We start from the raw sequence: 138040 nt of genomic DNA on the forward strand, positions 1-138040 counted from the left end.
CCTCCGCCTACCAGCCCTGCTGCTAGGGAGGGGCACAGCCCGGCGGAGCGCGAGTTCGTCGTTCCCGCCCACTTTGTGGCCCCTCCCCTTCCGTGCCTTGGCCCCTCCCCTTGCCCCCCCCCTAGTTTTGATCCTGGGTACGCCCATGCAGCTGATGGAGAAACCTCTCTGCTTGCGGGGAATAAGGAGTTGCCATATGAGGTCCTCTACCCCACCTCAAACCATGCCATGTGCAAACGTGCCTGAAAAACATCACGGGACCAGTTTCCCAGGGGCCATTTTGCCACCAGTCCCCAGTGGCGCTGTCCACGGTGCTGATTCTTTTCCAACTCCACCTGGGGATTTTATCTCGTTAAAAACAACCACCACCACCATCATATACAGTATTAGCGGTCAGCCTCGCCTCGCTTGCTCTTTGCGCGCAAAAGCCCTCCGCGTACCCTTAGAAAATGTATGGGGCTTCAGCAGCCAAAGCAGATCTGGAGCCGCCGCCGCCCACAAAACTCCCTTCGGCGCCCAGTGGCGGCGCTCTGTCGAGAAAGGAAGAGAGGAAAGCGGAGGGTCGCTTCAAGCGGCGGCCTCTCGGCCATTGCAGCTCTCTCTCCCCCTCGGCAGCCCGGCTCAGCCCCAAGGAGCTCCAGACCGAGGCCCAGGCGCCAGCGGGGTCTCCATGGCCGAGCGCAGGAGGCGGCGGCGGGCTTAGAGCGGGGCCCCCGGGGGTTGTTGCTGTCTCCGCGGCCGCTGGCTGGGTGAGGAGGGGCTGGCGCGATGTCCGGGTGCGGGATGGAGGCAGATTACCCCGCCTTTGAGAACCCGCTCTGCGGCGAGCTCAAGCACATTTGCAAAAGGATCCGAGAGACCTACAAGGAGATCAAAGAGGACCTGACCCCTTACAAGGATGATCGCTACTACAGGTAAGAGCAGGGGGGTGAAGGGAGCAGCGCGCGGAGGGATGGAGAGGGAAAGAGGGGCCTCTTTATTTTCTAGGGAAATAGCTGTTTGCATCAGTGGTCTGGCCAACCCCTGTTAAAAATGCTTCTTTAAATAAAGCACGTAGGATTCAGAAGCAGCTATTCATTTATGAGCAATCCCAAGGGGAATCCTTATTTGCACGCACTTTGGGGGACGTGATTTGCAAAGTGAAGCCTTCCCACCCACCCCTCCTCCTCCTCCTGCTCCTCGCCGCCTGCGACAGTCTTTTCCCTCTCGCGCCGCCGCTTTCTCAGTACCAAGGATGGAGATGGTGTCTTTCGAGGTCCAGCGTTTCAATATGGCTGCTGGGAAAGGAGAGTTACCTTCTTCCAGCGGAGCTACCCTTTTTGGTTCTTTTGCGATGAGGTTTTGATGAGTGAAAAGGAAAGAGTTGCTTGAGTAAGGAAAAGGGTGAAAGGGAAAGAGTTGCTTGAGTAACCTTCCTGATGGCATTTTCTAAATGTGGAATCTGGGTCTGGGTTCTTCTCGACTCTGATCTTATTCCACCACCACCCTGCCCGGAAAGTCTGAGAGGAATTTCCCCCATCCCACCACCGCCGAAAGAGCCTATGATCCTCTTGTAGTTACATGGGGTTGTAATGTAAATAATCAGGGCTCCACCTTCTCTCCCGTGAGTCCTCAGGATCGACAAAATCACAGGAGCAAGGTGTCCCCCTGAGCCACAAGTCAGGGAATATCCTCTGTGTGGAATTCCATGAAATAGTTGGTTCCTATGCATACTACATGCATTACTGACTAAAGTCTTTGGGGAATATTATTTTTCCATGTGGTTCAGGTTCCAGCAACTCTAGCCATAAAGAAATACAATTAAAAACAACAGCCCTCCTTGTAATACTGGATGAAATCCAGCTCCACTAAATCCAGTGAGAGGTTTGCTGTTGACGTCAATAAAATGAGAATTGCATCCTTTACCTACAGTCTTAGCTCATATCCCTTGATGACAGGCACAGCTCTGTGCATATATATTTTTTTAACTCAGAAGTTAAGTTTCACTGTGCTTAATAGGTATTGTATTGTAAATTACGGGCCTGCTGTATAATAAAAACGGAGATGCAAACCTTAAGAAGTATTATAAAATTAGAAATTAAGTAATAACCAGGTCCAATCTTATGAGCCAGGAAAAACCTGCTTCTATCTGAATCACTGGTGGGAGGCGCGTCACATTTTGCCTTTTGTACTGTCAGGACAGATAAAGGCTATTGGAAGGTTGATTATTAAAACGAACTATTTTTTTATTTTAAATGTGTGTACGTGTGGGGAAATAGAAGGTAAGATTTGAGTGGCGTTGCTGAGAACTAAATATATGCCTCTCTTTCCATGGGAGATAGCTCTGTATGCGTATGTGTGATTGAGAGACCTGAAAACTACAATTCCCATGTCTCCTTGCGAGCCGCACTGCCATGGAACTAACTGCCCTGAGGTAGTTTCGCCCCTGACAGCTTTCAAACTGACAGCCGTTCGCAGAAGGAGCAACGCGCAGGCGCACACCCTCTGTGCCCACGGGCACACTATACTGACAGGCGCTTAGAGGGTGTTTTCCGAGGTGTTGCGGCCCCGCCCCTCCTGCCACGGCTCCGCCCCCTACAGCGCCCAGGAGGCGGAGCTGGCACGTTGGGTGACGCACGCGGAAGTGATGTGCGCAGCTGGCGCTGCCACGGAGCTAGGCGGGCGGGCGGCTACCGCTTAGCTTGGGAGAGACCCGCTGCTGGAGTGGAGGCGGCGCGGCGCAAGCGCAGCATGGATCTGGATCTGTGAGTTTTTGGGGTAGCGGGGTGGGGGGTGAGCCCGGTAGTTGCGCAGGCCGCGGAGGGAACCCTGGCTGATCTGAGCCTATTCCCCTGGCCGGACCACACGGTTGCTGAGCGAGTGTTGCCCCGCCTCACCCGGCGTAATGAGCCGGAGCGTGTAGTGCTTTAGGCACAGAATTTGGAGGAGGAAAACGCTCCTCTTTCCCTGCCTTGTGGGGCTGGCGAGAATGGGGGGGGGGCTTAGGCTATACGAGGAACTCTGTCCAACCCAGAGACCTGCTAATAACAGTGTTCCGGAAGCTCACAAGCAGAGCAGAATGGGAACAGCTCCCTTGCTACCTCCCCATTTTAGCTAAATCAGAGCAAGCTGGGAAGGCAGCAGTTCCCCTGAACATACACAGACTGTTTGCTTATTGTGGAATAATCACTGCCAGCCCCTTTGCCTTTATAATTAGTGTTAGAGCCTTGGGTCGGCAGGTGACAGGTGTCATTTGAATATGACACAGACTTTGAGCCGCAGCACTGTTCATTTTAGAAACAAATCATTTGAGGGATGGATCCTTTCCTCTAGCTCCTTTATCACTTAGTGATTGTGAGAGGCAGGGAGAGATGTCTGAGCATGTGTGTCATATTTGCACCACTCATTAAGGCCTTTTGTGCATTTGGGGAGCTGGGTGCATTTGGTGAGCTCAGTGGAAGAGTTTTGCCTCACATCGTCCCCAAAGGCATGTCAACGTAAAGGCTGGAGTCTGGACAGTCGTTGGCTCGAGTTATATTGACATACAAAAGCTAGCTCAAATGTTACAGTGAAGCAGGATAAGACATTTTCAGGTACCACATGTCTTAACATAGGTACCACACATGGAGTCCTGTGTTCAGCTCAGGGTGCCGCAATTTAAGAAGCATATTGGCAAGCTGGAATATGTGCAAAGGATGGTGACCAAGATGCTAAAGGGTCTGGAAACCAAGCCTTATGAGGAACAGTTGATAGAATTGGGTTTTTTACCCTGGAAAAGAGGGGACTGAGATACGATGCATATCTTCAAATTTGTAAAGGGCTGTCACATGGAGGATGGAGAAGCTTGTTTGCTCCTGCTCCAGAGGGCAGTACCTGAACCAGTGGCTTCAAGTTACAAGAAAGGAGAGTCAGTCCGGGAAAGCAGTAAAAGTTGTTCTGGAACAAACTCCCTCAAGAGGTGGTGGACTCGACTTCATTGGAGATTTTTAAGCAGAGGTTGGATGGCCATCTGTCATGTATAATCTAGTTGAGATTCCTGCATTGCAGGAGGTTGGACTAGATGACCCTTATGAGTCTCTTCCAACTCTACACTTCTATGATTCTATAACTTCTGCTATTGCATTTAAAGTGGACTTTTATCAGCAATGAGATGCAGGAGTTTAAAAAGTAGCCGAGACCCTCTCTTCCTGTAGATGAAAGCTTCCCTCAAGCTCCAATTCACACATGTTAAAGAGAAGTGCTGTTCTTTTGCACTCCTTGTTCCTTTAAATGTATGAACTGTCTGAGATAGTTTGAAACTAACTCTTAGTATGACTGCTGTGGTATTTACAAAGTTTGCAAATGTCTTAAGAAATATCTGTTTAATAAGCCGAGTTCAGGGTGCTTCTGATTTTTGCTTTTACTCATACTTCATACAAGTTTAATAAATTTAATAAATAATACCTATTTTCTGCTTGTGATCTTTAGAGAGAATGGAATGATTTCTCTGCCTAATTATCAGAAGCAACTTTATAAAATGTGTGGACAAAAGTTCACAAAATTGGTTTTGGCTCTAAAGTTCTTAAAACAAACATACACAAGCTATGATTCAAGACCACTAAATCATTTCCTTGCTCTCCTTTCAAGGAAACTGACTCTCCTTTTTGTGTTTCCTGCTGAGGACCTGAAGGCTGATTCCTCTGTAAGAAAAGTCAGCTTCAATGTTGGGTTGCTTCTTTATTGCATACTGAATCTCTGCCATAGCAAGCAAGTTAACCAGTGTCTCAAAATGATCATGGCTGTACGAGGTGGTATTACCTTCTGTCCCCAGCAGATTTTCACAATGGCTGCTTGAAAACCAGTGCCGTGCATAAAGTAGATAAGTTTTAGACAACACGCTGGCCTGAAAACTCATGGTACCTGACATGTTCTTCAGGAATTGAGTAATATTTTAGCATTTATATAGTGTTTTAACGTGTTCAAAGAGCTTTACTTAAAATATTGCATAGTGGGTAAGACAGCCTGAGCTACAAACCAGGAAATTCCAGGTTCATAGCTCACCTTGGTCGTAAGCCACTGTCTCTTAGCCTCCGGCCGCTGCCTACAATATGGGAGAAAATAATATTGAATTACCTTGCAGGGTTGTTGTAAGGTTTTTAACAAGATAAAGCATGTGAAGTGCTTTGAACCCTTGAAAGCGCTATACAAATTTCTTTAAATTTTGCTATTAATAGGAATAGTTCTTGTAGCAACCAGAGCAGACTTTCTGGTACACAGCTCAACCTCTTAGTTACTACATTTCAGGATATATGCAGTTGATTTGCTCCACTTGTGATGTGCTCGTTTTAGTTACATGTCCACCTCTACACATCTTCAAGTATGTGGAAGAAGATTCAGATATCCAATAATTAGCGTAAGCGACAGCAAAATCTCTGTGTGTTTTACTTCTGGAGAAAGCTTGATGGTACTGCAGGAAATAAACACAGTAAAACAAATCATGTGAATTGCCTTGAGTCACATTAAAGTGTTATTCTTCACACTTTTCATGCAACATGCAGCCTGACCATAAGCATGTTACTCGGAAGAAAACCTCATTGCCCGCGCACCTCCGGAGAGCAGCTTGAAGCCGCTGAACGGCGGAGGCGCGCCTGGGGCAGCCTCAGCTGCGCCTCTCAGTGGGCGCAGCGGTGCCCCTGGTGGTTTGGCGCCCCGTGCCACCGGTGGCGGTCCTAGAGCCGGCCCTGTGGGAGATGTAGCAAAGTGAGGGAGGTGGACTCTAACTGAATATTGTACTTGTTTGCCAGTGGGGAAACTGGCTGCTAGGTCCAGTGACCTTTTTTTTAAAGGATGCATTTTTCCAGTTCTTTGTTTTTCTATGAAAAAAGGTTCCATTTGATAATTTCAGTACAGTAGTAACAATGTATGGATGCCAACTGCAAATGCAATATTAGGCATATTAGGTGTTTTCAAATTTTTTAGCTTTGTTTCCTAAATACAGGTAAAATAAACATTCTAAATTGGATTACTCTCTGGGGTATCAAAAGGCGTTCCGATGCAGATTACCTTGATTTGAAATTAATTTCCCCTCCCCCAAATCCCACATCACTGTATAGGACACGGTCTTAGAACTTCCAGCTACAGTTTTAAGTCACAAATATGCCTGCTTCTTTATTGATCCTGGGAGAGGTACGGGTGTACTATGCAACTCCTGGTTACATGTGCTCCAACTGATTGCTAGATAGTTCTTTTCTCTTCTCCTCCTTTAAATCTTCTGTTTTCTCTTTCTCCTGCTTCTCTGATGCTGCTGAGTGATGGGGTTAAGACGCCTCTCTCTTTAGGACTGTTGCATCAGAGGTAAATCAAGGACGGTTGAACCTGTAGATATGTTCTGTTCAGTCTAACATTCTTAGGAACAATTCCCCCCCCCCCTTTTGTATCAGATTGGATCGTGGCCTTTTGAGGGTGTTGGTTTTCCCCTCTGTCTTTCAATGCACCTTGCAGCTTGACTGGCCTGCATGGCTGATCTGAAGCAGCAATTCTGTAAGCCCTTCTTGCCGTGTATCTCTGCTTTTGTACATTGCAGCCTGCATTGCATGGGAGGAAGCTAACCAAAGGCAGCTTGTGGACTGAGTGGCATTTTGCGCTCTCTAAACTCCGGCTTTGTCAGTATATACCATTTTCTGCCTGCAAGGTATGAAAAAGAGGCAAGCCTCAGACTTGTGCACACCTTGCGTTCCCTACCCTCACTCTTGTCCTGCTGTCCATAAGTGAAAATAAGATATGGACGGCTTACTTATGAGGTAGAAGAAAGTTAATCCGTCGTAAGCAGGGTGTATTGGGATAACTTGCAGGGGAAAGAGGATGTATATACTTCACTTGCTGGTTTCTTTCTGTGATCACCCCAATCATTTCTCCCCGCTCCATTTCTAGGAACCCAATTGGAAGAAAAACCTTGGGTGTCCAAAGGAAAACAGCTTCTATGAGGGACAGTCACACTTTCACTACATGCTTTGCAGTTTGGTTCCTTTGCCTCATATTTGCCACTGCTGAGTTTGAAGATAATTTCCTAGATGATGTTTTTTCCCTCTTTTTGTGAATTGCTATTTATTACACACACAAAAATCTCCTAATTTCTTATCTATGTATTTTGACATGCTTCTCGATTTCCTTGAATACCTGTAATGCAGAAGTGGAAGCATTCGTTCCACAAGGAAAGCATAACTTCAGGAAAGAGTTTCAAAATAACATGTTAGTCCTGTTTTGAGTTCCCAATAGGCTGAATGCTAAAAGTGTCCAACCTGTTATAGATGGGTTAATTTATAGATGGCAAACTGTTTATAGTTTGAAAGTCTGCTCCATAATGTATCTTGGCGTTGCCTTCCTATTGATTCAAGCACAATCTTAATGTCAGTTCATGACTGCATGTGGGAAATGTTGATTCATCCCTCTTGTTACCAATTTGTATTAAGCAGCTGATATCGCGACTACTGCATATCTGTAGCATATAGGTTAGAAAAAAGGTTGCACATACACTTCAGAATTATGACGACTTTGAGAAGATATAACCGATCTTCCACAGATACAAATGTGCCTGCTTGTACCACCTGCTTAGCTATATGTAAAGTTCTGTTATGGGACACACCAATGTATGGGGTATGTGGTCAGAATGAACATGCTGCCAATCTAAGCAGTACTTTACAGCTAGTCCTGGTCCCTGTTGATTCATCTTAATGATACTTGCTCCCAGGTACCGTAATTGTGTATAGGGCTGCAGCCTTTGAAAAAGCCTTCTACTTTCTGATGGTACATTTTATCAAACAAAACAGAGTGTTTTTAACTGGATACTTGGTGTGGGAAACTTGCTAACTTGTTCTTTCTCTCCTTGTTTACAGGTTGGCCCCGATGCGATTGTATACGCTGTCCAAACGCCACTTTGTCTTGGTCTTCGTTGTATTCTTCATTTGTTTTGGTTTAACCGTTTTAATAGGTATTGCAGGTAAGATTTTGCCTTTTCGTTTTAAAATGGTTTTCTCTATTTACTTGCCTCCTATTCTTTCCCATTGTTTTGCTATCAAGACATACAGCTTGAATTTGTGCCCCTTCCTTAGGGTTTTAATGAGTAGCTAGTGGGGGGGGGGATTGAAATTTATCAAGTGCTTAAAAGAAGCTGGCACCACCCAAAACTGAAAGGAGCAGAGATCCTGCCCAGCAGCCCCAGCCATGGAGCCATTTTTGACTGCAAGGTTACAAATAAGCCTATGTCTCCATTCTTGCCATACTACCGACTTAGTCCAGAATCTGCGTCCTGAAATTATATTGGACTTAGATTTTAGTAAAACATAGCTGCAGTGTGGTCAAGGACCAGCTTGCTGCTCCTTGAAGCAATTTTATCCAGCCATTGATAGTCCTTTTCAAATGTACTATGTACTGTGAGAAGTGGCTAGTACATGCTTGAGCATTCTACCTTTGGAGAGACATACCTCTCAATTGTGATATCTCAATTTCTTATGGGGACGTTGAATCATCGCCTAGTAAAAGTGATTCTTTTGATGGATTTTTTTCTTAAGGTAATATTTTGATATTCCATCCAAATACCATTTCATTTCTTGGTGATTTCAAATTGAGCTTTTGAACTGCTTAAAAACATTTGATGTGATAGACCCTTTTTATTTGGCTTGATACTTTTGCGGAAAGCAGCCAGGGTCAAACTGCAGTTCTTGAGACATTTCAAAACATTTCCGAGGGTGTGGACAGGCTGCTTGGACGAGTGAAACCAACCACCTATCTCCTTGATCCGCCCATCCTGGCTTATAAAAGCTAGCCGGGAAGGGCTGGGCGATGGGCTTTGCGGGTTGGTGAATGCTTCTCTCTGTGAGGGAGCCCTCGCCGACCCGCTGAAAGAGGCGGTTATTAAACCGCTTCTTAAAAAACCATCTTTAGATGCGGCCAATATGGCCAACTATCGCCCAGTCTCAAATCTTCCATTCTTGGGCAAGGTGATTGAGCGAGTGGTTGCTGAACAACTCCAGGCACGCCTGGAAGAAGCGGACCATTTGGATCCCTTCCAGTCAGGATTCAGGCCTCATCATGGGACTGAAACTGCCTTGGTCGCACTGGTTGATGATCTCCGGTGGGCTAGGGACAAAGGTGAGAGCTGTTTCCTAGTCCTGCTGGATCTCTCAGCGGCTTTTGACACCATCGACCATAACATCCTTCTGGACCGCCTAAAGGGGTTGGGAGCTGGGGGCAGTGTTATACAGTGGTTCCGCTCCTTCCTCCTGGGCCGTGTTCAGAAAGTTGTGGTGGGGGGGATGAGTGTTCAGACCCCTGGGCTCTCACTTGGGGGGTGCCTCAGGGTTCTGTCCTCTCCCCCATGCTTTTTAACATCTACATGCAGCCGCTGGGAGAGATCATCAGGGGGTTTGGGCTGGGTGTTCATCAGTATGCGGATGATACCCAGCTCTACCTCTCTTTTAAATCAGAACCAGTGAAGGTGGTGAATGTCCTGTGTGAGTGCCTGGAGGCGGTTGGAGGATGAATGGTGGCTAACAGATTGAGGTTGAATCCTGACAAGACAGAAGTACTGTTTGTGGGGGACAGGAGGCGGGCAGGTGTAGAGGACTCCCTGGTCCTGAATGGGGTAACTGTACCCCTGAAGGACCAGGTGCGCAGCCTGGGAGTCATTTTGGACTCACAGCTGTCCATGGAGGCGCAGGTCAATTCTGTGTCCAGAGCAGCTGTCTATCAGCTCCACCTGGTGCGCAGGCTGAGACCCTACCTGCCTGCAGACTGTCTAGCCAGAGTGGTGCATGCTCTAGTTATCTCCCGCTTGGACTACTGCAATGCGCTCTATGTGGGGCTACCTTTGAAGGTGACTCGGAAACTACGACTAATCCAAAATGCGGCAGCTAGACTGGTGATTGGGAGCAGCCGCCAAGACCACATAACACCAGTCTTGAAAGATCTACATTGGCTCCCAGTACGTTTCCGAGCACAATTCAAAGTGTTGGTGCTGACCTTTAAAGCCCTAAATGGCCTCGGTCCAGTATACCTGAAGGAGCGTCTCCACCTCCATCATTCTGCCCGGACACTGAGGTCCAACACCGAGAACCTTCTGGCGGTTCCCTCGTTGCGAGAAGCCAAGTTGCAGGGAACCAGGCAGAGGGCCTTCTCGGTAGTGGCGCCCGCCCTGTGGAACGCCCTCCCATCAGATGTCAAAGAGAAAAACAACTACCAGACTTTTAGAAGACATCTGAAGGCAGCCCTGTTTGGGGAGGCTTTTAATGTTTAATAGCAAAATAAAAAAATTCCTTCAGTAGCACCTTAAAGACCAACTAAGTTTATATTTTGGTATGAGCTTTCGTGTGCATGCACACTTCTTCAGATACCAGGTATCTGAAGAAGTGTGCATGCACACGAAAGCTCATACCAAAATATAAACTTAGTTGGTCTTTAAGGTGCTACTGAAGGAATTTTTTTATTTTGCTTCGACTCAGACCAACACGGCTACCTACCTGTAATGTTTAATAGATTACTGTGTTTTATTTTTCTGTTGGAAGCCGCCCAGAGTGGCTGGGGAAACCCAGCCAGATGGGTGGGGTATAAATAATAAATAATATATTATTATTATTATTATTATTATTATTATTATTATTATTATTACTACGCTGTCATCAATTGCAGCTCCACAGTCCTTATATGTGACAGTGGCATTGATGTACTTGTATCTTAGGGATGGCACTGAAATTGAAAGCAAAAGCCCATGCAGACCACACTTTTGGGGAAGTGATGGACCATGTTTTACATATTATAAGTAAATGTTGGTGAGGAAGTTGCACAGCAAATCATACCCAAATGTGTGTGCTTTCGTAGATTTGCTTCTTTGCCCCTAAGTCTTCCCCAACTTCATCCATTTTTTAAAAGTCTCCCCCCCCCCTGACTGTTCCCACAGGACCCCTTCTATGATTATGTGATACGAAAAGGTTTTTGCCACACCCAGACACCCAATTCCCCCAAAATGTGCCTTTAAAAAACCCTATATTTTTAACTGAATTTAATAATGAATGATAAAAAAAATCATTCAAAGGCAAGTTTGAGAATTGCACTTCTCACCACAGCCACTTTTACACTTTGGCCACGAAACTTAAACATGCACCCTTAGGCCATCAGAGTGCGGCCACCAGGCCCCTAAAGGTGAGCCACTCCTGGCACGTCATGATGCGACTGAGCTACAGTGAGCCTCAGGCTTACTTGCTCCCCTGTCTCCATTCAGCACAGCCATAGAGGAAATAAGTTCAGAAGCTTTCACTTCCAGTTCTAATTTCTCATTACTGAATAGATATTATCCTGCCCTCCAAATAAGATTCACTAGGGAGTGTGATCCTGTCCACAATAGGTTGATCACCGCTGATTACCTATTCTCTTATCGGCTGGGGTATTCAAATGTTATTTACATATTTAGTACAGAGACTAGTCTACACTGAAAACACTTGTTGAAAAGAATACAAACTCTGAATTGAATACAAACTCTGTTGAAAAGAATACAGACTCTGAACTTGAAGACAGTATCCCGTAAGCTTCTTGCGTGCAATTCTAAACGCGCATACTTAGAAGTGTCTTGTAATGGAATTTCCTTGGTATACTTAGGATTGGAGTGCCGCTTTCAGTGAATTTCTATTCTCTGCTGAAAATGTGTAGTTAATAGTTTTGCTGCACTTCGTTACAGTCTGAGCTACATTCCATCATGTAGAATTGCTCTCAAGCACCATATGGTACTTTGTACTGTGCTGAAAGGGTGGACCTGACCTTTGATATTGTGGTGAAACTGTTGATGCTGTAGCTTCTTTATCCATATTCTGTTATGTTGGCAGACTGGTTTATTTGAGCCCAATTTACTGATATACATAGTTTACTTTTAAAGAGTTCAGTAGCAATAAAGGATGCTCCAGCTGTTTTTTTTTAAAAGAAAAATACTTTTTTGAGACTTCTGTCTCTTAAAACAAGATGAGAATCTGGACTGTAGCAGAATGAGAGCTCAAAGGCATAGCTGTGGGTGTGGCATGGAAGAGCAGGATTTTCTGCAAGGCAAAGATGAGTCCACATATTGTGGTTGACAATCCCAGACTGCCCTTCAGACATAGGGGGACAAGGTCTTGTCTGAGATCACGCCATGTTCAAGATCCAAAGTCATTGGGTGGTGGTGGGAGTTCCTGTGGTCCCCCACCCTCTGAGCTAGAAAGTGAGCTGAGGGGCTTTCCCTCTTGCATTGAGTCCCAGTGACAGTTGGAAAGCACTGAGAAATCTCTCTGCATTGGGGAGGGCCCCTGCATATTTTCCAGACCCAGAGAAGGGCTGGGGAATCTGTGGCTTTCCAGATGTTGGACTAAATGTTCAGATGTTGGACTGTCCAGATGTTGGACTAAAACTCCCATGAGCCCTGACCATTGTCCAGGCTGGCTGGGCTTGATGGGAGTTGGTGTCTAATAGCATATGGAGGAATACACATTCCCCAACGCTGATACCGAGATGACATTTAGCTATCATGGCTAATAGATATTGATAGACCTGTTCTTCACCCACCAGAGGAAACAATTTATAGAAAGCTACTATACTGGGGGGAACTAGGCTGGTACCCTTTTCACTGGCATATCGCTGCCTATGTGCATGGAGTGTGTTTTAAAAGTGGGAGGACCATTCAACCCTCCACTAAAATGCCCCCTAAAGTAGAACAGTCCGTGGCTATGTAGTCTATAGTCCAGTTTTGTTCTGTGGTGAGCTGTATGTCTAAAGATCTTTTGAAGTCTGTAGTGTGTGGTAATGTGAATGGGGAACTTGACTCTGAGTCCAATTGAATTCTATGAGCAATGTAGATAAGAAATCATCTCTTAATTTTGATGCATGTGTAAAACAGGAGCCTCTGTGTAATTTAGCATTTTCTATCTGTCTACCATGCCTGACATTTTCAGCTAATAACGGTTGTCATTAAAAATTTAGGCTACAATAGGTATTCACATATTGAGCCCATGTCTCTGTCTATTGTATAGGTCCCAATGTCATTGAACCCTTTCAAGTGAAATCTCAGTTGAATAATGGCTCCAAGGTAAGTCTTTTTATACTGTTTATATATTGTGCATGCTTGTTCTGACACACAAATATTTCAGGGTGGGATTCACCTAACAAGCCCTGTCAGTGGGAGCCCTGCACAAGGACTTATGCTTGTGCAGTGGGGCTTTCCTGAAATTGCCCCCTGAAATTGGCTCCGAGAGGGAGGTTGGGAGAACCCCCAGAACTGTGTACCGTTGGAGCAGAGGGAGAGTCATTTCACCTGGCAAGCTGGAACAATAGGAAGAGCACAACATTGAATTTCACACGTAGCCTCAAGTATTTGGTGTATTCAACATAATACTTCCTGGGTCTGTGGGAGTTTGCCTTAGGACTTCTTCCATCAGCTCTTGAGCTGGTCATGTTACATGGGGCATTTTCAGGACCCTGTGGAGCGAAGCAGAACCTAGACTGCAGACCTTGTGTAGGGTGTGGGGTTCAAAGGTCATCTGCAGGTAGCCATACTGAACAGTCTAATCTCAATGATATCAACAGAGGAGCCCCTTTTTTGGATTTCTTATACCACAAGATATGGATGCTCCTCCTAGCTCCTGCCAGAATAGTGATGAACAGAAAAGAGAGGCATGCATTTGCCTAAGAACTGATTGATAGCACTTTTTCATCGTGTCCTGTTTTTTTTTGCTGTGCCTTATAAGAGTTCCTTCACTTTGCTTTGCTATTCTAGAAAACACTGTGAACAAGAAGGCAGTATCTGCCCCTTTCCTGCAACAAGCATTCTAGCTGTGCTGCATGTTGATGAGGAAGGGCCATGATTCAGTGGCAGAACACATTCTATGCATGCAGAAGGTCCCAGATTCAACCCCAAAAATAGTCAGTTAAAGTTCTGATGTAGCAGTGCTTGTAAGATTTCTGCCTGTCTTCTGGTAGAATAGATTGGCCTGCATCCAGTCCTTTACTCTGCTCATGCACTGATTTAGAACACCCACTGCCTCGTCTGGATTTGATGAAAGGGAGAGAGAAAGCTGGGTGTAATCCACATATTGATTGCACCACACCTCAGTCCATATCTCCCAATAACCCCTCTTGGAGTTTATTATAGTTATGAAATAACATGGAGGGTAAAATGGAGCTCAGTGGAATCTCATAGTATAACAACCTCACAGACAAAACTTGCCCACAAAACCTGGAGAAGCTAATATAGTAAAATGAATGACTGTGGTTTAACTTTTGCTTCCATTTTGTTTTAGATAAGGCCATTTAATTTAAGTTCACCGCCGTTATCTACTTATAATCAGCAGTTATGGCTGACATGTGTAGTAGAGTTGGACCAACATTTTGGTAAGTCTTACTTAGCTTATATGATTATATTAATTATGTATATATCAACTATATATGGAAATGGGTATATATTGCCTGCCTGTACAATGTGAGGTCACCAGGACAGCTAAAAGGAATCAGTGCTTCACACAGTGCATAGTTAAACAACGCAATTTGTTACCACAATGTAGTAGCTTCAGTGAGCTGTGGTTATTGAGGGTTGGAATGTACTTCATCAGAATCCATTCAATATAGCTTATAGATCGTAGCATCTGAACGGACTTTTGTTTTGTTTTTTTTAATTTCAGATAACAAATGGAATGGCTTGAAAAAAACCTTCAATATGCTGGTTACAATAAGTGGTGTAATAGAGAATGCAAGCGTCAGGTATTTCAACAAGGAACTTCACAACCGAACAAGGACACTGAACTGTGCACAGGTAATGCCAATGTACCATTTCTTACAGATGAGCTATTTCTGTGGTTTAAAAGCATGATAGAGAGGTGAGGCGAGGTGAGGAAGTATCTCTGTTGGTGAAATCCATAAACAAAATAGCAGTTAATGTATTTGACCCCACATTCAAAACATTGCATTTCGAGAAGCAGTCATGGGCAGTAATTATATTGGAGGTCCTAGAAAACTGTTGGCAGACAGTCAAAACAAAATAAAAAATCCTTCCAGTAGCACCTTAGATTTTTATTTTGTTTTGACTGCGTCAGACCAACACGGCCTACCTGTTGGCAGACAGGATTGACTATATTATATTAGGTGGTTGAATTTTTTTATTCTAGTTTCTTGTTAACAACAAAGTGAGGAATTGCAGAGAGCATGTTTTAGAAGTATGAACCTCCAGATCCTCTTTCTGGAATCCACAAATCAAATCAAGGTTACAACTGTTAACGATCTGCTAATCAACAGTTTCCCTGTTTGCTCTGTTAGTTTTACTTGAAATCCAGTGGTCACAAAGCAGCACTTCTGTTGAATGCAACTAGAAGTCCCAGATGAGTCTTTATTCTTCCTTTGCCTTATGAGCTTAGGGCAGCTGTGCTGTTACAAACAGCAGAGAAGTCTAAGGGAATGTCATGCATGAGGACAGGGATACCCTAACTGAATTTCGCCATTAAATCAATTCTGATATGCTAACTCATTTATTGCAATGGTGGCCCAACCCTAAATGACTCAAAAGCCCAGAAAGAAAGAAAAACTGATTGTAGTTGGTGTGCGTATGGTGTTCTCACTGTTGAATTTCTTTCCCTTTCCTTCCCAATTTCCCCTCTTCCAATGTGTGCTCCTAGCAATGTGCTGAATTTATTGTGGTCCATCTTGGTTATCTGAACTACACTCGCTATGAGATCACTGTCGCCTTTGAAAACCTTCCTCCAATCAAGCATTACAATTTCACAGTAAGTGAAGTAAAGGCAAACATAGAATGAAAGTGTAGTTTTAACTGTAAATCTTTGTGTTGACTGTAATATTAAAGGGCACATTATTTCCCCTTGGAGTTTCAATGGCTAGACCTGCAACAAATACTGGCACCAGTGCTAAATCCAGAACATCACACTGATAAATAAATGAATGAATAATAAAATACCGAATGTAAACCATTATGACTGATGCCATCTACATTCCTTTAGCTTTTTCTTGGTTAATATTCTAATTTATTTCTTTCAGTGGAAAACCTATAACTCAGCCTTCTCTCAAGTGGAAATCTGGTTCCGATTTGTCTTTGTGGTCCTTACTTTCATCGTCACAGTGAGTGTCGATTATTCAGTTTTATTTTTGTATGAGATGTGGAAGTTGCTCTGGTAGGGAGAGTTCATTGCTAGAGGGATGGAAGGATAATGGCCAGAGACATAGGTGGGATACAAAAGAGGGAGCGCTACGGGATAAGAAAAGTGAAGTGAAAACAAGGAGAAATGTAAGACACTGAGATGTTCCTCAGGGCCAGCTCTAGGTAGACCCCTGCCGGCCTGCCAGGAGGGCGCCCCGAGCTGCGCCCGCCCGCTGGCTGGCCGGTCCGCCGCGCAGCTACGCGCTGCACCCACCCACCCACCGCACTGGGAAACAGGGCGGGAGGGCGCCGGAGAGATCGCGCTGCGCCCCCCCCGCCACCGCGCTGAGAAACGGGGCGGGAGGGTGCCGGAGAGATCCGGCGCACCACGGCGCCAGGGGTGCTTAAGACGGCATTGGATGTTCTGGTATGCGATGCCTCCCCAACATGGTTTGAGGTGGTCCCTGTTCACTGAGTTTTGTGGGCACTGTTGTTATCTTGGGGCTGCATCAGCCAACCTATTCTCTGAAGTGCAATAAATCCTTGCAGAACTTGCTGCCTAGTATAGCCCTTGTGCCTCAGCTTACATTCTGCCGCCGTTCTTCCTTTTTTTATCTGAAGACAAACGGGTACTGCATAATCTTCGCTGATTTTTTTTTTAATGTTCCTTTGCAGTGTCTCTTTGCACACTCCCTGCGCAAGTTCTCTATGCGAGATTGGGGAATAGAGCAGAAGTGGATGTCCATCCTCCTCCCCCTGCTGTTGCTTTATAATGGTATTTAAATGTATTACGTCATGCTGTGATCGGCTCCTGGGGCCATGCTTTAGAAGGCAGATTCTCCCCCACCCACCTCACATAAGTGAGATTGGGGAGGAAAAGAAAAATAAATAAATACAAGCCCCTTTCTTTTGAAATAAGTTTGGGGAAGAGCAGGATCCATGCGATGCCCTTGTGCTCGGAGAAGGACTTTTCACCCCTCTGCAATTTTTGCCAAATCCCTCTGGTGGTCCCCCACCCCCCAAAAAAAACTTCTGGCAGTTGAATTTTGGGGGCACTGGATACTGCAGGGGGCTGGCAAAAATCACCCCCTCTTCTGTTAGCAGAGGCACCTGCTGGTTAAAAAAGCCTTTTGTGTGAGGAGAAGTGTACCAGTTGGATTGCACTCAGGGTCAGCATGGGAGAATTTCAGTTCTAGCTTTTAAAAATAACTATTTATCCTCCCTTTCCACAGTTAGGTGTCCAAGGCAGCCAGCAAAGGGGGTTTAGGAATTTATTATAAAAATAAAATAAATACAATGGTTTAGAATGTATAAAACAAGTGGCTGAACAACAAGGTAAAGGCCTGTTTGAAAAAGCCAAAATTCTTTCCCTGCTGGCTAGAGTCCATATGAGAGGGAGCTAGACAGGACTCCTTAAGAGAGGATTTGCATAGTCTGGGTGCAGCCACTGAGAAGGCTCCGTTGTATCGCAACTCTGACACACAATTAGGCTGCGAGAGAGTGCCCAAGTGCAGAGTGGAACAACATTTTCCGTGGTTGTCTTCTGATGCTTTTTCTTTTGTTGCAGATCCATTTTTCCCCCTCTCGTTCCTAATCAACAGTTGGTTTCCTGGAATGCTAGATGACCTCTTCCAGTCGCTGTTCTTGTGTGCATTGCTGCTGTTTTGGCTCTGTGTCTACCATGGGATCAGAGTGCAGGTCAGGAGGAGGCACCTATTTCAATGCTACCTACATTCTGCCTTTCACACTTATCTCTTCCTCTGTGCATATGTGTGTGCGCGCTTTACTGCTTTTTACTGAGTAAACACTCATTAAGTCACCTATTAAAACCTATTCCAAATAAGCAGTTTTGGAGAAATCTTGAACCAAAGGAGTCAATAACGTTCCTAAATGGTCTCACTTGTCAAAGAGCAAGTTAAACTTACTTTATTTGTAGCATTTTTAATCCTTCCCTTCCTCCACTGAACTCAGAAAGCTGTAGTTCAGCCTCTCTCCCCCTCTCCCAGCCAAGTAGATGAACTTTATGAATTATCCCCCCCCCCCTCCCTTGCATGCACTCCTGAAAGGGCTTTTGATCCAAGCGGATGCCTTTGTAAAGAAAAGAAAAGGGAAGGTGATTCTCCTTCCCATTACAGTCCCCAGCATCCTAACAGAGCACAGCTCCAGAGAGTTGTGGGACCCTCCAGAACAGACTAGAAAGAGGTTTGGGGGCCAGTATGAGGAAGAGCAGATTGGTAAATATTGCCTCCCTGCCTCTTAGTGCAGCCATCTGCTGAATCACATGCCCCTTCATGTGTGCAGCAGCCCCAGTTTGGATTCCACCCAGAAACACTGTGTGAGTTTCTCATAATTAAACTATTTGTTGCTGCTGTCCCTCAGAAAAACGCACAGCAATATTTCACAATATTGTAAATTAACTGATGTCTGAAAGCCAAGTTTAATATTCGGAATTTACTCTTTTCTTTGTTAGGGCGAAAGGAGGTGCATAACATTCTATTTTCCTAAACTCCTTATTGTTGGTCTTTTGTGGCTGGCTTCTGTTACATTAGGAATATGGCAGACGTGAGTAACCTCTTTCTTTTCCTCTTTCCTCTTTCCCCTTCTCTGATCACTAAATAGCCTTGAACAAGAAAGCAGGATTTTTTCAATAGTTCCTATCTTTTGCTTTTCCTCTAGTAAAAGCAAAGACTAAGTCCACCATTTGGAGATTGTAAAGCACATGTTGAAACTGCAATATTGGGAGATAGCTTTGTATCCTGAGATCTGACTAAAGTCTTCCTTAGCGGCATAGATTATTCAGTCTGTTAGCATATGATCAGAATATGAAGTCTTCCTATTACATAGAGAGAGCCCACTTTCCTTGTAGTTGAGGTACCCTCTGGAACAGATTGAGGGAGTCCAGGAACCTTCATGGTAAGCAAGAATCACTGAAAATTCTCTCCCTCCCCTATTCCGTCAAGGAATTATTTTCTTCCATGGGTAAGCACTGCATTGGATACTCAAGAAGTGGCAAACGTTATTCAGCTTTGAGTAGTTATAGGATTTTAAAACATTTTTCTAGTGCTGTGTGTATGTATATTTGAATATGTTGGTTCCAGCTTTCTCAGTTCTGCATAAATAGGGAACATGATTACAAACTCAAATTGGAATCAATTTTTTCTGGCTTTTTCTTGGAAACTGTTGGGAACACTAGTAGAGAGAGTCTAAATCTGTATCTTATCAAGCTGAGGGGGAAGAAATGGCCGTTTTTTTTTAACATGTTAGTTTCTATGGATTTATTTTTAGTTTTATGATACGTAGAAATTCTTACATTAAATAGTCTTGTTATTATAATTTTTTAGTGTCAATGAACTACGTGACCCAACGTACCAGTATGGGATTGACACAAACAACTTTCAGGTAAATTAGTGTGAACAATCCTTTCTGCTTATATGAGAAATGCTGTGTGGATTATCAGATTTTGAAAAACACTGAGCTATTTTGATCCGTCTGTCCAGCTGATGTCCTATGTTGACACAACTGCAAAACGATAGGTAACAGGCTGTCACTTAAATATTGGTTGTAGCTTTGCTTACATTTAGTTTCCAGGGACGACTTCTGAGATCCCTGGAAGAACCTTCACCATTTAAGTGGTGAGAACCCACTTTAATTCAGGGTTAAACTTGAAATTGTTACATGTAAGATTCCCCTGATCCCAACAAACACCTACCAGCTTTGTAAAAACCATTTCACACAGATTATTGTAATTAGGAGAATCTCACATGTAACAAAATCAAGTTTCTAAAGGGCTGTCACATGGAAGATGGAGCAAGCTTGTTCTCTCCTGCTCCATAGAATAGGACCTGAACCAATGGATTCAAGTTACAAAAAAGGAGATCTTACTAAACAACAAGAATAAATTTTTGACTGTAAGAGCTGCTTCACGCTGGAACAGACTCCTTCTGAACATAATGGACTCTCCTTCCTTTGAGGTTTTTAAGTAGAGTTTGGATAGCCGTCTTCCAGGGATGCTTTAGTTGATATTCCTGCATTGCAGAGGTTGAACTCTCCCTTCCAACTTCCCTTCTACAATTCTATTATTCTAATTTTGTTGCCCACTTTTGTAAGCTATAACTCTTTGTTGGTCATCAGTTATATCTTTCATTTAGATTCTTAGAAGTCCAATTGCTCTTTCTAAGATCACGTGAGGATGTCTTAATACAATGCAATAAATATTGGGAGATAATTGTATTAAGAGAAAATGAAACAGAACAGGAAAAACAAAGTGATTTATAAAGTCACTGTTCTCAGCTTCTTTTAAAAACAAATGACCACCTGTGCACCAGGTTTGCAAATCAGGGGAAACACATAGAGCAGGCATCCCCAAACTCAGCCCTCCAGATGTTTTGGAACTACAACTCCCATCATCCCTAGCTAACAGGAACAGTGGTCAGGGATGATGGGAATTGTAGTCTCAAAACATCTGGAGGGCCGAGTTTGGGGAAGCCTGACATAGAGAAACAGGATTGATAGCACAACATCCCTGTGTTTAGCCTGACCAGCATTTTGGAAATCATGTAAAAGTGTTCTTATCCGAGAAGCATATAGTGACTGGGATTAAGTTTAGCCATGGTTATTCAAGTGTAAAGCCTTTCATCTAAAGCCACTCTTGCCTGAGTGAAAGGCTGGATATGCACCTTTGACACTGGAGACATATATTTTAGGGCCCATCCCATTCTCGTGGCTGTAATATGTTTTAACTGTATTTGATACTGTATTTTTACATTCTTGTTAAGCTGCCCTCAGACCTCATCATGAAGGAAAGGAAAGAAATGTTGTCATAATCACCATCAGAATAATATTTTTAAAACTTTTGTATATATTTTTGTAACAGGGTATGAAAATCTTCTTCCTTGTGGTGGCAGCTGTGTACATTTTGTACCTTTTGTTCCTGATAATCAGGGCATGCTCAGAACTCCGAAACATGCCCTATGTCGGTAAGCTCTGTTCTGTGCCAGTCATGGTTGCTGCGTGGCAATGTTCTTCCAGTGAGATATTTGTGTTCACTTTCAGATAACCATTTTTCTTCTCCTTTCCTCAGATCTCAGGCTAAAATTCTTGACCGCATTGACATTTGTAGTTCTCGTCATTAGGTAAGATATTAATTCTTTTCTGAAAGGTGCTGGATACAGAAATCATTCTGCTGAGGTGCAGATTAGCATCTTACACATTTCTGATAAAGCACATACAGTCAAACCTTGGATCCCAAACGCCTCTGTTTTGGAACGTTTTGGGTCCTGAACGACAAAAACCCAGAAGTAAATGCTCCAGTTTTCAAATGTATTTCGGAAGCCGAATGTCCAACGTGGCTTCTGCTTGAGTGCAGGAAGCTCCTGCAACCATGCCTCAGTTGCCGAACATTTCAGAAGCCGAATGGGCTTCCAGAACGGATTACGTTCGACAACCGAGGTTTGACTGTATTAGAAGCCGATAGATTATGCTTGGCATATATACATGTAATATTTTTTGGTTTTTACAAACCACTTAGACTGTTTTGGTATTAAGTGGTATATAAATATATGAAATAATAACTTCCATTGGCACAATTACCACATCCGTCCCACAACTGCATCCCTTCTCATGCACTCACCTTTTGAGGATCTGGGTGTTCCTGTGCATTGACAGTAGATTTAATTAGGAAGGCTAACATTTGCCCTAAGGGACACGGTTGGCACTGTGGTCTAAACCACTGAGCCCAGGGCTTGCCAATCGGAAGGTTGGCGGTTCAAAACTTCTATGGATTCAAACTACAAGAAAGAAGATTCCACCTAAACATTAGGAAGAACTTCCTGAAAGTAAGAGCTGTTCGGCAGTGGAATTTGCTGCCAAGGAGTGTGGTGGAGTCTCCTCCTTTGGAGGTCTTTAAGCAGAAGAATGCTTTGATGGTGTTTCCTGCTTGGCAGGGGGTTGGACTGGATGGCCCTTGTGGTCTCTTCCAACTCTATGATTCTTCTATGACTCTATGAATCCCCGCGCCAGGGTGAGCTCCCGTTGCTCGGTCCCAGCTCCTGCCAACCTAGCAGTTTGAAAGCATGCCAAAAAGTGCAAGTAGATAAATAGGTACCACTCCGGCGGGAAGGTAAACAGCGTTTCTGTGCGCTGCTCTGGTTTCGCCACAAGTGGCTTAGTCATGCTGGCCACGTGACCCGGAAAAACTGTCTGTGGACAAACTTCGGCTCCCTTGGCCAGTAAAGCGAGATGAGCGCCACAACCCCAGAGTTGTTCGCGACTGGACTTAACTGTCAGGGGATTTTTACCTTTACCTTTGCCTTTTTAACATTTGCCCTAGCACTAATTTACTGTTTCATTTAACTCTGGTTAGAAAGTGAATGACAAAATGTTGAGCGGCTTTTTGGTTTCTTCTCCCTTAACTGCAGCATCGTTATACTTTATCTGCGTTTTGGAGCCCAGGTTCTGCAAGACAACTTTGTGGCTGAACTGTCGACCCATTATCATAATTATATCCTTTTATTGTGACATCGTGGTACTGAGGTGTTTCAGCCAAGCTGTGTATGTCAGGCTGTTTGAGGGATTAGCATACTGTAGTTCCCTATATAATGAAGGCCATCGGCTGCACAGGGTGTTGCAAAGCAATGGCACATCCACAGAAGAGCCCCTCTCCTGCATCCCAAGCAAACATAGCTCAGATGTTGGTGGCAGGTGAAGGAGAGCCTCCCTATGTGATCTTAGTACAGTGTTTCTCAACCTTTTTTGGGCCACGGCACACTTGTTCCGTGAAAAAAATCACGAGGCACACCACCATTAAAAAAGTTTAAAAATTTAACTCTGTGCCGCCCTATATTATAATTATGACTGTATGAAACACTTGCCAAATATTGCTTTCCGGCGTGTCAGTGTTGTGTATTGGCGGCCGCCAGGCTCGTTTGCACTGAGCTTTGGGAAAGAGGAGGAGAAATATTGCTTTCCGGCGGGTTAGTGTTGTTTATTGGCGGCCGCCAGGCACGTGACAATGCAAATCGCCCTTCTCGTCGCCGCACGTCGCGGCACACCAGCCAGCGTCTCGCGGCACACTAGTGTGCCACGGAACAGTGGTTGAGAAACGCTGTCTTAGTAGACAGGCTGGCTTTTAGCTTTTTGTATGTTGGGGCAGCTTTGAACATTAGCACTGCTTTCGTCTGTGACACTACCTATAGGTGAGGCAGCTGTAAAGCAGATGTGACTTTTAAATCTGGAGGTAACTTTTTCCTGGATGTTTTGCTAGGGTTTTGACCTTGTCCAGGTTAGCTGCCTACATAGGCCTTAATGTGGAGAATGACATTTTGTGTGCTGCAAGGTGTGCACCTTGAATTGTTTTGCTTGATATCCTTGACCGTTACCACCTGCAGAATTCCTATCGTTCTACGGCTTATTGAACTTCTATTTATACACATTAGCCTTTGTATATTCACCATCAAAAAATGCCCTGTATGGTAAGTTGGCCTCAGTTCGGCTTTTGCTTTTTTCCCTCTTTTCCCGCCATATTCTATTCTATTGAAAAAAGGTTGCATGTCATACTATTGTGTCCCCATCCCCCCCCATGTCATACTATTGTGTAAAATATTCAGGTATTATCTCTATTTGGATTTAAACCCTAGAGCAGGCATAAGAAACTTGTGACTTTCCGCATGTTGTCTTCAAGCTCCCATCACCACTCGCCATGCTGGCAGAGTCTTGCTTCCCTCCATGGTGCTCCATAAGAAGACGTATTCCCCTCCTCCCAAAAATGCTCGGCTTGTGGTCTCTCTTGAAAGACTCATTTTGACTATCAAAAGCTATCTGAAAGTTCAAGTGAGCTGAACTGGAAAGGTCCTATAATAGAGAGATATCTTGTTAAGTGAACTTTTCCTTTGCAAAACCTTTCAGAGTCTCAGTTGAAAGATAACCCTGCCTTCTCTATGCTGAACGACTCAGATGATGATGTGATCTATGGGTAAGTAATGTAAGGCTTACTGTACAGTAGTAGTATTAATTTAATATTTTTTCTCATATTCTACAAAATATAAGCCATGGAGGTTTCCTTTTAAAAAGGACTGCCCTGTCACTGGTGATAGTTGTATATTGGAAGCAAATGATGAAGAATCTAGTACTTGTGGCAGGAATAATATGAGGTCAAACATTTTTTAAAAGCTTCCATTAGTTCCCTCATGGAGCTTAAGTGGCATATGTGCTCCCTTGCCCCATTTATCCTCATGGCAACTTAGGTTGGCCTGAGAGAGTGTGGAAGGCCAGTAGGTCTCTTGTGAGCTTCGTCGGCTGAGCAGTGATTTGAAATCACTCCCGCAGGAGGCAGAGATGGCCACCAACCAACATGACTTTAAAAGAGGATGAGACAAATTCATGGAGGAGAGGGCTATCGATGGCTATACTCTGCCTCCACAGTTGGAGGCAGCAATGCTTCTGAATACCAGTTGCTGGAAACCATGTGAGGAGAGAGTACTCTTGTGCTTGAATCCTGCTTGCTGGTTTCCCACAGTCATCTGCTTGTCCCTGTGAGAGCCTGGTTCACAGCAGGCTCTTCTTCTGTTCTGCTCCCAGTGTGCTCACTTATGACTAACATCTCTCTATAGCCTCTGTGACCACAGAGTCTTATAGCCACAGACTTGGTTATGAGAGGGCTCCATTCTAGGGAGCGAGGTCTGAATTTGTGAGATAAGCCACGTGAGTGAAATGCATGTGTGGCAGGGAAAGCAAGTGCTAAGACAGACATTGTGCCTACAGTTATTTATCTAACTTGTTAGCCATTTAATACAAAAGTATAAAGTTTTTAATCAACGGTTTACAAAAATTATGTAATTTTGAGGGTAATGACCGTTTGTATTGGAAAGTGCAGCTGCACATTCTACCCCAACCCTTTCCAACATATGAATAATCTTTGTGTGGGGCAGAAAGAGTATCAATTTGCTTCCTTATTCTTTTTGAGCCTGTCCTATGTGTAAGCAGCTATGCAGCAACCCTTACGGCGGGGATGTTCAGCTGCTTGAATAATTGCAAGGGGGGGGGGGGTTCACAGAGTTTTGCTTTTCTTTTCTGAGAAAAGCACGTGTCCTTGCTTGTTTTCTCATCTTTTGGTCATGTTTCAAATTCAGCAGCAAACAAGACAAGTGTACACTTCCAACTGACCCATCAGTGTTACATTTAGGATGCCTTGAAAATAAGTGAATTGCTTTGAACACTTAAAATTAAAGCAAGCTCCCTATACCAACCTTCCAATATGGTCAGATTTTGAAGCCATACTCTTTAGATAGATTGGAAGGAAGCTAAAGAATACTGCTTTCATTCTTACCTGAAGAGGGTTCATGTTTGAAAGAACAACAAATCTTTTGAGATCATACTAATTTTGTCTACTTGCCCAGAATAAGTGTTGTTTCATGCTATTTATGTCTTAAGATGTTCTCGAATATCTCTTTTTTTGGGGACAGGAGTGACTATGAAGAAATGCCACTTCAGAACGGTCAAGCCATCAGAGCCAAATTCAAGGAAGAATCAGACAGCGATTAAGTTTTCATAGAAGTGACCTGCTCTATGAGAACAAAAGCAATCTTGACACTCTTCCCCCCCCCACCCCCCTAAAAATCTTTTTCCTGAGTCTATTGTTAACTGATCATAGACTTCTGTGGAAGGATTTCCTGTTTTCCCCTTTCTGTTTACAAACCAAAAACTGAAGTGGGAGAGGGGGCAGAATATAATTTTTAGGGAAGAGTTATTTTGTAAACTCAAAAGTGTACCCCGCTTTTTTGAAAACAGTTGTGATGGGATGCCTCCAGACCAGATTGTTGGGGGAGCTTGTTGTGCATTGCCACAGCTAATACTTTGATTTCCTCATAGTTTTATAACTATTTACTTGGAATGTAGTATTGAGATGCTTATTTTTTACTCCAAAATAATTTTATTTCGACATTTGCAAACTGTGTTTGCAGAGAAGGGAAGAGAGGAAATGCCCCAGCTCCCAACGTCATTCAACCCCAAACTTACTCTGATTGGAATCTGCTTGGCACTTCCAACATCTTGAGAAACCTCAATTTCTGTTTTCCCATTTCAGGGGTTGAAAGGTGGTGGGTAGGAATTGCAATTGTGATTCAGCACTGTATATGACTTGAATTAAATGAAGGAGTTTTTTCAGTTATCTGATTTTGTGATTGCGATTAAGCACACCAGTTCAGTTTCTTCTGAGACCGACATAATTCTATATAATTGTATTGGAAGAGCAAAATAATTTGAGAAAGAAGGTGTTCTAAGGCTGCTTTATCTTAAAACAACAGCCACATTCGGTGAAAATCATAGCCATGCACCTGAGTATCTTCTGCCTGTGTAAATGATGACTGGATGCTGGTTGCTATTGTTTTTTAAGAGGGAACAATATATAATTTTAACACACATTCCTTTAAATTCTGTAACTGTTGTCCCCCTCCCCCCAGATAAGGGTGTTTAAATAGTTTGGTATTTAATAACCAGTAGTATAGAAACACAAACACATTATCTGTTGGATGTGAACCTAGGTGGGCTCTTGGAGATATTTGTGTAGGAAATTCTCTTCATTTAACTGAGCACGATCCAAAATGGTGGTTGATCCATTTTGTTGAACCAACTGTATAAACCAGCAAGGTAAATTGGAGCCTTCAAATTACAGAGAAGTCTTCAGATTTCAGAGTTCTGCAATAATTGTTGGAACGTGACAGTATGTTATGACCCATGTGGAGGCCACTTGAAACAGCCTTTGTACGATGCCTGCCACATAGGCAGAAGACAATGGCTAACATGGAATGAATCATCCTCATTGCGTGCATACAATGGGACCAAGCCAATATACACATTGCAGCAATGGCGTGGTGAAGCCTCAGTGTAGTGGTTGTGATGTGTGTACTTGACTGTAGTTGGTTCAATGAAAGGTATGATCTGAGCCATTTTGGGTTCTGTTTTGCGATAGGCATTTCTTTTAGCTCATCTTCAGACACACCTAAAATGGCAGCTTTTGTGTGTTCCATTCTTACCCATGCTGGAAATGTGCACTACTGAAGTTGATACAGTTTAGCAGAATGGTGCTTCCAATCACAATTTATTGAGAAATGCCTCTTTACTCTCCCACCCTGGTAGTTTTGGTTCTGAATGGATTTATTAAAATAGTATGATGGGGAAATCATGGGTAGCCCTCCTACCTCACAGAAGCTGTCAGTATTTTCATGTGCTTTTTCAAGCCCATGTTCTTGCCTATAAATAACTCCAGTAGGTTCCTTTTGCAGAAACACTTTGTTATATCACTGACCATAACAAAAATGACCAATATGCAAGGACTGAAGACCCTTTTTGAGTTGAATGTAAAAGTTCAGTGCATTTCTGCTGGTCACACTTGAATTGCTATTTGCATCTCTTGCTTGGCAAACCTTGTCCTAACATAATTTAAGCTGCAGAAACAGTCTACAGGTGACTTGCATCTCATGTAGGGGTTGTGTTTTTGGCCATTGCGGGTATAAGCAAAATTGTGTAAAGCCCAAACCGACCCCTAGCAAGCCATTTAACAACATTTTTTTAAAAAAATCACTGCACTTAACTGGTGAGGGATGAATGTGGCTCTTAGTCTTCTGCATCCTTTCCCTTGCTGGATGCTACTGCAGACGATATGAAGACCCAGGGGAGTTGACTGGTAGCCGGAAGAAGTGCTTGGCTGTGGTTCAGATCTAGAAGTGGGTTGCCTGGGCACATCTGCTGCTGCTATTGCTAGTTTCTTTGTGAGGAGCATGGTGATTGATAGGTGCTGCTGTTGTCTCTTGGGCTCATCAAACATTTCCTTGCATGGTCTCAGAATGTCTGTATTCCCACAGATGATCTTGAGGATGCATTTCATGGAAGGGTCAGATCATATGTGTTGAAAGGTTGAGAAAATTTCTGCAGGCTCCAACTTGCTGACTCATGCTCTCTATCCTCATCCTCGCATTCTGAACTTGAGCTGACCAGTTACTCTAGCCCAGGCACCCCCAAACTTCGGCCCTCCAGATGTTTTGGACTACAATTCTCATCTTCCCAAACCACTGGTCCTGTTAGCTAGGGATCATGGGAGTTATAGGCCAAAACATCTGGAGGGCCGCAGTTTGGGGATGCCTGCTCTAGCCATTCAACAGTCAGTACCTGTTTGGCCCTCAGTTGGCTCTGCAGTCTGAGGTTTCTCCACACTCCAAACCCTTCAGTTGTCTCTAGAAACCCCTCCACAAGTCTCTCTGGCCACCTCTGATCACCCTCTGCAACCACCCCTTCTATGCCCAAACACTCTCATGAAGGCTGTTGGATCTTTTCCCCCTTGTGTACCGTTTTCTTATCCCCCCCCCCGGTGCATGCCATTTTTGCACCACTTTTTGGCAACGTGCATGATGCCGAGAGTGTGCCTGTTAAATAAGCGTCAGATGCGAGTTACCTGTAGTTACCTGCTCATTCTGCTGTTACTGTTTTCTAGTCATAGGCTGGGATAATAAGAACCTTGTGCATTAGTGGAAAGGACACTTCTCTGTGGGTATATGAGAGAGTTGGTGGGATGACGGCTTTCTCAGTATGTGCAAGGAGTTACTCTGGAAAAGGGTTAGTACTTGCAAAAAACACAGCGCTTTGAATCCTAGCCATAGACAAGTATATGGTGATTGATACCTCAAGGCTACGAATAAACTGACGAATAAACCATGGCTTAGGGCATACATATAGCCTCCCGAGGAGATCCCATTTGCTTTGCTACCCCCATCATTTTGCTGTTATTGCTGCTGCTGAACTAAGCCATGGTTTGGCTTACTGCATATTCTGACCTCTGGGTTGAACAACATGATAAGGCAAACCATGGCTTAGCTCAGCAGCAAAATGAGCAGTGACAAGCAAAGCATCTGTGATCCCCATTCTGGGAGTTTGTTGGTCCTAAACCACGGTTTGGCTTAATGTGACATGTGAATTTATGGCACTGTGAAGGATTTGTTCCGCTATTTTTGCAAGTAAATATCTACACTGGTATTAAAGCTATGAAAGAGTGTCATGCACTTTGCATATCAAAAGTACAAGACCTAATACCGGTATTAGTATAATCATCTAAATGTAATAGTTTGCTTTTGCTGGGTTTCTGATAAACCATTTCAGATGTTTTGTTCTGTGGCAATCAGCAAGTTAGAGTGCTAATATGTATTTAGTAAAATGTTGTTGTTTTTAACAGCAAATTAAAACCAAGGCATGGAGTATATTCTATGGATAATATCCAATGTTGGTCATACTCAGAGTAGACCCATTTGAATCAATGGATTTAAGTAACTTGTACATTGATTTCAGTGGATCTAAGTACGACTTCACGTTGTAAAACTTGGGAAACTAGATGTGTATTTTTCTTAATCTTTTATATTTCTTGATATTGACCCCTAGTAATCATGTGGAAAAATTGTACTACTTGTCTTTTGATGTATATATTCTTTTAAATTATTGTTGGCTTCTCTTCTACATTTTAAATATCTAGGGTGATATTCAATTAATGAGTCCTGACAAGTGTCAGCCCTGTGTGAGGACTTTTGCTTGCAGAACAATATGCAGGGGGACAAGGGGAGGGGGTCATTACAAAGTCTCAATGCTTGTCCATACAGAACGATCACTCAGTTTTACTTAAGTTCCCAAGTTACCTTTTCCCTTAATTCTGGAGAAAATAAATGAATTCCTGAGTTAATTTCTTAATTAAATGTCCCCGAAGTTCATTGAACTTTAGGAATTGAAGGCCACTTTTTGCTTTTGTCTGTGATCAGATCACTAATGCATTTGTCTCCACTTATCTCACTCATCTGACGAGTCCCAGGAACAAGCATCCAGCTATGTTTCCCATTGCATTTTTAGTGCCATTTGTTATTTTCTATTTGTAAAATATTTCTGCTTACATCTGAAGCTGATCAGTGTTGCTTACTGTGCGCTGCAATTGTTTGATTCATCTTAAACTAGAGCATAATACAGCCAGAATCGAGCACTTCCAAGCAGTGTTGATTTCAGTGGTGAAATTAAGCACTTACTTCAATCGCCTAAGTTGATGAGACTTGAAAGTTCTTCATTCTGGCTGCATTATACTGCTAATGTAGAGTTTCATAAACTGCCAAAAATATTTTCGTACAAAATTGTTATATTTATAATCATAACCTGCATGTCCTGGAATTTTTAATATAGTTTTAGCTATTCACCAGTTTTGATACTGAGTGGAAGCAGACATTTTACTGTCTTCATGAGGAACCTATCTTTTTTTAATGTCACATAGCAACTTGTTTAAAAAGCTCAGTGTTAAACACCCAGAACATTTAAAGTTGTCATATTGCAAACTGGGGAAAACACAAGGTAGTAGTAGAGACTATTTTCAGGTGTATTAATTGGAATTCTTTTGCACAGATATGATAATTGAGCACAGTGTGTTGTGTTTTTATTTTTTGCTAAGGGGTTCCCTATGAATAGGAGAGTCACTGGGATAGCTGTTGTTTTCCTTTTAGCAGGGCTTCATAAACTGTGCTCCACGGACCATGAGCTTCATTCAGGTAGTCTGCAGTGTGTCTGTAAAAATGCAGTTTAAAAGCATCCAGCAATGTACTACTGCACCTTACAATTGCTACAAGCAGAAAAATCATTTAGAGGTCTGCCAAGAACCTCAGCAATTTTCAAGTGGTCCATGGGGGAAAACATTTGGGAATCCCTGCCCTGCAGCCGGATGAGGAAGCTGTTAGTGAAAGTGCCTTTGGATATGGTGTTTAGTTGGCTTCCACAAGGATCAGTTGCCAAGCAACTTTGCTTCAGCTGGGCTTTTGAGTATGAGCTAGATCCCCTCATCAAATAAAATAATTGCCAGTGGACAACTGCAGCAGTAATTCTGCTACAGTGGGAGAACATCGCCCACTACAAAGCATATATTTTGTTTCGTCATGTTTTTGTTTTTTAAAAAAAATGTGTGTCCCATCTTTTTTGTTGGCAGAAGTTGCTGCTTTTGAAATGGCTTCTGTAGAGTGTGTAAAAAGGCTTGCTGATGCCCACTGTTGGTGAAAAACATCTCTAGATAAAGACAATATGAGCATTGCCCCCGCATATGGTGTAGCCTCCTTCAAAGTGCTTGTAGTTTTTGCCTATTTTGTCTTTGCCTTTGTTTAACATGGATCACTTTTGCCTTAGCAGATGTGATTGTCAGTTGCAGCGCTAACTGTTTAGGTAAATATGCAGTTTGTACACACTGGCGTTTATGGTTAAAATTTCAATGTGCCAGTAATACTAAGAGGCAGTAATGTAACTAGGACTGTGCTCAACGTTCAGACAAGATAAAGCTATAATCTTGGTATCTGAAGAAGTGTGCATGCACACGAAAGCTCATACCAATGACAAACTTAGTTGGTCTCTAAGGTGCTACTGGAAGAAAATTTTTTAATTTTGTTTTGGCTATAATCTTGTGTTTTGTATGCTGCAACCTTCAGTTTCCACCTTCAGGGAAAGTAGTCTGTAGTGTTCTCAATTTTTTAAATAGAAACTAGTGATTAAATAGAAACTAGTGGTGGGATTCCCCGCTGCTGCTTTAGGATCTTCCCACCCACCACTTTTTCTTCCTGGCTTAGTCACATAAGTGATCATATACCAGCCAGAGATAATGAAGGAGGAAGATGTCATACTGTCTCGTAGCCAATCAGATGTGGTTGTGCTATAATATCACTGAGGTTGAGGGGTGGCAAGTTTAAACAAGCAAAGATTTCTACAGATTATACAGAAAAAAGCACTGGCAAAAGGGTCACGGAAAACAATTTTTTTCTGAGTAACCTTGGCTCAGCCCTAAGTGTAAACCCAGTAGAATCATGCCAAAGAATAGGAAATCTGTGTTTATATCAAAAGAAGTTTGTTTAGCAAGGAATTTGCAGCCTGATCCTGTGCATGCTTACTCAGAAGCAAGTCTAAGTTGGTTCAATCAGACTTACTCCCACATGAGGTACAAAGCCTTACTTACAATGAGAGAATACTTCTAAATGGTGCCCAAGGCCATTACTGCATTTAAATGATGTAGTCACATCTGTTGCATTTTTAGCCATATGTTCCAATTGTGCCAGTAATTGATATGAAAAGCTCCTTATGCTACTGTACAACTGAACTCAACATTTGTAAATAGATGTAAAATGAAATAAACCTCTAGAAAATATTTTCTACCAAAACGTGGCTAGAACCTTTTCATAGTGTACGTTTACGTTAATGAAAAGTTGTAACTATAAATTTGCTTTTGGAAAGGGTATGCATGGGGTACCTTAATGTGTCATCTTCATGCTTCAGGGTAGATGCTCTTTGTAATTCTGATGGGGCACTAGCAACATTGGTGATAACTTTCCCCGAGCAGGAATTTGAGTTAGTTTACTTTCCGTAAAATACTGGGTGCAGAGATGTTTTTGGAGACTGTGCATAGTAAAATTACGTTCCAATCCAATGCATTCACAATAAAGTTTTATATAGAACCTTTGTGCCTATCTCAGTATTGTTCCTCTCCATACACAATAAATGGTGGCACGTTTATTTCCATGTGTGCATATGGAAATTCATTTGGTGGCATGTAATAGATAAGCTAAAACTGCTCTGGCTTTAGTATGGAAAAACTCTCAATTTCACTGTCTTTTCATTGACCTGAATTTGATGAAAATATAGATGCATCTGACGAAAACAAAATTGGTTGTCTATTTGGGGGGGGGGAAGTGACATCAAATGATAACACAGCTCAAAGTAATGATGTCTAACTCTAAATATCTTCATGAAGCATGGTGGACAACCAGCCATCATTCCAGGGGGACAAGCAGAAGCCCCTTGATGCTACTTGATGGAACTGTAGCAGGTACAGTACTGGAACCTCGCTTGCATGCGCACCAATCTCTGCCAAGTGCTCAAGGACAATAAATGGGGGTGCATGCCCCCTTTCTCTTTCCTGACGAAGATAATTGGCAATCTTTATTGAAGTGCATGCTGTTGAACTGCCACCAACTTTGCAACTGGATGATAGATGCCAGTCTCACCACTGCCTTTTCCCCAAAAAACTGCCCCAGTGAGAGCACTGCCAATGAGCTCGAGTTCATAAAGAAATACGTCAATTTGCCAATATGGATTTGCAGGGCCTACGTTGGCCCTGGAGTGGGTGGGGAGAGAATTGTCTTGTCCACCTGCGAACACCTGTGTGCTTGAATTTTTCAGATAAGCTTGCTATTTTAATGGAATAGCAGTATGTTTTGTTCTTAAGCTTTTAAATGCCCTGTGGTTTCAGAAATTGTGGAGCACAATAAGGCCATAAATACTGAACCATTATTTTAGTAACATGCTATTTAACATTAGTTTGTCCTACTCAGGTTTTCCCAGGGGTCGCAACTGAACAAATTATGCTTCTTTATTGTATCACACAATTGTTCTCCATCTAGTCTCAGCCAGAGGACTTTCCCAGCCCTGCCAACCCAAGAAGCACTGAATAAGTGATGCCAGGGATTGAAGCTACATGAAAAGCATGTACCTCTCCCACTGTGCTATGGTCCATTCACAAACGCTAGCGACAATCCCATGGTTGGAAACTGCAGTTCACTTTTTTGACCACATAGTTATACACAAACTGAGGCAGAGTGCAGCCATACAGTCAAGTTCGTTTCACAGTAAAACAGCTCACTCATTCTGGAGTGTTCTGAAAAATGCTTTGATAAAAAATACTGCATCCTGGCAATTCTTTGAGGTGTGTGGAATACTTATGTGGCTATTTTAAATAACATTTAGCCCAACTTGTTCCACGAGAACTTACAGTGAAGTGGATTTCTGATTGGTTTGGTACAAGTCTACCATCTCAATAAGACCAACTGTGCTTAGGCTCTCAAATGTCAGCTCACTCCTTAAGTGACAGCTTCTGTGTACTAAGACACAGGATCTCTACCCTACTTTGAGATCCCTGGGGTAGAGCCTTGGATCTTTTACATTCAAAGGATGTGCCCTGTGCTATGGCAAGCATGGATCAATGTTCTGAGGCTTCTTCCCTCTGTTTTGTGAGGTGTGCTGGTCTCCCATTTTCAGAATGGGGTAAAATAAGAAGTACTTTCTCTACAATCAATTAACTTGGGGCCCCTCCCATAGCTGCCAAGTTTTCCCTTTTCTCGCGAGGAAGCCTATTCAGCATAATGGAAAATCCCTTTAAAAAAGGGATAACTTGGCAGCTATGGCCCCTCCTAGTTATATGTTTGGTCAGGGAGCAAAGAGCCATCTAAATTGATTTTAAAAAAAAACAAACTCAATTTTACTTTAAAGATAACTCTGCACCTTGGAGCAATCAGCTGCTAGCCCCTCCATGCGTACTCATATTATACACTCCTAAAAGTTTTGGCTCCCATTAAAACTGGAGTTTCTTTATATGGGAATGTTTAAAATACCTAAAGTTGTCTAGTGTAAACAACTGGAGCGTTGGGTTTTAGGATACCAGGTAAGCCCCTAAAAGGACGACTGCTTAAGGAATAACTCTGCACCCCCATTTCTTCACAATGATCCATTAGGGCCAAGCTGTTACAGGCATGTGAGGTTAGCCTTACACTTGCTTTTGGAATGTACAGCTTTTATGAATGCTCATACACAAGTTCAGAACTTCAATAATTTAATAACAAACAAAAGCATTGTGTGAAATTAGTCTTATTCAAACCAGTTGCAATAAAGCTGAAGAAGTGCAGCATGTTTCAGGTTTTAGCACCTTGAGAAAAGAGTCCTTAAAGTGTTAAGACAGGGAGTAAATTGATATGGATAAGAGGAGATGTGTTTATGTAACAGCATAGAAATTGCTTCCCCATTTTCTCACTGGAAGAAGACAGAAGTTCTTTTAAAACAAAGTTGTTCATTGAATTCACAGTTTTAGTGGATATATGAAATGGAAGGGATGATACAAAGGCTGAAGAATTAATTCCAAGGCAATCATATTGCAAGTCCAAAGGCACTGACAATACAGTACATAGTCTTGTTCTCCCATCTCACAGTGCAGGTTCCTACAAAAAGAGAAGAAAAGTCAATCAGGATGGCCATACTATATACAGAAGAACTACATCAGATCATAAAGTTCACAGGTTTCAATTTAAAGAACACGTAGGAAAAAATCTATTGCATCTTAAGCCACACTTGCTCAGCCAACTCTGTACTACATAGGCAACGTCCCATAATTTGTAGCAGTGGAACCTAAAATTATTGAACCACATGACACCGATATTCAGTCACACTTTATTCTTTCACAGGAACCATGTATGTTTATTCACTGGTGATGATTCCCTGGTCATGATGATTCTTCCAACTAAGTATTAGGAAGAACTTTCTGACAGTAAGAGCTGTTCGACAGTGTAATGGGCTCTCTTGGAAGATGGTGGTCTCTCATTCCTTGGAGGTTTGAAAGCAGAACTTGAATAGTCATCTGTCATGGATGCTTTTTTAGCCAAGATTGCAGGAGGTTCAAAGAGATAACCCTTGGGAGCCCCTTCCAACTCTACAATCCTTCAATTTTAAAGCAGAGATGCTCTACTAGCTACCCTAAGGAAATAAGGGAATAAGGCACTTGTAACAAGGATAACCTGCCCCATGGTCACTTGTAACTTCTAGTACTATATTAGAAGTTTATTACCATAGGATAGGTGTGTGTGGATTTTTCTCTTCCAGAGTCACACAAATATCTTGTGAAACATTTCAGTGGAGAAACTAAGACAAAGTATTAAAACATTCTTGTTACCATCAGCAGAGTTGTCCCAGAAGCAAGAGCTTGCAGTATGAAGTCCAGCACCATTCTTTTGCATAATCACACATGTCACTGTAAATTGAAGATAGAGTATTGTTAGAAAAAGGAATGTTTCCACTGCAGAAGCTACAGTTACATCCATATCTGTTTTTAGCCTTAAATGCCTATGTAAACATCTCTTATCGTAAATGACCTTTTAGGGTCACAGCAGTTATTAAACTAATCACCAATAGAGTTTTTGCCCCCTCACCTGCAATTTCTTCCATTTTAGAGTTAAATTTTTGATTTTACTCAAAACCATTTGTCAAAACAATAATACAATGAGCACAGAAATCTATTCGCTTACCAACATATTTGAAAGGTTTCCCCAGCTTTGTGAGATGACTCAGAATTTGCTCTACAACACTTGTAGTCCATTGATTCACTTTGCTGTGCAGATACACATTGCCACCTATTGTTCCTTCTATGGCCTGCAGACAAGGAGAGGTTCAAATCACCATCGGGCTGCTAAGGAATTCTAATTTTTTAAAAGGCATGCATTGATTTCAAAAGCTAGAATAAATATGTCAACATTTTTTCCAAGCAACACAGATCACACCAAGGACTTCAAAGAAGAAGGAATACCCAGAACACACAAATAACCACACACCTTTGCAAGAATGATTTGGGCAGGTAACCAACAATGTGGCCCCTCATATTTATTCTGAGGCTACTGCAATCCTAATTACAGTGGAGCAGACACACCTCTCTGCTAGTGGGAGACCATGTCCACTGTGAAGGCCATGCACGTAAAAAGCTCTGTGGACAGTAAGTGTACTGTTGATGTTCCTGCTGGCAGCAGTCTCCAAAACAGAGTGTTCTGGGAGTGCGGCAGGGGTGGGACTGAGGTAACCTAGGATCCAAGCAGTGTGCCAATCTCACCCCTCATGGTAAGCTGCAATGCCACCAGTGATGGTGCTCAGGTAAGCACAGGCACCTGTTACTGTCCATCTCTTTAGTGCTGTTTACAGGTAGGTAGCCGTGTTGGTCTGGATCGAAGTAAAATAAAAAAATTCCTTCAGTAGCACCTTAAAGACCAACTAAGTTTTTATTTTGGTATGAGCTTTCGTGTGCATGCACACTTCTTCAGGTATCTGAAGAAGTGTGCATGCACACGAAAGCTCATACCAAAATAAAAACTTAGTTGGTCTTTAAGGTGCTACTGAAGGAATTTTTTTCTTTAGTGCTGTGTTTGACATATTGCAAGCATGGAGGCAAGGACTGTGTTGTTTTTCGGTCTTTCCCCAGTACCCAGAAAACTTTATAAGCAACTTTATAAGCAACATTTAACGTATCACCAGAAACACATAGAGGGAGAAAGAAGTCTTTCACTTCTGAAGCTACAGAGGGAGTGACAATGAGATCTTGCAACAAGAGGTTGAACAGCCCAAATCAATACCCTCTGCAATAAATGGGTGTCTGGCTCACTCAGTCTTATCCTGTGGTTGTAGGCATAGATTTCACACTCTGTAAAGCATTAGTGCCAAGACCGAGAACAAGGGAGTAGCTGTTCATTGAATGTCACTAAGTTGTGGTCCTTTCATGCTTTTTCCTGCAGATTCTATGCTTGCAAACAATACTGTAGCAGAGTGTACTAGCATCTAATAGTCCCATTATTTTAAATTGTTTTAAATGCTGTTTTTAATGTTGTAACCTGCCTTGGGTCTTTAGGGCGAAGGGTGTGTAATAAACACAACAACAACAACAACAACAACAACAACAACAACAACAACAACAACACCTGCAAGGGAGGTAGGTTTTTACACAGATGAGTTCTACATACAGTACTTGATAAGTTACCAATCATATATTTGCTTAACAAAGAATGGCACGTACAACATATTTAGCTTGTGCTCCTAAGCCTTCACTAATCACCAGGAAGGTTGCCACAACAGAGGATTAGCAAACAAGACACTGGTACCCAGGTAACACATAACTAGAGTAAATTTGCTCTAAATATACTAACTACTGTATATTGATTCTATAGCTGCAAGTCACCAAAAGATTATTCCTGAAGTTGGAATCTAAGGAAATAGAACAGTCCACTCCATTTAAGCCAAGGTACATGCATTCAAGATTCATGTCACCACTGTGATTCAAGTAGATTTAACTAGCTTGCAGATTAGGCCAGAAGTCAGTTCATATTACAAGGCGAAGTCCTAAATTTGATATGCTTAATCATTTAAAAAGAGAGGTAAAAACCTTTACGAATGCAATTCTATGAGGATATCAAAATAGGACTGTTTCTTCTGTACAGGCTGGCTGGGATTAAAAGTCTGCCATAAGGCCAACGAGCCTCTACTCCTATTCCCACTGCAGCTTGATACTCCCAGAAAAATCATCCCTGCAGATCAGGCGTCACCTCCAGAGTGGAATTCAACATGGCATGAGGGACTACAAAGTAAAGTTGGGTTTTTCCCCTAAGAGAGACAATCTGCATATGCCGAAATGTTTTCTATGTATTCAAGAGATTCTGCAGATTCTGGTCCTCCCTCCCACCCCTTTCACTTGTGGGAACTGCCCTGCTTTGCTGCTTTCATACTTTCATTTCACTTGCTGGAGAGGTGAAATGTTCACAAAACAGAGCCAGCGAGTTACAATCCCCTTGAAATGTTTCAAATGAAATAATATGCATCTTTATGTAATTGCACCAAATGTATACACCAATAACAAAATTATGAGCACAAAGAGACACACATATTTCAGAGAAATTGCAATGTGTGTTAAGAGGCGGTTTACATAGCTCATGTTGCCACTTTAAATGTGGGCTTACAACACAAACCTAGGCATGTCTCCTCAGAAGTACCACTGAGTTCAATAAGACCTCTTCCTAAGTAAGTGTGAGTGATTGCAGCCTTACACTTCAGTGCATTGTGTATTTTCCACAATGCAGCAGTGATATATTTATCTTTTTAAAGGGAGTTACGGGGCGCAGTGGAAATATAGCAGATGCTGTGCAATGAGGATATATTAATGGAAGATGTAGCATAAACACCATCCTACCTCTTTTATAATGTTGCTTACTTCATCCACAATAAACGCAGTCTTGCAGGGGGAAAGAAAAGAAAAGAAGCCAGAAATAACATTTAAACCAAGTGAGCAATTTGCAGTACTGACACAAATGTAGTTTTAACTAACAGGCTAGTGCGGCAAACATTAATCAGATTTGATTTATTTCCCTAAGCATCTAACACCTTGTTTCTACTTCACCAGACATAGAATCCTGCCATCGCAAAGTGTGCCAAGCAATTCCTTAACGCTTGTAACTGCAGCAAACGAACTTCTTAAGCAGTCACATAAAAGCATATGTTTAACATCCCTTCAAACACTTCTAGAATAGAGGTGGCAGGCACATATAGTGGCCAGGGAACACAAAGGCCACAACTACTCCTCTTTTAGGGGACGCGGGTGGCACTGTGGGTTAAACCACTGAGCCTAGAGCTTGCCGATCAGAAGGTCGGCGGTTCGAATCCCCGCAACGGGGTGATCATCTTGCCAGAAGCGGCTTTGTCATGCTGGCCACATGACCTGGAAGCTGTACATCCGCTCCCTCGGCCAATAGAGCGAGATGAGCGCCGCAACCCCAGAGTTGGTCACGACTGGACCTAATGGTCAGGGGTCCTTTACCTTACTCCCCTTTTACAATCTATTCATAAATATGTGTAGGCCTTTCTGGCACTCATGCATCAAGGCAACTCTTTTCTTTCCCTTTTTTCTTTTATATTTTTATCATTATATATAATAAACATTACTATAAATGAGAATAAAGGTTTTGAGGTGTCGGTGTTTTTTTGTGTTTTTTTTATTTTTTGACAATCGTGGTATATAAATTTTATGAAATACTTGTTTATGACTAGCTGAGACACGGATCTCATCTGCAGATAGAAGTGAGTACATGAGGCGCTCAGCTCACCTTTGACCATGGGCCACGTTTACTACCTGATGATGATTAGGGTTAGGACATTCATTTGAAAGAATGTTTGAGGGTCTCTTTTCTATAGCTACATAACCATGGATTTGATGGAACAGTAACCCCTGTATACCCAAAAGGAGATCGCACCACACCCCATGAAACCTGCTAGTTTTCTTCTCTCCTCCTTTAAGAGGGGAAAATTTCCTTCCTTCTTCGATTTTGCGAAGTTTCCCTTAGGACAAGAACCTGGGCCATTAGACCAGCCGGCAAGAGATTTATTAATTCGGTTCTCTGCAGGCGCACCTCCCAAAAGCGTGTAGCCGCATGCCACGAAGAGCGGCGCTTTCTGGCACAAGCCATCCCTATCGCAGGGGGAGCGGAGAGAGGCAGCACCGCCAGCAGGAAAGTTGCCCCGGGGCTTGTAAGGCAGCCCGGCGGCGGCGGCATCTTCCCTCTCACCCCAAGGGCTGGAAGCGGCGGGAGCGCCAGCAAAGCCCGGGCCGGGGCTGGCAAGGGAGGAGGGCCAAGCGACCTTCCAGGAACGGGAACGTGGCCGACAATGGGCAAAGGGGCGGAACCCCGCCATGGCCACCGCCCTCCCCACGGAGGTCCCCGCAGCAACGGAAGAAAGGGGCACGCCGTCCCTTCCCTCCACGGCCACCCGCCCAGAGGAGGAGGAGGGACGCCGCTGTCCTTAGGAACCGTTACCTCCTCTGCAGACTGAAGCTCGTCCATCTTCTTCTTCAGCAATCCAGCCTATCTTGTCCCACGCGGCGCATGCGCAACCGACTCTTCGCCGGTCGCAGACAGCAGCACTTTCTTTCTTTTCTCTCTCTCGAGCTTACGCGGCTGCGCAAGTGCGCCCCTGTGCTTTCCCAACCAATCGCCCGACGCTGGCAAATGTACCGGAAGCGTTGCTGAGCTACGCTCTCTCTTTGTTTCTCTCTCTCTCGCGCGCGCTTGCGCAATCAAAGGCAAGCGAGCGCGGTTTCCGTTGTTGTTGAATAAGAGGTGTGGAAAATGCCCCCACTCGCCGTTTCTGGGTTTTTGTGTGTGTGGTTCGCGCTGAGCTGAGGAGCTTGCGCTTTAGCGACCCTAGGGAAGGGAGGATTAGCACACATGCTTCGCTTATTTTATTTTATTTAGAATACAGGGGTGGCTCACCCTCCTCCAGAACTCCCCATCTTCCATGCTGGCTGGGCCTTGGGGTGCCTCTTAATAGCCTTTTCTGCAGGCCCAATATATCCAGCTCCTTCAGTCTCGGAATTGTAGAGTTATGAACCCAAAGGGACATCTAGTCTGACCCTCTGGAGTGCTGTCTTTGGCTCAGAGTTCCTCATCTCCAACCTTCACCCTCCTCTGGACGTGTTCTATTTTGTTAGTAACCTTAAAATGAAGGGTGCAGAAGGGAGGGCTGACCAAAGCGGAATACAGTATACTTAATTTATAGATAATTTTTTTTAGAAATTAAAGAAAAATCCTTAACAAAAATGGAATCAGCCAGTGAAATTGTATAATGGGGGGAATAAAGAGACTGCTGCTTAGCAGTGCACTGAGGGGGAGGTTTCAAAGCCCTTATCCAAGGGTGTCACCTGGAGACTTCAAGGTCAGTACCATGGAGGGGAGTCATTGCTGCCTGGCCAACAGCAACCAACACACACCAATGAGATGTAGCAGCCCCCAGGCCTCTGTTGTCCTGCAACATCCAAGGCTTTTTTTCAACCATAACTCACCGGACTCAGTTCCGGCACCTCTCAGGTGGGCACCATTGCCTTTATAAGAGAACAAGAGAGGCATTCACGGTGAGTTCCAGCACCTCTTTTTCTAGAAAAATAGCACTAGCAACATCTATTTGTAAATGTTGGACCCCCTCCATCTCTTTCACTGCTTAGTACTGAAGGCTTCTTATCTGTCAGAATAGTGCACCACCTGACCGGCCACCACAGGGAAAAAACAAAAACGATTTCAGGAGACACCATGTTAGAAGAGGCAGGTTTTTTTTACAGAGGGAAGTGTCATCTTATAAAATGGGGCCTTGTGCAATAATGCAGCATTGTGGAGAACCCGCATGATGTTGGATGCCAACTCTCATGATCACCGAAGGCAATATGGCCAATGAATTGAGAGTTACAGTTCAATGATATATTGGGAGCTGCAAATCCCCAATTCAGAATCTAAAAACAATGCTTTCCGCCCTTCAGAACTATTTCCCTCATATATATTTATTAAATCACATTTATGCATATTGATTAATGACTAAAAGTTATACATAAAATTGGTTTATTCCTCCCTATCATGCTATCTTGGCAAAAGAGTTTCAAGCGTTTCACTTGCCAGGATGCATAGCTCACCCCTCAGAGAGAGGGTAGATTACTATCTTGGGTTTGCTTCTCAAATGCTTCAACAGAGCCCTCCTCAAATGCTTCAGAAGAATTTGAATACTTCTCAAGAATCACAGGTTAGATGACAGTTCTTAATCCCTCCCATTTACTCTCATTATTATTATTTATTAAATTTGTGCATTTATGTACTCTGCATTTATGCATTTACTCTGCTGGAATAATTTGCAGGTTTTGTAACTGAGGGCACCTTAATTTTGCTTTTTTCTTCACTCTTACCCACTTTCAGCCCTTTAAATTTCTTCCCTTTCCAACCCACAGCAGTTGGTGAGGCCAGTTTCTGTTCTTAGGCAACACTGCATTGCCAACATCTTCCAGAAGTTAGCGCCTACCTAGCCCAAATTCTAAGGGACGCAGGTGGTGCTGTGGTGTAAACCACTGAGCCTAGGGCTTGCCAGTCAGAAGGTTGGTGGTTCGAATCCCCGCAACGGGGTGAGCTCCCATTGTTTGGTCCCAGCTCCTGCCAACCTAGCGGTTTGAAAGCACGTCAAAGTGCAAGTAGATAAATAGGTACTGCTCCGGCGGGAAGGTAAAGGGCGTTTCCGTGTGCTGCTCTGGTTTGCCAGAAGCGGCTTTGTCATGCTGGCCACATGACCTGGAAGCTGTCTGCAGACAAACGCCGGCTCCCTCGGCCTATAGAGCGAGATGAGCGCTGCAGCCCTAGAGTCGTCCGCGACTGGACCTAATGGTCAGGGGTACCTTTACCTTTAGCCCAAATTCTACAATGCAGGATTCAGTCAATGGCTGTGGAGAGATGTACTCACTGTTAGGACACTGGGAGCTCCCTTCTCAGGTAATATTATAGATAGATAGATAGATAGATAGATAGATAGATAGATAGATAGATAGATATAGATATTGCTGTTAATTTTTTTTATTAAAAGCATGCACATAAACAATCATAGTGCATATGTGCATGTTTTCCAAATAATTCAAATTCAGGGTACAGTAAGCACATTCTACTCGTTACTATGGGTTTTCCTGATATAAACATGGGGGAAGAAGTTTCCAAAAGGCTCTATTGAAGCTCAGGTGGTCTTCCTCCTTCTGACAAAGGGAAGCCAATTGTCAACAAAATGGTCTGTTTGTGCCACTCTCTGTGGAACTCTGTCTTGGTGCATCAGTTTTTATGGTAGTGCAAGCTGCCATACTTTATTTAAGGTAGCTTTTCTTCATGCTGGCTGGGACTGATGGAAGTTGTAGATCAAAACAGCTGGAAGATACCAGGTTGGCAAAGGCTCTCTTAGTGGAAGGGCATGTGTATGTCTCTCTCCCAGGTTAAAACTAGGTTCCCCAAATACAGACTTTGACTAGTACTCAACTTCCTGATCTTTACCACCCGTACCAGCAAAGTGCTTGAGGAGGGGAACAGACTTAGAGATGTGTGGAACATTCCCACCCTCCTTTCACATCCTTCCAACATTCAAGCACTTCAGTAGCCTAGGGGAGACTGAGGACAATATCAGAGGCAAAATGTGAGGAATGAGAAGGTGATGTGGGAAGCTAAGCTTGCCTACGGGCAAGATAAATCAATGAGTCAATGGCTATTGTTCATTACGACTTCCAGATTCAGAGGCATTCTTGTTTGCTGCTGTGGAAAACAGAATGTTTGGCTATGGTTATTATAGATGTTTCTACAATCAAACACAAAGAAACACACCCCAAACAGATAACAAAAAAAGCTGATCTTGGCCTGGAATATGAATGTTCTCTTTAAAAATGGAAAAAGTTTCTACACACATGGATATTTGGCTATTAAACTTCTGAAGCATATGTAATAAGCTGAAATGGAACCTCCAATTCAGATATTTCTAGATTTGGGTTTGGATTGATTTGTACATAATATTACTTGAAAAATAGGTGAATAAAGCCTTCCCTTTGATAGCTTAAAAGCATTTGGGAATTTTAAAATGTGTGTACTATTCATGCTGGTATTACTGGTACTGTATTTGTATTATTTGTATTAATAATACCAGCAATATGTATTAATTATCATGCAGTCCACAGCCCCCTGAGAGATCAAAGCGGTCAGGGAGGATCTGTCATTTCTAGTAAATGCTCGCTCTGAATCTTGCGGAAGTTGAGGTTTGCAATGTTGCACACATCTAACATAAGCGAGTGAGACAGAGAGAAACCACATGAAAGTATCATACTTAATGGCCACTACTCTTCCTGTTAGTTAGGGGTTTCATGTACGCTTTCAGAAAAAAAACATTGTCTTTTCTTACAGCGAACTGTTTCCTCCCAGACCACTAAGGCATTATTTAAAGCCTCTCTTTGATAGCAGACGGCATTGGTGGCAGTTACTTCCAAATGCAGAGGGCTGTAGGATCATATGATGATGTGCACTGAAGTATTCTGTGTCAAACTTCGGTCCAGCAAGAAGGAAACAGAGGGGGAGAAGATATCAACTTTTCTTCAGTAAAGTTAGCACCCTGCATTTCTTCTATGAAAGTAAAAGGTAAGTCAGTTTTTGCTAAAGGTACGCATAAAAATGTTCAACTGTTTGCAAGGCAAGTGCTTTGCATTCCTCTCTTATTTGTGATTATTTGCTGTGTTTTGTTCCCCTAGCTGGCAGATAGGACACATTGATCTTTAGGGGTTACTGGATTGGAAAACACCCTATCTCAAATTATTTTAGACATTACTATTGCTTTAACATTCAAAAGCTAGTGAATGCAAATAATTAAGTTATACTATTGCTGTGTATTTGTTTCTCAAAGCTATGTAAATATGTAAATGATGCCTCTGAATTTCTGCCTTTAAAAGATGGAGATTTATTTCCTTGTGGTAGCATAGTATGAACTAATGTATTGTGTAACTTTGATTCCTTCCTCTGTACTGTATATTTAGCTCTAACACTGCACACCCCAAACCTTGTACTTTGAGTAAACCCATTCATGGGTAAGTAGCTTATTATTCCACACTGTATCTTCTGGTGTGTGTCTGAGATAGGCAGTTTTTCTGTGTTGAGCCCAATAAACATCTTAGAGAAGGATATATGACACTGGGATCTTTCATGAAGGCCTTGCTTTCTAAATGTAAAGTTTTTGGAACTGTAGTATGTCTTATAATAAGCTGTGCATAGGATCAATGTATGTAATGCATTCTGAACTTTTTATTGATCCTTTGAACAGCTTATTTATTATATAAAATCATACTACAACTATAATTCCAGAGAGTTTACCGGTACATGTAGGTGTAATTAGACAGACACACAATTCCATCAGAGTCAGTCCTTGATCAACTTTTCATCTTATGTTGTGTGTGAATGTCTTGCTTGCTTACACAGTAATTGTAACACGTTGTCATGGTTAAGCATGTGGTCCTGAACCCCATTGTTTTTGATGGTGCAGCAAATGCTAGAATATTTGCTTAATTTTGCAACATGTTTTAATATGCTTTTTTGACATTGGGAGTAAACTAATATCCCCCTCCCAATTGCAGAAAGTAAGTGATCTGCCTTGTTTGGCCCTCAGTGCCAACATCAATCAAGGTACGGAACTATCTAGCTTAAAATAACTTGCATGGAGGCAGGACCATAATCTGCTTTTGTCAGACTCTGATCCTTCCCACATCCTACCCCTAAATTCTTGTGCCTCCTCTGACAGTTGTAAGGAAAGACTCCCTACAAAGACCTTAAACAATAGCAGAACATCAGGCGAGTGGCCTTTCAGTTAGTTGCAATCTATTTTTCACTCATTTGGGACAGGTGGGAGTGGGGTACAGTCTCTCCAAAATCCATTCACAGCTTCCTTAGGCTCTTGTTTAAAGTCCATTCACAGCTGCCTTAGGCTCTTGTTTAAAGTCCTTCTGGTTTTTTATTGTTTCATCTATATGTCCATATGAGTTTTCCTGTTCATTTTGTGTCTGCACAAAGTGAAACAATAAGCTGGTATTAGTGCATAATGCCTGAAACATCTTCTAGATTTGTGAGGGGTGTGTGTTGTCTCAGTGATAACTGCACTGTTTTTTGCAAGACCTTTTTATCTGCCTCAACAGACAAACTAGACACGATTCAGATGGCAGGCCCATTAGCTATTAAAGCCTATAAATAATTGATTGATAGTAAAGACTTACTTTAGAACATCTCGACTTCACACTATACTAGTTTTACTTCCATGGGATAAAAGGTTCAACAGCTAGCAGTCAGAGGGGCATGGTATTCCAATTAAGGCACATTTATCTTTGTGGTTGATTGGGAGACAATCAGCTGAATTCCATGAAACCTTTTATTATTTGGATTATTGTTAGTCTCATTTTTCATTATCTTTTGCACAATCCACATAAGCAAAATGGCTTTTACACAGGCCTTTTTACACCAGGGTAAGTAAACACGCTGATGGGCAATGGTGCTTATTGTAATGAGGCTGTTTGAAAGATGCTGAATCATATTTCATAGCTCAACTGTGGCCCAACCATACTATGAAACAATATGTTCACAGGATGTAGCTTTTGTTTTTCAGGAAAAGTGGGAGATAGTGATCTACTGCAGAATAAGAAAGGGGAAGTAGGTTGTTCTTTTTTTCCTGTATTCCTAAGAAATGCAATCCTAATTTCCTAATATGAAATTTGTTAATTTAAAGCAATGGAGGTGGAGTTTCTCCCCCTTATACCTGCTGCTGCCTATCAACTTGAATCATACCCCAATTTTCTTGGCAGAATGGTGGATCTAAGACAAACCTCTCTCATTTTTATCAGTTTAGAAACTACCTGCAGCAAATTGGGAGTCTGAAGTCATTTTATTTATTCAAGACAATAAACTGCCTTCATCCAGCAAAGAACGTGCCTTGCAGGTGATGAGACTGAAAATTATGGCTTATATGGAAAAGGGTTCTTAACATCTCTTATTATGACACAATGCAAATGTATCTCTAATGAAAGATGTATGCAAGCAGTTAAAAGGACTTATAGATCTTTTGATTGCTGAACCCTGCCCCTAGGTTTAAGCCCCAACTTTCCTTGGTGGTGGTGTGAAGAAGATTAAAATTCTTAAAAACAACAACAAACGGACAAACAAACAACAACTTTGTAAGAATCAGAAGAGAAAATGACTCAGGAACTTGACCTCAGCGTACTAAAGGGATTGGAACGACAAGTTGTTTTAGATGTCCTGAACCGTGATCAGATGTTGAGGAAGGTGGACGAAGAACGAATAAGGTATGTGGTCATTTTGGAATACAGCATACCATTGCATCTCCCTGTTTTCTTCTTTTCACCTATTTTATTAAAGTCATTTTCTCAGCTTCTTTGCTAGACCATTCTAGTGATTACATTTTAGATTAATTTCTTTGCAAGAAGAAATTTATTGAATGCCTTTGTCATGACAATTCTTACAATAGTTTCCTACATTCCCTACTCCTAGCAGTAAGAGTGTTTTCAGATGGGTGATTATTGTGCATGCAGCTCCACCCCCACCCCACCCCCCCCGGCAGCATTCATATGATGTTGGCATTAAAATGTGAGCCTATATTCCAGTCTAATCCAGATGTATCTTTCACAGCAAGCACATAGAGTCTACCTGTTACGAGTTTTTCCAAGTTCCTGCCAAGGGCTCTTAGCAAGATTTGGAAAGCAATTGTGATGTTTCAGTATGGTATGAAGGTTCACTAGTAAATTCCTCCAACCCACTTTTTAAAATTAAGAAGGTTATCTAGGAAAGCAACACAGAAGGAAGTCCCACTCACACATCTCCATAGGTCAGCCAGTTATTTCAGCATGGCATTATATTGTTTAAATGTGGTGGAAAGTGAAATTACAGGTTGACCTCTTTTTTTCTTTGGGTTTACATTGGCTAGTCAGATTGCAGCGTATTATTAGTGAAAGTGAATTCATGCAGCTATTTAGAGAGTGCAGTGTGAATAATTGTTCTGGAAACATTTTTTCCGCTCCCACCTGATGAAACCTGTGCATATTTATATATATTTTTCTGGCTGAGAACAGGAAACTGAAGCTGCAGCTTCAGGAACTTCGATGGAAAGGGACAAAAAACACAAACCTGGAATATAAGTCTTGTGCCCGCTGTCAGAAACCTCTTGGAGTGCTAATCAACAGAGGTGCAGTGTGCAATGGGTGCAGTCATCAAGTATGCTCCAGATGTCGCATCACTTTGAATCGCTACCTGTGGAAATGCACCGTCTGCTACGCTCATGAGTGAGAAATTCTAGAGAAATTGCTCAATAATATTTGCGTTGTGGGTGTTTATGCCTTAGTTGTATATGTCATGAGGATCAGGTCTGTAGGAGTTTCACGACAGCCAGAAGAAGGAGACAGAGGCAGCATATATTTTGGTGGGGAGTAGGACAGTGTGATCCAACACCTGGCCAGAGGACCACATGCAGCCCTCGGGCTTTTTTGGAGGCCCTTGGCAACATTTCACACACACACCACAGCAGCCCTCCGCCACCTTCCCAAAGCTGGGTAAGCAAAGTGCTGGGCTTTGGGAAGGAGACCTGAGGGCTCTGTCAAGGTCCTAGAGCCCTCTCTCCTCCTTCCCAAAGCTTAGTTAGCACTTCCCCAGCTTTGGGAAGCAGGTGGAAGGGCTCTAGAACCCTGCCAGAGCCTTATATCTCCTTCCCAAAGCCCAGCACAGGGGTCGGCAACCTAAGGCCCAAGGGCCACAAGGACTCATGGGGTCGTTTAACCGTGGAGCAAGGCAGGGACCGGCTTCCGCGATGCTGGCTGGCTCCTGCAGCCGCGATGCTGGAAGCTCCTGCAGCCAATGGGAAGCTGCACATGCCTCCTCTGCCCCGGAAGGAAATAGCATTTGCGCATATGCACTTCGATCCACCACGGCGTCTTCGGGACCGTGAACCGGCCCAAGCCACAAAGACTTCCAACCCTGGACCAGCACCTCACTTATCCAGGTTTGGGAAGGTAGTGGAAGGGCTAGGTAGGCGGGCATCAAATTTTGGGCTCACCTCCCCCCCTCCGTACGACAAGGCAGTGTCTAAGGAGGTTCACACAAAGGGCACATTGGCAATATTGTTGTGGAACTAACACACAACACTTGGTAGTCAGAACCATGGGACTCCTTTGCATGCACCTTCAGTAGGATGGGAGTTGCTTTCCTGTAATGTAATGTGTATTTGAAGCCTAGAACCACATAGGTTTTTTCACTTAATTAAAAAATGAAATTAAAATGAAAGCTAAGATTCTCAGGAAGTTGAATTCTATGCCCAGTACCAATTTCTATGGGTTTTCCATTCTTGTGCATAATCTGGAATGTCCTTCTGGGTTATGTAACAGTTGAGGTTCCAATGCTGTAATGAGTTTTTGTGATGAGCCTACAACTGAAAAATGTGTAAAAGGTTCAAATATTTGTTTTGCAGGGAACTTAAAGTGAAAGCAGGCGAGTGGTTCTTTGAGCAGCGATCAAAGAAATTTCCAGCTGAAGGTAATACTTTTTAAAAGCAGCAGGAAGCTACACTATTAAATGCAAGATATATTGATGGCCTATTATTTTTATATCACCTTTTATTCTTAGCAAGAAACATGTATAATCTGAAATAAATAGTAGATTCTTTAAAATGTAAATATATGAGAACATAACAGTTACCTTTGGCTACAACGTAGAAGTATTTAGGTGCCTTTAGGTGCCAGGTGATAATGTTCCTCTTCAACCAGGCCTTAGGCTGATTAGCATCCGGTACCCTTTTAGATGTGTTGTGGGAGTGAAGGGGTTATTTATTATGTGTTTTTTATATTGTATTTTTTGTTGTTGAGTGCCTTGGGCTCTATGGATAAAGGGCATTATACAAATTTAATACAAAAATAATTTTAACTACCGGTAAGTACAATGCACTCTACCTTGGCTGTAAACTCTTATCAGCTGATACTGATGCTGTGTTAAATTACAGATTCAGATACTACTCACTGTTGGCTTTTTGTTGTATTAATGAGTCCTGAAGCAGTTAATTATTATATATATTATTAGTGCCATTTTAAAAATGATTTGTAATGGACTTACAACAGAAAGTTCATCTGCCCATATTCCATTCCCTATGTCAACATTTTGTAGAATTCAAATGAAACTGTTAAACGGCCTCACCAATAGTTTTGCACAGAGAGATGTTGCTTTCTTTGCCCTAGACTAGAGAACGTGACAGAAATGTATAGAAAAGAAAATATGAGATCATTCTACTGGAATTTATTTCTATTGGTAAAATACAGTCTGAGTGCTTTTCTGATACGGTAACTATAATTTGAAAGCATGCAGAAGCTGGTCCAGTTAAAATCTGCAATCCTGCACATGCTTGGGTTGCATAAATCAATAGAAGTCAGTGGAATTCAAACTGGCTTGTTTGGGTGCAGGATTACAGTCAAAGGAATAAATGTTCCCATTTTGTTACTCTCTTGGAGCAGGAATAAATTAACAGTGATGAACCAAAATTATAGCTGTTATCCTCTGTTAATTGCCTCTGTAATCAATCAGTCCATGGTAATTCCTTCAAAGACAACACAAACTTCTGACATAAGTGGCACAATATTTCAACAGGGAACTTCAGAAACTAGTACAGTACTGTTAATCAGTTAGACGTTGTTGTTGACTGAATGGGATCTGGGATATTCTGCACACAAAGCACGCAACCCCTCAATCTGCTTTGGAGGATCTCTCAATTATATGGGACAGATTTTGAGTTAGTGGGGGCTACAGAGGAGAGGAGTGGGAAGTTCCTCTGCACAAGTGGAACAGATCAGCATTGGGTACAACCCATAAGAACATGTGTACAGTCTGCTTGTTTCTCATTTCATTTCTCTAATGGCCTTCAACCTATGCTGGCACATGAGAAAGGGCAGGAAGTGGCCTTTAGACATAAGATAGTGAATTAAGAGCAGTGGCATGCTTGCAACAGGGTTCTTGTAAAATATGCAGCCACTTCCCTATTTGCTGGCATAACTTGGCCTGAAATATCAGGCAGTCATTGTGAGAAAATATTTTTTATCAACAATTCTGTTGATTGTGCCAGAGAGTTACTGTACTTTATACAGTGTTAATAATTGATCTGTTGCAGAATTATTATCTTTGTAAGTAGCTGTAAAAGCATATTGAGATTAATGCCCTGTGCTTGCATACACACACACACACACACACACACACACACACAGAGGTGAAACTCGGAAAATTAGAATACCGTCGAAAAGTGCATTTATTTCAGTAATGCAACTTATTTTTTTATTTTTATTTTACAAATGCTTTGTTTTGGAAATTCCACAGTAAAAAAACAAATAGTTACAATAATACAAAAATAAACATCGCTATTACATTTCATTAATTACATTCCATTTATAATTGACCAGCCTGACAACAAATAATTACAATTACAACAAATAAAGGCATGACATATCTTGCTTTGCATGTCATGCATCTATCTCATATATTGGTTTCTCATTTTAAGTTGCATTACTGAAATAGATGCACTTTTCAACGATATTCTAATTTTCCGAGTTTCATCTGTATATATATTGCTCTGTGCAATTCATCATTTGTTACATGTCATTGATGACAGAAGGATTGCTTGCTCTTAGTTGATTATCTGTCTGCTGTTTTATAAGGAGAAATATTATTCTTATTAATACTGTGATTTACATCAGAGGTCAGCAGACTTTTTCAGCAGGGGGCCGATCCACTGTCCCTCAGACCTTGTGGGGGCTGGACTATATTTTGAAAAAATAAATAAAACGAACGAATTCCTATGCTCCACAAATAACCCAGAGATGCATTTTAAATAAAAGGACACATTCTACTCATTTAAAAACACGTCGATTCCCGGACCATCCGTGGACTGGATTTAGAAGACGATTACAGTGGAACCTTGGTTTATGAACACCTCAGTTTATGAATTTTCGGTTTACGAATGCCGCGGACCCATCTGGAACGGATTCATTCACTTTCCATTACTTTCAATGGGAAAGTTCGCTTCAGTTTATGAACGCTTCAGTTTATGAACAGACTTCCGGAACCAATTGTGTTCATAAACCGAGGTACCACTGTATGCCGGATCGGGCCCCCGGGCCTTAGTTTGCCTACCCATGATGGTTGGTACTTAGTTATACAAGTTGGGTGATAGCCAATGAAGTCATACTCTGAGTAAACCCATTAAAATAACAAACTTAAGGTCATTTGTTTCAACAGGCCTACTCTGAATACAGGTGTGTGTCCCCCACTTATGTGGGGGTTATGTTCCTGCATACAAATGAAATTGTGTAATGTCAGGGCGTTTTCAGAGGTGCTTCCCTTTTTGTGGAATATGCTCCCTAGTGAGGTGCATCTTTTTCTGTCAGTGTTAGCTTTCACGAGGAATTTGAAAACATTCTTATTTACTCAGGCATTTTGCAGGTGAAGAATACTGTTTCTGGCAACCCGGAGATCATTGAATGAAATAACGATTTTAATTGCAACTATTTTAGAATGATTTCCCTGTTTTAGAATCCTTTTTTAAAATTGTGAATGTGTTTGCCACCCTGGGCTCCTTTGGGAGGAAGGGTAGAATGTAAATTCAATGAATCAATTAAAATTTAAAAATATTGTTGTGCTGCTTGTATTACTGAACTTTTCAGCTGTAATTTAAGTTTCTACCATCCGATATTGTACATTGCTTGAATCAATACCAATAACTAAATGTAAAACTACATTTTTCTAAAAGGTCACAGAATCTCTTGAGCACTTTTAAGGGTTGGCGAAACTGAAGTATATTGACAACAATAAATGACAGAAAATTGTGACAAAGAACTGGTTTGTGAATAGAATTTTATTGCTAGCAAATGACCTTGGTGGGTTTTCCCCCCCTCTTGCTTCACAGGTAGACATGAAACTGCTGGCGCAAAGCTCTTGGACTCTTATCAAGTACTTCTAAGGTAAGGACAAGAAGGTGAGCTTGTCCTAGAGAGGTGGGTGCAGTACAAGGAGTGTATTGTACAGTACAAAATAATCTGCCCCTTGAAGCTACCTGCAGATGCCAAGGTTTAATTTTAAAAGCTTGTAATAGAACAAGCAAAATTCTAAAACTTATTTTGGTGCTTTTGCTGTACTTTTAAAACAAGTTAGCATAGTACAAAACCTAGTAGGGCCTGAGTATTGTAGTGGTTAGTGTGTTGGATTAGGACCTGGTAAACCAAGGTTCAAATCCACATTCAGCCATGAATCTCACTGGGTGACTATGGGGCAGTCACAGTCTCTCAACCTAGCCTACCTCATAGGGTTGTTGTGAAGTTAAAATGGGGAGTGGAAGAACCATGAATGTCTTTTTGGAATAAAAGTGGGATATAAAAGTAATAATATAATAAAAGCAAGGCTGTCACAAAAAATCACATTCCCATGCCAAGTTATCTACCTGCTGCCTGTAATGTCTCTTACAACTTATCCCATGGGGAACTGCAGTGCTCACAGTGTGGTGGAGCAGGGATTCACACCCCCACCTGCACTGCCAGACCGCTAGCTGTGACCTCACACATTAGTATGGTGGCCCTTAACCCTGAGACACATTAAGTGGTTTGTTAATTTTCAGTAAAATCTTGCTCAATGCCTTGCTCTGCTGAAAGGGTAAAGGTTAGAAGTAAATACCAAGACTGTCAGGAATGTGACAGACAAGCAGCAAAAATGTTGTAGGGGAAATGCTTATTGAATGTTTAAGTTAAGCATTAAGGCTGAAAAGTCACTTCTAAGCAAAATGCTTAACTCTGCATGTAACTTAGGCCCTTAGTTGATGGTAAATATCACAGGATCTGCCTTAGTTCTCCTGAAGAAATATTTGGTAGATTCCCTTTCCCACTGTTTTAAAAAGATTTCATGATACAATATAAAGCAAAATCTTTTTTTATTATAAAAATGTAATATAAAATAATCAAAAGAGTAAACAGTATTACAATTAGTAATAACAGAATAACAGAATAAAGTGGCTTAAATGTTTATTTGCACCATTGTTTTTTTTCTTATACAGTAAAATAAAATTATTACTTACATTTTAGTACACTATTGTACAATGTCAACATTTTACACAGCAACATATAATTTATCTGACTTCCCAATATCCTTGATTTTCTTGTAAAGTAATAAGACATTGGATTCTATCTGTATAATATTTCAGGGTATTTCCCCTTATTTTTCAATGTTGTTAACCTCAGAATGTTAAGTTGCTCCCACAACTTGCAAATAAAATTTGCTTTGCTCAGTTCTGGGGTATTTTTCCATGACTTAGCCTACAGAATTCTTTCCAATGTCAAAACATACAGAACCTGTGTCCAATATAGTGATGGTATACTTCATTTCAGCAGGGATGCGGGTGGCGTTGTAGTTTAAACCAGAGAGCCTAGGGCTTGCCGATCAGAAGGTCGGCGGTTTGAATCCCCGTGACGGGGTGAGCTCCCGTTGCTCGGTCCCAGCCTCTGCCCACCTAGCAGTTCGAAAGCACTTCAAAGTGCAAGTAGATAAATAGGTACCGCTCCGGCGGGATGGTAAATGGCGTTTCCGTGCGCTGCTCTGGTTCGCCAGAAGTGGCTTAGTCATGCTGGCCACATGAACTGGAAGCTGTATGCCAGCTCCCTTGGCCAACAGAGCGAGATGAGCGCCAAAACCCCAGAGTAGGTCACGACTGGCCCTAATGGTCAGGGGTCCCTTTACCTTTATACTTTATTTCACAGTCAATTGACACAGCAGATTATCTAACGGATCTCATCTGTTTGGGAGGTTAAGCTGGGAGGAATTCGTAGTATGACAAGTTTTGTCATCTCAGATATGAAATTCATTTTCTATGAATGTCTGTCATTCCCCTGGTTATCTTCCTTTCATATTTAATCTCTACAATTATTTATTACCATGGTTTGTTTTATTATATTAAATGATCGACACGATAAAGGGAATGATAAGATAATGTGCTTACAAATTCGAGTTACTGTCCTTTCATATTCCACCTAATTTATAAATAAATATATTCCAGCATCATTAAATATAAACCATATAAGTATAAATTTAAATGCCAATAAGTATTGTTTAAACATTGTTAAAGGAATACTACTGTTACCTACTATACCAACCTTTAAAGCATCAAATTACTTCTAACATAATCTGCTTTCTGTTTTATACACGTAAACAGTTGATTAATTTTGCAGCCATCTCTGTTCCCTAAAATAAACTTTACATTAAATATAACATTGTTGGTCTCTAATGTCTAGTGCTGTTCTGCTTTGATTGTTTTTTTGTGATTTTTAATGCTATTTTTAATTGATTATTTTTTGGTGATTGATCTCTTTGAAATGGTGGTTGATGGGTTTTAAAATGAGAAATTTGGGGAAAATGGATTATAGGAGATATAGCGAATACAGTATGTCAGAAATGAACTTAAATCTTTATGGTAAAATTCTGTTCTCCTTAAATTCTCAGTAACATATCAGTGGTTCCTCCAACTCCCCCTCCATTTGCTGAATCCACAAGTGAACATAATACAGTGGTAATGTATACTTCTATCTTTTCAATTCAATGTGGCGTGGCATCACATCTTTTAGCTCTATTACAGTATTCCCTTTTAGCACATTTTCTTTTAATTTTTGTTTTCCTGACAGACTTTTGCCATTGAGTGCATTTTATGTTTTTCAGAGTGCAGTCCTAAACGCACTTACCTAGCAGTAAGCGCCACTGAACTCATCTGTTAGTTTTCTAGATAAATATGAATGTTATTGAAATAGGGATGATTGAAGAAGGTTGTTGACTCGGTCCTATTGTACACCAGTGGCAAGGAGCAGAAGACTGGCTGAATGGCTGTTAAGGCTGCAATCCTATATTGTCTCATTTGGATTGGACCATTGAATTCAGTGGGACTTGTTTTTTAATGGGCACATATAGGATTGCAATACAGATTGCTTTATAAGCCACCAGGATGCGTCTTGCAGCAGATTGCAGACCTTTCCGCAACTGGTAAAGACATACTTCTTTACCCAGGCATTCGGGTGGGTGCATTGTTTTTTCCTTCCTGCTGTATTGTTGTTTTGCCATTCAGGGGATTTTGTCAATTTTTGTGGTCCTTTAACTTAATGATTTTAACGAAAGCTGTATATTGTTTTAAAATGTGGTATCTTGTGTAATTTGCCATGGGAGCATTCAGTGAAGGGCAGGCTATATGTACAAATAAGTAAATATATCAATAAATTACTGCCCCAGCAATCAGACCAGAAGTCCAATCAGTATCAAATAATCTCTCTGCAGGGTTTCTCATACTTGGGTCTCCAACTGTTTTTGGACTACAATTCCTATCATACCTGCAGGGCCGTCTTAAACGCCCCTGCCGCTGTGGTGCGCCGGATCTCTCCGGCGCCCTCCCGCCCCGTTTCCCGGTGCGGTGGGCGGGTGGGCGGGCGGGCAGGCACAGCGCGATCTCTCTGGCGCCCTCCCGCCCCGTTTCCCAGCGCGGTGGGCGGGTGGGCGCAGCGCGGCTCCCACAGGCGCAGCTGCGCGGCGGACCGGCGGATCGGCCGGCCAGCGGGTGGGCGCAGCTCGCGGCGCCTTTCTGGTGGGCCGGCGCCATGGTGCCCTGCGCCACCGGGCGTCTACCTAGAGCCGGGCCTGCATACCTGTGCAACTGGCTAGAGATGATGGGACTTGTAGTCCAACAACAGCTGAAGACCCAAGTATGGGAAACCCTGCATCACCCTGGTGCACCACCAAAACTTGGGGCCAAACTACATATGACATGGATCATGTTGCTCTTTCCTTAAGTACAAGGAGATGTGTGGTGGCGGTGGTGGTCTTTTTTTACAAGTAGGCAGTGTGGGTCACTGATCCAGATCTGGGCGTGACATCCTCCTGCTGCAGGCCCAATCTGGAATAGAGCCCTCAACATCTGCAATTTGCATTGTTTTTTTAAAAAAAAGGTTCAGTTGAAACAAAGCCTGCCTGAGCTGGCTATATTTCAAAAAGCCAAAAACACTCTGTCGTTAAGGGCAGAGCTACATGATTCATGTCACATGTAGTTTTGTCCCTGGCTTTTGCAACCAATGCTTGTCATGGGATTACTCCCCCAAGTTCCTAAGAAGTTTCATGGGTGTTCACTTCTAAGGCTCTAACTATGTTTGCTGGGCCACGTGGAATATATGTGTACCTTGATCCACAAGCCCAAAACAGATATTTCTGTATAAATGCAAAAATGAATTATACATATTATTATTAAAATCCAGATGAAGGAGCATAGGAAGCTGCTTTATACTGAGTCCATCTAGCTCAGTATTGTCTGCACTGACTGGCAGTTACTCTTCAGGGTTTCAGGCAGGGAACATTCCCAGCCCTACCTGGAGGTGCTGGCAACTGAATCTTGGACCTTCTGCATGCAAAGCAGATGATCTGCCACAGAGCTGCAGCTCTTCACCTAAATATGTTCCATTTGATAAGCTACTTGCTTTTATTTGTAACATCATTACAGCATATTTGTGCTGTGGTAGATAGAAAAGGATTGAACTGACCTGTGTGTCCTTTTTGCAAACACAGACAGCTCGAGTAATGCCAAAACATTTCCCTTAATTGCTTGGCTACGGATATGATAGTTCTATTTGCACACATGCACTTCTTTTTCTTTTTCTTTTTGGTAGGCTTCTAAGAGCATGTGACTCGGGAAGCCTTGAAAACACAACTCCTTCTTTCATCACTTTTATCTTTTTATTTTCACCCTGTATTGCAGGAACTTGACCAGACTAAAGGTTTCCACCGGTCTATGGAAAATCTGTTTCTGACATTTACATCACATATAAAAAGTAAGTGTTCTTAAGGGCTTTGCTATTCTAAAGCAAGCACCCAAATGTTTCAGCTTGAGAGGATGGGTCAGGCCATTTAACAGAAAGCAGAGGGGAGAATTCAACTTCTTCTTAGTAGAGGAGTTGGTGGTTTCCCCCCCAGGGTCCACGAAGGGAAGCAGCTCCCCATGTCAAAATTTTGAAAATAACAGGCACACTTGCTTCTGATTCCAGTACTACTTTTTAGTCTTACATTGTGATCCTCCCACATTGTGTTTGGAACATGCTGGCTATTTTTGAATTGCTTAAGGTGCAGCTTGTTCATTTATGCTCTGAAGTATTCATTCAACACCTTATTTTTAGTGAAAATAACAATGAGGTTTTTCAGAAGTTGAAAACTGTTCCAGGGAACATTATTTGGTGACAGCATGGACACCAGTCAATTGGTACTGTATACAGTATAGCCAGCTTCTGCTGCAAGCTGCCAAAAGTGATTTCCTTGAGTTCAGTCCTCAAGAATAGATTGTACATCTGACCCAAATACTCAGTTGATTTCAACTTCACTAGTAGAGTTAGTGAAGTGGTAAGCCTGTACCTTAACTGTACGACATAATGTTGCAAGTTGGAGGCTGACATGATTGAATTCCTCTCCATAATTGAACCCCACCCCCCAAATGTATGCAGAAAGCCAAATACTCGGGAAATGGGTTCTTTCCTAGATTTCTTCCTGGCTATTAACATGATGGCTGCATGGAAGTTCCAGATTCAGAGGAACTATAGCTTGGAATACCAGTTTCTGGGGAGCAACAGCCGGAAAGAACTGTTTTTTTCTTAAACCCTGTATGTGAACTTTAAAAAAAGGCATGTGGCCAGCAGGATACTACATTAGAGGGGCCTGTGATTTGATCCAGCAGGGTTCTTTTGGTCCTGAAATGACATTTTTCTATGTTTGTATGTGTATACACACCACACACACACACACACACACACACACACACACACACACACTGGAGGAGCATTTAATCACGATCTGTGAGAACTGGGCCTTAGTTGTGCCTGGTTATTGCTAGATTGCATACCAAGGCCACCACGGTTTTGGCTTAGTTTTGCAGGTACTGTACAACACACACACACTTTGCATAAACCAAGAGGACCAGCTACAACTCGGTCAACCCTTTCTGTTGCTGCTTCTCTTACATGATAGTGAAAAATTGATAATGGAGGACAAGCTGTTTTTCTTAGTGTGGGGTTTTGGCGTTTATTTTTTATTTTTTGGTCAAGTAATCCAAGATAAACTTCTGGGGAACCTCAGGCTCTGTGGAACACGGGTTGAAAACCACTATGCAATGTGACCAGTGCTTTTTTCTGGTGGTACGCATGCCCCTAAACATTTTGTGAATCTAGGTTTGGCCTCATTGAGGGGCAGTATTTCAATATGAGTAGGAAAATGAGAGTATCCCTAAACATTTTTTTTAGAAAAACACTGAATGTGACCCATATGTATAGGTAACTACCCTATGTGTAACTTGAAAACTTAGGTACTACCATAGTGTAATGATAGTTAGCATTATTCCTGTTTTCAGTACTCCAGACTTGTTGTGCATCAAAGTTGTCAGTAACAGATAACCCCTTTCTTGGAATGACTGTGTTCCACTGAAATGGGACTAACTTCTAGCTGTGTTGCGTTCAAAGTTGAGGTGACCTAATGTGATGAATTCCAGCCAGTTTCTTCAAATGGAAATTCCAATGCTGTCCTGTAAATTAAGTTTACATATATGCCTCTCTAAGGCTGCATACATGCTGTATCTTAGCACATTCAAAGCCCATTTTTCTTCTCAAAGAATTCTGGACACTGTAGACTCACAGAATTACAATTCCCAGCCAGGGCCATCTCAAGCATGTCGGGTGCCCTGGCGCCGTGGTGCAGAGATCGCTCCGGCGCCCCCGCCCTAGTGGGCGGGCGCAGCACACAGCCAGCCCCGCACCACCCAGCCTACCCCTAGAGCCGGCCCTGCTCCCAGCAACCTTTAACAAACTACAGTGTCCAAAATTCTTTGAGGGGGGAAATGTGCCTTGAATGTGCTTGAAAGGTATAGCGCGTACACAGCCTAAGAGCATGCCTGGGACAAGATTTCCCCTCCCTGCAATTGACATTTTTATTCATTGTTATAACAAATACAGGAGCTTGCTGTAGAAAACAGATTGTTGGACATAATACACTTTCTGCTCTCCCACTCGTTGGTTCAACAGTCTGTAATCAATTCTGCATTTTGTACTTCAGTATATTTAAGCTCTTTTCCAGTATCACCCATGTTGGAAATGTCAACAGAGCATCAAACAATAGCTGACCTTGTGTTTTTGTGGAGAGGCTCTGTGCAGAAGCTTTTATATGCTGCTCCAACAGCAACCGCCCCTCAGCTTCAACCCACCTTATGGGCACAGACAGTGAATAATAACTAAACAGACATGTTGCATTTTCTACAGGAGATGATCAGATTTGGTTTAACTGTTTGTGTGTCTCATGGGCCATTTACTGCAAGCAATGGGTAAACAAATATTGATTGTTATAAAGGGAAATGATGGAATGGTTTCATAAGTCAGGCATGACTCAGAATTTCCTTTTGTGGACTTAAAAGTGCTCAAGGTCCTGTCTTCTGGTATCAAAATGACATGCAGTCTCTGAGATTCTTTGTGACAAGTGCAGTATTACATACAATGAAATAATGTTATTCACCAATATGGGTCTAATCCTAGGGGAAATATGGGTATTGTACATTCCCAGTTTATGGCAATACTTTGATTTCTTTATTAGTAGGTTTATATCAGGTCTTGAAAACTTGACCCTTCCTTCACACCTCAATTTTGTGTGTGCATTGTATCATAAATATCAGCCATGCTTTCAGTTATGAATCTAATATTATCTTTTGCATAGTACAAAGTAGTGTACAAGCCAATAGATGAACTTCGTAAACAAACTGAGTATGTTTGATGGGTATTTTTTTTTAATTATTGTTTTATTAATTCTAGAAATATCAAAGTCCCAGAATGATATGACAGCCGAGAAAGGGTTGCTAACAACAGATTATGGGCAAGAAATGGATCCAAGGAAGGAGAGGAGAAGCCTGTCTGATACTGCCATTGATATTTCATCCAGGGTATTCAATTATGTACATTCAGTATATTTTAAATGACTGTTTACAAGCAAATATACACACAGGGCTTAGCTTTCTGCACTTGAAAGTAAACTCTAAATTCTGTTCCCGGAAAACACAAGATTCTTTGAATGGAATGAAATACATATAGTTTCTCCTTTCTTGATTGTGATGATTTTCTGTTCTTAGTTCCATAAGTACATTTTTTGTATAATTGGGAATTATTTGTTTTACTTCCCCTCCCACTGATCCCCCCAAGGCTAGTGAATGTGAATCAGAAGAAATGTCCATGTAAACTGCAAGTTGCCCTATGAACTTTAATGGAGCGGTATCCATGGTTGTAAATGAATATCCTTGCAAATCCGTGTTCCTCCATTGAAGTGTGTGGGGAAATCCTTTGAAATGGGAGAATACACTGCATGAGTGCATATCTCGTAGCTGCTGCAATTTGCTGGAGTGGGCAGCTATTTTTCAGAGGACAGTTAAGTGAGGAAAGTAATAGAAACCCATTCCTACATCTCTCTACAGGTAAATAATGCCCCAACTCTTCAACGGCTCATAAGTGGAGATCAAGGTGTCAATGGAGTTGCTGCCAAAAGGAAATCCAGTGAAGAGCTAATTCCATCCAGTGCCATAAGTGACCTTTTTTCTTCAGGAAAACGAAGTGTAAGTAGTGATCCTGTTTTCATCTTGTGTTCACTGTGGAAGGAAATATGCAAACAGCTTAAAAGGAAAGCACTCTTAACCAAAAACGATGTGACCAGAAAACTCAGTTAAGGGGGGAAATTATAGAAAAAGAATTTAAGAAAGTTATAGATATTACACACACACACACACACACACACACACATCTTCCTTAACTCAGTTTTTTGTCACTATGTTAGATTGTAGAAGCTTAGCAATTCACTGCTTGTAATCTAACTTTGGAAAATTCACAGAGGAATACAGTGATGTTCTATATTGGACAACATATTATTTATCTTTGGGGAATTCCAGAAACGCGATGAATCTTATGATAAAGATGACAGATGGGCAGGGTACAAATATAATAACAATAATAATAATAATTGTTGTTGTTGTTAAAGAAATGAAGATGGTTGTTATATTTCAAAGCTCTAAAACAAGTGATTACTGTATGTCTTTTTACATTGTATTAATTCATTTTCTTCATTACAGGGTAGTTTATTCAGCATTAACAGCACTTGCACTGAGGCTGGCAACTTTGAGCAAGCTGATGTCAGTGGTGAGATAGAAGTTGCCATCAGATATCTCTTCAAATCTGGCATTTTAGAGGTATATATCAGAGCCTGCAAGAACTTGGCTTATGGAGAGGAGAAAAAGAAAAAATGCAATCCGTAAGTTTGTCTATGCTTATCTTTCCAAAGCCTATGGCATGAAATTCTGATACAAGTAAAATTGGGGCTTGAAGCTTTGACTCCTGCAAACATCCCTCCCTCCTTCTTTAGAGTGGTTTTCAGTTTTTGTATAAATGACTACCAAAAAGATGAGGTGGAATGACTGATAACTAAAGACTGTAGGAAGGACAAGAGGCAAAGTGGGTCATGTTTCAACCAAGAATATTTAGGTTGGATGTTCAAACTTAAAAATTGCATTGGACAATGGAATCAGTCTGGGGAAATTGTTTGGTATAGACTTTTGTTGCTGTGTTGTGGCCATCTGTAAATTAAAAGAAAATAGGTAGATTATTTATATAGTTTACATAAAAGGGACCCCTGACCATTAGGTCCAGTCGCAGACAACTCTGAGGTTGTGGCGCTCATCTCGCTTTACTGGCCGAGGGAGCTGGCGTACAACTTCCAGGTCAGGTGGCCAGCATGACTAAGCCGTTTCTGGCATATCAGAGCAGCGCATGGAAATGTCGTTTACCTTCCCGCCAGTACCTATTTATCTACTTGCACTTTGAGGTGCTTTTGAACTGCTAGGTGGGCAGTAGCAGGGACCGCCCCGCTACTGGGATTCGAATTGCCGACCTTCTGATTGGCAAGCCCTAGGCTCTGTGGTTTGGACCACAGCGCCACCCACGTCCCTCATAGTTTACATACATACATGCATGCATACATCAAGCAAAAGGGAAAACAACTATTTCCCCAGCTGTTCAGAGACCAGTGAGGTTACAGATCAATGCAGATATTTTAGTCACTTCTAGGTATGCTTGGATGTAGTTGCAGTTTATTTCACTGCAAACTCTTACTGACCAGCAGGGGGCTACAGGCTGTTGTAATGATTTTAAGAAGTGAAATTGTACGGTAGCAATTACTTCCAGGAAATGGATTTTTATCAGGTAAACGGAGTCTAGCCTGGACAAGTATTTTTGTGAGGATTGTTTAAGCCCAGAGACCTTGAAAGCCCAGCCACAGATATTTTTACTTGTGCATAAGTTCCACTGAGTTCCATGGAGTTTACTCCAGAATAAGTGCTTAAGATTCTGACTTTAATTGCAGGGTTGTAGTCATGCTGAACCTCAAGAGCCCTTTCTACTCTTTGACTATGCTAAAGCTAGGATTAAAGCAAGATGTTTCTCTTTTTAAGAAGCACGTGTGTAATGAGTAGCACTTGACCTTCATGTTAAGACATCCTTTCAGCAGAATGGGGAAAGCATTCTGGAATTTCAAAACTGCCCTAACACTTTCCCAGGGTTTGGTGCTGAATCTGTTGCATTGCCAGCTGATCAAACTGGAGCCCTTCCAAATGGACTTGGTCTTCATACATACCTACAGGCCATCAAGATTATCACAATGCAAGCATGGATGTCCCTGTATAGGAGAAACAGGAACAAAAGGAAGTTAAATAAAATAACAACAGATTCAGAAACTGACTTTGCATTGCTGAGGGGGAAATCTTTTTTTAAAAAAACAAATCTCCAAGGGAGGGGGCAGGGCTTAATAAAAGGTTTGTATGATAGTGCTGGCTTGAGTAATAGTGGGGAGTTCTGCACCTGCTCACTTTAAAAAAAGAAACTCAGAGCTCCTCCAGATCAGTGGTTTCTGGTGTGTGAATATATTCTGCAACATGGCACTGATGCAAAAAGGTGTGTGTTAGTGGTGACTTTATACTGGACTTTCCACACTTCATTCTGCTTTATTAGATAGAATCATAGAATTGTAGAGTTGGAAGGGACCACAAGGGTCATCTAGTTCAACCCCCTGCAATGCGGGAATATTTTGCCCAATGTGGGGCTTGAACTCACAACCCTGAGATTAAGAGTCTCTGGCTATACTGACTGAGTGTGATCCTGAGCGTGCATTATTGCCATTTAGAGGAACCCTCTTACACTATAGCTCAATGAAAGCAGGACAAAATATCAACCACTTCGGGTTATTTTGTGGTATGAAAAGTTACAGGATTTCAGCAGGAAACTATGAGGTGTACAAGACTGGAAATGAAGCAGTGTGTCTGCCCCAAAACATTTGGCAGCATAAGCAGTATTAAAAGTGGGTTTGCATATAACTCCTCCAATAGCATCATAGGCACAAATCACCACGAATGCACAAGAATTCCCTCAGTGGAAGCCGGGAGTAGTCTTCTTTTCTTCCTCAGGTGCAAAAGACTACATTTTGAAGGCTCAGAAAATGTAGTATTTGTGGAACAGCTAGCTTGAGGGAATATATATTGATGTGTGCAGTTAACAATGAACTGATAATGTAGAAAGGCCTAGAATGCTGCAAGGAAAAATATATATCAGTAAATGCTGCAGAGATTAAGTAGTAGGAAGCACGTGGCTTCATTTCCTCTCCCTCTCCCTTTCCTCGGCTCTTAACTGCTGTTTCCATCTCTGATTGCAAGGTACATCAAGACTCGCTTGCTGCCTGATAAATCTTCTCAGAGTAAACGGAAGACCTCTGTCAAAAAGAACACATTGGATCCAACCTTCCAAGAAACATTAAAGGTATACTAAGCAACATTTATAATCCATATTTCTATGTTCCCCACGCTCACCCTGCCTCTTGTGCACAGCTAAACTCCTGCTTTTAGTAGATCTAGAAGCAGAGCTTCCTGTGAAGGAGAGATCAAGGGTGCTTAACTAAAATATTTTATACACAAAATACCATGAAACCACATATAAAATTGGTAGCAGTCAGCCAATTAAAGCATTAAAACAGTTCAGCAGCAGCCTGCAGGTTAAAATAAACATTTGGCCCACATTCCTCACCTGAATGCCTTTTGTGAAGAAATTGTGAATCATATCTCCAAAAGAAGTTCCATTACTGAGGCATTGCCATGGAGAAGATCCTATCCTATAGCTCTATACATGGGGCTGTGCCCATCAATAGGGCCATGAGAAGGGCCTTCCCTATATCTGGCCAAATAGGCAGATATAGGAAGAGGCTATCCTTTAAGTGTTTGGGACCTAAGTCATTATATGCTATCGTTAGTAGCTTGAACTCAGTAGTGAATAAGCAACCAGCATAAACTTCTGAAGGATATGTGTAATATGATTTTGGCTGGTCATACCACAGAGTAGTCTAGTGGCAGCATTCTGCACCAGCTGCAGCTTCTGGGCCATCTTCAATTATTGCACCATGCAGAACACATTGCAGAAGTCTAACCTAGCAGTCACTAGGACACGGGCCACTGCGTGGCTAAGCTATCTTGACCCAGGAAGGCTTGGCAATAGGCACTACTAGCCATGGAGGCCACTTGGGTCTCAAATGACAAAGCTGGATCAACAAGTACTTCCAAGTTATGAACCTGCTTCTCCAGAAGGAGTTTAACCCCACCCTGACAGGTTTATTCCCCAATTTCTGGGCACGAGAACCTCCCACCAAGAGTGCCTCCATTTTGTTGGGATTCGCCTTCAGTTTATTGGCCTTCATCCAGCCCATTAGTACATCCAGACACCAGCACAGCACCTGCACAGCTTCACTGCATAGCTTGGATTGATTGAGCGCACTGTGGGTTAAACCACAGAGCCTAGGGCTTGCTGATCAGAAGGTCGGTGGTTCGAATCCCTGCGACGGGGTGAGCTCCCGTTGCTCAGTCCCAGCTCCTGCCAACCTAGCAGTTTGAAAGCACGTCAAACTACAAGTAGATAAATAGGGACCGCTACAGCAGGAAGGTAAACGGCGTTTCCGTGTGCTGCTCTGGTTCGCCAGAAGCGGCTTTGTCATGCTGGCCACATGACCTGGAAGCTGTACGCTGTCTCCCTTGGCCAATAATGCGAGATGAGCGCGCAACCCCAGAGTCGGTCACGACTGGACCTAATGGTCAGGGGTCCCTATAACTTTTTATCATCTGTATACTGATATATTTCCAATATATTTCCAATATATCAGAATCAGCCTGGCCTTTAAATAGCCCTATTAAAATAGCTGCCTGTCTTCTGAATTATGATGTGGCCAAAGCTATATAGACTGCACTTGAAAAAATCCTAACCAAAACAAGGTTGTGTATTGTGCAAAGGACAACTATTTGCTTTTAAGAGCCTGAGTAAATGTCTCGTCTTTCAAAGGTTAAAGGAAGTGAATCATGATTTGGATGGAATATTTATGAAGTTGAAAGGAATTAAAATCTATTGTGCCAGCTTCCTCTTTTCACAATGAATGCCTCAAACATTGCTGTTTGGACTTGCTAACTTAAAATAAAATAAAATCCAACTGTTACATTAAAAGGCATTATGAAAAGTCAGTACCACTAGCTGTTGCTATGATGCATCAGTGCAGTGTTTAGAGATACTCATCCTTAGAGGGAGGGAACTGTACTTGATTTCTGAACTTTCAGAAGATACTTGCATGCTTTGATGCTGATTAAGTATACAGGCAGATTTCTTCTAAAACATTAACTGACCAGGTAAGTAGACCACAATGGGTTGATCATACTGGAGCACAGGACTCATTTATCTTTAATAGCTGTGCAGAAGAGGGAATTCATTCATTAATCTGGCAGATTTTAATGCTGCAACTTCATAAAAATATGTTAGTCTTATGCATTGCATTGTGATACTTTTGATGCTTACAGTACAAGATTGAATACTCGCAGCTGGAAACTCGACAACTGCAAATATCCGTATGGCATGCTGGAACTTTCAGACATCGAGTATTCCTTGGAGAAGTGGTGATCCCATTTGAATATTGGGATTTTGAAGACAGTTCAACTCAGTCATTCAGCTGGTATCAACTCAAAGCAAAGGTGACTCCAGCTTCGTATTAGAGCTACATATTTTCCAGCAAATCCCCCCCCACAGAGAGAGAAGTATGTTTGTATATGAATATACAGTGTATGCTTTTAATTCCCAACTTTCTGATGCAAACTTACTTTGTCTACTATAATGAGATGAATAGTGTCATCAGAAGAATTGATTAAGTCATTAGACATTAACCCTGATAGGTGAGTCACCTCCGGTCACCTTCTAACCTCTCACTATATTTTTAACAAAAAGAAAATTATGGATCCATGGTCTTGCCCTAGTTTAGATGCTTATTCAGTTTTATTGTATGGGTCATTGAAATATGAGATCAGTTATTCCTGTTAGTGTCTAATAACTGTGATTATTGCAGGTAAACTTTCAGGCTTGACCTGTTTTATCATTTGAGTATAATGTGACAACTGATTATATGAATTAATTATGAGAAGAGAGGAAAGGCACGGGGCAATCACAAGCGGTCAACTATGTTTGTGTGTATTCCTCTCTCAACTTCTGTATAGCCCGAAAAGCCTGGAGATAATGTACTCCAGTACAGTGGAGAACTTCTGGTGCGTGCAAAGCTGGTTTCACCTTCCCTACGTAACAAGTTCCAGTATGGTGAGCATGGGAAAGAAAATACAAAGCACTGTATGTATTAACTTTGCTATTAAAACTCTATGTCAGTCTATGTAAAGTCCTCAAAAATGACATTCACTTGTTTAGGGATTGCCAACCTTTTTGGGCCAGTGGACACATTTGGAATTTTAAGGAAAGTTTGTGGGCACTGGCCACAAAATAGCTGCTGTGGGGTGTGTGGCAAAACACAAAATGACTGTCATAAGGCAACAATGCATATACTCAGCCCTCTGTCCCTGTGTCTTAGGTTCTTATTACACTAGGGATTTAGACTGCCAAATAACTCTTCCATAGTGTTCACCATTTGTGATGTGGCTTCTAGCAGTGTTGGTGATTCTATAGATTGTGATGGATGCCATTAGTCTTAATTTATCTCTGGCACAGGGCTAGTAGCCCTACTATCAGGCGGAATAAGGCAACTGCCTAAAGTGGGTGATTCTGAGTGCTGTGTGTGGGTGCAGGCACCCACCTTTTTTATTTGCTGCTCCTGCACTAAACTAGGGAACAATCCAAACCCTTGGCTAGCAGTAGTAGGTCTCAATGGAGTAGCCTAGCCATCCCTGTTTCACTGCTGGCACCGGAAGGTGGGTGGGGTCAGGACAAATGCTATGCCAGCTCCTGGCTGGTACAGCAAAGAGACCCAGATCAGGACCGTTCCTGACAGCAGCAGGGCCTGCTCAAGATCCAGCAGATCCTGTGCCAGCCCATCCCATCCCTTTCTCTCCACACTCCTGCAGCACTTTGTTTCTGGAATCTCCACTGTCTGCTATTTGGGAGGGCATATTGGAGTGTTCCTCACCAACAAAACTCTCCTGCCCGTGGTGGGGCTATATGAAAGAACAATTCCACTCCAAACCTCCCTCTAGCATGGCAGATTGGGGGTTTGGAGAGCTGTGTTAGTCTGTAAGATATTGTAGCATTTTGGTCTTCTCACCATAATCTCCTTGCTCACAGTATGTGACACAGGTCAAAATGGCAGCTGATAGCACCTAGACATTTTACCCTCAACACTGTAATAACTCTCTTCTGGTTTCTGCCCTCTTTCAGGGATGGAAGACAGAGCATATCCTGAGTACCAGCTTCAACTTCTAGTTCTTGGAGCCCACAACTTGCCTATGCTAAGACCTGATGGCCTATTGAACACATTTGTTAAAGGGTATGGTTTGCAATGTTGTTTAACATGTAATTGTTTTATTATTTATCATTCATTAAACTTTTTGGAAGTTGGTTTAAGAGAAAACCTTATACTGTATGTAAAATTAGATAACTATTAACTATGTGCAGCTTACGTTTATGCTGGTACACCCTTTGCAATTCTCCTCATTTCAGTGGAATAGTTAAGTATGGGCTTAAATATCTCCTGTCAAAATGATGGTGTTAAAGCTGTTTAACTATAGCTGGATTGTACACACTATCATCTGCATGGCAGAATATTTCTGGGCATCACAGAGTGAGCCTAAGATTGGTCCAATTCTGTGACGTGGGTTTAAGATGCAAAAAGATATAGTGACCATGGTGGTTAGCTTGTAGTTGACTTAGAAACATGACAGAGTTGGAGGAAGTAAAAATATGTACAAGATAAGAATGTTATATCAAGTGGCAGCATCAGCATCGCCTTCTCGCCCAAAAGAGTGAAGATAAAGGTGTAATCAAGGCTGAAATCTTCAGTTGGCTAGTAACTGTAAGTGATGCAAAATGTAGCTGCCTTCTTCCTGCAAAGAGAGTTGCCAGGAGCATGCAACTTCATTCTTCCAGAGGCTGGATTCCTTTCTAGTTGCAGGCATGTCAGGTCCTGATTTTGGCCAAAAGACTGGCAGACATGCATGTCTAAGAAACCCCCGCCTTGCCTGTATGGGAGAATATAAAGAGGGGACTGCTTTCACAGCCTTGGTATTCCCTTCCTCCCAGACTTAGTTTAGCCCATTTAAATGTGTGTAACAGAATCCTGACACTTTCTTTGGAAAAAAAGAAAGAAGAACAATTGGGCATAGCTAATAATGCAGTAGAATGAGAAGATGCTTAACTCTTTTCTTGCCTGCTGCTTTTCACTACAAAATCCTCATAAAGCTACTTGTCACAACAAAGTTAAAGGCAAAGAGCTTTTGCCAAGAGATGGGTGGTGGTGTGCACTGTGCTGTGGCACAGGAATGGTACCTGTCCATGCAGGTCCCTTGTGTGCTACCCCTGGGGAAATGGTTGGAAGCAATAATACTGGCCAGTAAGAATTGTAGTGACTAGCAACCCCAAAATGGTACAGCCTCGTAACTGCCAAAGTCAAGAAGACAAATCTCTCTGTGTGTCTGTGTGTGTATGGATGAGGGACAAGACTTTAGTTCAGGAGTGGGGAACTGGAACCAGCCAGGGACCAGATGCTTAATCTGGCCCCTCCCTGTGGGCCAGCATTACCTGACAAAAGGCCCTGCCCACCTGTCAAAGTTCAAGGGGGCTCCTTGTACTGGTAGTTAGCACAGCCAATCCTGATGGGCTGGGACTGATGCTGTCAGTAAACCCTACATCCAAAGGAGCAGTCAGGAGCTCACATTAAGCTCACGATTGTTCTTTTGTGGCCATGCCCTTATCTGCCCACCTAATGTCATTTATGACATCATGTGCAGGGCAGGTGGGCAAGGTTTGGTGAAAAACTGCAAAACTGCCTCTCTGGCCAAATTGCGATCTGTGCCAGGTTTAATTATGCCCGTGTACTAAAGGTTCCTCACCCCTGCTTTATTTAAAGCCTCCTATAGTAAAAACAGAATGACCAACAGAATTGAAGGACAAAACAAAATAAAAAAATCATTCCAGTAGCACCTTAGAGACCAACTAAGTTTGTTATAGGTATAAGCTTTCGTGTGCATGCACATTTTTTCAGAAGGAGTGTAAGGTATTTTATAAAACTTTCCTGAAGTAATTCAAGAAGAGTAGCCATGTTAGTCAGTCAGTGGCAAGAAAAAAAATGGCATTGTATTTTGGTACCTTAACAATTCATGAATTGTAGTATGAACCTTTGTAGGCTAGTGCCTGCTTCATTTGATGCCTGCATTAATTGTATCTCAAGCCTCGATGAATGTCAGACTTCAAGGTGTCATGAGATACTGGTTTGTTCTGCAAAGTAGGGGCAGAGTTCAGTCAAAGTTGAGCACTTTAAAGTCCCTGTTGCTTTCAAATGGGGCATGCTCAACTTCCTCACTGAAATCAAGGGAGACTGAAAATGCATAACTTTAGCTGGATTGTGCCCTCACCTTTTCCCTGTCATAAATCTCACTGAATGGTTTCTAACTTTCTCTTTGGGAAGCTGCCTTTGCATCCTGGGGCAACGTGACTTAAAACAAAGGACTCCTGTGCTGAAGAAACAAGCCCAGCCACAATGGAACCACTTGTTTGTCTTTAATGGGGTTACCGCATCTCAGCTGCAGCAATCTTGTCTGGACTTAACTGTCTGGGATCAAGTGCCGTTTGGTTTACATGATCAGTTCTTGGGCGGTGCAAGACTCGGAAAACGTAAGTGGAAAAAATGAGACTTTGATGCTGAGAGATAGATATTGCAATCACCCCACATAGCACAGTGTTGCATTTGGGATAATGTAAAGGAAGTGGAGACGGAAGACCTAGGAGTTCTATAGATCAAATCTTGCCTTGGCTATGAATTCACTGGGTTTTCAGGTTCTCCCCCATCTATAATGTAATGGTATAATATCATCAGTCTACACAGTGCACAACTCTTGTAAGGTTTAATAAAATGATGGCTATGCCTATGAAACACTTTAGGAAAACAGCACAAATCAGCACAACAGATAATTTTTTTAAGGCTTGAAATGACTGTCCTGGGTTGGGCTGAGGAACCTGTAGCCCTCTAGAAGTTGCTGGAGTATACTATTGAGAGCTCAAGAGTCATGCAAGATCTGGAAGACCCCAGCTTCCTCACCCCAGCTCAACATGTGTGTTGAATTAAGTAATTCAACTTAAGTATTGTGTTTAGTCTGTTCAGAGCATATCACATATATTATCTTCCTGTAATTTGTACAGCACCCATGTAAAGAGAGAGCAGTTTTATCTTCATTTTGAGGAGTGGGGGTCTGAGTGAATTTATGACATTCAAACCAGGGGTGACTTGATTCATTAGCTCAGTTTGTAAACTACCCTGCCCATACATACATGAAAAGGAAGTGGGCCCAGAGATCCACAGCGCCATTTCATTCATTTAAATATCTACACAGAGTGGTCCCATTGCCATAGCTGCATTGAGGAGATACCATATGAGCTGGAACATTCATGCAGGTGGTCAGACCTTTGGAAGCCTCACTTAAATAATAACTCCCTCAAAAAGTGGTGAAGTTAAAAATTGCATCTGATGGGCTTCAGGAGTCCACACACTAATGTGAAGGCTCTGGTTTATTATATTTTCTCCCTGCAGCAGGACCATTTCATGATGAATTTTTAAACATAGGAAATAGGGCACGTAAGTCCACCATACTGCCTTAAAAGGAAGCTTTGGAGAACACACTGATAGCTACCCTTTGGTCCCTGGCACAGCCAGTCAACACAAGCATTGGAACTTTGCCTCCTGGCCCAGTTAAAACATACAGTATACTACGGTAGGAGGATGTCACAGGGGAACGCCAACCTCCCCCATAGATCGCTATGGAAGCACTTCACATGTTGAGAACCACTGACCTAGTTGCTGCTTGCTGAATTAATCCACTGTATTCTCTGTTTTTCCTTGTTTTGGCTCTTCTCAGTTTGTCATAAAAGCCTTCTCTTTGGCAAACAATCAAAGGGACAAAGCAATGCTGACACGTCATTAGCAACACTAATTGGAATTGCTCGCAGCGGGCGTTGTATCCTGCTAAGCTTTCCCTGTGGCGAGCCATTATTTTTCTCAGTGTCAAAGACCCATCTAATTGAAAGCTGGACAGACACACAAAAATTATAGCAGGACTCCAAAACCCAGTTCAACAGCAAAAGATCACTTCGTAAATTGCATAGAATCTGATAGTTTATTTTAAAATGTATACATTTCTTGTAAATGAGTGAGAACTACTGCATTTGTTGTATATTGTTACACGCCACCCCGATTTCCAAGCAGTGTGATATCCCAGGGGTTCCAGGCATGCTTACCCAAGGTTCATGTTTCAGGAATGAAGCACAGCAAAGACTGTGCTGCCTTTATGTTATATGGTTTATTTACACATGTATACAACCTGACCCTATGATGGAGGAGTTCCGAGCATTATACTTCAAGAGGGTCTTGCTTCCTCCATAGGTGCAGCTTAGGAGTCAAACATCAGCTTTTCTTCAGTTTCTGCCCACATAACTTCCCATAACACTTGCTACTGCAAGCCCTCTTTATCTGTTGAGGGAGGGAGGGGCTCCATCCATTTGCCATCTTACACAAAGTTCATTTGACCCATTGGTTTTCGTAATGACTCATTCCCCCACCTCCACCCCAAGATTATTTTCTGGACAAGGGAAATGTAGCCTACCTTAATTAGTTCTCATCACTTGTAAATTCCAGGGGATTAGCATTTCCCAAGCACACAATTTAATACACACAGGTCTGTCTTAACACTCCAAGCACTGATTAATTTCTAATGTTTGCTTGATCTGGAGATTATAGTGGTCTGGCACTCACAAACTCATAACAATAGTGTAAGAGGAATCTTTCAATAGATTATACTCAACGATGATCCACACACTTAGTTGGCCAACTGTATTCTAATTCTTGAGCCCCCAACATGGTGCCCGTGGGCATCATGGCATCCCCAGACCCCCTGCCATTTCTTTTTAAAACATTTTTGGAGCTCCTTTCCAGCTTTTAATTCTTGCTGGAAAGAGAATTGCAGGCCTCCAGCTGCCCTGCACTCTTCCTTTTCACACCCGATTGCATGTTGTTTAATTGAAGCGGTGTGGAGAGGTCCCTGGTATTTTGGCTGCTTTTTATTGTGTTTAACTTGCTTTTTGTTTGCCCGTTTCTTCTGCTTATTTGGAGTGTGCATGAATATTTTGCTTCACTGAGTATCACCAGTTTTCTCTCCTGCAAAATGGTATTTTATTGTGCCAGTGTCAGGGATTCCCTTTTTCTTTTTTGGTCCTGGAATTTTAAAAGATTGAGGACCCTTGGTTTGAGTGTGTTTCCATTGTGTACTTGCACCATGCAAAAAGAGACCCATAGACCAGATAAATGCATGAAGCATCCTGGATCTCAGTACTCAAAACTTTGTAGGAACAAATTTCAGAGAGCTGGTTCCAAATGTACTATCTTCAAAGGACATGGTTTCAGGAAAGGGCTTTGTGCTTTATTTAAACATGTTTACATTCTACAAAGTTTTATTTGTCACATATAAATAGATGTGACATCTCTGCAAAGGGGGTTGGAAGAGTAGACTGAACTTTTTGCTCTGCTTCCAAAATTTGCATGTAAGATAAGCAAAGAAACTGCTAGGTCCGACTCTCACACCCCAGACATGCTGTGTTTTTGCAAACATAATGGTATCTATTGAAACTCAAGATGTGAGGAGCCTTTGCCTAATTCTTGATTGTACTTCATGTACTGCATTCTATCAGGACATGAGGTGTTACGTTTTCTTAACAAAATGAGAGCTATTAAATGGATAAGGTCAAGATGAGTCACTCTCCCTTTCTTATGTTTCCAGAAACATCAACCGGTACAGTGGATGCAACCTCCCAAGCATGTCTTCAGTGGGAAAAGATGCTCAGCAGCCCAGACACATGGACAGACATAGCACTTTCACTGTATCCTAATGCTCCTGCATTTAAATTCTGAATGTCTCTTGCCTTAACAACATATGGAAAGCTATGTGCAGCATTGGTCATTGCCTGCTCATACAAGTATGGTATGCCAGTTATTTTAACCCCAAGAAATGTAAACCGTGAACGAAAAGAAGTACGTCAGGAGTTTCACAGCAAGTCAGACTGTGGATCTGAGGTTCTTTCACACATGTATCAGTAGTGTTAACTGCAAATTTAGAGTTTACCTATTTCTCTGGGAAACTAGTTGGGTATCTTAGCCAGAGCAGGCGGCATGATTTCCTGGCACAATTCAAGCAATAGCAACGGTAGGCTGGGAATTTAACGCTACTGTTGATTATTTCATGGTTGCATCTTTTTTTGTAAACTCCAAAGGCTAGGACTAAGCAATGCAAGAATGTTTGCTGTAACACCCTTGTTCATTTTCACTGCTGCCTGCTTCTCTCTCTCATAATCAGCCCTAACCTTTTTCTTTCTCCTTATTTCTATTCTACTTTGAGAGTCTCAGCTTTGTTCTAAATCAATCTGGCTATGCCTGTAAATTCAGCAGCACTATGCACCAATTACTTGAGATGACGTCTATAACTGCAGCCAAAATATGTCAGCATCTGGACAACCTATTCTTTCTGCTTGTCAGCATCAAAGAACAAAATTTCTCCAATGAAAGTTTGAGATAAATCTTTCATTTATTGGTATCTGTAATCTACAGAAGTAAAAGAAAACCCCAATGTATGGCATTTTATCTATGCATGTAATTAGTTGGACTAGGGGAAACAAGCACACACGTATCCTTTTTGAAAAGTTGTTTTTGTAAAGTTCACTTATTTCTTCTTTAACTGGAAAACACCACAAAGAGGGTGTTTTGCTTAGTCCCATATACAGTGGTACCTCGGTTTAAGAACAGCCCTGTTTACGAACTATTCGGTTTATGAACTCCGCAAAACCAGAAGTAATGTCCCGGTTTGCGAACTTTACCTCGGTCCAAGAATGGAAGTTGAACGGTGGAAGGGCACCAGCGTCAGGAGACCTCATTAGGGAGAGCATGCCTCAGTTTAAGAATGGACTTCCGGAACGGATTAAGTTCGTAAACAAAGATACCACTGTATAGCTGCCCAGTACTATTGAGCCAATTAATTTAGTTTTATGTACCCTAACAGGCATCTGCTCCCTAGTGTCTAAGGAAATCTAAGGGTCTTTTAACCAGATATGCAAGGGACTTAATTTATTGTGATAAAATGGAGGGCGAGGGAAACAGGATATGTCACAGTCATAAAATAAATTAATAATACAATCACTACAATGATTTCTGCTCTTCCTTTGTTTCATCTGTTCCAAGTGACACCCAGGGAAGCAAGTCTGCTTGCACAACAAGCATCTACAATGGAGCTTCTGATTTCTGTTCTCCCACCTCCAGTTCTCTGCATGTGCCCCATCTGGTCCACAGAGTCTGAACCTCTGGAGCTCATTATGGGGATATATGGAAGAAGACCCATTGCATAAGTGGGCATTCACTTACACTACATTGGATCTCAACTTCCTTCTATAGAGTGAATAGATTAGTAGTTTTATTTACCAATACCATCCATTAATTTTTCAAATATCTTTGATGGCAGGAATAGAATTTTTTTTGGGGGGAAGGGGGAAATCACACAGAACTTCAAACACATGCTGCCTTGCAGATATTTTTTTTATTTGTTGGTGAATTACACAAACAAATCCCACAACACTGTTATCAGGAGACAACGGTTAAAACGTCTTTGAGTACAAAGCAGCATAGGGAGTTACATGTTGAGCAGAGCTAACAATGTATTGTTCACTTGACATTCTAGCAGATTTCCAAAGCCTGAGGTGGAATTGTTTCAGGGGTGGAAGTTAACATGGACACAGTGGTAGAAGAAATCCATAGAAACTCTCTTTAATAGAGAAAATAAGCTGACAAAGTCCCTTCATGGTTGGAGTCTGAAACTATATCATTTTTAAAAAATTAGAAAATTTGTTAGAAAAAAAATAGGTACAGTGAAGTTGTATATACTGAATCACAGCCATGTTATCATAATTTGCTTTAAAGTAAAAAAAAAATCATCTTTACAAATGTTTTCTAGATCAAAATAGTTTCCTACACTGCCTTGGCTTCAGAGACTAGAAATTATTGTCTATTTTTTACATTATTCTTTTCATATTAAGTCTGAAAATAGTAACAAAATATACAAAGCAAAAAACTTTTATCCTCCCTTTTCAAACTAGAATTATACCTGTCACTTGCATCTTTAACATAGGTATATATAAATACTACACTACAGCCGATTGGTTAAGCTGGAGTACCACACTTCAATGACATTGAAGGCCAACAATATCCCTGCCTATCTGTTATGTAAGAAGAGCATCCAAGTGTGCCTGTAATGCATAGCTTCTGAATGATCACTGTGGGAACTTCTCTAATACAACAGTGCAATTAATAAGCTTCCTCAGACTTACTACTTGTCACCACTGTGGAAATGTCAACAGTGTAAGGGGGTGGTGGTGGGGAGATGGACGCCATGAAGATCTTTACAACCCTGAATTGTCTGTGCTGCTTAAGAAACAACCTGGTGCAGCAAACTAGTAGGTTGATTCCCCAATCTGGACATACCTACCGCACTATAGAAATGGGTGCAGACAAGCAGTGTAACAAGCAGCACAATAGTAACACGGAAAAAAGAAACAATTCTGACAAGCCTTTTGGCACTAGCATAGGACCAAATTTCACCAAGTCTTGACTGAAAACCTTGTGGTGGCTATCCTTGTATGCTTAAAACTGATGTTGTATTAAGCTAAAATCAGGTAGCATCTGACAGGTGTGAGGGTTTGGGGATTATTATTTTTTTTGGTATGACTGTTCAGTGACCCTTCAGAAAGAAAGGTCAGCATTGAAAACCTGCCTTTCCCAGAGTCTTGCCTTATGCATTTACATAGCTTCAAACTCGTCAATTCTTTGCTTGGTGTTGCCTTGTCGGATCTGCCTCAGTGTCTTGTACTTGTCTCGTCCTTGCCGCATGTTCTCTGTGTGAATGAGGTCATTTTGTGTCTTCTTGTTCTCATCTCTGGCCTGGGCTAGTTCATCAGTCAGCGTCTGCAATATTTAAAACACATGAGTTATGCAGAAAAATACTTACAAGACCATAACAGAACATCATTCCTCAGTCCTTCTAATCCTTGGAAGCCAGGATATGAAAATCTTTGCCATGGTGTCTCTTGTAATAGGACAACTAGAAGTGGTACAAGAGGAGTGTAGAAAAATAAGAGCCTGGGGGCAATTTAGAAGATTCTGGATTTCTTCCAATCCTAGCCATGCCAGGTTTCCTTATACTGTATAGGCAATTGGGGCCTACAATAATGACCCACAATTATTAAATGAATAATAAGACTCCTCAGTTCCATATGAGCTTCCTGGTACATTTATTAGCGTCTGCATTTAAAAGGTTCAGCATTCAGTACAAGGGCAGTGAAAGAAGCAGATATAAACATCTCTCAACTCTTTGGAACAATCAACAAAGGAAGGTGCCTTCTACTGAGTGAGTCCACTCAGTCCATCTAGCTCAGTTTGTCTACACTGACTGGCAGCAGCTCTCCAGCATTCAAGGCAGAAGTCTCTCCCAGTCCTGCATGGAGATGCCAGGGATTGAACATGGCATCTTCTGCAAGACAGCTGCATATTGTAGTTTGGGCAACATGGATGTTGCTGAGCACAAACTGGGAGGCTACTAATCCACACAATCAGTTTCATGAAGTGGCTACTATATGGTTTTAGATGGAAACACTGGGGCTGAAGCCCCATTTCGCACAAAATCATCAACCATGAAAAGCGGCAGTCATCTCAATCATGTGAAACTGATCTAGGTGTATCTTACCTTCAGCTGCTTTTGCACGCGCTCATTCTTTTCGGCTTCAGTGATACGCTTCTCTTCATTACGATCGTCCAAGATCCCTTCACTGGAGAATTCTGCGCTGTAGCCAGAGGACTCGGTTCCTTCGTCCTGAAGGTTGTCGTGGACATGGTAGTTCACTGGCTCATACACAGGTGGGGGTGGAGGAGGTGGAGCAGTCATCACCAAGTGCAGCTCCTCTTTTGTTTTTACAAGATCTTCTTGGGCTTCTATAGCCTATAGTAATGGAACCAGAAAGAAAATTTAGACACAATACTTTTTACTAGGATTCCGGTGGGTACAGAACGAGGAGCACTCTTCTTATGTGGGGCTTTGCCCGAGGTTGGTCTGGAAGCCACCAGTGGTGCAGAAGGCTGCAGTGAGGTTACTCAATGGAATGCCCTATCACAGTCATAATACACTTCTCCTAAAAGAGGTGAGCTGGCTAGTAACAAGCCAGCAGCCCAAGTACCAAAGCTTTGGTTTTAATTTCTAAAACCCCAAACCGAGGATCAGGATACCTAAAAGAGAGCATCGCTCCCTGCTGCCCTGTCTGAACATTGTGCTCAGCCGTTAGAGGTAATAATAATAATAATAATAATAATAATAATAATAATAATAATAATAATAATAATAATAATATTTTATTGTTTATACCACGCCCATCTGGCTGGGTTTCCCCAGCCACTCTGGGCGGCTTCCAACAGAATATTAAATTACAATAATCTATTAAACATTAAAAGCTTCCCTAAACAGGGCTGCCTTCAGATGTCTTCTAAAAGTCTGGTGGGAGGTCGTTCCACAGGGCGGGTGCCACTACTGAGAAGGCCCTCTGCATGGTTCCCTGTAACTTGGCTTCTCGCAGTGAGGGAACCACCAGAAGGCCCTTGGCACTGGACCTCAGTGTCCGGGCAGAACGATGGAGGTGGAGATGCTCCTTCAGGTATACTGGGCCGAGGCCGTTTAGGGTTTGAAAGGTCAGCACCAACACTTTGAATTGTGCTCGGAAACGTACTGGGAGCCAATGTAGGTCTTTCAAGACCGGTGTTATGTGGTCTCGGCAGCCACTTCCAGTCACCAGTCTAGCTGCCAAATTCTGGATTAGTTGTAGTTTCCAGGTCACCTTCAAAGGTAGCCCCACGTAGAGTGCATTGCAGTAGTCCAAGTGAGAGATAACTAGAGCATGGACCACTCTCGCGAGAGCCTGTGTACCGGAAGAAGCTGATAAACAGCTGCCCTGGACACAGAATTAACCTGCTCCTCCATGGACAGCTGTGAGTCCAAAATGACCCCCTGGTCCTTCACCTGGTCCTTCGGGGCACAGTTACCCCATTCAGGACCAGGGAGTCCTCCACACCTGCCCGCCTCCTGTCCCCCACAAACAGTACTTCTGTCTTGTCAGGATTCAACCTCAATCTGTTATCTGCCATCCATCCTCCAACCGCCTCCAGACACTCACACAGGACATTCACCGCCTTCACTGGTTCTGATTTGAAAGAGAGGTAGAGCTGGGTTCTCTTAGCTGCATCGTAATCCTGCCAATGGCCGCCACGGGGAAGGCCCCCGCTATGGTGCTCCCTTCCTTGGAGCTCCAGCAAGCACCCATATGGGTCATATTTCAGCGCTCATAACATTTCAGGGGTTTAATGTCAGGATGAATGGTGTCCTGGGGGCCATTCGTTGCATTTAATTACTGTGATTTTACTATTTTTTCATGTTAACTTGTACACTGGTTTGAGATGGATTGTAAAAGGCTATTTATAAACTATTTTATAAATAAGCAGATTTACAAATGCTTATTGTTTAAACATTTTTATACAAACCACTTTGAGACAAGCACCTCAGAAACATTATAAAAGTACCTTAAGTAAACAATATGGCCCTACTCCACACAATCCCATCATACGCTTCTACGGCTGGAAGAGTAGCAAAAACTACTGTTCTACAGAACTGTGTAGGCCCATACTCTCAGATTGATGGCACTGAAAGTTCCAAGGCAGGCCTAAAACTGCTAAACCCTTGGAGGCTGAACAGACTTAATACGAAGCTCTAAAGAAACTTTGCGCTTACCCTGTGCTGCCACTCTTCTACCTCGTTCTCCTTGCGTTTCCTTGCCTCTTCCAGCAGTGCAATCCTGGCTGTGTATTCAGCAAGTTCTGTAGCCTGTTTGACAGAGAGAAAAGCATTTTAACATAAACCGGAGAAGATGGAAGTACTATTGGTCAGTAAGATCTAGAGGTAGGGAAGCAACCTATTTTGGATGACGCTGTTCTCCTGATGAAAAATCAGGTACAAAATGCCATTGCAATAGTGTTAGCCGGAACCAGCTCTAGGGAGGCATGTTATTCCACTCCTGTTCAATTTAAGATTCTGGTTATGTCCCTAAGCCTCAAGTGGTTTAGAGCTAGAATACCGCAAGGGTATTTATCTCCAATATGATTCTGCCAGTGCCCTTCAGTTGGCCAGAGAGGGACAACCTTAAGTAGAGGGCCACAAACTTGGATGTATGCAAGAAGATCATGCTATGAATGTCTACTAGCTAACAATCTGGGATCATGATTTCCTAATTCCTGCCTGATCCCTTATATCACTGAGATCTTTGGGGTAGTCTATTGGTGCCCACTCAATAGCTTAGGTGCACAACTCAACAACTAGAAGTTGTGTTTAATGTTATGGGCCCTTTCATCTGAGATTAGACAGGCACCCTTCGTCAGGCATATGACAAAGACTTTCTTATTCCTGCAGATATTCTAAGGTTGCCTTTCAGGTTTCCATTTGGTTTTATGAATTTTTATTTTTCCCTATATGGTTTATTTTTATGCATACCCCTAGAAATGCTAATGATTGAGCAGCATATAAATGCCTTAAATAATAAGTAAATAAAAACAGCAACAATGGCTATGATCAATATGCCTGTGCATATCAGTAACTTGGAATCAATCACAATGGTGGAGGACTGCTATTGCACTCAGATTTTGCTTGGTGGCTTCTGTGAGAACAGGATGCTGGATCAGGTGCCCTTTGGCCTGGAGTTAACTTACTATTAGGGCCTGTTGCATCTCTACTACCAGCTGATGTGTAGCTAGAGGTAACAGGGAGGGAGATTTCACCACGGTAATGCCCAGAATATGGAATTTGTTTTGTGAGATCACTTTGTCCTGTCTCTTAAACACTGGGCTTGTTTTCTGCTTGAATGTTTTGGTCTTCTGGTTACAATGCTTCTCCGTATTACTCTACTGTATACATGCTGCAATTTGCTTTGAGTGGCAAAGGAGGACACGAATTCCATGAAAAATGAATATCCATACTGTACAGTATCTTGATTTCCCCTTTTCATTCTCAAGACTCACTGCTCAGAAATACAGACTCTCTCAGTCATGTATTAATTTGTCCTATATTGTAGGATTTGCTTTGCTTTGGTCAATAACTTTTTCTTGCCCCCAAATGTAGCATTCAGCCAAACTCGTTTGCTACTATTTATATAATTGTCAGAGTTTATCTCCCAAGTGCCTTGGATGCGTACCAGCTGTTCCTGACTCTTCATCTGGTCGGCTGCTTGCTTCTCCAGTTCTTCCTTGGCTTGCAGAGCAGCTAAGCGCTCGTTCTCTAGACGCTCAGCTTCCTCCTGAGCCCTTCTCCTTTCATCTTCAAGCTCCCTGGCTTTTTGGATTTGGTCCGAGAGCTCTGGAATGGGAAAAAAAGCCACACAATAAAAAGTTGTGTTTCTGTAAACTCCAGCCTTATAAAGATACTTAGGGAATTCAGTGTCTTCTACCTGCATATGACAAAGAGGAGCTTGATTTCTGAATGCCAAGGCAATTCCAAGGTCTTATCAATATGTAAAACATTCTTCTTTGAAGCTTAATAGGTATAGCTTTGCAGTATGCTGCTTACAGGGATGCAGGAAAAGTATGGATTCTAAAGCATTGGATTGAGACAGGATAAAGGGAGGGCAGTGGGATGTTATGCATTTAAATTTCATAATCTTGTTCAGAGATACTGGCTCAGCCAGATTAGGGTGTAAAGGAAACTACACTGCACTGCATCAGATCTCACGGCTGGTCTGCTGAGAAAACATCCGCCAATACAGGCAGTTTAACATTTCCCCTTTAGGCAAAGAGAAAAGCTTCCTGTCAATTGAACTGCCAATACTGGGTGCAGATATTATAGGAACTTTACAGCCACATATGCCAAATATTGGACATCAGATTGGGTTCTCAATACAATTTTCCTGGGGTTATTATGGCAGACATCTAACCTTGAATCATTTATATAATTGTAAGACAAGATTACAAGGCGTCTACTGTATTTGTTAAATAGCTTGATTAATGAAGTTGAGGGAGATTTTAGAAGCTGTTTTTATGAAATTGCTTAGCTCAGCCACAGCACTGTTAGGGTATTAACACACTGCTATGTTGAATGTCTAAGAGAATGTGAGGTGGTGGTGGAACCAGGGGTTCCGGCTGCCTGTTTAATGAAGGCAAATGGTACCTTTTTCTGCTTTCTGCGTCTTCAATTCGTACTCCTGCAGTCTCATCATCAGTTCTTCCTTCTCCCTTAGCATCTGCTCCTTCTCCTTCTCAATGGTCTCTCTCTTCTTCTTTTCATTTTCTAGCTGTTGTCTGTAATGGATAGAAAAGTAAGTTTGCTTCAAAATTCTGGAGGTTACAAGTCTGCTTACCCCTACACAACTATCCTGTGCTGGGGTGAAAAGCTTGATGAAAATATGGGATTCAAACACTCCTATGGCTGCATCCAGGGAGGCGGCAACAATCAGGTGTCACATTTGTCACAAGCTCTCAAATTAAGAAACTAGGAAGAATTACAAAGTATGGCGCTGTGCCAGACAGAATCAGGGAATTTAGCTGCTCACCAGGCTTTACCCACTGCAGAAATGACTTCTGTTAGCTCCATTCTAGGTATGCATGGCATTATAGGGATGACTCCATCCATCTTTGAGTTTATTTGGGGGAGTGTGGTAGGCAGCACCAGTGCAACATAGAATATGCTACAACAGGCATGTCAAACCTGCGGCCCTCCAGATGTTTTGGCCTACAACTCCCATGATCCCTAGCTAGCAGGACCAGTGGTTGGGGAAGATGGGAATTGTAGTCCAAAACATCTGGAGGGCCGCAGGTTTGACATGCCTGTGCTACAAGGTTAATTGCTAAACAGATAATGAGTGTTGTTTATCCAAAGAAGCCCTCATAAAGGAGGAAGAATAGAGATTCCAAGAGTATGAGTCCCCTCGTTTGGTTCTGCTTAGTTGCCATATTACTGCATTATAATGGTTAAGATTGATTAAAATGAATCTCTGGAGCATCTTGATATGACAAAATGCTGGACGTCACAGTTCTGTTGTGATCCAGTATTATTTATTTAAAGTAGTTATTTGTTGCATTTACCGTGTTTCTCATAAAATAAGACATACCTACAAAATAAGCCATGGCAGGATTTTCCTGAGTTGAAAAAATATAAGACATACCGCAAAAAAAAGCCGTACCGGGTAGTGGTGGGAGCAGGTCTGGATGGAAGCAGGAAGAGGAAAAGGAAGATGCTGGTCGGCAACCGGAACCGGATGCTGCTGCCACGTGGAGCCCCGACTGAGCAGGAGCCTGCAAGAGCTGCAGCACACGCGGCACTGCAGCCGAGCCCCGACCCAGAAAGAGGCAAAGCCCCAGGATCCGGTAGGAGCCTCGGCGTGCAGCGCGCGAATCCCCGGGACCCGGCAGGACCCTCAGCGTGCAGCGCACAAAGAGCAGAAGCCGGTAGAAGCCTTGGCGCGCACCGCACCGCGCCAAAGCCCAGGACCCGGCAGCAGCTGGCAGCAGCCTCCGCGCAGCGCGCCTAGCCCCGGGACCCGGCAGCAGCCTCTGCGCAGTGCGCCAAGCCCCGGGACCCGGCAGGAGCCTTGGCGCGCAGTGCGCCAAGCCCCGGGACCCGGCAGCAGCCTCCGCGTGCCTTAATTATAATTGAATAAATATAAAAAAATAAGACATCCCCTGAAAATAAGCCGTGGTGTGTTTTTTTGAGGAAAAATAAATATAAGGCGGTGTCTTATTTTATGAGAAACACGGTATATATGGCCTTTTTGGAAAGGCACCTAAGGCAGCTTACAAAATAAAGCAATACAACAATTTCTTTAAGTAGTTACCTACAGTGGAACCTCAGTTTACGACTACCTCTGTTTACAAAAACCTCTACTTACGAACGCTGCAGACCCGGAAGTGTTTTCATTCGGGTTCCGTGGTGTTGGATGTGCAGACGCAATCTGCGCAACTCGCGCCTGCGCAGAAGCGATCTGCGCACCGCGTGAGTGCGCAGAAGCGATCTGCGCACCGCGTGAGTGCGCAGAAGCACTCTATCAGCACTTTGTGCACACGCAGAAGCGTGCCTTCGGTGAGCGAATACCTCGGCAAGCGAACGCCTCCGCGAAACGGATTGCGTTCGCAAACCGAGGTACCACTGTATTGCTTTATGTCACCTCTTCTCAGCTAAGTGCGTATGCCTACATTTAGCAAGAAAAACTGAGTTCTCTAGATTTCTACCCTTGCATTGGTGACATTTTAGCCTCACCACCAATCTCCACTTCTGCCAACTTTTATTGAAGACAACACATTAGGTCCCACCACTTTCTCCATTCAAGTGAACCACACGCTTTGCACACCTTTCTAGCTGCTTCTGGTGCTTCTCTTCACGGGCCTGGGCTTTCATCTGTTGGACCTCAATGGTGTCAGGTTTCCTACGGCGCATGTACAGCTCGTGGTTTCCCATGCACAGCTGCAGGATCCTCTTGTTAATTCTTAGACGAGGAGCATAAAACACAAAGTCCTGGCAGAAGGAGGAAGGGGGGGGAGTAAGTAAAAAAACAAACAACAACATCTACTTGGGCTTCCCACAAGCATTCTCATCTTCCCCACTCACTCAGTCCTTAGTTCTTTGTTATGGAAAACACAGGTAGCATCGTATTACAACAGCTTATGTGTTTTAATTGTGTGGGGCCTCGTTCTTTTCCTGAAACTTACACACGATGTGTTGCTTTAGGATGATGAGACAAGGCCCAAAGATTGGGAAGAGAAAAGAGAACTTAGGGGAAGCAAATGCAGACTAGAGATTTTGATGTTACTATGGAAATGGAATTTAAAGTTAAGAAAAACAGTACAATAAAAGTGTCTACTGCACCAATTAATGTACTCAGCATGGGATGTAGACTGAAATTAGAGCATTTTGTCAAATAACTGGACCAAACCATTCATGTGGCAGAGGAAACAAATACTTCACTTCTCCAAGCAGTCAGCTTTAAAACAGTGTTTTTATTATTATTACTATTATTATTACTACTACAAAGCTATGAAAAGTGTTTAAACAAAATGGTGTCCAATACTTTGGAGATAACTTTTATCACATTTATTTTTTGCCAACACTGAGCTTTTATTGAAACAAGTTACTTCACTGCTGTTTCACCAAAGTAATCTTGACACAAGCCTGCATCTTGCCAGTTCTACTGAATTGCAAAGTTACATTTTCTTGCTCTTTATCATACTTGTATGTCAGGACTTCACAGTAATGAGAATTAAAATCCCCTTTAGCCTAACAGCCTTGTGAGGCAATTTAGGCTGAGGTAGATAGTGACTTGGGGCAAGCCATGTTTGTTTAGAGCTGAGCTAAGTATTTGCAGTCCAACTTCCTCAGTCCAATTCCTACACCTCAATGGCTCTTAGTTCCCTAATAATTCCAAGCTTCTATTAGCTTAACAGAAGGCATGCCTTAATCATCCAAGGGAGTGCATGTTTCTTTTAAAAGCACAGAGGTCACCATGCCTTTTAGAGTTTCTCTGAACTGGATGCCTATACAGCTTCCCAATTCCCACTCCTAATAGGATAAATAGTGCAGTAATGGTTGAGAGGTCTTTTGTTACCAAGGTTTTCACAGACTACTATGCTCATGAGAAAAGACATTCATTGAGCTTCAATCATGGCTATAAAGACGTTTGCATTTCATTTGAGAGTGTGTCCTTTTATGCAGTTTACTGTGTATGAAATAGACTTTTAATAGCAGTTCTTTTTAAGTAAAAGGAATGAGAACCCTTGAATTTCGGGACTCACTTTCCCAAGATCCATGTGGGTTGTGATCCAGTGCCCTGCACACACAAAGGCTTTTCTCTCTCTACAATTGCCAACAGAAGACCCCTGCTAGTGCTCACTGCGTATCACAGTCAAAGACTGCAAAGCATTTTGTGTGTTCGAAATTTTTAAGTACAGACACAATACCCTTCACTGGGCTAAGCTAGTTTCTGTAAAAGCCTCATGAAAAATCTTGTTTTAAAAGTGCATCCCAGTTTGCAGAGGACCGGCTGTGCCCAAGATTCACAAATATTTTGTATATAAATTACAACATAATGAACAACTATCTGGCATGGGGAGCTTATGCACACAAGAATAAAGGAGCGTTTCATGAATTCATTGTCGCCAACCAGATTTATCTCATGGAAATAAAGGCTTTCAGTGTAGCGAAGCAGTGAGAGTCTGGAGGGAAGGCAGCTTCACTCTCCAAGCCCTCTCACCAATACATTGGAGGGGTATTTACAGGGCAATTAGCAAATACAAATTATTTACAGCAAGTGGTCTATGGGGTGAGATATTTAGAAGCCTCAGGAGGAAATCTTTCCATCAGATACAGGAAACTGTAATCTGAGTTGTTGCTGGATAGAGTTAATGAGCCATTGCTCCTGTGGTCTCTGAAGTACATACTACAGATAAAGGTCACAAAGATCATTTTTGAGAAAATACTAAAAGGGGGAGGAGGCACAACTGAACGGCAATAATTTTCTATTAGGTCAATGTTATCTTTTATGCCAGCATTTCTTTTCTTGATCCTTTAATAAGGAATTTAATACCTATGAGCTGAAGTACTGGTGTATTGCTGACACATACAAGCCACAACTGAGCCATTAGCATAAAAAGTATCAGAGGAAAGATGGAAGTTAACATTCTCGATTTGGCAGGAATACTCGTCATCAGCTATACTTACTGGGGCTTTCTTGTCAATTGGTTTTATGACAAACTTCTTGTCATTGAAAGATATGTTTCTGATCTCACTCCAAGGGAAGCCAATCTTGGGAGTTAATCTGCAAACACAAAATTATTATGGTTTTGTTTTTTAAGAAGATACAGTGATTCTATACATAAATTGTCTTGAATGCGACTATGCTAAATATAAAAAGGGTCAGATCTCTACGGCATCATTACTGTCGGGTTTGGTCCTGTGTAGACAAGCAATTACGTAAAAGCAAACCATTTTTCAATTTCATCACAGGGCTGGGGCCTGTCGTTCTAAACCTAGGTATCAATTTTTCTTAGATCTGGGGCCCCACAGATATTATGTCACCCTCAGCTGGAGGTCACCTGCCCCTCCCTTTTTCTTTTTCTTCTTTTAACTTGGCCAGTGCTAGGCTGGCTAGAAAACAGAAGCTCAGACCTTCAGTCTCTTTCCCTCTTCGTCTCCTTTCCTTGGAATGCATTTGGGGCTCAGGTTAAGACCAAAGACTTCCTCTCAATAAAGGAATGGAGGGGCTGATCAGCTAGGCTCTTTCTTGCTACAACTTTTTTTAAAAAATAATAATAACAAAGGGGATCCTACTGCTGCTTGCTTGGGGGATTGCGTGCGGAATGCCTTTTGTTTTGTTGTGTGTATGCACACTTGTGTACTGCCTTTCCGAGTAGGGTGTATGTATTCCTTTCCCCCTTTGTGGGTGGAGATTTCCCTGTTTCTTGAGATGTGCTATTGTTTGGGTATTTTGGGGTGGTTGACCTTTGCCTGTTTTTTGTGACTTTTGAGTTTTGCCTTTGGGGATAGTTGGGCAGCCATGTGTCCTACTTTAGGGAGGACAGTCCTCTGTTTGAAAGGCTGTCCAGTCAAAATTTGGTGAAAATATAACCATATGAAGGGTGAGCAGCTACAGTCGCTTTGAATTTGCCCATGCAGGGTTCACACCTGCAGAACACGCAGGTCACGTGGCCATAGTCTTGTTCCCTGTTAGGGTGAGAGGCAATTATTTCTGAAAGTATATTTATGCAAATTTGCATAGCAAAATTTATGTAAATCTGCATCCTCTTTTTTAGTGCTTATTCACTGGTGCTTTAATGCATTACTTTTTCTGGGGTTGCTGTGTGTTCAACCATCCTAAATTTCCTGTCCTTCTGGTACAAGTGGTTTGTAAAGAACCAAAGAAACTATCTTATGGAAGCTTAGTTGACCTTGCCCATCAATTCATTTCTATACAGGTTTTATTCATGTAAAAAATTAAAAAAATTAACAGTTAATGGCAGACTATCACAATTTCTGCTTAAAGCAAAGCAAAACTTAAAATCCACTCAACATTTTGATACCCATTTACTTTATATATGTGTATTGCATATCTCTTATGATGAAAGGTGTCAAAATGCTCCCTCCGTTCAATCCCATCTCTAGAAGGACAATCTATAAAATTATAACCGTAACACTAAAATTTTATGTATCCCTTCTGTCTGCCACTTTAAAACACCAAAACAATAATTACGTGCAGAAGAACTATAATTTTGTTTTCATTATGAAAAGCAGTGGCACTAATATTTATATGTTAAGCTCTATTAACCACAGGTGTGGTTCTGCCCTATTCTGCCCTGCAGCTAAGGTGGCCAGACGCAAAAAAGGAAAGAAAGGGGGGGGGAGAGAGGACTGGGTTCTGACACAGTTGTGTAGAAGAGGAAATTCCAACAGGCACGACAAGCTATGCAAGCTAAACCTGCTGAAATTCCTTTTCTACACCAGACTTCCCCCAACTTGTTGCCTTCCAAATGTTGTAGTCCAAAATATCTGAAGTGCACCAAGTTGGAGAAGGTTGCTCTAAACAACTAATAAAATGTGCAGGGGCCCCTTCTCTTTTTCCCTACCTTGCCATTCCTACCTATAGCCCTTCTCATGCAACCCAGCTCTAATTCATTTAAGCAAACTGAGATATCTAACTGCATAAACAGAGAGGGTGGGATCCAGCCTCCTCATATCATGAAGGTTATGAATTAATTTTCAGGTGTCCCAGCGCTTACTTTGCTATGCACGTTTGCCCCTCCCCTGATTTTCCTTCAGAGGCAAAGTTTCCTTTCTGAAGCGTGGATAGCTTGCAAAACCTGTTTGAGTGACTATGGCTACACTAAAACTAGAAGTAGTTTCACTCATGCAATACCTAGAGTGACACTCCTTGTTTTCTGGGTGATGGTGCACCTCAGCATTTCAGAAAAATCTCTCTCCTACTCTACCATCCCAAGACTATTTCATTTAAAATCAACATGAAGGCCTAGTCTATCCTCTTTCCATAAACTGCTTAAACATCTCTAGTTATATGGGCTTATGGTTTACCTCGAACAGAGGGGACAAAGCAAAGTTAGTACTGGCAAAAATGTATGTTCTTTATTTCAGATTCTTCCAAACTCATATCCTTTAACTCTGCTGCACGTGAATAGGACTAGTTTTCTTTTACATTTTGTCCCCATTAAGTTTCTTCTCTCTTGCTCCCTGATTACCAGTCTGCTGTTTCCCCACCCTTCTTCCAAAACTAGAGATCTCACAGCTGCCTAATGAAAGAGGATAAGCTACAAATTTGTGTATGGCAGAGGACACAACCTATTTTGCTTCCAGTTTGACCCCAACCTAGCCATCTAAGGACAGGTGCACACAAATGGCTCACGGCTGAAGCCAGCCACTAACAAAAGTGAGTTAAAAGTGCTCTCCCCAACTTTTTGTATACTACAGCTAAGAAACCTCACTTCTGTAGGAGACCTGGGTGGGCAAGGAAGTGGATTTCAGTTTGTCATACTCCACCTGCAGCCAACATACCAGGTAAGACAGGAAAGGCCAGCTGACTACTTAAACCCCTCAGAGGTAGAGTGGCTCAGTGTAAAAGAGGATAGGGCTCCTGCACCTCTGTTGGGTTGAAGAAGAAATTCCCTTTTCTACCAAAGCACTGAAGTCACAGATCCCTCTTTTTTGCACCTGCCCATGGAGGTACTATGTGTAAATGACCCATTTTCTATCATCCTTTGGCTCTAACCCAAGTCCCTGGGCTCTGAATGGCCCTAGAGCCCTGTCTGCTTCAGATGTTGGTAGACACCTACCAGTGATCAGTTAAGAGATAATGGGCAGGATTCAACTAATGAATGCAATAACTTAATTTGCACAATGGGGCTTTCCCCTTTCTGCCCACCCCTCAAAATTGGCTCTGGGGGTTCAGGAGAACCTGTGAAACCCAGCACAGGAGGAGGTGAAGGGGGAATCATTCCACCTGACAAGCCAAAATGCTTGCCCTGACAGAATGATTGCCAAAGTGCAATGTTGAATTCCTCCCAATTAATTTTGCTTGTGCACAATGTTTTGATGAAGTTGGATCCAAGTTTCTGCCAGCCCTATCATTAGGATCTCATATATGGCTTACCTTTACACCATATAATGGATTCTTCCGTTTGACCCCTGCCTGCCCTTCTAAAGGGCTAGTATATGAGTTAAGGGGAAAACAGGTCGCAGTTTGGAGATAGTAAAGGCAAGTCACTTTGGGGCCACGTGTTTCCCAGCACAACCGCATTCAGTACACCAAGGTGACTTGCTTTGATAAGGCTGCCATAAAAATACAAAGCACAGATAACGAGAGAATTCTCTGGCACTAATGCCTGCTCTTCAACCTCAAAGGAATAATAAAACATCCCCTTACTTGTCGTCCTTCTCATAAATGTTCAGCCCAAGTGCATCTACTCCCAGCCAGAGATCCGTCCCTTTCTTATTCTTGATTTCAAAGTAGTTGATTCCATACATCTCCAGATCCTGGGCAATCTTCAGGTATTCCAGCATGGCATTCTCTCTGGTTGACAAGGAAATCATATGTAGGAAATGTTAGATGATGTTTCTCTTTTAAGACTGATGCAAAACCTTTGTGCCAGTGGGAAAATAAATGCACTCATTGGGGTAACAGGAGAAGATGAACAGAAAAGCCACCTTACTACAAAATGATTACAATATTACTTATCTCTTGTCCAACATGAGAACTGTTAGTTGTACCTGGGTTACAGCAGAGGCCCAACTGGCCTTAACTAGAAGTTGGACATTTAGTATTGTTGACGCCATACTGTGGAACACTCTTTGAGCAGTGTGGGCTGCCATCCTTCCCTTTTGATTTCCAGGCATCCCTTGAAGACATCTTTATGCCAACAGGCCTTCACAGCTTTTTAACTAGCCACTCACCACAATTATTTTTTCTATTGTTTTTAATGGCTTTTTAATTGTTGTATATTTTATGATATGGTACCATAGAAATACTTCTATAAATAAATTTCCAGCTTTGCTAATCCTCTAAAGTTTTTGCCCATAAGCTTGTTCAGAAGTTACACTGAACACAGATACACACTACCTGTACACACGTGCAAGTGTTTGGGTGGAGGAGTGTGCACTTGTTGATTTGTACAACTCATCTCTATTGTATGTCACAGGTACACAGACACTACACTCGTTGAACACTACATGTGAATGGGCTGTGTTTGCTTACACACTCATTGAATGTAGCCCCACCTGTGTACTTTCAAGAGCATTTCAAAAATTCCAGTATCATGTTGTGCTTCACCCACGCATTGTGCCCAGCACAGTAATTTCTATATACATCAACGGACAATTATGTATCAGGAATGCAGAGAAGATGATGGGCCAGAGCAAGATATATGTAAAGAACCCGTTGCAAGTTCTTTGCTACAGGGTTACCTTTCATTTAAGAGCTGGTGAGCAATGGGAATGCAAAATGTGGGCCCAAGAAAACAGACAGACCCCTTCAGTGCCTTAACTCACTTGAGCATTCCACCATGTTCGGCATGCCAGACCTGGATCCGTTCTTCCCACTGTTCTCTAGAGAGTTTATGTTGGTCCATTACTCTAAATATACAAAAAAACATAAACAAATAGAAAACTCATGAGGTGAGAAAGTTGTAAGCTCTAGTTTAAACTTGTGTACGTCTAGTTTTAAAGAATTCACTTAAAATTCCCTCGAGAAGCCCTATCCCTAAGTTTTCCATGAGATGTCCTCACCTTTGGGGAATGAGGCGTTCAGAACTGAGGTATCCAGGCTTGTGGAGCTCTTTATTGTAGTCTCCATATTTGGCTTGCACAGCGTAAGACCCAAGGAGGACTGCAGTTTCAGGTGGGCAATAGATTTCATCACTAAGGATTCCTTCTTTCACCTGCAGGAAGAACAGCTTCTGTGTGATGTCCTGGATCAGCTCCTCAGATACATCTTCAGGGTAGAACTTGGCACGGAATTTGAACTGCAGAGGGTTCTCTTTCCTGACCTCTTGAGCAGAGACCTGAAATGGAGAGGGGGCAAGGAGGGAGCAGCAGCAAAACACGAGCAGCATGTTAAAACAATTGAATGTTAGCAAGGTATTGTTGACTACTAACATTTCTGAACACATTACTCAAAGTTAAGTCTTTTGGTTGTCAGCCTCAGAGTTGCATAGAAACTCTAAAGGTGAGCCAAAAAACTTCTGCTTGCACAACAGGACTCCTTCCCTTACCCCACACCCCTTCTAAAAATTTTATGTGGTTTCCCCTATCCCTTTGGAGTATAACTGAGGATGGCATGGGGTGACAGTGACTGCAGTCCAGTTGCACAAGCAGGTGTCATTCTACTCACACAATTATTCAGCTGAACACTGTCCTTAGCATTGTGACCATAAGGCTTCTCACTTGCCAAGAGGCAATTTTGCTCTTCACATCCTACTTTGTACTCCATTCTTTGGCCCTACTTTTGATCAGGGGCTCTTCATTTATTTAAGTCAAAGGGCAGCCTCATAGTAACTATCTGGATGCAACGATATGTTTTGCCTTTTCTTAAGCAGCTTTGAGATGCATGGTGAAAAAACGGAGCATAATTTATTAAATAAATAGATGCTTATATGTGTGATGAAGTAATGAGTGCATGCTTTCAGCCACTTTGCTCATTATACAATGCCAAACCAAATTACTACTGCATCAGCATTCCTAAGGTATATCAATATTATGTATAGCTCATGCTGAATGTTTGCTAGGATGGCAAGAGAAATAAATTATCTCACACAGAACAGAGCTGCAGTACAATGCTATCATATTTTTCACCAAAGGATCACCCGTAACAGCAAACGTAAGCTGGAAAAGAGAAAGCTATGACAACACAGGCACACATATGGCTTGTTTTATTTAAAAATCCTTAAGGCTTTAGAACAAGGAATAGGTCTATACTAGTCTCCACATGGTAATTCACTAATCTGCGAGAACAATTTATTCTAGGCAATTTGGCAACTAGTCCTGCAGAGATTAAGCAATGTATACCAAGAAGTTCCGCTAATTGTAATAAACACAATAGCCAGCTATTTGGAGTAGGCAGCAGACAAGCTGAGACTAGACTATGTACAAACAGTCAGTATTCAGAAATTAAGCAAGAACTCTTGTTTGCCAGGCCGTTAGTCACCAGAGGACTGAATAGCTTTAACACTGCATCTCTTTTTTCTTAAATGGAATTTCCCATACTAAGCTTTTTAACCTCTGGAAGTCACCACAGCAACTGCTGGGCTTACTGGATTGAACTCCTGATGTAGATGGCTCCCTAGTGTCTGCCAGGCACAACTGAATGTCTCATTGTACTGTAAGTCCCATTGCAGACTAATATTGACCAAGTTCACACTCTCAATGTTATCTGTGTGCCCTTCTTGTAGACCAAAGTAATGCAGAGATGCACCTAAGGTGGCTAGTGCACAGCTGTGGCTGTATTTTCCATTTCAGTTCATTTCATTTACCTTTTTGTCAAGCTTCAGCCAGGTTGGGAATCCTTTGTTATCCACATACTGAAGACCAAAGTACCAGACTTCGCGTAAGCCTATTGTCTTGACCACCTAAAAGATGAGAACAACGGAGGCCAAAGAGTTTAAATAAAAAGGTCAAACACCTATGTTTTCTAAGACTCTTGGCCATAGCACGTAATGTAGACTGCCAACTCCACCCTCTGAATGCAATTTTCAAGACCCTCTAAAAGCCAGCTTTGCCAGGACTACTTGATCCCATGGAATTTGATCCCATTCAATACAAGGAAGAAACAAAAGGCTGAGAGGAGAATGTGGCAAATGCTTGGTAAGGATTTTTCGTGTAAAAATGCTGGTTTGAAAGACTGGACAAAGGACATGCTGATCAGCTGCCTGTTGCCTCATATTATCAGAGGTCAGATTAATCGGTGTGCAAAACAGACAATGAAACTGATAGGTATTTACAGCTCTTTCTTTTTTTTAAGCACTCTAAAATTTAAGAGCTGCATGGTGCAGTCTCATCAGTAATAGCATAACTAGATGTCTCTCTTAAGAGTCGTCTCAGGGTTCAAAGAGACCAAGATAGAGAAAGGCAGCTCAGCTAGGAGGAGCTGTATCTCTGAAATGTGATCCTCCCTTAATAAAAATTGCAAAGCTGCTTGAAAGCTGTAAAAGCTTCCTGTAATTAATTCTGATATTGGAATTTAAACAAGATGAGCGGCCAAGTGTAACAACTATCAGCTCATGCAAAACTGTAATTGCTCTCCCGTCAAAAGCAATCACATAGGTTTTTTAAAAAAAGAAAACTACAATACTACAAATTTTCAAAAACTGAATAGAGCAGCAGCATCTGCTTTGTGGGGTGGAAGATGCTTTAAGGTGTCAAAGACTTCCCCATTAATTTAATAATTTTCTATACCATACTTCAACATAGTATTTTATTATTGAAAATCACCCTGAAAATATATAACAGTGATTAAAAGTAGCATAAAGCTAGCCACGTTAAAATGCCATTCCTTCTGCAGTGATTTACTCTTACTGTGATCTACTAGTTGCCCTGATAGCCAATTGACATATTTATGCCATTTGCCTTTAATTAACACTCTGTGGGGATTGTCTCCTTCAACTGCATTAGATAATTAGTGACAGATAATCTAATAGATTTAATCAATGACAACTAATGGGAGACAAAATGGAAATCAAGGAAGAGCTTATAGAAAGATAAAAGTAAGATGCCCTATTTAAAGACAAGACTAACTCTCAAGACTATGCTTTTACTGTCTGGAAATGCATCAGAGAGAATGAATAATGTAACCTCAGTTTGTTTACCAAAATAGTTGAAATGCCAATACTGTACTATTTTAATCCAAGTATCAAAACAAAACAAAATGCCTCACTCCCTAAAATATGCCCACATAATTCTCTCAGCATTCCATATTTCACCTGGAAAAGTTTCAAATCTTTACTACGTGCTATGGAAAATCTTGAGATTAAGCGTACAGAACAATAGTGGTAGAGGAATTCACACATATTTTGCCACTCAAATTTGCAAAGTATAGTGCAGATTTGTTGCTTCACAACTCTGATACTCAAAACATATTTTAAAGGAAGCAAGAAATGGAATTTGCTCAAAATATTTCTGGCAGGGAAATAAAGGGTGGCAATGTGAATCCATATCAATACAATCTTCGAAGCAAATAAAAAGCACTGAATATAGGAGAAAACACACACTCTAAAACAGTGCCAGAGATAAATTGAACATTTGGAATTATATATTCTAGGAGAGTCTCATGCATTCATGACTAGTTTTGCAACCAAGGGAAACTGCAGTATTTAGCCTCAGTAATGTACCAATCTAAGTTAATTTATGTTCTGCAGGGCTGTGTTTAAATCTATTCTCCAGTACAGTTTGAGCATAATTAGTGAGACTTTCTGGACCATGGGTTGTCTGTCTCTTTCCAGATCTGATAAATTATTTAATGAACACTTTAATTGCTTTAAACACACTGGATGAACCGACAGCATAAACTTCGTTATGAATATAGGTCAAAGGGGCAAACACTTGTAGGACAACTTCCTCAGAGATCTGCCCCCCTTTAGGGCAGCGGTACTTAATCTTTTTTCCATTTATTACACTTTGTTTGGGAATTGAGGCCTCTTCATATGTCTTCATCCTCACTCTGCTGCTCCCAACATATTGCGGGGGGTGGAGGGGGGGGCAAGGTTTCCAGGCTTACTGATGTTACTAACAGCAGAAACAGACTGATAATCCTGAAAATACCTACGTAAGGCACAGTGATGGTGTGGAAAGAAAAAGCCAAGAAAGAGATGCCTTTATGGAGGGAAAGCGACTATGTTCTGGTTGTACATATTGGGAAATGAGAGGAGATGTTGCATCATTTCTACAGAGAGAAGTCTCCTCAGGCCTCCACAGGCATCTGTCCTAGAATACCTTATTTTTAAATGCAGGGTCCGGGTTGTGTGGGTACAGAGCTGCAGCTGGGTCACTGGCAAAGCCTTAGGACGTTTCCCTTATTAAAACATTGGGGCTTTGTTTGTTTAGAAAAGAGACAACTATGTGGGTGGGGAAGCATGAGATAGAAAACCTCTCTCTCTCTCTCTCTCTCATATACACACAAACAAACAAACACAGAAACCCAAAGGCACTGATTCGCACTAGGTTCAGGTCAGACAAAAGAAAGTTTTTTTCCTCCCATCCAAAACCCAAAGAATTAATCACCACACTAGATAAGGTAATTCTTGATAGTTTACTTTTAAATAAGGACTAGCTATTAAATGGAATCTTAGTTGTATGGAAGCAATTTGGGTCCTGAGGTGAGGACGCTCAATGTGACACATGCTCTATATCGCTGGAATGCGGGAACTGATGAACCTTCCTCTGACCCAGGAGGGTAGTCCACTATCAATTTGCAATTCCTGTAAACAATCCTGCCTTGCACTTCACTGCATTAAGCAGGCTGCTGGCACTCACTACCTGGTCTGCTTCCTAGCCTAGACAGAGAGAAATTGTGGCACCGACAACCTCCAACATTATTTCCCTCATAAAATGCACAGAACCGACACGCTTTCCTTTCTATGTAAGGAAAACTTGCTAAATTCTCGAATCCCATATTCTTACATAAACCTTGTGAAAGAGTTAAATCGCTGGCAGAAAAGTGACTGCTAACCCCTTATGTTTGTTATTTATTAACAAAACCCTCTTTCTCTCCCTATTAACAACTTCAAAAAATAGTTAAAACTTTACTGTAGTTAATATACAGCTATGGATGGTGCAATATTGCTTTCCCTCCTTGGTTGTAAAAAATATAATAAAATAGGAATTTGCAAGATATATTAGAGGAAAACTGGATTTTATTATTTGCAGTGCTGTACAATTTTCTCTGACTTCACAGTAATAGAAATATACAGACCCTCTGCTGTACTACACAGTTCATTAGAGTCTCTAACCCAAAGGCCCACATGTGCATAGGTCAAATGGCCTTGCAGTCATTACCCTTCTGCCTGAGGATATCAATATAAATGGCAAACTAGATGCAGGTGGAATATTACCTACACCTGTATTCGATCACTGTAACAAGGTGAGTGGGCTATTCATTATATCTATGAATGTTTACACTCTATTGATCATTCCCAATTGTCTTTCATTTCTCTTACAACAGCCACCAATAACAGATAAATCCCTTAAAGGCACAGTGTATCTTATAAACCTTAAGGAACTACTGTAGTAAGGCAGAATAGGATAGCTTTCCTGTTGCAAATTCTGTGGTGACCTTTACTAAACAGAAATGACAAAATGGAAGCCCATTTTCAAAGTATACAGATTGACCATATTAAAGCCTTTCCAATATTCTTTGGGATATGCTCCATTAAGTCATTACAACATCCCCTTTAATACAGGGTATTTTCTTCTCCCCATTTGGTAATCCCACAGCAGTGACAGGTGCTGAGCAGTTTAAGTATGATTAATACACACTTCTACAATTAGTCATGTTGATTCAATGTAACAGAACCTGTACTTGAACCCTAGAAATTTATTAGCAGCCAATTAATCTAAAAACATTATTAACTGAGTACTGTTACATTACAAAGTTGTGTGTGTGTGTAGCAAATAAACAATCTTGACACAATGTTTTCCTTCCCATTTTAGAATTGGATGGCTTTTCCCTTACATCTGAGCAATATAACTTCAATGAAGACTACAGATTTCCCTTTTTTTCCTAAATTGCAGCAAGGTCACAGGACACATAGTACTTTTTTGCTATACTCCTTTACTGATTAAATTTTGATCTAGCAACTTTACTAGAGTGCTGTGGTTTTCTCCCTTTTTTATGTTCAGAAGAGTAGGTGGAAAATCCCTTTACCTCTCCTTAAGGATTTCAGGCACATGCAAACTTGAGATTTTTAAAGGAACATCAGCTTTCTATTGCTGATTTGTACAGAGGCAGATCTGCAACATGCCACCCAGTGAATGGTTCCTTGAGCAAAGGAGAAAGTCTCAGGTGATCCACCCTCTCTGCAGAAAACTTCGATGAAACCTTACACACTACAGTATATACTGACCTGGTCAAACAGCTGTTTGCCTGTTGTGTTAGGCTGGATGGCAAACTCCAGCTCTGCATCCATTGTGGTAACTCGAACATTGACCTAGAAGAGGTTAAAGTAGCGGATATGAAAACAGAGCCAGTGTGTATTGTGATTTGTATTACAGATTTTAGAACTGTGGTTCAGGATTTGAAGTGTATACTGTTTCAAGATGCCATGTGCTAGTAAACAATTTTTAAAAATAAAACCACCATAGTGTTTAAACGCATAAGTGCTACAAACATTTCAAGATGCTGTTCCATCAAGGTAATTTGCCAGACATTATCCTGAGTGTTCTACTCGCTTTGCAGCTCCTGGCTTTGAACTGGATTGAGCTTTTTAGTTAAGTAAAATGACATTTTAAGTGTTCGTTCTTCCAGTGCATAGCGTTATGCTAAGCCAGGGCTACTATTAGTATGAAGCCTGGCATCTTAATTAACATCCCTTTAGAATTAGGGCAAGGACTTGACCACATTAAGGTCTCCCTGGTATATTAAGAGTTGGAGTTATTCTGGGTTTTTAAAGAGGAAAAAGCATGCTAATTATTCTCCCTATACGGTTATGTTACTTTTAAAAGAGCATTGCTGAAGCAGAAAATGAGCAGAGAGAGGTTTGTGGACATAGCACGATGACAACTGACATTTCTGTATAGCTAATGCTGTTCATGAGAAACCTATGTTTCTGCAATCTAAGATAAGAAGAGCCCAGTGGGTCAGAAGTTAATATGGTCATTACTGTATCAGGTCAAAGCCCACTTAGTCAAGAATTCTGTTTTCCATAATGGCCAACCTAATGTTTCAACACAGAGCTCACAAAGAGGGTATAAAGGTAAAGGCCACCCCTTGTTTGTACCTAGTATTTGGATCTTAGAGATATAGTATATCTGAACATGGATACTCCATTTAGAGATGGTGGCCAACATCCATTCATAAGCTTACTCTCTATAAATGTTCTAATCTGCTGTTAGTGGATGCTACAATATGGCACAAGCATTTATCCTGTTCTATATCTCTGTAGAATAACACTAGGAAATAAATCATACTGGTTTTTCATTACTCTCAAGCATCAGAAAGTTGTGGTCAAACTCTTATTCTGAGCATTCTAAATTAAAAAGAATGTGTATTATAGGAATACTTGCAAATTATGCATTCTCAATATCTAATCTTTAGTATGTGATAAACCAAGAGTGGAGAAGTGTTAGAGAATGTTTGGATTTTTCTAATCTTCATTCCAAGCACACACCCACTTCCCCACAATTTAACAAAGGCTATTTTTAAGCAATATGGTCTCTCTCTGTGTGTATCCCAGGATATCCATGAAATGTATAGTGTGACTGGATTTAACGAATTCCAAAGGCTTTAGCAAACCATTTCTCAATATAAATCTTAAAGGCGTTTCAATTAAGAAAACCTCCTTCCAAACCCCACATAATCAGATCTGATAAGATTTATTTCTAGCCTCTCCTTAAGGAATGCACACAATCATATTCCTTACAGAGCACAAAAGCTGCAACTCCCATATATTGTTTACACTTCCTGGAGAAAACCAATACCCACATAAAGCAAATTTGAACTAAACCACTAAGGAAAGTTCAAAAGACCTCTGCATTTCCTTAAGAGTCCAAGTATAGACATCCTGCTTAGCTGAACTTTTTACTCCATCATTTTATGTAATAAAAAAGCCTTTATCTGCTAAGCCTGAAATCATACATACAACAGTAATGTTTCCAACCTCAGAAATTAGTTATAAATGCACAGATTAACCCACTACACATACAGGCCATCCAAAATGTGCTTTAAAACGGTCAAACTAGATGTTACATTAATAATGTAGTTAGCAACTACTGTTTTGTTTGTAAACAGAACATGTTTTAGTTGTAACTTTTATATTTATACAAAATACAATTACATAAAATGATAGGAACATAATGAAATATTGTTGAAGCAGAAAAACAAAATCATAGAGTTGGAAGGGACTCCAAGGGTCATCTTTCTAGTGCAACCCCCTGCAACGTAGGAAACTCAGCTAAAGCATCCATGACAGATGGCTATCCAACCTCTGCTTTGAAACCTCCAAGGAAGGAGAGTCCAGAACCTCCCGAGGGAGATCCATTTTCCATGTATTATAAAAAGTAGACAACACTTATTTGACCCCAGTGATTTGACACAGGGGGAAAACCTACAGATAACAGTCCAAAGGCATACCCTTCAACATTTCTCTTGATGAAAATAAGGATGTCCTATTCCATAATAATAATTTTACTATTTATACCCCACCCATCTGACTGGGTTGCCCCAGCCACTCTGGGTGTCTTCCAAGATACATAAAAGCATAAAAAATTTTAACATTATAAAAACTTCCCTATTCAGGGCAGCCTTCAGATGGCTTGTGGGGGTTCAGATAATTCCATACTCTCCAATATTTGTCAACTTCTGTAAATCCAGGACTGTCCCTGGAAAATAGGGACACGTGAAGGGTCTTGCAAAAGGCGCACAGGGAGTTCTACATATTTGGGAGAATTTTAAAAACAAGCAGTCCTCACTGCCCTGATGCAAAAAGATCTTTGTCATCTGAAGGAGCCCTGGATGCCTAGATAAAACACTATAGCCCCACACCCCTTTACCTGGGAATAAGGCCCACTGAACTCAGTGCAGCTTTCTCCTGAGCAGACACTTAGTTATTTACTAGATGCAAGTCAGCAGCACCAGACAACCCATTTCACCCACGCCAAGCAGAGCCAGGCTGACGGGCCCTGAGCTCTTCGGCAACATCCGAAGACCCTGATCTGCTAGGTGCTGGAGTGAATTGCACCCGCCTTGTGAAGTCAGCCCCAGGCGGCCACCTGGTCCAGCACTGGCGGCAGCTACAAGTAGTGGTCAAAATGAGAGTCTCAGCGATCGCCCTTTCCCCACTGGAAACAAACCAGGACTGCTCCAAGAAAATGCAGGTGGCAAAAAGCTCTAGGCCGCCCCCTGGTGCGCTGCCTCCTTATGTGCTAAGCAGGTAGCCTGCCAATCAGGATTTATTAAAAAAAAAAACTTTTCTTCTCTACATAATTTTCATCTGTGGCCCCCTTGGAATATTCAGGAGAGCAGAGGGTCATATGGCCCCCAATAGGTAAACACTGGTCTAGAGAGTGGCAACTCAAGAACAGGTAGCTCCCCGCTTGTGGAATGCTCTCCTTCAAGAAGGCTGGCCTGGTCCCTTCATTACATAGCTTTAGACTCCAGCAAAAATGTTTCTCTTCAACCAGGCATTTGGCTGATTAACATTCTATGGCTTTGGTTTTCTGTTTTATTATGTATTTTGTGTTCTCATTTTGTATTTTATATTGTGAACAACCTTGTGATCTTCAGATGAAAGGTAGTATACAAATTTAATTAATAATAAAAAGGCATATACAATATAATATAAAAGCATTTCAGGATCACCAAAGACTGTCTTTCACCAGGTCCATCAAGGACAGGAACATTATGTGGCCCATCTTCTGAGAGCAGGTTTAAGAACAGTTGGCTATTAGGAGAAGGAATAATGAAGCTAGTGGAGAAGCAAGAAATGGAATACTGTAGGTGAATACTGATGCTTGTCATTATTGTTTCATTTACTGCGCTCCAAAACAGTATCACCAAAACAGTACTCAGCTGTCTTAAGCAAGCATAATGTATGAACTGCAATACCTTGATAGACATAACACGTGTTTTTTTGCCATAGATAGGGCTGCAGATATACATTAGAGTAGGTATAGAGAACAGCTGGCCCTCCAGATTTTGCTGAACTCCCATTATCTCTGGCCATTGGCCATGCTGTCTAGAATTGATGGCAGTTGTAGTTCACCAACATCTGGAGGGCCAAAAGTTTCACATACCTGTGTTGGAGGTTAACAAAAGGAACCCTTTGTGGCCAGTAGTGTGATAGATAAATGAATATAACTTTCAGCATTCTCAATGGAACTAAAAATCCCAAGGTTAAACTTTACAGGGCCTTACAAAGACCCTTTAGACTAGTACAAAGAACAAGGCAGCATGGGGAAAGTTGTAACTGAAGACCAGTGCCCCTTCATATATCCCTTGAAAATGGAATAGCAAGATAACTGGGAACCCCAGGAGAAAGCTTATAAGCCACATCATAAATACCACAGTATTATTCCTGGGCATAATGGCTACAAGACAGAGCACATGTCACCCGTTCTCAGCACAACACTTCACAATGGCTTCTGCATATGGAGAAAACTCTTACAGACATTGCTTGTCCACAATGCAACAGTCACCTTTATTAGCTCCTATTAACAATACAATAGTTACTATGCAACCATACAATCAGTTTTTTCGTGCTCTAGCCTCAATCTTCCTCTTGCAGTAGTTATTTACCTGAACAGGAATAACTAGGGGTATGCATTCAGTTTGGACAAAACCAACATCCAGAGAGTCAGACCTTGTTCAGAGCAGTCTTAAGTGAACCAGGCTGCTCCTGAAGTTTCAGGGGACACTTCTACAATGTGGTGCTCTCCAAATGGTTTTAATTACAACTCTCATCATCCCTGACCATGGACCATGCTGCCCGGGACTGATTGCTGTTGCAGGCCAGATGTCTGGAAGGCACCATGTTGGGAAAGGCTGCTTCGGAGGGACACAGAAAATCATTTAAAAATAGATACTCTTCCCCAGTTCTCCATAAAAGGAAATGGTAGACAGGAAGAAAGTGTGTGCGCGCATGCACTTTGGTGACAAAAATTGTAGCTTCCAACCAAGGAATGCTTATTCTTTTTACTTCCAATGACAGTGCTTTGGAGGGGGATGTAGGAAGGATATTATCCAATGTTATTTCATTGTTTTTCACTGCTTCTTTTGACTGGCAGAAGCACTCAGGGTTTCTAAGAATGGCTTGAGAAGCACTGCCAAGATAAAGAGATTCCGGCCTGATATCCCACCACTGCCACCTATTGCTAACACACATTCCTCTATTGGGTATCTGGAGTTCTGTTGAATGCCCCCAACCCTCACGTCAAGTTCTACATGACTCCTGGGACAGGAAAGTTAAATATGTGCTTCCATGTTGTAATGTTTGCAAAGATTTTGTAGTACTTCTGTGACTTGGTTTTTTTAATAGCACAGAAGTAAATCATGATAGTCTTAAACTTATGATCTAAGTTAACGCTAATGTAAATAAGGCAATAATAGAATCCAGGTTTAACACATCATGGGCCGTAACCATTTTTGAAACCAAAGCAAACAAGATGAGTCATTAAAAAATAAATAAGCCATGTTCTGCTTTTCAAATGGATGAAACAGTCATACACTGAAGCGACTTCAACTGCTTGATGGTACATTTAAATATAAAGAACTCCTAGGCTCCTCTATTAACTTGATAAATAATAACAGGAAGAATAGTACCGTAGCTTTGAAATACCCTTCTGTATAACAGAAACCAGAAAAAAACCCTGATTTTAAAAAAGAAGCGGTTTCCGGCACCCCAGACATGGGCAGCGCGGCACTGGAAATCGCTTCTGCGCATGTCCGGCCCATGGACAATACCCAGGGCCGGAAAATGTTGCCGATGCCTGAGCTACATAAAACCACTGAGTGGGGTCATCTGGAGTTTTTGAGTATGTTGTCAGTAATATGCTGATGACACACAGCTATGCTTCTCCTTTATATCTGCAGGAGTGGCAGTGGATGTGCTGGGCAGTTGCCTTGCCTCAGTAGCAGACTGGATGAGAGCCAATAAACTAAAGTTCAATCCATATAAGACTGAGACACTGTTAGTGTGTGTGTGTGTGTGTGTGTGTGTGTGTGTGTGTGTGTGTGTGGTTTCTTTTTTTTAATATAAACCTTCTTTTACTGCCTGTCACCTGGACTGAAGAACTCTCATTCTAGCTTATGATGCTTCATCATCTTTGGGAGAAATCTTTGGTTACATGCTTTATGTCACCAGGGCATGTAGCACCTGGTGGTATGTATCATGGTCAAATATATGAAACCACCATGGGATTTTCTAAGAGATACTTTTTACTGTGGTTAACATCCGAGATTTGGGATTCCAGTCATGACTTGTTACTTGTGCAAAATATTAATATTCCCCCAAGTCCATAGAGCTTGTTAAATTAATGTGCACTGATTTTCAATGTAGAAGAAAATTCTGATGTAGTTAGATGCATTATTTTGTAAAATGATAAATGTTTATATCAATACAGATTAGGATAATACTGTTCAGTTTTGGGTGACAAATGATTCATGTTCCTGTGCGTCACACATACTGTAAGAGACTAAACAAACTCTTTGTACGAGGCCAAACACAGAGAAAAGCAGCAGCCGATTGTACCAAACTCCTCCCTAATCAGATTTCTTTGTTGCAACAGCTGTATGCAGATTGGTAGTTCATTAATAAAAGGAGATGATTATGCTAAGAATGGATGCTTAAGCTTTATTTAGGAAGCGTTCCAAAATACAAAGAAAGCGTATAGACTTTATGCGGTGAATGAAAAGAAGGCAGCAATCACTTGATGACAGGCACTGGAAATAGGCTAGTAATTACATCCTTCTGGCTAATACACAGAGAAAAACTGTTCCACCATATGCCCAATTCAACAGTACCTCCTGCTCTCAAGAATATAACAGTATAGTCAACCCCTTAAGGAAGAGGGCCAAATATATACTGTATATTTTTATCCATGTGTTCCCTGTACACATTTTTTTTTACTGCTGGAAAAGCAAGACATATTGTACATGCAAGTAGAAACTAATTCATTAGGCTCTGCCCAGCCTGTGCAAAGATATCCTCATACATAGGCAAGTGTAAAGATCTCTAGAGCCTGTCTCAAATTAGTATTTGCACCTTAATATTTTCTTTACTCCAATGCATTTGCTCTGAATTAAAGTTTAAGCTGCTTTTCAACAAGCTCTGCCCTGGGAATCAGTGTACAATTTTATTTTAGCACTTGGTATTTTCAGACAGGTCTTAAATGACGGTCTTACATAAGAATGTCTAGGCAGCATACCAGATATGAAGCCATTCATGAAACGGACAGTTATGGGAAAAATTTTTTATATAGGAGGTGTGAAAGGCCCAGTGCAGACTGGAACCTTGGTGAGAGTATTATGTCTAAACTGTATTCCATTTAAAAAATAAATACCATAGTGGTTTACAAAAGCTGATTATCATGGGAAAATATATCCTTATGTTTGATATGGGCTTTAACTTTTTGTTCCCTATTGTAGTACCAAATTTGCTAGATTATCCTTTTTATAAAAAAGTCATTCATATCAGTTCAGTCTAATTAATCCCAGAGTATCTACAGTGGTACCTCGGTTTAAGTACACAATTGGTTCCAGAAGTCTGTACTTAAACTGAAGCGTACTTAACCTGAAGCGAACTTTCCCATTGAAAGTATTGAAAAGTGGATTAATCTGTTCCAGATGGGTCCGCGGAGTACTTAAACTGAAAATACTCAAACCAAAGCGTACTTAAACCGAGGTATGACTGCACTTGTATTTGCTGAGATTGTAACTCAGAGGAGGGGACTTAGGCAGCTGTGGGAGGGGGGGGCGGACTTCAGTTCTCACAACTGCCTCATTGGGGAAAGACCTACTGGGAAGAGTTGCTGGGATCATGGGCATAGCCAAGGTAAATCAATAAAAATGTTTAAATAACTGAGATTCAGCCCCCCCCCTAAATCCTGGCTACGCCCATGGCTGGGATCACTAGGCCTGCGCTGTTTTGGTTCCTTTGAATAAAGAGTTAATGTCACTGACACAGTGGTGTTTTAAAATAAATAAATTGCTGACCTACACCTGACTCCAGCTCCTAACAACTTAAGCTAAAAAAAAAAGTTGAAACGTCCAAGCTTGCCTAATATGGTATTATTTACAGTTGGCATCTATCCATTGTTACTAATGAACTTATGAGAGATTTTCAGCCCATAACACTGCTTGGAAATAAGCCCCCATGTTCTACTAGGCTTAATTCCTAGTGTTTAGGGTCACAGTCTTAGGCTGGCAGAGTGACTTGCCTATGTTTCCTCATCTTTAAATTGAAAACGGCAGTGAACTTCATAGAACTGAAGCTGGGATAAAGGTGGGTTGCACCCATAGCTTCTGCTTCTCTACGGCAAACTTGGGGAGCCTGTAGTCTGCCAAATGTTGCTGGACCTACAAACACCTGCCAGCTCCAGCTCAGACTAGCATAAGCAACAGCCAGGAATTATGGGAGTTTTACAGCAACATCTGGAGGACCAAAGGTTCCCAAGCCCATGTTATAGAAATAGTCCCATTCTTTGCAGATTCAGTTCTGCAAAGGCAACCTTATTTCCAGTTGTGAGCCTGTAAACAAATACTGTATGCATCTCTCTTCAGTATTAGCAATTGTAGAGGGTAGAGCTGGAGCAAAGAAAGGGGAGAATTCCGAAACTAAATTCCCCTCTTTTGAAACTGGTGGATCAGCAATAACTTTAAGCTAGGTAATCCTCCATGGTGATTTTTCTCCTTTCCTAATAACTGTATCAGTCAAAAAGCTACTTAACTGCTGATTATGTAGAAAGCTGTGCACACACTGCACTGGTAGGAACCATCACAGATCCATGCCTGTAAATCCCCAGCAGCACCACACAGCTCAGAAATTACTGGAAAGGTGATAGCTGGCTTTCCCCATTTACCTTGCAGACCAGGTCAGAATTTTAGCTCTCAAGACATTTGTTGACTGCAAGAGAAGGAAGAACAAGTTCACCTTTACTAGCTGTTGCTCCACTTTTCAGCTGACAGGCCAAGCTCAGGCACAATTAAGAACACAGTTGTAAGCAGCTTTAGATGATTAGATGAAGGAACTTTTCCTCAACCTACAGAAATGTTTCTGTGTAACTAACCAGAGCCCAGGAGGTCATGTTGAGGTAGGGCATTCTCACAGAACTTGAGTTTCTAATTCACCTAACTGCTCTATCCAGCTGGATTGAAAAGTGTAGAAAGCCTCAGATTACATAGGAAGTGGACTTCTATCAACACTATAATAATATCCGGGTGTGGGGTGGAGTGGGAGAATCGAAAAGTCTGAAGGGAGGAAGGAGGAAAAGTAGGTGGCAAGGATACCCTTGAAGTTAAGGTATAGCACAGGCATCCCCAAACTGCGGCCCTCCAGATGTTTTGGCCTACAACTCCCATGATCCCTAGCTAACAGGACCAGTGGTCAGGGAAGATGGGAATTGTAGTACAAAACATCTGGAGGGCCGAAGTTTGGGGGTGCCTGTTCTAAATGCTAGAGAAATTCTATCGACGTTTCTGAGGTAAAACACAACTGCCTGCTATTAGGTCAGCATACAGCCATCCTGAGATGCCATAGGGACACAGTAAGCTGGCTCATATAGAGTCAGAATGCTGGCCCAGCTATCTCAGTGTCATCAACACTGAGAGGCAGCAACTTGCCAAGATTTTAGACAGGGAACACCCGTTCCACCTGGAGATACTGGGAAGTGAGCCTGGGATCTTCTACATGTGAAGCAGATGCCCTCGTTTTGACCCTTCTCAAACTGCATAAAAAGGAAGTGAGAACCAAAGACATTGACATTCCACATTTACCCAGGGTTCTTCCATATGTCTATTGATCCTGCAAAGCATCTGGAGGGCCGAAGTTTGGGGATGCCTGGTATAGCATTTTGTCTTGGAAAGTATCAGTAGGAATAATGGATCCAATATTAATCCGAGAAAGTTATTTTGTGCTTATGGCAGACTTATAAAGATTCTGTTCCCATTACAAGTTTCAGGCAATGACCTATTCGTACTACATGCTTATGACAGTGGCCTCATACCTTCTCCACAAACCTGTATGGCAGGCCTGGTTAGGCTATGGCCCTCCAGATGTTGTTGGAGTACAACTTCCATCATGCCTGACCACTGAGCATGCTGGCTGGAGTCCAACAACCTTTGGAGGGCAACAGGTTAGCTGCTTCTCAGAATCATGATGAGAACACACCAATTCAAAACCCTGCTTGTCTATATGAGTTAACTGGATAGCCATGGGCAGCTCACACTCAAGTTTTAGTTCATCTCTAAATTGGGAACAGTTTTTGAGGATTGTTTCAAAGGTAAGAAAGCTACCCTTCTGAAGCATTCACATAAAAATCCAGAGCTAATTTCTCTTCCATCTCTAGCCACAACTTTTTAACAGAAATGGGGACAAAAAGAGTAGCTTGCCTTGAACAGAGAGCTAGCTGTCACACAAACACATAATGAAGTAAACCTTTCAGTTTCTAAGGGTGGAAACGCAGTTATCAGCAATTGGCAAACATATTTATCTCCCTTTTCTCAAGTCAAAGCTTTAGCCATTTCTATCCACATCACTCCAACTTGCCACACCTGTGGAACAATGCAGCAGCTGGGGAAAAAAACCACCCATCTACAGTAGAAGTAGGTTCTCACTAAAATCTCATCCTGCCATTTTAACCCACCCTCCTAATGGTCTAAAGGATGACAGTGATTTATATATTGCTGGCTCTTTATCAAAGTTCAAATCAAGAAACTGGATCTCCTCAGCATTTTGGCAGCAACAAATCCTCTTGAAAGGAGTCGGACATCTATTGTTTCATTTGATTGTGGTTTTTGGATTACTGCATTTTATTTTGGCATGGCTGACTTTGTATGCTGCCTTGAGATCTGTAAGGATGTTGAGTTGTTTAAAAACATTTAAATAATAAATATTTGAAAAATTACAAAAACAGTCTTTTTTCACTAAGCCCTGTCAGACTTCAATGACTTGGGAGCTGGTCCTAATTTCTTGAGGTGACTGATTTTGTTTGTTTGCTCACACATATGTAGTGACAAATGCCCTTGATTTAGACTAGCAGTAGCAATGGCAAAAGCTTCCTTGAAGAAGGGAAGTGTTTCACAATGTTTTCTGCAAAATCAAATCACCTTAGACCAGGCAACCCCAAACTTCGGCCCTCCAGATGTTTTGGACTACAATTCCCATCTTCCACGACCACTGGTCGGATCATGGAAGTTGTAGGCCAAAACATCTGGAGGGCCGCTGTTTGGGGATGCCTGTCTTAGACCAACATATCTCTGCTATAGGAGCTCGATCCAAAACATTACTTACAATTAAGTCCCACCAAGTTTAACGGAAATTACACCTACTAAGTGTGCACAGGATTGATCTCCAGGGCAGAGAAAAGCTCCTTTGCTAAGCAGTAGCACAAACAGCTTCTTATTCTTGCAGCTTTTCAGCCACAACTTCCCCCCTGTGGGAAGCTGAAATAAATGGCTGAAGCACTAATAAGCCACTAGTGGGGAATTTCAGGCCTGGGGGTCAAATGCAGCACTCCAGGCCACTCTATCTGACCCCCCAGGACTTTCCCCAGACCAATCCATCACTATGCCTGCTGCACACCCTCCTTGAGTGCTTTTACATGGCTGGAATGTATCCTTGAACTGTGAGAATGCCTCTTGCTTGCCTCGATACAGAGATGTGTGCACGGAAACCTCTGATTTTTGTGTAGTTGGAATGTAGCCTATGGTACAAGAGACACATGGGCCGCTCTGCCCACCAATAGCATGCAGCTCCCTGGAAAACTGTCCATAAAAGAAAAAGGCCCTCAGAATGAAGAAAAAAAATGACCCTGCTCTATTCATAACCTCTTGCCACAAAAGTTATGAGGTCAAGGGAGAAGAGTGTCAAGAATTTTTGCAGATTTGGCACAAAGTGCAAGAGTTCTACAGCACTACCAAGTCTTTAGGTAGCTAGCCAGAACTTAAGCTTGAGTGTGGCAATTTGCAAGACACCACCACCACACAAACCAGCTCCCCACAGCCATGGCAAAGAGCTCATATGGCATCCATGGAGTTTTAACTGAACTTATGAACATCCAATGTGTACAGTTAATCTCTAGGTAAAATAACTGAATCATTTTATAACCCATTTACTCAGGCTGAACTGTGCCGATTAACACTTTAGTTTCTTTCTTGAAGAAAACACACTTTATCAAGCTAATGAACTCTGTCACTCCTCTGAAATCCAAGTTCATTATTAAACTGCTCCTTAGATACGAATTCTGCAGGAGAAGCAAATTCTTAGTCTCCATGCAACCTGTGACTTGGTGTGAAAAGTAATTCAGGAAAACAGTCACTCTCAGTGTGATCACACAGTGCAAGGTCAAAAAGGGGCCACAGCTAGAGGAGTTGTTAAAAACCCTAATACAGATAGTATTAGTTGCTTGAAGATTTGTTACTGAAATGCAAACCTTAGTATAATTATGAAGTAAGCCCTATTGTACAGTGCTTATTTCTGTGTAAACATGTTTAGGATTTTGCTGAATGTGATGACACAGTGGGGGTGGGAAAGCATAACAAACTTAAATTTAGATTCAATTAACTTTCAAGCCAGAGAGTAGAAAAGTTAGAGAGTAAACATATAAAACATGACAGACTCATAAAAGCATCAGTATGGACCAATGTTCATATGTAAACACATCTCCTACCTTCTGTGGGATATAAAAACAAGTTCCTGCTGTCTGTTCTTTTTTTACAACGCAATCCTATACATGCCTACTCAGAGGCAAATCCCATGTAGCCTCAATCAGGAAATTGGGTTTTTTATAATAGAGATAAGAATTTTTTACTTTTACTTTCATAATAATTTCATTAGAATGTGTAAGGATAATTTATGCCACCTTTTTTTACAGAAAGAAAATGTTATTTGAATTTGGACAGATGTTACTGTATTTCAACTCCCAACAGCCTCAGCCAGTCAGGGATCATGGGAGATGTAGTCCAACAATATCTGAAGGGTCACAGCTTAGCACCGCTCCCTCCCCCCTCCCCTGATTTAGGGACAGCTGTGCTATAAATTTTCAAAGTATAGTTTCTATAAGATTCCCCACATGGGACAACTGCATTGCAGGGGGTTGGATTAGATGACCCTCAGGATCCCCTCCAACTCTACATTTCTATAACTTCTACAATTCTTGTCCTAAGAAAAACAATCAAATGGAGTGCTAACGAATGAGCAATGTAAGGTTCTGTGGAAGAACTTACTGGTTTTGGCATTTTCGGTTCTTGAAGTGTTCCTGTTGGTCCAAAAGCAAATATTCATGCAGCAGCCTAAGGGTATTCCTTCTTCCTTCTACAAGATCTGCGCAAAGAATCCAAATATATAACACACTAAAGTTAAACCACGGTGCAAAGCGTGGGGAGAGAAGTTCAATAGAAAAGTTCTACTTAAGCCTACTCAGGTGTAACTCTCAGTGGACACACTCCCATATAAATGTGCATAGGATTGCAGCTTTGAGCAGGTTAAGTAAGCAAGGATGATTCACTCATGACCAATAATTACTTAGTTACACCAGCCCCTATAGAAAAAAACAAAGCCAGCAACAAAGCCTCACCCAGCGAAAGAGGAGTCTGATTGCAAGGAGAGAAGGTCATTTGCTCAGCCACACCCATAGGAACAACCACAATTTCAAAAATGTTCAAGGATATGCATGTGTTTGCGTGTGTGGAGGGTTAATCGTATTTCAAGTTTTTCCAAACAGTGGTCTCTTACAGAACAAGTATCCAAGCAACACGGAATCAACTAAACCCCTTGACTTAAAACTTTAAGCCTTAAAGGGAAACTGTCTGCGTTCAAAGTCTCTCTGCTTTAAAGACCTCGTAGCAATAATTCACTAGCTATACAACCTTTTCAAATAAAGATCAGGGACCTCCCCGTCCCCCTCCTTTCCCGTATTAAGACTTCTCTGAAGCAAGTTGCAGGCGACGATTCTACCGAGTCCCCACATTCAATAAAGGGCTGAAGCTGGCTGGGAACAACCTTACAGATTCAAGGCTTCATTTTGCCTTGAAACGGGGCAGGGCAAGAGGAGTTTCCCGGTAGCTCAAAATGTAGGACTGATGTAACCTGCAGTCTTTCACCCACAGACAGGAACTGCTTCAGCTTCCTCCCCTCGTTAAACGAAACGTTGAGGAAGAACCGGCCCGCGTATATCAGTAGCTCTGCTTTTTGTACTTGCATTAATCACTCCGGAATGAGTTGCCGCCAACGGAGTTTCGTATTCACACCCGTTTACGGGAAGCAGAACTCGCTCCCACCCACCCCCCACCTGCGTTCATGGCATAGAAAGGGAGGGAGGAATAGGAGCCGACGGCAATGAGAAATTCGAGGGAGCCCCCCCCCAAAAAAAACCCCTAAGTTTGCCATTCAAATGGTTTGCGTGCGCCGCTTACTGAGATCGCTTACCTGCCCCCCGCTAAATATTTCATCCCTGGCTCAGGTAGGGGACCCACCCTTTCTCCAACCCCGGGACAAGTAAGAACAAGCTGCCTAACAGCGCAACCCCAGCCACCTCTACTCAGAAGTAAATCCCCTGGGATTCAAGGCCGACTCCTAGGAAAGCGCGCTTCGGATCGCTGCCTCGGCCACCCCCTTAATAATACTCCCTGGCCCCAAGGATTCAAGAGTCGAGTAGAAATAGGCCGGTTTCCAGAGGATGTGAGTAATAATCCTGTTGCGGGCATTCCCAAGGGAGGGGGGGCGGATTTAAGCGGCAAATCCTTTGCCCACTTCCTTGGGAACCGGGGGGGGGGCTTACTTCTCCAATGAGGCTGACTCGGGCCGGGCTATGAAAGACAGGGCGGCTCAAACGAGGCGGAACAGAAAAGCAGCACTTTCCGGTTCAGCTTCAAGAAGCGCAAAGGGAAGAAAAACTTAACGAGGCTTTTTCGACAGAATGCAAACGCGCAGCTTCGAGAAGCGCTAAATAAGTGCGCCAACTCCTCTCTTAGAAGAAGAGCCGGGCGTTAATCCCCCGCCGCCCCACCTGTTGCCACAACAGCAACTTCGCGCCACTTGGTCGCCGCCAAGTTCCCTTCCTGGTCCCACCCCCCACCCCCGGCTCCTGTGAAGACCGTCGAGGTGTGGGGTGGGGTTCCGTTCGGGGGTCCTTACCTCGCAGTGGCAGGTCCGTGTGGCTTCGACCAGGCAAGGCGGCTGCTGCGGCTGTTACTGGGCGTCCGCTCCGGCTGCGCTCTTGGTCCTCTGGGCGTGTGGGCGTCGCTGCTGCCCCTCCCCGGCTGCTGCTGCAATATGGCTGACGCGCCGCTGCGCGGGCAAGCGCCGCAAGTCTCGCCTTGCCTGCCCTTCACCCCGCCTCCCCTCCGCTAGCCAGCCAGAACCGCGCGCGCGCTCAAGCTGCGCCTTCCCTCCCGCCTCGACGGCTCGGAGCGCCGCGAACCTGCGGAAGGAAGAGGCGGCGGCGGCGGCGCTGCCGGAGGAGACCGAGGGTGCCTGCAGATGGTGCGGGCCCTAGCGAAGCCCTGTGATTTGCGCAGGGCGGGCACAGCTTTCTAGAGAGGGCCTCGACGGCTGCAGGAATTGCGGAGGAGCCGGAAAAGTCGAATAAAGAGCGAGCTCGGTCGCGGCGTCTGCACTGCAGCCCCCCTCTCGCGCGGTTGGTTTTCTAGGGCGTCCTAATCTTCCAGCCTGCAGCCCTAATCTGCACGATCCTTTCTCGCTGCGAAATAGGTGTCTGCGGAACTCCTTTGCCCCTTGACGAGGCTTTAAGGGGCCAGCAATCACGCTCGTTAGCAACAGGTATCTTGGAGACAACGAACAAACAAGCAAAACCAGAGCCCCATAAGTTTTGATAGTGCTGTATAAAGGTCCCGGGACAGCAGACAGGTGCTGGACGCCACCATTTCCTGTAAATCAGAGTTGTAAAATTGGAAGGGACCCCGAGGATCATCTCGTCCAACCCCTTGCAAAGCAGGAATATGCCTCTGTCCCATATGGGGATCGAACTGGCAACCTTGGCATTATCAGCACCATGCTCTAACCAGCTGAATGGTAATAATGCAAAAGGTTTTAAATTGGGAGTAGAGTGCACTAACTCTACCTCAAATTCGAGACTGAGCAAATACAGCTCTCCTCCAAAATAAACTACAACCAGGGAAAAAAGGAAACCCGAACAAAACAGAAGGGGGGCGGCGAATTAAGTTGCTTTTCTCACACTTTTGTTTTTGTTTGTTCACTGCTTATTTATTTGCTCATCATCTGGTTCTGCCAAAGTTTAAATCTTGCACATTTCTTCGCAGTTTTTGATTGGTTTTGATACTTACCTGCCAGTAATGAACTCAAAAAACTTCTAAATAGAGGTACAGTATTGTGCAAGTAGTTTTAAATTTTGATTCTTTTGACGGCATTTATGCTGCTTTGACACATGCTTTCTTCTTAGGGGGAGGGTTGTGTGTGTTTTGTAATGTTAACTTTTGCCATTTTTTGTTTTAATGTCAATCAGCCTGGGAATTTGATTAAAGGGTGGCATAACATGCTTACAGCAAACAAACCAATATGCCCCTCCCGTCTCCAAGAGGCTCCAGGTACAGTACATACATGGGGTTTCCCTAATTTATTCTTACAAGAAGTGTTTGTGGTAGGCTAGGCTAAGCAAGAGCACATGACTCAAGGTCACATACTGACTTTCCTAGCTGAGCAAGAAACAACTTCCTCGCCCAGACCTGCACAACTTATGATCCATCAATCTGAATGCAGTTAACTACTTACATGTAAGCAGAGGCAGGGAATCTTTGCCCCTCAATATGTTGTTGGGTTCCCAGCTCCCATCAGCCCAGCCAACACAACCAATAATGAAGGATGATGGAATTTGTAGTTTAGCAACATGTGAAGTGCCATAGGTTCCTCCCCACCCCCAAGAGAGAAACCCACAAAATAAGTGAAGAAGAGAGAGGTGATACCGGTATGCATGGCTAAATGTATTTCTATGCCACTTTTCATTCAAATGAATCTCAAAGCAGCTTACAACCAATAAATAACCATAACATAATAAAAAATAATAACACATCGTGAATACAGCATACATCATATAAAATAATTAACAGATTATCAATAAAACAGTTATCTATAAAAAACAGAACAGCAACTAAAAATAAGCTAAACCTCACAATTATGGCAAGTCATGTGATTAACAAATGCAGCATTTAGAATCTAAAAAATAATATTAAAAACATTAACAAAATAGCAGTTAAAATATAAGCTAAGCACTAAGTTCATTCACACAATCTCTGCACCCCTATGACTCATAACCTTTCACACTGTTCAGTTCATTCAAATGCACATAATGCCTATTGTTAATACAGCTCAGCCAGATGCTGTGCTGGCTGCAGGAGTGGAGGAAGTGGGGGGCGGTGTGTGTGTGTGTGTGTGTGTGTGTGAGAGAGAGAGAGAGACAAGATGGCCCCTCCCTCTCCCCAGCTGTAGAGTGGCCGAGGGCGCACACAGTCTGTATGGGCGCCGCTCACGCGCGTCCGTGCAGAGTGTGCATGCACGGCAGCCCATACATGCACAGTCCGTATGGGGTGCCGCACATGCGCACTCCGTACGGGATTCTGCACATGCACACTCCATATGGGCTGCCCTGCCCCGGGTGCCAGAGAGGGTTCCTCCACCACTGGCTGGCTGGGGTCCTCGAGTAGCAGGCCATGGTGGAGATGGTGGGGCTTTCAGGCCTACCACCAGTGGTAAGGTGGTATTGACTCCGGGTAGCCTGCCTAGGCACTGTTGGGGAGGAACTAGCCCACATTGCTTTCAATAATCAGGAGGCCCATTCCCACTTGAGGAAGTCCAAGAGAAGCCTGTCCCTCTGGAGCAGCGAGTAGCAACTGCACTTGGTATAGAGGCCGACCAGGAGGTCCAGCAGTGGCCTTGTGGCCTGTCTACCAGGAGCTGCTCCAGCCTGTCAGGCCCCACCCTAGGCCAGGTGGAGAGAGGCAAGGGCAGGGCCCTCAGCTGGTCAGTAAGGTTTTGAGTTCAGCAGATCTCTTCGTCAGACTGGGTGTTAAGCCAAGCAGGAGGTTGGGCAGGGGGAGGAAAAAGTAGGCTTGATATTGAAACCATAATAACTGCATTGGTCAAAAATTCATTTTTGTTCTACTATCTTAGAAGAGGCATGGTTATAGGGAGAGTGGATGCCTGCATTTCACAATATACCACTGCACCACTGGAGGTGGGATTCTGCCACTAGTTGCACTACCTTAGACATGGTAGACAAAATATGAAAAGGTTTAGCAATTATTATCTTTCATAAATACAGGCTCCAGTTGTCCTCAGGGGTGTAGGAAGATAGGTAGGGGTGGGCCACCCCGAGCGGCAGGCTCCAAGGGGCCCCATCGCGGGCGCCCCCCACCCCCAAAACATGCGCCCCTCCCCGGAATGCGTGTCACGCCCCTCCAGGAGGCGCACCACGCCCCCGGAACGTGCACCACGGCCCTCCAGAAGGCGCGCCACACACCCGGAACAGGCACAAGCCCCGCCCCGGGGCCGGAGCATGAAGCTCCACCACTGGTTGTCCTAGTTACCCAGGGACAGTTCTTATTTTCTGCTGACCTGTCCTTATTTTTTGCATTTTGAAGGAATGTTGGTAAAATTTTCAAGTGTGAAGTTTCCAGTCTGGTCATCCTGGTCTATTGTTAGTATATGTGCATGAACATTAAGGGACCATGCAGTAATCAACCTGCTAATTCACACACTAAGGAAATCAGCCCTGAGTGCTCCCTGGAAGGACAGATCGTGAAGCTGAGGCTCCAATACTTTGGCCACCTCATGAGAAGAGAAGAATCCTTGGAAAAGACCCTGATGTTGGGAAAGATTGAGGGCACTAGGAGAAGGGGACGTCAGAGGACAAGATGGTTGGACAGTGTTCTCGAAGCTACGAACATGAGTTTGACCAAACTGCGGGAGGCAGTGCAAGACAGGAGTGCCTGGCGTGCTATGGTCCATGGGGTCACGAAGAGTCGGACACGACTAAACAACAACAAAAATTCACACACTGCACCTGTTGAGGTCTTCTTTGATATGTTGATAACCTAGTGTAGGACAATTCCATAGCTGCCAAGTATCCCGTATCCGCCGGGAAAACCGTTTCCTGGCGGTCTCCCGTTTAGGTTAAAATCCCGGTATTGTCCCTTAAATCGGCTTCGGCCCAGCGGCCATTTTTCTGGTGCCGCTTTGCCCTTCTATGGGCACCAGAAAATGGTGGTGCCGGCGCCGGAAGTCGCTTCCGCGCATGACCGGAAGTTGCGTGACGCGACTTCCGGTTGCACTTTGCCCTTCTATGGGCATCAGAAAATGGCGGCGCCAGCGCCGGAAGTTGCTTTTACGTGTTTCCGGTCATGCGCGGAAGCGACTTCCGGCGCTGGCGCCGCCATTTTCTGGTGCCCATAGAAGGGCGAAGCGCCACCGGAAGTTGCGTCACGCAACTTCCGGTCATGCGCGCGCTGCCGATCCCGGATCTTTACGTCCGGAACTTGGCAGGTATGCAATTCTGCTTTTCTAGTACGCCTTTTGCCAAAGAAACAGACCCCTTCCAGGCCTTTAAACCAGTGCAAGGCAAGCAATTGCAGAGTAATGAATACAGCACACAGAAAGTACTGAAAATTAGCGCCTTCAGCAGTGTTTCTTAGGACTCTTGCAATGTTTCTTGGCATGAAAACAGAGCTGTGTTACAAATGCTGTTTTCTTCTTGCTGTTGTCTTTTGAAAATGTTACTGCATTTAATCATTGTGTGATTCACATGAAACAAAATTACAGATGACCCTTTGAAAATATTTAACTACTTTTGCTTGTTGGCTACTTTGAAACAGGCTATTCATTCATATAATCCCTTTTCCTTCACTTTGCCTCATGTCTGGCCAAGGGTCAGACTATCAAAAGAGGCAGTCGACAAATAAGAGCCAAGACAGCTCTTTTGTCATTGTATCCAGTTCCGCATTCCTTTCATGCAAATCAGAGTTCCTTCGCAAGGGGGCAGGGGTGGAAATGTGGAAATCTACAACTCTCTTGAAAACTCCTTACAGTCCAGTCCAGAATTTATAGCATCCTCTCATCCAGCTAGCCATACATTAACTCATGTTTGCAGACCTGCTGTTGAAACCTAGATCTCACATTCTGGGAAATGTTCCTCTGAGATTGCAACTTTCAGAACAGAAGCAATAGCCAGGGTTTTTTTTTAACTGGGAGAACTCTTTCTGTGATCCTAAGAGGAAATTAAGAAGATGGCAAATGGAGAGGAAAGTGGGTGGAGGAGATCATGGGAAGGAATCGAGTACAGTGGTACCTCGATTTACGAACTTAATCCATTCTGGAAGTCCGTTCTCAAACCGAAACCGTTCTTTAACCGAGGCACACTTTCCTTAATGAGGCCTCCCGCTGCCAGGGCCCTTCCACCATTCAAAGTCTGTTCTTAGACCGAGGCAAAGTTCGCAAACCGGGACACTGCTTCCGGTTTTGCGGAGTTCGTAAACCGAATTATTCGTAAACAGGACTGTTCTTAAACCGAGGTACCACTGTACAAGGTGTTTCTAGATCTAAACTGCTTCCCATCATTTATTCTCAGCTAAACAACACCTGAATGCATACAGTTCGGAAGTATTGTGTAATCTGTAAGCACTGCTATTTTTCTACAGGTTCTGGAAATCACTGTGAACTCACCTGTGTTCTGTTAGAATGGCAATGGCACCCACCTGAGAGCTGCCGGAACTGAGTTCCAGCTGAAAAAGAAAAGCCCTGTCTGTAAGAGGACATGCTATTTCAGGGTCAGGGAACAATGAATAAGGAACAAAATCATAGACATGGCATTTAAGAATCAGTCCACAAACGAGCATCCTTCACTAGCTGTGCCCTTGGTCTTCACACTAGCTCTGGAGGGATGAATCATACACGAGGCATTTCCTACCTCCTTGCAGGGTGGTGGAGGATATGAAGCTTCCATCCACACAATTCCTCTGTGTGATGATTGCCCATGCATTTTGCTATATACATACCGGTATGTGCTGTTGATCCCAGTAACTGCGCACACAACAAAGTACGTATTTTACATATGGGCCTGGTTTTCCCTAGATGTATTTTGCTTGTGCAATGGTTAAATACTGCCCCCATGTTCTGGATTCCGAAAGAGCACCTCTGATTCTTCGCCAGGCTTCTGGGCTTGGTCACTCTCAGGGGTGCTACCAGTTTTGGGCTCATTGCTGTGCAGAGATGGGGAAATGTTTCCACCCTAAATGCTGCATTCGCTTGTGGACAACCTCCTTCAGAAAGGTGAGGGAGGGGTGCTTCCCAGTGGTGAGAGTGGCCAGAGGCAAATGTGGTTGGAGCAGTGGCTGTGAGTTCTAGCTGTGTGCTATAGGCTGCATTCCAGTGATGCAAAAAGCAGAGGTTTTCACACACACACACAGCCCTCCAGCCATGCAAACGAGGCACTGTCACAGCTCAATAACATGTTCCAGCCAGGCAAAAGCACTTGAGGATGGTGCAGAGCAGGGACATAGCCTGGGGAAAGTCCTGAGGGGCAGGTAAATAGGCCTGGAGGTTCCACACCACCCTTTAAATGCATCAGAAGGATACGGGGCATTTGGTCACCAGACAGCTGCCCTGTCTAAGCAGTCCCAACTCCTGCAACCAAGCCGGTGCCAGACATATTTCTCTGCTTTCCTTTGGACCCCATCAGCAAGGCTGGGAGTGGGGTTTTGTCATCTGGGCATCTCAGGACCTCCGTACACACTGCCCAAGCTTGTGCCCCGAGAAGGTCACTTTGGTGCTGCTAATGCAGCGGTTTGGCTTCACCCCTGGATGCACACTTCATTGTCTCTTGAGTCAGAGAGATGACAACAACAAGAATGTGTTGCATCTTCAGGATGAAATAAGGTATTTTTGTTCATTTGAAAATCCACCTATCAAAACAATAAAGTTATCATAAATGACAAAGAAGCTGATGGCAGGATATAAGCAACAGGATAGAGAGTAAAATAAATCAAATGCCTTTCAAAATGTATGATGCGTTTAAAGAAAAGTAGCTTTTGTTGGTTGGTGCCAAATTGGCAATCAACACAGCTATCATCACAAAGTAAGGAAACATTTAGTTGAGTCCTTCAGGAATTATAAATAATTCATAGAGTGCAAAGTGCTTTGTGGTCTTTGTCTCTGAGCCAGCAAGCTCCTATGCACACACATACACAAATATGTGCTTTTCGAAACAATCTTTCCTGCATCCCAAAATATCAAGATGTGGTATTAATGTGTGTGAGTTTAAAAAGTAGTTTGTGTTTCCTTATTGTACTGCTGTTCAGGAAAAGTCCCATGTGATGTTTGCTGGTTTTTGTTTGACTAAAGAAAAAGATATAAGTATAATAATAATAATAATAATAATAATAATAATAATAATAATAATAATCCTGGATGCCTAAGATTCAGGTTTGGGGACAAATACTCTTTGATGAGAGAACCCCAGCAGAGATTTAAAATAACCAAATATGCAACAAAGCATTGAAACATAGGTTGTTAAGGCCTTTAAAATATCCCCTTCTAAGCTGCTTCCAAAATTCACCATTTCCTTTAGCATAGAAAAAGACCACACATTTGGTAAGTTGAAGATGTTTTACTTACAAACTCTTCAAAGGTCAGGTTCATATGCATTTCCATACAGCACTGAGAAGAACACAGGCAGTTAAACTTAGATTCCCAAGTGGTGAATGTTTCTAAATTATTTGTATGGAAACACAAAGATGGCTTGTTTAAGCCTTGCAGTCTAGGGCTAAGAGCAAGAAGCCCAGACTTCCTTCCTGGGAGGGTTCACATAGTGGAAGATGGAAGAACAAAGGCTTGATAACCCTTTCTCCCAAGATGAGTGGGGAGTGACCTAACTAAGCCTGGCAGGACAGCTTACTTTATGGTCTTAACAAACAGTGCAGAAAAGAGAGAACACACTAATGGGGCATAAGCTTTTGTGTACTAGAATCAGATGTGTAATGTAACTGACGAAGCAGGTTGTAGTTCACAAAAGCTTGTGTCAAAATTGCATCTTCTGTCCTTTCCTCTGAGAAGCTCACTTACACCAACCCTGTAAGATAGACTAGACCGAGAGAGCGATATGCTCAAGGCCAACTCGTGAGCTAGGCAGAAATTCAAAGCTGGGTCTCCTACAACTAAGCCCAATTCTTTAATCACCATACCATGCTCTCAGCCACTACCGTAGGTAGCTCAACAGCAGCCACCCAAGATATGTCTGTCTCCATTGATAAAGAAGTCTATTGCCCCTAGAGGTAGTTGCTTAAGACTAGTGTCTTGTTGTTTTGCCAAGGTATGGTAGGAAATGTTGAAGTGTGTGTCTGCCATTGTCCTCAGCTGTTTTCATTACAGACAATAAGGAAACAAACAGCCTCTTTGGCAGTTATTTTGGCTTAGGACCAAATTTGATATGACGGTGAGTGACTTATTCATGTACGAAGCAGAGTGGGATTGAGGGGTCGGATTTTAACATCCAAATGAGTGTTTGTGAGTGAAGAGTAAATCCTCCTTGACCGTACTTCTCTGTGGTTTCTTCTTTTTTCCTGGGATGGGATTTGGGTTGGGAGAGGAGTATATGAGTGGCAGGGAGTGAAGGTTAGCATTCCTTTCCTGTGAAATCACACACACACAACAATATTTGCCTTATATCACAACAAGGAAAATACATGATTGAGCAAATGTGGCTGCCGCCATTGTGCCTAGTGTGGCCCTATGCCTTGCCAGTATAATATGCGAAGTGAGAATGATTAGCACCTTTACAGCTGAAAAGAAAGGATTTGAGCATTGGTTGTAAATAGTTATTAGCAGAGGTTATCTTGTGTAGGAAAGGGTGGGAAATTTGACTATGGGTGGAAGGGTACAGGAAAAATGCAATTGCACACAGCAACAATAATAGGTTTGGCTTCTTTGGTATGCAGTTATTACTGGTACATTGGCACTGGAGAGTCAGAGTAGTAAGTCTTTCACAGGACTGACTTGTTGGTAGGAAAACAAAACAACCCATGAGAATTGGAAACCTTGTAATATCTTTGCAAGTCAGTCCAGTTAACAGACATCTTTAGAATCTACTCTTCCCATCATATGGAATGTTTGTGCATGTTAGTAACAATATCCAGAGTGACCTTTTCTTGTATCAGTTGCTTCAAAAACACCAGGCAAAGGATGGCCAAGGAATTACTCGTGTGACCAAGGCAAAATGAGACAGTAGTTGCTGGTGTGTGTGTGTGTGTGTGTGTGTGTGTGTGTGTGTGACCTTCTGTATGTGGAACAGGGGAGACACCATATTGACCTTTGGCTCAGGCAGCAAGATGTCTTGGGTGGTTGGGTCAGCCCTGCATGTGACTGAAGGAGTTTGTCTTTGTAACTGATAGCAGAGGTGAAAAATCAGTTTGTAACATATTTATTTACATGCACAAATAGCATTTTAAGGGGACACAAGAGTTCCGGTAACAGGGAGTTTATATGTGGACTGAAAGATAACTGCTGCTCCCAGTGGCCTGAGGATCCTTGCAGAGCACATAAGTCCCTAGTGAGTGTGTCATGTGCTTTTGCTTCCTAGAGCTCATGTGTGCTAATGGATTAAGGCCTCCTCAAGTGGATTAGCTGATCAGGGCATTGTGCTCTGCCTCCGAATGCTTCTCAAGCATGCTCCAGTTTTGCTTTCTGTCTGTGGCTACGTGTTTTTGAAAATAAGACCTCACCAAACAGAGAATCATAGAATTGTAGAGTTGGAAGGGACCACGAGGGTCATCTAGTCCAAGCCCTTGCAATGCTGGAATTTTTGCCCAACATAGCGTTCAAACCCACGACCCTGAGATGAAAAGTCGTATGCTTTGCTAACTGAGCTAAGAGCCATAGCATGAGTTGGATCAGTTCACATTTCAACATAGCGATAGAATATTGGCTACATAAAATTACAAGAAACAAAAGGAAAAAACCTCTGGAAAATATATTTCAGCTACTTCAGCTAATAGCGACTAAAGTATTAAAAGCACGCCGCAAACTTACTGAGTTTCCTTTAGGCAAAAATGAACCTGTGGCTCTCCAAATGTTGTTTAACTCCGACCCCCACTGCCCTCAGCCAAGAGACCAACTGCAAAGTAGGTAAAACTTTTGCTACCATCTTCCTGCTCTGCGTTGCTACTACTACTGATTGAAGGGAGAGGAGCGATGTTGGACCAATCCCTGGAGGAAGTTGCTGGACTCACCTGCAGCTGATTTGCAACATCAGACTTTTGGGTGGGCTGGGGAGGTTAAAGGGGTGAAATAGTTATTTATCTGCTCGTTAGTGGGTGTGAATATTTTAGTAAATTTTATTTTTATTATTTATACAGTGGGTGTGTTGTTTATGTTTCTTTTCATAAGTTTCACACTATATAATATAGTAATGTATTATATGATTCCTCCCTTTTCCCTTCCCTTATGGTATTACGTATGTGTGTGTGTTAGTATATGTATAATATTGGAGACCTTTTGGGTTACAAGCAAGTAATAAATTTAATAAAACAGCAACAACACAAGGGAGGAGCTTCCAGCAAGATTTAGAACCTGGATTGCCCAAAGCTCTTTGGGTAACCTTGGGCCAGTTGCTACTTTTAGCCTAGCCTAACCTACCTCACAGGGTTGTTGTGAAGATAAAATAGGAAATACACTAGATATGCTGCCCTCATCTCTTTGGAAGAAGGGTGGGATACAAATGCAATAAATACTTAGCACATCATTAACAAGCAGAAAATGCCAAACCTCTGAGTTAAACTGGAGCTCTACTTCATGTAGCCAGGAGTTCCTCATGACATAATTATTATTTTTGTAGACTCAAAGTACCTTTGGGGAGAAGAAGCATCCTTTATTTTGTGTTTATAAGGTACATAGTAATTTATGAAGTACAAATACTCAGGCCTGACTGAGTATTTGGGCATTATTGACCGAGGAAAGATCAAGCCATATGTATTAAGTTTCTCACTGAAACCAGTGGGACTAAAGTATGCTTAACGGGCACATTTACATTCTGGATTTTTTAAATAAAATTGCTCCGTATTTGAAGCTAGATAGTCTGGCTGTCTTCTTGCAAGCTTATCTGAGTGCTGTGGGAAAAGGGAGCATGTAAATGTTCATGTATATGAAAATATAATAATTTTGAAGCATTTTCTGTCTTTTAGTGTTGGTATGCCTACTTCTTACTGAAGTGGCAAAGCTGTGCCTGGATTGGATTGAAAGTGAAGGACTCACAGGCTTGAATAAACCTCTATGTAGACAAAACATCCCTGCACATAAAAAACTAGAATGTCATGGAGAAAGGTTCTACCCTTGGCTTCTTTCTAGAATCTAGTTTTATATGTGCAGGGATTTAATTTGTTTTGTATAGCCAGAGCATTCAGTCATGTGTGTCAGCTTCATGCCTTGATGCTTTTTCTCTGGCACTCTTCCATAGTCTAGTTCAGGTATGGCCAAACTTGGCCCTCTAGCTATCTTGGGACTACAATTCCCACCATCCCTGACCACTGGTCCTGTTAGCTAGGGATGATGGGAGTTGTAGTCCCAAAACAGCTGGAGGGCCAAGTTTGGCCATGCCTGGCTCTAGTTACAGTGGTACCTCTACTCATGAATTTAATGCGTTCCGAACGCACATTCGTAAGTCGAAAAAATTTGTAAGTCGAATCCCATAGGAATGCATTGGGAGAAAAAAATTGTAAGTAGAAGCAACTCTATCTAAAAATTCGTAAGTAGAAAAAATCCTATCTAAACTGCATCCAATATGGCGGACGGAGCTCCATTCGTAAGTAGAAACAGTTGTAAATAGAGTTATTTGTAAGTAGAGGTACCACTGTAGTAGTTTTTTTTTTTAAATAAATTTTCTATAGTGGAAGTCGTGCAAGCAGTATCAGAATCAGCACCCTCCACCCACAGATCTGTTTTCACTGCTGCTATAGATGATGGCAGCTGAAGAGGCACTGGTGGTCTCAACTTGCCGTTGTGACACTGCACAGCGAAAAACAAAATGGTGGTCTCCTCTCCCTTGCTGTGCCACTGCCATCTATGGCAGTGGCAAAAAGAGAGGGGGAAATACCATCTCAGCATGGGCAGAGGCTGCTGGTGCTGTGTTTGGACTGCTGCTACTTATGCCCAAAAACGGTTTTTAAAAATGTTCAAAAGTTGCTGGACTGCAGAAGGGAGCACCAGAGAAGGGGGGCCAGGGCAGAAGTCAGTGGTGGTTGCCCACAGGACATATGTCCCACTGTTTCTCATGTCAGGGAGGCTTCCCATGGACTTTGCAAAGCCCCCCCCCCAACTGGGAGTCAGTCTGAAGTGGCACAGCCTGGACACAGGTCTGGCATCTCAGTGAGAACTTAGCCACAGCTTTAAGGAGAGCCCTGCTCATTTAATCCAGCATCCTGTTCTCATGACGGTCAGACAGATGCTTATGGGACGCGCCAAAGCAGAACACAAGGGCAACAGCACTCCCCCCCCCAACCAGTGCTCCCCAGAGACTGGCATTCAGAGTTATACTGCCTCTGATCCTGGGGGTAATATATTATTATGCGCTACCCAAATTTCTGCCAAGCGACAGCATGAGATTCCAGTGGTTCCAAGCACTCCCCCAGGGTTGTGTTGGGAAATCAAGGCACAGCTTAGACTAGTGTCTTTTAAGAAGTATGGTTTATTCCCTCCCATTCCTGGACTGTAGGTAAATTTTCTCCTTTCCATTTTGTTGCAATTAGGATCCTGGCTGCCGCACATGCATAAAGTAAGATATTGATTCTATCTTTTGGTATATTATTTGGAGGGAAAAATGATAGAATATTTGAGGTTGGCGAAAATGACTGCAATAATCAGGAATGTACCGAGACAGAAAATAATGAGGGAATGGAAATATGTTCAAGACTACTTGGAAAAAGAAATTATAGATAACAAGATAGTGATGTGCTTAGATTAAGAGTATAAGAGGAGAGGATAAATGGAAAGATTTGGAAAAGGAATGTAAGTATACAAAGTAAGAGGTATAGCAAGGGGAAGTGAATATACAGAGGGAAGCGTGTTGTAAATAGTAGGAAGTGAATTTTTGTTTGTTTTTCTTTTTTCTTTTTCTTTCTCTCTCTTTTTTATGAGGTTCATTTGTAAGAAAAGAATGAATGCATTATTCTTTTTCCCCCTTCTCTTGAAAATTATTTTGAAAATTATTTGGATGTGTTTTTTGTATTGTTCTTTTTGATTTATGTATGTTTTTTCTTTATGATTTGTGAGTGATTGATATTTGTATTTTGTCTGTTTTAAAAGAATATTAAATAAAGATTAAAAAAAGAAGAAGTACGGTTTATTGTACACGTATTTGGACCTGGGTCTCCCTTGGAGAGAGTTTCAGAGCATTACATCTCAAGAGGGGCTTGTTCTTCACAGCAGTGCAGCATCGGAGTCCAAGGCATCTTATACACACCATCTCTGTGCCCCTGTCCCTGCCTGACAAGATGGTTCTGCCCCACATGGCGTCTTCTTGGGGTTCTGGCTCCACCCCTTTCCTTCCCAAATACCCTTGCCAGAAAAGCGCAAGCCTAGTGTAAAATGGCACTTTCCCCCTGTAGGCACAGGTTGCCCTAGTTTTCCTGCATCATGGAAACTGAAATCCTAAATCTTTCTGGCCATGGTAACCATGCAAACTCCTCACTCTGTCCACCAGTAGAGCATCTCCTGCCCTGGTTATGGTTTTGGTTATGGTTTTCATTAATGACTTGGTTCCAGCACCTTTTGTCATTCCTAACAACTTCTATTCCAGGTGAGGTCCTGGCCTGGCATCGTCTCTTCAGAACTCCAAATATTTTCTAAATTCTACCGTTTATTAATTTCTAAGATTCACTAATTCTAGCAATTATGGGTGCCCTTGCACCTCCAAACTCTGTTACCTTAGATCTGTATTGACCACAACTAGCAACCACCGATAGGCTTATCCTATCTGAAAATCATGGCCTGTCTTTATAATGACAATCCAGATGTCTTTGGAATTAATTAGTATATGCTCAGATTGGGGGGGGGGATAATTTGGGTAATGCAAGTATGGAACATGTGTATGTTGTATAAAGGAGGCAGCCATTAACAAGGATAAAATTGCTTTCATATCTTCTGTAGTGAAATATAATTTGCTTATAAAAATAACTCTTTAAGCATAGGAGCCCTCTAATTAAAACAAAGCAAATGGCGGATGTTTTAAATGTAGCTCATGTCTGGACTAGGGCATTAGTTCTTGCCGCAGTAGAAATAACCACAACATCCTGAGTCCAGGGTTAAGAGCTACAGCAAGCATTCACACTCGGCAGCATGAGTAATTAGAAAACCATTTCACCCCATGGTAATAATACAGAGAGTGCTTTGTACTGTGTAATTGTTGAGAGGAGCTGTATCAAGTTATGCAATTGAAAGCACTACCGCAATGCTAAGAAAAACTTCTGTGGTATCGGATAGAAACTAAAAAATCCACCGTTGGGCAATACGTTAACTCGGACCAACCTAAGTGTTGCAAATAGAGCACAAGCTTCTGAGTTCTCCAGAACTCTTCTTCAGGTGAGATGTTACATAACATAGAAGTTTGCAAGATGAGGATCTTTTTTAAAAGAATAGACTGCATCTTGAAACTTTTGAGTTCTGCCTGTGAACTAAGACCGTGTACACATCACCACCTTAAAACACAGCAAATTTCCCTTGGTCCATTTCAAATTGAATTTGCACTCCACTGCACACATCATCTTGGTTTGATGTGCACGGTAGTTGCCCACTCTATCTCTGCCCCTGGAAATCCTCTTCACGCTGTGGCCACTTGTGCATGTGTACAGCTGTTTATTTAGCATTTCAAATGTGCACACCCAGGATTCACTGCACATTGAGTATGCCTATGGTCAGGGGCGTAGGAAGCAGGGGGCGAACCGCCCCAGGTGCCTTCACTAAGGGGGTGACATTCGGCACGCTGCCTGCCCCCGACTCCCAAGCCCACCCCAAGCTGTCAGGGTAAGGGGGGGGAGTTGCGCTGCTTTGCCAGCAGCATTTCCCCCTTTCCCCCATCATTTTGACAACTAGGGGGAGGCCTGGGAGTCGCGGGCAGGCGGCGCACTGAGTGTCCGCCATGGGCAGCTCACTCCGCCCCCATGGGCGGCTTGGTGTTCTGGGCACCCAAGTGGCTATCCCGCACCTGGGAGGGCACCCTCCGCGCCATGCCCCCCTTGGGAGCGTGCCTGCCCTGGGCAGCGCGGGCATATGCTCCGTCGCCGCCTACAGTTGTGAAGTCCAATCAAAGCTGGCTTGAGGGAAAGAAAGCACATCAAAACATAGTGTTTCAGAAGAATCCAGGTGTATACAAAGAGAGGAAATCCAACCCTCTGGCTATCAGCAGCAGCACTGAATGGAATAGAGTAGCTTCTGCTGCATCCATAAATGCACCACTCATGCCAGCCATGGGAAGGACAAGGGCAGGGGAAAATGCCTTTTTTCTCCTATGCTGGTGCAGCAAAGAGACCCAGATTGAGCCCACTGTTGTCAAATAATGGCAGCATAGCTGGTTTAGGATCCAGCAGAGCCTGCAGTAGAGCCTAGCAGGGCTGGCCAGAAGGGGGTACTTTTGTCTCCTCTAAGCCCCCTCCAGCCAGGCAGAAGAGAAACGTGACAGTGAGCAAAATGATGTCAGCCTGATCCTTTTTCGGTTGCCTTCCACTCAGCAGAATGGAAGAAAGTAACAGATTGCTGCAATGAAAAATATTATGTAGAAATGGGCACATTGTCACCATGGGAGTTCAACATTTGTTCCTCAACAAGAGATCCCAGTTGCAGATAATTAACTTTTGATACTGTGAGTAAGAGTCCAGGAATACACCTACTCTAAAGAGATCCTCTGTTGTGTAGTACTATATGCAGGCTAAAATTAGGCTTGGCGCAAGCAAGGGTAGCGCTACCGAAACAGGAGTTACAACATGCAGTTTTGTGGGCCTCCTCCCTTAACCTAGTAGAGGCCTGTGTGATCCAATTTCCCTGAAGATGTTCTCACAGGACGTCAAAGGAGACTTCCCAAAAGTGATAACATCTTGAGAACAAATTAACCAGGAATGTAAGGGTCACATAGTTCATCCCTGAAATGCAGAGATTCGTTTTGATCCAACTAAAAAATAATGCATGAGAAACCACCAGGGGAGAATGGATTCTTTCTATTTTACGTATTTATTGTTTCTTATTTGTACTTCTAGCCTGCCCGTCACTAAATAGTATCACGACCACTTACAAAAATGTCACAATCAAGATAAAGGCGATGAGCAAATAAAATAATAAAAATAAACTGACCAGAAATCTCAGGAACCAAGAAGACCAAAACGTTAATAAAGAATGGGGAAAATTTATAATTTATCTGGAAGACCACTGTAAGTAGATAAAAACATTAGCAGGATTGCAATAACATTTGTAATGTAGCAGATACTATGGACAAAATGGAGTGACATAAAATATGGAGTATGGAATAATATGCAGTCGAAAAGGTTGACAATTGGACCCATGGAGGGGAAGGTGGGAATCCAGAGATTCAGAGAAATCTCTAAATATGGATATGTATTTTGTATTGTTATAATTTTACACTTGTAAAATCAAATAAAAATTATTTCTGAAAAAATAAAATAATAAAAATAAAAAAGCACCAAGATAATCAATCCCAGAGTAACAAAAGAGCGCCACAGAACAGAGCAGCAATTCTTGGTCAAGTTATAATGACAGATGGAACTTACAAACTATAAAAACAGATGTTATTGGAGCACTTAACTTGGCCACAGGGATGTGCCCACAGTAAGTGGGCAAAGGTGCAACAGCCTATGAGCCACAAGCAGCACAGAAGGAAAGGTGAACAGTAAACACACACATTCTGCATGTTGGTAGCAGATGAGGAGCATTGCTGCACAGCAAGAAGACTGCCCAGTCCTAGGCAAGAGCTGCAGGGAGTGCCAGAACACAAAAGCACAAAGACACTATGCAAATTGGCAGGAAAGGAAAGCAAAGCAAAACCCAAACATCCACCATCCAAATATGGATACAGTGGTAGGCCAATTCCAAGACACGGGATGCTTCCAGATGACCTGTTTATTGAGCATTCATCCTCACTTCTTTGCAGGGAGATTAGATGACGCTGGCTATTCCATGAGCGCTCATTCTGATTTGTTGGTGTGCAAGTTAGATGATGTTACACCAAAGCAAGTGTTCTCCCACACTACACAGTATATTTCTCCTTTACTTTTCTTATCGCAAAAAGACTGATCTTTTCGGAAAGTGGATTTGTTGTGCAATACCTCCCAAGCCATTGAAATTTGAATATGCCAACGTTGGATTGAACCACACCTCAAAACAGTGTCAGTGTGGAAACACCCTCAGATGCAATGCTACTCCTAGCCAAAATATCAAAGAAGGATTTTGGAACAGAGGAAGTATTTGTCACCATTCTGCTAGACCCCTAAAGGCAAAGAACCTACAGTGTAAGGCCATCAAGTTCTATCTACATTATAGTTACTTCTAGGAAGATTGAGTTGCCATTCTGAACTGTGAGCAGCCTGTTGCCATCCAAGCTGGCTATTCTAAGATTAAGAACCTTGTAACATTAATAAGTGGGTGCCTTAATTGGTTTTCCTCTTCCCGCCCTATTCTCTTTTCCTTTTGTGACATGTTTTTATTAGATTGCAAGCCTGAGAGAAGAGACTTGTGCTATTTTTATTGATTTGCAAGTTGCCTCTTCTGGCTAAAGAGTAGGGTACAAATACTTTGAATGAATGAAAAGTCCCCAAGAAAAACTAATAACTTTTGGCACTGCAGCAAAGGTAAACATCCTTGAGAGACAATACAAGAGAACAGCCTGGGACTAGTATCACATGTACCAACAGAATAGGATATGGGAGCCACCCATATTGGATGACAGGAAAGCATTCCAATGTAGGTACAGAAAAAGATGCTAGCCTCCAGTCTCTATGTGGCAGGAACATCAGCTATGCCAGTATCAGGACTGAAATCCCTACAGACACTAAACCTGATAAAGATCTTAATGGCAGTAGAATTTCTTGACTTGCTGGAAGGCACAGGATGTTTGCCAGGATACTCCAAGGTCAAGCAAGTTATGCCACACAGAACTTGTGCCATGGTGTTTCTACCAACCAAACCATAGGAGACGGAGGGATTTCAGGTCACAGAGCAGCAGTTGCATAACAAGTCAATCAGGGTGGAAACAATAGCAAACTCAGTACTTTTACACCCTGATTAGAAGGTGGTGGTTGAAGAGACTGTCCTTTGACATATCGTCCATGCTGGAGATCTTTCAAAGAAGTATCTGCAATTGTATCTCTCCCACAAATATAAATATGACTTGAGTTGGATTAGGGACATTGCTTGAGGAAGGGAATATTTAATCCTCCCCACTGCACCTTTTTCCAGGTTGAAATTGTCCCTGAACCTATTTTCTCTCTCTCAAGGTGCGTTGTTTTTTTTTTAAACTGCTCCTGCGCCACAGCTGGGCATGCAGAGATTAAGCAGCTGAAGCTTTCCCCTACAGTGAAGTGAAACACTTCATGCTTAATTTCCATAACAGGCTGCTGATAGAGGCACAGGAGCAGGGCCAGTTAAGAAGTTGGCAATTGCAAAATTATCACTGTGGCTACAGCATGTCTTGTACTTAAAGGAAGTTGGGCCAGGTAATTCTATATGCTCTGCAGCTCCTTACATAAGCAGCCACTTGGACTTTCACAGGAGTGTTTCAGAAGCATTCAGAACCCCAATTACATGGTGAGGGGGAGGACAGGGGAAAAAGTACCTTCTCACCAGGAAACAGAAAGCTATGAGGTAATCTCAAACAGACGGTTTACTCACTGCCTCCTTAAGACGCACCCAATCTGAGGTACACAACTGTGGCAACTGGAGGAACTAGCTATGATTCATAGCAGGAAAGGTAAACAGAAAGGCTCAGTGGAGTGTTGGCTAGCAACCCCTGTCTAAACTTTGTTAGATCATATTCTGGAAGCCTGCTCTGGCAATTATTCCTGTATATTAATTCTATATTTTTAAAAGACACATTTGGTTCATGAAATGTGTGCTTTGTCAGAAGCTGCCTTGAGCAGAGCTGCCAACTTTTTAAGGGTGTGTGTGTGTTAACCTGTGGCCCTCCAGATGTTGTTGGATTACAACACCCCACATCCTTGATCTTTGGCTCATATTGGCTGAGGTTAATGGGATTTGAAATTCAACTACTGTACATGTATTGCATATCCTTTAGCTCAGCCGTAGCCAAGATGATGCCCTTCAGATGTTGGACTACAGTTCCCATGAGACTCAACCAGAATGGCCAAATGATCAGGGCTGATGGGCACTGAAGTCAAATGACACTGGCTACTCCCCATTCTAGCTGTTCTATTAACAGCAGTTTGATCTACAGCAATTAACTTGTTTCATGCTGTTCCATAAAGGTTGCATCCAATGACTTCTGCATATCAAAGCTCTCTTAGGCACATAGGCTAAGCTGGCAGTTTTCTGGCCAGCCTATCAATTCAATTTGACAGATTACGTAGGAAGAGATTAATAAATGCAATAAATGTGAAGGGAAGTGGGGAGATATTAATATTCATTAACCTGTACTACTGACATGTTATAAGGGGGTAGCATGGAGTGTGGTGTGCTTGTTAAAAATTTCTGCAATTTTTTTTTTGCTATACATTAATAAAAGCTTTTTTTAAAAAAAAAATGCAATAAATCACCATTATCATCTGGATGTGATCTAAAGCGGGGTGAAAAAAGCATCTGGCTTTGTACTGAAGCCATGTCTGCATTAGTCAAAAATTTCCTTATATTTTTTTTTGCCTTATAAGAAGCATGGCTGCAGAGGTGTGGCTCTGGAGGTTGTCATGAAGAATGCCTGCACTTGAGAATTCATCACTACATCTGTGCCATAAACAAAATCCATTGAACCATTTCTCTCCCTCCCTCATGTAACCCAATCCACCAGCTCCCTCCAGCTTGACTGTGTAGCCCAAGAAAGGAATTATGAACAAGGAGCATGTGACAAGTGATATTTAAAGAAACAAACTTCATCAGCCCAAACCTATGCCGTAAGGAGGGTTTAACTATATACAGAGGACTGTGTGGAACATGGGAAGCTGCCCAAGTTTGAATCTGACCATCTACTCCAGTACTGTCAACACAGGGAGTGGTTCTCTAAAGTTTCAGAGGAGCCTTTCACAGCCCTACTTGGGTGATGCCACAGACAGAATTTGGGACCTTTTGTATGTAAAGGTAAAGGTAAAGGGACCCCTGACCATTAGGTCCAGTCGTGACCGACTCTGGGGTTGCGGCGCTCATCTCGCATTATTGGCCGAGGGAGCTGGCGTACAGCTTCCAGGTCATGTGGCCAGCATGACAAAGGCGCTTCTGGCGAACCAGAGCAGCACACGGAAACGCCGTTTACCTTCCTGCTTGGAGCAGTACCTATTTATCTACTTGCACTTTGACGTGCTTTTGAACTGCTAGGTTGGCAGGAGCAGGGACCGAGCAATGGGAGCTCACCCCGTCGCAGGGATTCGATCCGCCGACCTTATGATTGGCAAGCCCTAGGCTCTGTGGTTTAACCCACAGTGCCACCTGCAAAGCAAGTGCTATAAATCTGAGCTAGAGCACTGTGTGCCAGCAGTTGATTGTAGGATAATATAGAGGAATTCACCCCCATGTGCATTTATGGCAGTGACTGCTCGCTTTGTATTTAATCAGCAATACGGTGTTTATTGTGGTAGAGAGTATAAAAACCTGATTTCTTCCTATAGAGTCCATCATATAATTATCATGCATGAGACAAAGGCGAAGGAGGAAAAAATGGAAGATGGGCCAGGGGAAGAATCAGAAGAGGTTACAGAAAAAAGTGGAGCTCTCCGGCAGAATTCAAATGGAGCTGGCAATAGAGACATAGCCACATTCGTCTGTCATGATTATTGCTGTTCCGAGTGTACCCATCTATAAAGCAGGGCCCAGAGTACACGGGTGTAGCCAGGATTTTTGTTATGGGGGTCAGAACCTCAGATTTGTATTGATTTTGATTGATTTAAGGGAGGATTGATCCAATGGGCCGGCTCTAAGGGAAGGCTGGGTGGCGCAGCGCCCGCCCGCCAGCCGCTGCAAGAAACGGGGCGGGGGCCCCGCCAGGGCGCCCGACATGCTAAAGACGGCCCATGGATGCAGCATTTGTTGCCACCACCCTAACTATGAGGCTAGCTGAATTTACCCTACAGATGAAACATCAAACAATAACAATTATTATTATTATCGAAAAACTAGTCAGCCGCCCCCATCGAAAGTGCCTGCTCTTGCCCGCGGGCCCCGCGAGTCCTAATGGCATAACTTCCACGCCACGTGGCGGAGGCCGCAGAGCTGCAACTGCTCCTCCGCCAGGAAGCGCCGGGCGGTCTCGCTGGGAGGCTCAGCTCGAGAAGCTGCGCGCCAGCGAAGCGGAGGCAGCAACTTCCGCCTTCTGCTGGATCGCCGCCCAGCCGCCCAGCCTAGTTTCGCTCTCCCGGGGAAAGGGAGGGCGGTGGAACTTTGCCCTGGGTGCGATTGTGGCGTCACAAAGGCCCAGCGGCCAATGAGCGCGGGAGGTGAAAATAGCGCCCTATAAGTAGCAGGGGGTTGCAGCGGGGCGAGAAGACGTGCCAAGAGGCTACGCAGGTACCTGCCCCTTACCTGCGGCTTCTCGTCCTTCGGACTGGAAAGCCGCCTACACGTTCTTTGCATTGTATCCGTATATTAAAAGTGAGGCGTCTAGAACGCGAAGTTTTCTGCCCTCGGCCCTAATCGTTACCGCTTTATGGCTTGGCGCAGGGTACACTTCTGAATTTTGACAAGTTAGGATTTCCCCCCTTTCGCTGTTTGTAGCTGTCACAAACGCGAGGACCTTTTGCCTCAGCTTGGTTAAAAATGGATTAATCGGCTGGCGGGTATCACTGTTGCTGTTCACTGTTGCACTGCTTTGTACGCCTCCATGGGTTCGAGGTGACGGCTGTAGGGGAGATGCTTGGCATCCGGAACGTCCCAGTTTGAGTCCCTGGCATCTGCAGGTTGAGCTAGGAAGAAACCCTGGAGATTATGAAGCCCTGGAAAACCCCCTTCCAGGCTGAGCTAATGGACCAGTAGGGTTTCTGTATTCCTACCTTCCTGCTGTTGCATTTCCCTGCCTGTGTGTACTGTACTTTATTTAGGGACACCGAAAGCTGCCTTATTATACTTAGTCACACAGTTGAGGCCCTATTTTCAACACCCTTTAATTCAGTTCTGTTCATAAGTTTATTGTTCTGTCCAAAGGCCATGGCAAACTTGCAGAAATAGTACCTATAAAATAATATGGAGCATACAAAACGTAAGCCAACATCCATGATGTGTGTGAGAGAATTCACCAGAGATACCAGCAAGCTTAAATCTATCTTAATTTCAGATTTCAGATTGTCAACATGCGGAAACTGCTTTGAGGGTTGTTGTTTTCCTCCATCGAGCAGGGTATGAATGTTTTGAAATAAAACACACTGAAATGTGATACAGAGTTGTATTTTCTCCTAATTGTAGATGCTCATGCATTGAGAAGGCCAAAACGATCATGTACAGTTTGCACAGATCTGGAATTACTGCTAGAGGTGGTGTGTGGTGCAGACTGCACTAAATAACCATGGTCCCACTCACCATACCACTCTGAATGGTAATGGTTTCCCCAGTGAATCCAGTGAATTCTAATTTGTTAATGGTGCCAAGAGTTGATTGGAGACCCCTCAAAAAGCTACAGTTTCCAGCACCTTTAACAAATTAGTTCCAAGGATTCTTTGGGGGAAGCCATGTGAGCGCCTGGAATTTTTTGTTGCTTTAAGAGTCTGGCAGCATGCAACAACAGTATTGTCCTTTAACCCTTTGCACTGTAAGATTTCACCAGCTGAAATTAATGGGATTAGGAAGAAATTGACTCCAGATAGGTATGGGACTTATATGAGCTTGGATTTTGTTTTTATCATGCCAATCCCCACCCTATGAAGTGGTAACCGCCATTTTGTTTTTTTATACACAGTCGGTGATGCAGAGCAGGAATTACATTACGGGAGAGCAGGGGAGGTTTTGAAGCAGCATCTATTTATTCCTATATTTCTGGCCAACTCATCTGTTTTACCCAGTGACTTTTAAGGATAATTAAATGGGATTGTGTGCTGGATTGCCATGTGAAAGGGATAAATCAGGCTTTCTCAAACTCAGCCCTCCATATGTTTTTGGCCTACAACTCCCATGATCCCTAGCTAGCAGGACCAGTGGCCAGTCTCAAAACATCTGGAGGGCCAAGTTTGAGGAAGCCTGGGATAAATTCTTCTATTGAAAAAAGGGGAAAGGCTGGTGGCAGTTGTGTTCATAACATTACACTGGGTGTTATTGAGACAACAGTGAATCATAGAAGTGGAAGGGACCCTGAGGACTATTTAGTCCAACCCCATGCAATGCGGGAATATGCAGCTGGCCCTTATGGGGATCAAAAGCTGCTGTTTCACTTGTGTGGCAAAATTCTGCTTGCACACAATGAAACTCTGCTTTATGTGGTTCCACAGCTCAAGGATTTTATTTGTTTGAAGAATTAGAAAGAAGAGATTGAATTCTATTGTATTTACGTACCAGGTCTATTACCAGACATAATAACACAGGGCAGACTGAAGCTAAGGTGTGCTCAAAACAACAACAAAAACTTTTTAAAAATCATTTATGGACTTAAGTTGTGCGCGTCAGTTGGTCAGTCCATAAAAATGAATTTGCCTTAATCAAGAGCAGTGGCAGTTGTATATTTCAGGCAAACAATTATATTGGCAGTATTCTGCCAGTTTTATTTTCACAAGGATTCACTGTTCTCATGCTTATGAAACACACCCTCTTGTGTGCACAACATTCTCCCCTCTCCCCACTGCTTACTTGAAATGTTTATCCTGCTCAAAAGATTAATGCTTTGGTACTCTCTGTAGTTCAAGTTTCTGGTAGAAGTCCTTCCTTCATGTTGAGAGGGGCAAACAAGGTGAGACAATCTCCTGTCTCTAATGTTTTTGCAAATAAGCATTTGAGGGAGGGGGAGAGTTTGGGATGACAGTGCTAGACTGTTCCCTTTTCATGATTCTGGCTACTCTATCCAATTTGTTTTTCATCACATTTTCCTCCCTCCCAGCAAAAATTAACTGGCCAGCCAGCCATTCCATAT

At 42.5% G+C, this 138040-nt stretch overlaps 4 protein-coding genes across 13 annotated transcripts; 2 read left to right on the forward strand and 2 right to left on the reverse strand.

The window, feature by feature from the left end:
• The first annotated feature begins 667 nt into the window (after window positions 1-667).
• Window positions 668-34678, forward strand: TMEM181 (transmembrane protein 181). Of its 2 annotated transcripts, none has more exons than XM_035108640.2 (17): window positions 668-914; window positions 7851-7954; window positions 13002-13057; window positions 14268-14358; window positions 14646-14776; window positions 15633-15740; window positions 16009-16089; window positions 16784-16883; window positions 17676-17806; window positions 18579-18670; window positions 19450-19507; window positions 20982-21084; window positions 21189-21240; window positions 22525-22607; window positions 23488-23577; window positions 24011-24077; window positions 25567-34678. In XM_035108640.2, exons 1-17 carry the CDS (start codon window positions 769-771, stop codon window positions 25643-25645), a joined length of 1572 nt encoding a protein of 523 aa, XP_034964531.2. In that variant the 5' UTR covers window positions 668-768; the 3' UTR covers window positions 25646-34678. The 2 variants fall into 2 exon arrangements, with proteins under 2 accessions (XP_034964531.2, XP_060128770.1); XM_060272787.1 differs by lacking the exon at window positions 668-914 and adding an exon at window positions 2619-2744.
• A 59-nt stretch (window positions 34679-34737) lies between these two features.
• On the reverse strand, window positions 34738-40689 carry DYNLT1 (dynein light chain Tctex-type 1). 2 transcript variants are annotated; one of them, XM_035108638.2, is made up of 5 exons: window positions 40531-40689; window positions 38913-38954; window positions 36217-36340; window positions 35865-35942; window positions 34738-35136 (listed from the first exon to the last, which is right to left on the reverse strand). In XM_035108638.2, exons 1-5 carry the CDS (start codon window positions 40555-40557, stop codon window positions 35066-35068), a joined length of 342 nt encoding a protein of 113 aa, XP_034964529.1. In that variant the 5' UTR covers window positions 40558-40689; the 3' UTR covers window positions 34738-35065. The 2 variants fall into 2 exon arrangements, with proteins under 2 accessions (XP_034964529.1, XP_034964530.1); XM_035108639.2 differs by lacking the exon at window positions 38913-38954 and having other exon boundaries at window positions 40531-40680.
• Window positions 40690-44048: 3359 nt separating this feature from the next.
• On the forward strand, window positions 44049-75964 carry SYTL3 (synaptotagmin like 3). Of its 6 annotated transcripts, none has more exons than XM_035108631.2 (17): window positions 44049-44682; window positions 46923-47017; window positions 47165-47381; window positions 48165-48374; window positions 49553-49617; window positions 53024-53078; window positions 55600-55666; window positions 57884-57956; window positions 60963-61090; window positions 61616-61753; window positions 62264-62442; window positions 64892-64994; window positions 67064-67234; window positions 67751-67877; window positions 68913-69021; window positions 71158-71363; window positions 74516-75964. In XM_035108631.2, the coding sequence occupies exons 3-17, from the start codon at window positions 47272-47274 to the stop codon at window positions 74644-74646; spliced, it is 1872 nt and encodes a 623-aa protein (XP_034964522.1). In that variant the 5' UTR covers window positions 44049-44682; window positions 46923-47017; window positions 47165-47271; the 3' UTR covers window positions 74647-75964. The 6 variants fall into 6 exon arrangements, with proteins under 6 accessions (XP_034964522.1, XP_034964523.1, XP_034964521.1 ...); XM_035108632.2 differs by having other exon boundaries at window positions 46928-47017; XM_035108630.2 differs by having other exon boundaries at window positions 46928-47381.
• A 335-nt stretch (window positions 75965-76299) lies between these two features.
• On the reverse strand, window positions 76300-114643 carry EZR (ezrin). Of its 3 annotated transcripts, none has more exons than XM_060272790.1 (14): window positions 113896-114643; window positions 111987-112083; window positions 98956-99039; window positions 94372-94467; window positions 92630-92904; window positions 92393-92476; window positions 91272-91418; window positions 87563-87659; window positions 85200-85363; window positions 83024-83154; window positions 82056-82216; window positions 80603-80695; window positions 78518-78769; window positions 76300-77739 (listed from the first exon to the last, which is right to left on the reverse strand). In XM_060272790.1, exons 2-14 carry the CDS (start codon window positions 111996-111998, stop codon window positions 77575-77577), a joined length of 1761 nt encoding a protein of 586 aa, XP_060128773.1. In that variant the 5' UTR covers window positions 111999-112083; window positions 113896-114643; the 3' UTR covers window positions 76300-77574. The 3 variants fall into 3 exon arrangements, with proteins under 3 accessions (XP_060128773.1, XP_060128774.1, XP_060128775.1); XM_060272791.1 differs by lacking the exon at window positions 113896-114643 and adding an exon at window positions 113188-113442; XM_060272792.1 differs by lacking the exons at window positions 92630-92904; window positions 94372-94467; window positions 111987-112083; window positions 113896-114643 and having other exon boundaries at window positions 98956-99014.
• Between the last annotated feature and the right edge of the window lie 23397 nt (window positions 114644-138040).

Source organism: Zootoca vivipara, chromosome 3, assembly GCF_963506605.1.
Source record: "Zootoca vivipara chromosome 3, rZooViv1.1, whole genome shotgun sequence".
Lineage (NCBI taxonomy): Eukaryota > Metazoa > Chordata > Lepidosauria > Squamata > Lacertidae > Zootoca > Zootoca vivipara.

What these genes read in the sequence shown, in the direction of transcription:
- DYNLT1 (XM_035108638.2), bottom strand. Translation starts at nt 40,557, where the DNA reads ATGGACGAGCTTCAGTCTGCAGAGGAG. An exon ending in GAAACCTTTCAAATATGTTG is followed by an intron (nt 35,943 to 36,216) that starts GTAAGCGAATAG and finishes TTCAATTTACAG; the next exon opens with TGACATGTGTGATTATGCAA. An exon ending in CTGGGACAACTCTGCTGATG is followed by an intron (nt 35,137 to 35,864) that starts GTAACAAGAATG and finishes CTCTTTTTGTAG; the next exon opens with GAACCTGCACTGTGAGATGG.
- SYTL3 (XM_035108631.2), top strand. Translation starts at nt 47,272, where the DNA reads ATGACTCAGGAACTTGACCTCAGCGTACTAAAGGGATTGGAACGACAA. An exon ending in TCTTATCAAGTACTTCTAAG is followed by an intron (nt 53,079 to 55,599) that starts GTAAGGACAAGA and finishes TTAAATTCTCAG; the next exon opens with TAACATATCAGTGGTTCCTC. An exon ending in CGGTGCAAGACTCGGAAAAC is followed by an intron (nt 71,364 to 74,515) that starts GTAAGTGGAAAA and finishes TTATGTTTCCAG; the next exon opens with AAACATCAACCGGTACAGTG.
- TMEM181 (XM_035108640.2), top strand. Translation starts at nt 769, where the DNA reads ATGTCCGGGTGCGGGATGGAGGCAGATTACCCCGCCTTTGAGAACCCG. An exon ending in AAGGATGATCGCTACTACAG is followed by an intron (nt 915 to 7,850) that starts GTAAGAGCAGGG and finishes CCTTGTTTACAG; the next exon opens with GTTGGCCCCGATGCGATTGT. An exon ending in CCGAAACATGCCCTATGTCG is followed by an intron (nt 21,085 to 21,188) that starts GTAAGCTCTGTT and finishes TCCTTTCCTCAG; the next exon opens with ATCTCAGGCTAAAATTCTTG.
- EZR (XM_060272790.1), bottom strand. An exon ending in GAACATGGTGGAATGCTCAA is followed by an intron (nt 91,419 to 92,392) that starts GTGAGTTAAGGC and finishes CTTGTCAACCAG; the next exon opens with AGAGAATGCCATGCTGGAAT. An exon ending in ATTTATGAGAAGGACGACAA is followed by an intron (nt 87,660 to 91,271) that starts GTAAGGGGATGT and finishes TTGTGTTTGCAG; the next exon opens with ATTAACTCCCAAGATTGGCT.